Source organism: Acartia tonsa, chromosome 1 (assembly GCF_053477335.1).
Source record: "Acartia tonsa isolate MP-2025a chromosome 1, ASM5347733v1, whole genome shotgun sequence".
NCBI lineage: Eukaryota > Metazoa > Arthropoda > Copepoda > Calanoida > Acartiidae > Acartia > Acartia tonsa.
The window spans coordinates 10,141,315-10,256,249 of record NC_137260.1 but is presented as its reverse complement, the minus strand read 5'-3'; the positions used below and the strand labels follow the sequence as shown (position 1 = coordinate 10,256,249).

At 32.9% G+C, this 114,935-nt stretch overlaps 3 protein-coding genes and 1 long non-coding RNA gene across 8 annotated transcripts; 3 read left to right on the top strand and 1 right to left on the bottom strand.

Annotated features, from left to right (window-relative positions):
* The first annotated feature begins 10,239 nt into the window (after positions 1-10,239).
* LOC145312861 (EEF1A lysine methyltransferase 4-like) lies at positions 10,240-13,205 on the top strand. Of its 2 annotated transcripts, XR_013877156.1 has the most exons (5): positions 10,258-10,521; positions 11,259-11,370; positions 11,664-11,806; positions 12,188-12,658; positions 13,106-13,205. XR_013877156.1 is itself a non-coding variant. In XM_080152097.1 (4 exons), the coding sequence occupies exons 1-4, from the start codon at positions 10,356-10,358 to the stop codon at positions 12,529-12,531; spliced, it is 765 nt and encodes a 254-aa protein (XP_080008223.1). In that variant the 5' UTR covers positions 10,240-10,355; the 3' UTR covers positions 12,532-13,205. The 2 variants fall into 2 exon arrangements, 1 of the variants encoding a protein (XP_080008223.1); XM_080152097.1 differs by having other exon boundaries at positions 10,240-10,521; positions 12,188-13,205.
* On the top strand, positions 13,178-21,696 carry LOC145312850 (heterogeneous nuclear ribonucleoprotein K-like). The gene is made up of 7 exons (XM_080152088.1): positions 13,178-13,316; positions 13,799-13,930; positions 14,244-14,314; positions 14,545-15,247; positions 15,727-15,831; positions 16,257-16,355; positions 16,897-21,696. Exons 1-6 carry the CDS (start codon positions 13,217-13,219, stop codon positions 16,352-16,354), a joined length of 1,209 nt encoding a protein of 402 aa, XP_080008214.1. The 5' UTR covers positions 13,178-13,216; the 3' UTR covers position 16,355; positions 16,897-21,696.
* On the top strand, positions 21,646-107,462 carry brun (trafficking protein particle complex subunit brun). 4 transcript variants are annotated; one of them, XM_080152010.1, is made up of 34 exons: positions 21,646-21,778; positions 22,280-22,380; positions 23,032-23,110; positions 24,555-24,659; positions 25,078-25,128; positions 26,433-26,506; positions 32,004-32,241; positions 33,911-34,053; positions 34,757-34,844; positions 35,510-35,601; positions 36,577-36,639; positions 39,700-39,798; positions 57,247-57,358; positions 62,941-63,004; positions 63,513-63,628; positions 64,481-64,567; positions 65,997-66,099; positions 72,684-72,776; positions 73,227-73,330; positions 73,731-73,797; positions 76,140-76,308; positions 76,681-76,780; positions 77,197-77,263; positions 77,988-78,196; positions 78,673-78,750; positions 85,320-85,372; positions 88,001-88,078; positions 89,198-89,515; positions 89,847-89,981; positions 94,897-95,025; positions 97,001-97,099; positions 98,529-98,662; positions 103,549-103,690; positions 107,369-107,462. In XM_080152010.1, the coding sequence occupies exons 2-34, from the start codon at positions 22,286-22,288 to the stop codon at positions 107,427-107,429; spliced, it is 3,645 nt and encodes a 1,214-aa protein (XP_080008136.1). In that variant the 5' UTR covers positions 21,646-21,778; positions 22,280-22,285; the 3' UTR covers positions 107,430-107,462. The 4 variants fall into 4 exon arrangements, with proteins under 4 accessions (XP_080008136.1, XP_080008153.1, XP_080008149.1 ...); XM_080152027.1 differs by lacking the exons at positions 97,001-97,099; positions 98,529-98,662; positions 103,549-103,690; positions 107,369-107,462 and adding an exon at positions 96,847-96,895; XM_080152023.1 differs by lacking the exons at positions 97,001-97,099; positions 98,529-98,662; positions 103,549-103,690; positions 107,369-107,462 and adding an exon at positions 96,532-96,592.
* LOC145312878 (uncharacterized) lies at positions 29,725-30,253 on the bottom strand. Its single transcript, XR_013877161.1, has 2 exons — positions 30,012-30,253; positions 29,725-29,870 (listed from the first exon to the last, which is right to left on the bottom strand). It is a non-coding gene; the product is annotated as an uncharacterized LOC145312878 (long non-coding RNA).
* Positions 107,463-114,935: the final 7,473 nt, after the last annotated feature.

Here is a 114,935-nt window from a genome sequence, read left to right as displayed (position 1 = left end):
ATAGGCTTTATCTTTGGACTGAGAGGATAGGTTATTAGGGATAAAATCATTCTTATATGATGAATTTCCCCCAGATTTAAGATTTTTTGGATAGGCCTCCAGGTTCAGGAGCTCCAGGCCTCCAGGTGGTCTTTCTACAGGTAAAAATGAAAAAAAAAAAATTTTTTTTCAAAGAGTTAGAGACACAATATGTATATATTTTTTCTTCAAATATGTGAATAACAATCAAAAAGGAGCATATTTTCTTTTATAGGTTAACCTCTAACTCTTCCACAAAAAATTTTATTTTTAATTTTTACCTGTACAGAGACCACCTGGAGGCCTATCCAAAAAATCTTAAATCTGGGGGAAATTCATCATATAAGAATGATTTTATCCCTAATAACCTATCCTTTCAGTCCAAAGATAAAGCCTATACTCACTGTTTACGCAAATGTGTCAGAACCCCCCCCCCCCCCCATTAATCTTTAATCAAGCGAATAAAGGAGCATGATTATAAAACTTTGGGTACTATAATAATTTTGAAGTGTAGCAATTAACCTAATCTCATCTTTGCTTTCTTACCAAAAAAGTTACTTGAATAAAATCATTGCAATAAAATAGTAAAATGAGTCAGTTACTCTCATGTGATAAGAATAAAACAAAGGATTCAACAATTACAACAAGTTTTAAACTATTGCACATTTTTATGTTTAATTACACAAGCCTAGTATTTTTAAAAGCGAAGCTTTTCTATAATTAGGGTCGGTCCGTCCGTCCGTCCAAAATAGTTAGCTTTTATTAATTAATTTAGGCATGTTAAAAATGTCCTATCGATTTCAAACTTTGCATGATGATTCCTGTAGTAGTTAGGTACGACTTAGAAAGCGTAGCAACTCTATAATCGTTACCAGAATGTCCGTACGTCCATTTTAAACATGTTGATTTTTGTACTTTTTTAATAACAATTTTTTATGTGATAAAATCATCCTATCGATCTGATTTTTTGATTACTAATTCCTATTACAATAAGGTACAATATTATGAGCGAAGCATCTCTATAATGAAGTATTAAAAATGTCAGTATGTCTTTAAACAGAATTCTATATTTAAGAAGTTTTGCAACAAATTTACGTATAATTTTGTCAAACCTTTTATTTTCATATTTTGTATATTCAGTTCTGACACTCAACAAAAGCTAATGTTCGTCTGTCATATCGTTTCAGAGCTTCGCTTTTATGGATGTTGTCATCCTTGTTTTCCTACAATTAGTGCAGATACTCTTTAGTTATATTAATCAAATATAATGTTAAGAAAAAATTGCTTAAGATAAGAAAATTGTTGTAATATATTTAATTTCTTAGGTTGGTTTAATTAAAGTATATAGGACACCTGACATATTCAAACCAAGTATGTAAGAAATCTTCATAAAAAAGAAGCAGCCTTCCTTTAGGATTATATTTCAGTTCTATACTTTACTACTTGCATCAGATAGAGATGCACACGATAGTCAACAAACGCCACTATATTTCCTTAAGGGTTCACTACTCCCATCCTATAATATAAAGTAGTAAGGTTTTTTGTTGTCTGTAGCTAAAGATCTCGGAAAATGATGGTCCAAATTGATTGAAGTTTTCAAATAAGCTTTATAAATATCTTAGGGTACCTAGTTTATTTTCCTGACCTCCCCCGTCCACCCCTAGGGGCTAGGAACAAAGTACCTAGTTTAAAATAAAATGCTATTCTCATAGGATTATTATTGTTAAACCCTTGTTTTCAATTTTCTCTATTAAATAAACTTTTAGGTGTTCCTTGTGGAAGTTATCATCCTTGTTTTTAATTAAATGTCTGTCTGTTTAATATACTCATACAAGGCGAGGTGTTGATATCTGTTGCATTACACTTAAGTGTCCGTTCAATCCAACACATTTTCAAGTAGTTTCATATATGGTTCTTTAGACCTCTATAAAAGTTCCTTTATAAAAAGTAATCTTTCATATACTGGAGAGCTTTTAATTCATAATATGGTGGTAAAATATGTTTTTTTGGGTAGATTTAGAAGGTTTGTTAGGTTATAGTTTTTGCAGTTTTGTATGGACTCCCATTATAAATAATTGGAGACTTCTAGGCAAGTGTTTACATTTTTTTTAAACAGTTTCCATCTTAATTCATTTAAACTACACTTCCAAAGCCTCCCTTTTAATAAGGTGACCCTTTTCATCAATAAAACAATAAAATCGTAAGTCTTGTCGAATTGCTCAAAAGCAGTTTTTATTAAACCTTATTAAAACTAAGAAAGATGCATACAAAATAAAATTGCTGGTGGTACTGTACGTTATGGGTTTTAAGTGTTTTTAAGCCCATCCCCCGGACATGTTAAATCGTCCTATGGTATAAAAACTTTGAATCCGAAATATATAAGAATAAAAATAAAGAAACTCTATTTTCAGTCAAAAAGGTTTTTTTAGTCCTCAATTGAAAGATACGGTTATTAAAGATTAGATTTTTTTTTCTTCTCTCAAATAGTTATTAAATAATGAATAAATTTGGATATTACTTGAATGTTTCAAATGAGTCGTATTTCGCTGCTTCACATTAGAAATAATAATTACACCAATGAGCAAGTTAACATTTGAATAGTTAGGTATAATTTTTAACTTACAAAAAATTATGGAAAAATTATATTTTTAGCTTTTTCTTTCAATTTTTATTTGTTAATTAACCACCTTAAAATCAGCAACAAAGGTAAAGAGCTTAAAGAGCATTACTGACTTAATAATGTACAATGCTAGTAATAATTCAATGAAAAAAAATCAATCAATAACATTGAGTATACATACACTTTAGTTTCGAGTATTTATGACGTTTGTTTGACAGTAGTTATTGGAAAAGAAGATACTCTATAGTTAATTCTATCAGTTTGATAATAAATAACAATTATGACAACTGGGATGGTTTCATTGAGTGTTTAAAATTCAAGGAATAATTCTACATAATGCATTTAATTTTTAAAATTTAATTTAAGCCATTGTTTCATTTACTTAAGTTCTTCAATTTTTAATAGACAATACCTATATAAAATACTAACTACTTTTCTATGGATGTTATCATCCTTGTTTACATGATGATTATAGTTCAATACCCTAAAGTAAATATTGAATTAATAATTCTTTATTTGCTTAACCTTTATCAGTAAGTTTTTAATTTGCAATAAAATAGGCCTTCTTATTAAAATAACAAGTATAATTTGATCCATGCGTAACACAAAAATAACAAATTAAACATTTTTTATCTAAACGTAATAATCCTTATAATAAAGTAAAAGGATCTCTGTGTATCTGTCTGTACCGAAGGATCTCGATGACCACTAAGCCTATATGGTTCTCCTTTACAATGTAGTTTCTCATAGGTCCTGGAAATGTTTATAGCAATTATGGGGGAGGGTGAGAAATCGCTTTAAACCCAAAATATTTAACTAGCGCCGCATAGCGGATTTTTTTAGGTAAACAGTCGATCTTAACATAAATGAAATTGAAAGGAAAACATTTTATGTGCACCTAGAAGCTTTTAATTAAATTCTGAAAATTAAATATCTAAACTCTACTATTTTTTTGGGCTATGACGTAAGACACTAGGTATTTATAGAGTAGCAACTCCACTAAAAAAAATAAAGCAAAAATCACTAAATTATGCATCGCAAACTTTTTAGAACGTTCAATTTTAATGTTCCGCGAATTTTCATAATTTTGCAACTTTTCGCGGAAATTTTAGAATTATCATACAATAATAAATGTGGAAGATTGTTTAAAAATTGGGGTTAATGTGGCAATGTGAAAGGGGTGATCTTTTTTTCAAGTCAACCCCTGAATTACACGACGTTTTTCTAGAAGTAGTAACTTTATATGGTTAATTCTAAAGCCTGTACGTTTATGGACTAATGCATTTTTGCAACCGTCACGTACCTGACATAACAGCAAGTAATACTTTTTACATTTTCTTTATTAAAACCACTATAAAGCATTAAACCTATCACTTATTTAAACATATTTTTTTCACTTATTTGCCCATACAAAATTCTCAACAGTGTAATCCTAATGTAAAAAATACTATTTTCACTTCTACTTTAAATATTTCACTAGGTAAATTGAAGTTTTCCACTGATTGAACTAATGATTTGAACATAATGTATGGAAAACTTCTTAAAATATTTACACAAGTATTGAATGTTTGTGGCTGGAATAAGTTTCAAGTACTACTATTCACATTATATATTAAATTAAAGCCAGTTCCTTCAAATAATTGCCACTTCAGTATCACAATATAGTTCTAGGCTTATTTAAGAGAAATATCTATGTGAAAAAGCTGCTAAAAAAATATAAAAATCGCCTAAAATATTCGAGTCTTACTCTCTTGATATTAAACACTATGAAAAATTACGGTTTCAAGAAATAAAATAAGTTCATATGTTATAATTATAAGTATGGAAACACATATATTTTAAATTAAAATAGAGATATTTAACCAGAAGAAACACTTCAATTCTTATATAGCTTTCTTTATCCTAATATGATCAGTTTTAAGGCAACATGAATTGTTTTTTTTTTTAGTCTGCTTTTTTAATAACTTTGTATTATTGATAAGCTGAGATTGGAGTCATGGAAATATTTGAATATCAAACTCAATCGGTATATTACCAAAATATTAAAAGAGGTAATAGTTAAAATGTTCAATTTTATGATATAAATTCTAAAACTACTTAAAAATTTCACCGTGGCCTATTTCTAACTTCCCCTGTTGCAAGACTTTTTCTCCTTATACAATATACATTGCACTCAGCTAGTTTTTTTCCTACTCGCACATACACACACACAAATACACCAGAGAGGGAGGAGACTGTTTATTACACTAGTCCCCAAAGTCTTATAATAACGTTTTCTTAATAGTTGGCTCAACATCTTTGGGGACTTGAATTTGATTGGTTGGTTTATTAAGTTGAGTGTCCAAAAGTTTAAACCACTTATTGTAATCTACAGAAGGGATAATTTTGTGTATCATTATTGAGGATGTACATCAATCTATCGGCCATTGTCTTATCCCTTTAGATCCCTGTACCCACACAGTAAATAGGAAAAATAAAAATGGGTAATGCTTTACAAACAGTTTCCAAGTTTTCTACTTTTTGGATTTGGGTGAAGATTAATTTATCCTCCATTAACGTATCCCTGCCCCCGTGATGTTCACACAAGTGGTATATATTACATACATATATTTACTACAGAAGAAACTGCAAATATATACAACAAGAATGTCATTATCAAAAGAAAAGTTGCAAAATATTGTTATATTTTTTGTTGCGCATATACTAGGTACACAATTAAGACAATTGTATGTCTGTCTGTTTGTCACTGTTATAATATAATAGAGGCTTCGCCAATAGAGGCCACTTAAGACAATTAACTAATAGTAATAAGTTGCGCCTGTTTATTTGCCAATGCAATCCTCCTACATTAGCTATTTATGTCGCGCACCTCACATAGAAGCAGCAGGAACCAATTTTCAACGTCTTTAGTTCTGTGCTGAAATAACACTTAAAATTACAGAAAGACAAATTAAATGAAATACAGCTTTGCTCTTGACAACAATACACCAAGAAAAATATTTCTATGCTTCTATGTTCCCCTTTGGGGAAAAGAAATATGTCCTTTTTTTATTTCTGTTCAACTACAGTGCACTAAAGGTTAAAGGTGTTCTGTAAAACAAAAGCAAAAGATAAAAACAGAATATATAAAAAACTAATCTTAACAAACCAATCAAATGAAGATCTAAAAGATTTTTATTTTAGTCAGTGCTACTACTTATTTTGTTTTAAATATTTCTTGTCTTTTTCTTGACAACATACAGTTGAAACAAAGTTAGAGCAGTAAATATTTAATATATGATAAATAGGAGGAATATTAGAACCAACTTCCACAAGTATTCTAAGATACTTTTCTTTGTTAATTACAATAACATGATAATGTACAAGAAACCACTGGGCTCTATGATCTTTCTATCTAGATTTCCTATTTATTTATAAGAACTAAAATACTTCAACAAAAACTGTAAATGCTTATTCTAAAACAGTGCGTCCAATGAAAAAGTTTGGCATTAAATAAATATAATAACCAAAGCAATAACAATTTTTCCAAAACAAAAACAATCGAGTTCAAAGAATCTACTATAAAAAAAATCTGTTTGAATCTCTGTTTAAACCGCGCCATAACTAAAAAATTTTGCATTCTGCTACTACGTCAGTTGCACGTTATAGTTAAAGTAAGGGGTATGCTTTGTCCCAGAACAGGCAAAATTCATTACTTAACACATTTAGGACTTGATCACAAAGGTTGTCCAATAAAATAAATAAATATATTCAATAGTTGGGATGTTAGTGCTTTGAGACCTACAGTAAAGATCTGGTCCCGTTGAACGTTGTTATCAACCGTTATCAATAAGAAAAACGGGAAGGGGGGGGGCCGGTCCACTAGCAAAATAAATAATTCTTCTGGAAACTTTTCTTCATCTTTGTCTTTCTTTGCAACAAACGAGGAATAACCAATAAACGAATTTATTACTTTGTGCAAAATTTACCAATATCATATTTTTATTGATATGCATAAACTTCAAAAAATTTGCAAGGGCCTCTTAGTTCTATTTTTCATACTTTAAAAAATGGCCGATAAATTGATGTACATCCCCAATAATAATACACAAATTTACAATTAGTGGTTGAAACGTTCGAACAGTGACAAGCAACTTAATGGACCAACCAATCAAAATTCAATAAAAGTTCCCAAAGTAGTTAAACTAACTTATAAAAAACGTGGTTCTAAAACATTGGGCACTAGTGTAATAAACAGCCCAATGTCCCCTCCCTCCCTGGGGGTGGATACACTGTTAGTCAATGATTTCTTCGACAAGATGAAATAGGAAAGTAAACTAGTCTTTTTAGAAATAGGTAGATAGATACCTAATGAACAAAAATATCATACTATTGATATTTATTAAGTCAGCAGTGTGATTAATAAATATGTAGGTATGTGTTAATTATAGTAATTTGTTTACAAAACATTACTAATTAACCTATTTGTTTCATGTTTTTAATTTGTTTAATATGCAGTTTTTAATGATTCGATTGCTTAAGGCGTAAAAAAAATATTCAATAGCAAGAAAGGCAGAAATCACGAACTCACATTTCTAGAACATAAAGAAATGGTATCTAGTACAATCAAAGGTTTGATGCCTAATGCAGCAATTTCATATAGTTCCTAAGATATATGTTGTTATCTATGGAATTGTCAAATGAGGTAACTAAAGATTTATACCATCATGCAAGTTATCACTCTTGTTTTTAAACACATGTCAGCTTAGTAAATGGTAAATGCACAAGAAATTATCCTAAATCTTCAGGTTTAATGTCTTTTACAACTTTATGGTTTCTTTGCAATAATACGGCTGAGGCTAGAGATTCTAAAAACAATTTCTTAAGAAAACTTATCAAAGGGGATAGAAAAACCGAATGGAAGAAATTGATTTAAGTGAGAATTTAATTAAACTTCTTTCATTACCTACTTAGGCCAATAAGTAATAACTAAATATCTTCAATATCATTTTTTTAAAAGATATTCAATAAGTGAAACGTATTTAAAGAGTCTTTATCATCTTCCTAAGCAATATATAGCCAAGAAGAAAAAGTAATTTTTTATTTTTCATAAATCTCAGTAGTGATAGAATATCAGCAAGTTATTTGAATCCTTTGGTAAAATATTTATCGGAGTTTCTATCCATGTTCCTTATGATATGCAGCCAATCTTTTTATACAACTTAATTTGCATTTATCAAGTTATCAATAAAAAAATTAAAATAATCAAACGTTTTTTTTTTAGATTATATATCCCTGTTCTAATACCTAATATATGGCCAAGTAGTAAATATAATTTTTAATTTGCATAAACGTAAGTTATGACATTACCTTAAATTGTTGTAATCAAGATAAGCAAATTCATTTTAGGTTTGCAGCAATTGAGCTAATTCTGAGTAATCAACTTTGAAAAGTTCTAGTGGAAGAAAATAACGATAAAATTACTAAATAAAACAAAAAAAACATAAGACGGTAGAAAAGGAAATAAATTAAATTAAGACTTACTAAATACTAATTTCATCAAAAATCATTTCTTGTTTTTCGCGCATTATGATAATTTTAAAACATTTCACTTTACAGTCAATTATAAAGATTCACTAAACGCAGTCTAATAGCGGTTTCATGGATCTTAAGGAACGGATAGACTTGTAATTATACTTTTGAATAAAACATAATTTTGAAAATTGGTAAAATGATATTTAAACAGCTAGGTCGTTTCAGGTTAATAATAAAATCATTTATATTTCTTTGATAAATTAGCGTGCAAGGAGAATGCAAATTATTATATTGGTAGGTATAGAACGAATAGTTTTTAAAATCATAGATAGAATTTTGAGGAAACAAATGCCACGTAAAGCTTAAATAATACATAAAAAGCTGTTGATGACGACTACCTAATGGAAGTAGAAAAAGTTATAAAAAAAAACACTATTGTAAAGTTTCTAGGGTAGATAAGTATGAGTTTTTCAAAATGGTAGAAAAAATACCTACGAAAAAAATAGTATCATATAATGTTATGTAAAACATTACTACTTGTCATCAAAATCTACCACATAATTAAAATAAAACAAAGATAAGAATAAACTAAAAGTAAATAGATGTTAAAATTCCAGATAAAATAAATAAATAAAATTAAGAAAATTACTTTAATGTTGAATAAATAAGTTTTAAGCTCAAGTTAGGTATTAAGCATTTAATTAAAGAAGAATTAAATATCATCTTAAATAAATGATTCATGCTGTGTACGTATAAGTAATAATTTGTATTTTTTTATATGTACGTCTGAAATTAGTATGATAGGATATAATACTGAAACCAAAAACAAAACAAACCTCTATTACCTAGGTAAATCGAAAAAGTCTATTCCTAGACAACTTTAAAAGGTCTATTTATAGGAAAATCAATTATTTTAGCAGATGAATTATTTATCTTTCACTTAAATATACATGAGTTATATTATATATATAAATGTGTGTATATTGCTTAACACAAAGAAATTCAAATTTCACCATTAAATTGCACGAAAATTAACAAAGTTTTTCTAAATCACTGAACACGGAATTACTTTGATTTTATAACATATAATTAAAGCTAAGACAGGTAAACAATAACAAAATAATAACTAATCCCCTCTATATCTCTAGCTTAGCACACACACACACACAGGCTAGATGTGTGTATTAGCGTAGAAAGGGGGTGTTGTGACCCTGCCTTCTTTGGGCTTACCACCCTACCCTTACACACCGCCATCTTTACAAATAAAACCAGGTTACCAAAATTGTGGTTCATATTTTACAAAAATATCAATTAAACTATTTTGATTCATAAAAATAATTCTATTTTGAAAAATTATAAAAAAATTTGACAGTATATTTTTTTTCACAAGAAAAGTATTAGGTTTGGGAACCTTGTACTTATTATTTTTGTTACAAGGGATAATTAGTAATTACAAAAATTACATTTGAATTCTAATTTTTTTTTACTTTCATTTGATAATGATGTAAAAATTGATTGCTTAATTTTTTAATATTAATAAAAACATATTTTTGATTGCTTATAATTAGCCCTGTTTAAACATGATCAAATGCCGCGTTAATTATTACAGAGGTGTTGTATTAAAAAATCTACCAAAAATAAAAATATAAAAATCAACCAAAATGTCTTCGTTATAGTCAACTAAATATTTGCAATAAATTCTCTAGCTGAACATGTTTTCCTGAAACAATATCTAAAATGTCACAATTAGGATTTTTTAACTAAAAGACAAAGTACAAATAGGCCAAAACTTTTTTATATGGCTACTCTAAATTTTATTATACTGCCGCACCAAACCAAGGAAAATTTAACAACACGACCAAAAGACTGATCGTCCCCAAGGGGGAAATTAGGGAAAAGTGGGAGGAAAATTTATTTGAAAGGGGTCATTTGCTGCCCAAACTGGGAAGAAAAGTTTCTAAAGGGGAGGAAAAACACTTGAGGCAATTTTTTACAACTAAAATTTGTAATTAATGTACCCGTCCGTTTTTTATGACATCTTTTACTAATGAGTTAATTTTTGATAATTATTAAAATAACATTTTTTCATATAATTCTATAATTTATATATCTTCTTTTTCAGATTTTTATAAATTGATAGTTATATAATTGTATTTATTTAAGGAAACATATATTTATATTATACAAGTTTTACAATAATAAAATGGAATTACCAGATTGTAATAGTAAATACAGTCGTAAAGACTATTGGGAGGAAAGATTTGCTGTGGAGAAAGAGTTTAATTGGCTGGGAGGGTTGAGACATTATGTTGATGTCCTTGATGATATGCTATCCAGTTTTTATAAATCTGATTCTATCCTACAATTAGGTTTGTTGAGAGCAAGGCTACTCTAATACAGAGAATCTTCTTTGTACGTACGTTAATCCGTTTGTAACGCTAATGGGGGAAATATGTGATTTCTCTCTAAAGCTTTTTGACTTAAATACCTATATACCATTCCTTTTCCTTTATATCAACTTTGTCTAAGTACAACTTGTCCAACCTTGGATTTTGTGATATATACTTGTTACTTATCATTATTTTTGAAGTATCTTTTTATAATCATAACATATTTGAAAAAAATGTTGGCTTTATACTTTGTCAGATAGTTTGCAAATGTTAGGAAGGAAAATTCAAATAATGGTCGACAAATATCCTCTTCATCTAGCTTGTTAAGTGAAAATTATGAAATCTTCTAGGAATAAAAGAAAATTTAGAGATACTTAAAACTTTCATAAATTTGTCTCGAAACCTAATGTTACTTATTTTTAAAGTATCTTTATCAGTCATATACTGATACCTTGTATAGCATAGATACTGTCTTGGATATCCTAACTTGAGATTCCCATTAGAATTGTTTCTGTTTAGATAAAGATTGCTTGTAACATATTGATATTGATATTATGAGCATTATAATACATTTAGACTAAGCTTGATCTTAAGCAACAGCTAATCAACTTAACATGTTCTACTTAATGGAAGGATCTCCTGATTATTTTATTTTTCATTTAATTAATGAAGTAACTTTCATCTTCCTAATTTAGTTTCAATATGTTATTATTCAGGGTGTGGAAACTCCTCCTTTTCAACTGAATTATCCGCCCACGGATGGACGAACATTACAAACATGGACATTAGTTTAAATGGATTGAACAGGTTACGGGAAAGAGAGCCTAGGTTGGTTAGATACATGAATGGATATTTTTGTGTATTGTAATAATAATCTTTTTGATTTAATTCTCTTGAATATAGTCCTGTTTTTAGATTTTTCATTAAAGAGGGTATATTTTATATTTTTATACCCTTGCAATAATAATACCATTCGCTACATAACAAATTAAATTGTGCGATTTTGATTACTTTTCGTCTTTAAGAATTTGCGTAATTTCCTTTAAGGAAAAGATGTTTTTTTAGATTATAGATTATATGGATCTGATACACAGTTGTTCATTCATGTATTTAACTTTAAGGTCGGAATATCTTCTAATGGACATGACAAGAATGCCCATAAAAGATCATAGTTTTGATATTGTTATTGAAAAGGCGACCTTAGATTCTTTACTCGTTACTGCTAAGTCACCCTGGAATTTTCAATCTGAAGAAAATTTATTAGGTAATTTTTTTTCGCAATTAAGAGCTAAGACAATCTATTTTCTTTCTCTTACATAAAACAGCATTTCTGTTTTATTGATCTTATTCATGCTTGAAATATTGAAATGAGGTTTTATTTTCAAAATTTTATTCTTTGATTCAAGGTTTCTTAATATTTTTGTACAATCCATTTTTTTATTTTTTCCAATTTTTAATTTTATTGTTTTGTTCCTATGCTTCAATTGTAATTAACATGCAAATGATAGGATATTTTTAATGAATGGTTATGGAGAACTTTTTATAAAAAAATAGACCAAAATATTTTGTATTTTTAGATCAAATACAAACTACCTGATTTTTTTCCTGCACATTTTTCCTCTGATAATTCAGTCTAATTTTTCAGTTTCCAAAGTACTTTCTGAAGTAAAAAGAATCCTGAGACCTGGAGGAACCTTTATTTCCATAACCTTTACCCAGCCGCATTTTCGAGTGCCCATTTTAACCACCAAAGGCCTTGACTGGTCCGTACGGGTCGATACGGTCGAAAGTTCTGGTTTACCGTCCTACGTTATGCAAATGACTGCTGGAGATCCCAAACCTGCGCTGGATAAGTATTGTTGGGTTCATAGTATTGAAGTAAAAGTTAAGGATTCTGCTGATCTTATTATATCAAGTGAAGATGAAGATTTCTTAGGCAATATTGATCCAAACTCTGATTCTGAAAATGATAATGATGTGAGCAGATAAAATTAATAAGGGAAAAATAAAGTGATGGTAGAAAATTAAAGGCAAGATTTGAGTGAAATTCATCTAGTAAATATTTGTATCTCCTTATCTTACAATATCATTTCTGTTTTCCTTTGTAAAGAAAAAGGTTTCATAGACTTTCCAAATAATACATTGTTATACATATACTTTAATTCTCTTTTTTGTTAGATTTATTTAGATAAAATGATAGAACACAGCATTCATAAAGTTTCATAGAATGATTATCTCCGCAAAAAAATAATTTGCGTTTCTTGAATTTCAATTTTGCAGTTCCAGCATTTTTATAAAAATCCATTTTTATACCTACATTTTATTATTACACGCTGGGTACTCGTAAGTTTTATACAAAAAAGCAATCAACATTTTTTTAGTGTCCGTAATAAAAAAATTATGCGTCGATGCCTGTAACTTTTGCACCAGTCAAAAATAAGAATTTGTAGTTTTTCCTTACCTAAATAAAAACAGCTAGATATATCATGCTTTTTAAATTTTTATCTTCATTAGGGTTGTATTGTTGTATATCAATTTATCATCCATTGTCTTATCCCTTAAGATCCCTGTATTTTTGATGCCAATGTTATGAAACAAGAATGATTCTGTGCCTTACAAGTCAACAATTATATCTGTGATACGCGATAGCAATCTTTTTTTTTTCAGATAAGTTATGTCCAATAAAGAACGACAGGAAAATGGGTTTGAGAATCGGAAGGGGGATTTTGAATGTAGGATGCTTATTCCCAGTAAAATGGCGGGTTCAATCATAGGTAACTATTGTTTTATTTTGTTTGGAAGTAGTTAGGACTCTATTTTATAATTTCATTTTGTGTTGGTTAAGTCATGTATTATTTTAATCCTTATAACAAGGTAAAAGGATTTACGTCCGTCTGTTTGTTTGTCTGTCTGTACCGAAAGATCTCACTAACTGCTGAACCTATATGATTTTCCTTTACAGTGTAGCTTCTCATAGGTCCTAGGAAGGTTTATAACTATTTTGGGGGAGGGATCTACTATTCCCAAGAGAACGACACAAATTCGAAATACATTTTTTGATAATCAGTTGATGTTAACATAGATTGAAAAGAAATAATTTTATGTGCCCTTTGAGGAGACAAGGGGCGTAGCCTCTAGTTTTGTATATATTAAAAAGAATTATATATGTGATACTACTCCATGACTACTTAGGTCCAAACCCTAAGAGACTATGGCTAATCAATCAATCAATATATGTGATATGTTTTTGTTATAGGTAAGAAGGGTGCAAATATCCAGATGCTACGAAGTGAATATTCCGCAAATATAAAGCTCCCCGACTCCCCCGGCCCTGAGAGAATATTTTCTGTGGCGGCCGCAGACGCAGAAATTGTTGCAGATATTATTGGTAAGTTTTTTTTACACACCCGTGGGGGAGGGGATATTTGACTTTAAATTATAAAGTACCAAGTTTTGTTGCCTTGTTTTATTATTCGTTTGCTCAAAACTTAGGGTAGGTATACTATTTTTATTGAGTTGCGATTTTTTTCGATCCAAACTAGTAGTCAATTTAGCTTACTAACATGGATCTCATTTATTATTCAGTTTCTTCATCCAATAAGAGGGGAACGATATTTTATCCCGCTACGTGTCTCACTTTATCAGAAAACATGAAAAGCTGGTGTAAGATCCCAGTAATAACATATCCATTTATTTTGTAGAGAAAACCTTGCCATTGATGTTTGGTTCAGATGACGAAGAAAAAGAGGAAGAAATCAGACTTCTCATTCAGGAATAATTTTATGTTTTACATATTGTTATTTATTGCCTTGGCCCACACAACAATCACACACGTTTTCTTATTGGTTGGCTTAATAACTTTAAGTATTTCACAAAATTTTCTTCTATTTGGTGATTTGTTTAATTTGAGGAAAAATTATTTTTCTTTCATGTATGTTTATTTCTGTATATTAGTTTACTGTAAGTGAAACATAATGTTAAAACATAAAATATTTTTATTAGACTGGTGCTGTTGGTGCAATTATCGGCAAAGGAGGTAGTCAAATCAAACAAATCCGCGAACTGAGCGGGGCTAATATTAAGGCCTACCAGAACTGCGCCCCCCAATCCAGCGACAGAGTCGTCTCAATCAAGGGTGAGAGAGACACACTTATCCCCGCGCTACGGCTATGTCTCCAGGTTCTAGTTGACAATGGCCAGCGGGGGACCGCCATGCCATATGATCCCGCTAACTTTGACGCCTTTTTTGCACATGAATATGGAGGTTACGGCGGCGGACACCACATGTCGGCTGCTGGCGGTGGTGGCGGCGGCAGATTCCCGCCTGGAATGACAGATGGTGCAAACAGGGGTGGCGGCGGAAGAGCTGCCGCCGGCGGGGTTGTCAGAGGACGGGTGCCTATGCCACCTGGCGGCTTTGGCCGCCCAATGTATGGCAGCCACCACCACCATCAAGACGGATTCATGCAGCCCATAGGATTCCCAGGAAATCGGCCGCCAATGGGCCAAGGATTTGGTGGACATCCGCGTGGTGACCAAGGCTTTGGCGGGCATCCTGGCGGCGGTAGAGGTGGAAAGTATGCAGATCAGGGCAGGTTCATGGGTGGACATGGTGGTGGAGCACCGGTGGCTCCCGTAGGGTTTGATATTGATGAGGAGACGACACAGGTTACAATTCCCAAGGAGGTAGCTGGAGCAATCATAGGTAAGAAGAGGGAACATAATCAAAACAATACCAGTAAACATCACCTATGTAAGAGGTTTATGAATTTAGGAGTAAGTTCTATATATTGTTTGCAATTTGGTTGTTATATTGATTACTTCAATAAAATGTAATGTATTTAAGACATTCAAAAACTAGGTGTAAGGTTTAAGGCATCAATAGTGAGAAATTATTGTCCCGTCTGAATTTAAATGCCTTGCAGACAAGATAGAGCACTTTTTATCGGGATTATTTTTGCATTTTTGCACATTTATATTGGTTTGGCCGGATCGTCTATATTTAGGCATTAAAGTAAAACAAATTTTGGCAGTTCTCACTTTTGTTATCACTAGGTAATTGTACCTACTACATTTTCAGTGGGATTCAAAATTTTGAGGGTTTCTAACCAGACGGGACTGCTTAATATATAGACGACAGGCTTAATGTTATAATTATTGCAATTAAAGAAAAAATTCTTTCAGGTCCTGGAGGTCAGAGAATCCGCAAGATTCGTAATGAATCCAAGGCAAATATTACCATAGAAAATGCACAGGCTGGAAGCAACGAAAGAATTATTACTATCGAGGAATTGTATTTGATTTGGAATTTTTTTGCCCCCTGAATTTGTTAAGCTAAAAATATATGTATACTCTGTTTTTACTCATGGTCCACCTTAAAATTCCATATATTTATTTATCAAATTTTTATTACACCCAAAACGTTAAAAGTAGACAAACATACACTGACGTTAGAAACACTCATATAAGAGTTGTAATTGAAGTAACCCAATGGACTGTATAATAGGCAAATCTTATTCACCCTTTCCACACATTTTTCAGTTTTTTTTTCCCAAGGAGGGGAAAATATGTTTTCAGTACTCATTATTTTTTATTCCCCCCGCCCCCTCCCATTAGCAGGTGATCCTGTGCAGAATATACATTATACACCCCTGCTCTAATTTAGAAAAAATATAAAAGCATGTTTCAAATCAAAACAAATAATGGTGTACAGGGATCTGAGGGTCAGATAAGCGTGGCCAAGTACCTGTTAAGACAAGCTGTTAATGAACAGAGACCTGCCATCAACTTCAGCCATGGCGGCGGATATTAAGGCACGTTCTAAGATCATTATTTTATTTGTTTCTGTTGTTATGAGTATGACTATAATGTTTACATGTATGGGGATTTGTTCATACTAAGACAGAAGACAACCAATCTTATTATCTCCATAATAAGTGATCACAAAAAAACTCCCTCCACCCCATGTTTTTAAATAAATTGAAAATAATTGGATTGGGTTGCTTGCTTTTTCTTCTGGCTATCTGCATAATCTGCGGTGGGTTAACCTTCCCCAACCTAAAGTAACTAAAACATCCCCTCTCCTCTTATTATTACTTCAATTTATTTCAAAATAAGAAGGTGTTTTTGTGCTCGTCTTGACACTTTGAGTGAAATCGTGGTATACATTTTATAATCTAATCTTGGTCTGTGTATGACATGAAAAGAGGGGGTATGTCGTGGCACGAGTCACCACATCCTCCCCCCCCTTTGTTTTTTTGGACAACATGGCTTTACAAAGCAACCATTTTACATTGCAAATTTTAATACACTTAATACTTCAGAAAAATGGTCTTAGAATGAATTTTCTTTTAGATACTGGTATAAACTATACACTCATTCTGCACTGTTAGCGAGAAAGGCAATTCTGGCAACTCATTGTTATTTTATTATAGAATCTTTACAAGCTATAGAAAATATTGGTAGTTCTACGTATCTCATCCCTATACACACACATGTTTTATCAGTGTATGCATTTGAAATCATGTTTAGAAGAGTCAAAATTGTCAAATCCTGCAGCAGAACAATGTGTATGTTGAAGCAAACAAAAATTTAATGCTTTCGGGCGGCTATGTGATAGAAATTATTATATTTACAAAATAAAAATTGTTATTTATGGCAATCTTAGATTTGCATCTGTTGATTAATACAAAAGCTTAGGCCATAAGTTTTTGTCTGTTGTATGTATTATAACACTCCATATGAATGTAGCAGACCCAATTATGAATCAACCAGCGCCACAAACCATCACCCAAAATGGTCAGATGAAGCCGTATAAATCCGCCACCACCACCCAGCCGAAGCAATTTTTCACCAGTATCTCGCTCTCTCTTTTACACCGCCCGTAATTCCAGTCGGGCCGTTCTCATATAATTTTAGCATTCAAATGTGGACTATACATCTAAAGTATCATGTTTTAAAAGATATACCTATATTATGTCAATATAATTGGACTCTTTTTGTGTATAGTCCCCATTTTAATTTGTACAGATACATTAGGCTTTATAAGTCTGGGCTTTGTAAATATGTATTGACAATGTATTAAGGGGACGTGATATGTAAACATTAGGTTAATTTAACTTTTGTTACTGTGCAACGTCCTTTTTTTAAAAGAAATGCTATTGTTATTTGAGAATTGGTCTGTTTATGCTGGAAAAATCCACAAAAATCACATATCCCTAATATTTGCATGTTAACTATCATCTCGTATTATCCCTAGTTGATAGTATTATTTACAATCTATACTCTATTCTTAAAATACTTTATGAGAATGGAATTTTTAATTCATATAGAAAGCTGTATAGGAAAGGTTAAAAAAACCTAGAATGCAAAATATTGGCAGCTAAGTAAATGTTGAAATATATGTATTTTGTCCTCCCTGACCCCCCGAAGCCCTCCTTTTGCCCCCATCTAGCCCCCCTATATCCAGTCCAATTTGTTTGTTACCCTGCCCCCCCCCTTCCCTTATATCTTGTTGTTGCCCTACTATAGTACAATAGGTCATAGTCCATTTTTAACATCCCGTAGTTACAATAATGTGGTTTTCAAAGTATACTTATAACTACAGTATGACCCTTAAAAGGTATCTTTATTTGACTATTACGTCATTAGTCAAAATAAGTGTCTCTTTGTGTTTCTATACATTTCTTAACCAATAACAAAATAGAAAACAGTAACAGGCAGTTTTTAAGCTACTAAACTTAAAACCATTAAATGCCTTTTAATGGGGTCTTACTGTAGTTTTGGCTTTTGAAACCATATTTTTTTTATACAAGAGTAAATATTGATAATAAGTGTGATGTGATATTTTAGCTCTTAAGTAGATAAACAAATAATAATTGATCATTACAGATTTACAGATTTCAATATTTTATATAATTAACAATACAACAAAAATTTTACTTGAGATATTTCTCAAAATAAAGTTACAAAATTGAACAGAAGGAATTTTATTTTTGTGAAAAATATTTTATCATACAATAGAATTTATTTTGTAGAAATGGTTAATTACATTTTTTAAAGCTTCTTTTATCGATCATAAAAATATATGGATAAACTTACAAAAATGATTTGCCAATTGAATTCATCCTTAAGTTTAAACCTTAAAAAAAATGCTTTTATACAAGAGCTTCTTTATGCAATAATTTATTATTGTTATCATTTAAATCAAATTCTATTTTTAAATCAATTAAAATGCAAAATTGTTGTTTAGATTAAACAATCCATCTTAAATATTAGTTAGGATTTAAAAAGAAAGAAAAACCAAGAGCAGATATAGTTTTAAAATCATAATTTAATAGTATTAAATATTAAATGTATTTTTGTAACATTAAAGAAAATCTTTAATTTGTTATAGGATGTTATAATTGAAGATCATGCAAAATTTCAGTAAATTTTAAGATAAATCTGTAAGAGGGGGATGTGCACTCCCTAATATCCAGCAATTTTTGGGAGGACTTTTGGTTCTTCTTACTGTAGAAAATGTGCAAATGCACATCCTCCCCTCTCAGTTGTATTACTCATATATTTGTTAACTTTGCTAACTAGAAGTGTATAAATCCCTATGAATAATTCTTATATTTGGTACAATAATACTTAATGTAAATCTATGTATTGATAATGTATTAATTCTTATATAGATGGAGGGATATTTTACTAAGTGGTTTGATGTTAAAGGATATAATAGATGCTTAAAAAAGGATAAAGCATGTATGAAAAAGAGTTTGACATATCTAGTGTTAAAAGTATATACCTCAGCCTTTTCAAAGTTAATTTAAACCTTGCTATTAAAGGAAGCCTGCTAGAAATACATTGCTTTATTAGTTGTTGAAAGACTACCAAAGAAAGACTCAAATTTTTATCTACCTGATATGCCATTTTAAAATGCCTATAACTTTTTTGTTATTGAAGCTGATGGCTTCAAATTTTGGGAATTGGGTCTACTTGTGGCAGCCTTTCAGCAGTTAAAATGGCGTATTTACTGCAGGCTTCCTTTAAGGGTTATGCTTTCTAATTATATCTTTAAACTTCTAATCATACTCCTAGAATATCTCAATCCTATAGTAAAGAAATTAAATGTTTCCCATCCCGTCTTTGTGACCATTACTCAAATTAATTGGTATTTGAAAACTAACAATGTAAAAACATATCAAAACCCTGTTTGCCTTTTGTTAAAATTTTTTTATTCAAGATTTTAATCCAATTTAATTTAGGTTAGGTAAATTGAATCTCAAAATTGCAGTGTTTAAAGTTCTATTGATTAACTTTATTGATTCCTTTCCTTGTCCTTTATTTAAATTATTTGGATAATGTAAAGTAATAGAATTATTACTATTCTGATAGTTTAAACAAACCACACTTTTTAAATTTTCTTATCTTATTAAGTTTTAATCATTGGAAAGCATTTGCTGCTTAAGTACAGTTATTATTTTTATATTGTTTTCTTTTTTGTCCTTAAATTTTTATTACACTTATCTTGCCCTAAATTACCATTGGTATGTAAAAATGTTATTAATTATCATGTATGTATAAATATCTCATGGTTTTTTGGAGAGATATTACAGTGCTGTTACATGTAATTTTGGTTATTTTTTTGTATATAAATCCCTTTTTATCAATCCCTGTTTGCCATTGCATTTTACAATTTTATTTTATATATAGTGATCTATTATATATTTTATAACCAATCATATGCAATATTTTGGTTAATAATAATATATTTTTCTCTTTTACATCTATAAATGATAAAAAAAGCCCATATCAAAAAAAGACTTAGAATTGTTAAATTGTTGATTAATATTGCAGATCCCTTACTGTTTGATCCCTTTTGTGTATGTTATAATATAGATATATATGTATTATTATCTATCTAGTATTTCACCTCCAACCCCTATCTATCTATCTCTATATATTTGAAATGTGTATACTGTGTCTTAATAGTTAGTATGCTGTGGCTCGTCACTCCTATCCATTAAAGTTTTACAAGGAAATGTTCTATTGACAGTGTTATGATATTTATCCTATGTTTCATTACTGATAAGTTTCATTTTTTTGTTCTGTAGAATGTTTCTTGTGCATAAATTTCAAACTTATTTGAGATTCATTTTTAGAATCAATTGATTTTATTAAAAAAAATAAGAAGTGGGTGTTTTTGGACAAAGAAAATAAACAAAAAAAAATTATGAAGTATGAATACATTTTTAAAATATCTCTTAAATTTAATTTTAAATGTCATTCTGTTTAAAGTTATTTATGCATTTAAAATTTTTAGCAACTATAAATTCTTTTGAAATCATTTTTTTTGAGATATGTCCAAAAACCTCACAATTTTTCATTATTTCTCTAATTTCTCTTTTGTATAAAAAGTAAGTTTTTACCTCTATAAAATGGCAGCTAATTAAAAATAAAATGCATACCTACATTATTCTTAGTTTTTTTTTCATTTTTAAGTACAAGAAATTGAAAATCTATTTCTATTCTAATTCAAGGACAATTGTTTAATTTTTGAAGGTGAATACCTAGTGATTTAAATCTTCATAATTGAACATGCTGTTAAATATTATGTATTTTTATGTATTTGAACAGTAACACATAAAGAAGGTTATTTATAATGTATTCTATTAACTATTCAATATCTAAAAATAAGGGACTTTGAAGAAGGAATAAAATTTTTTATTTTATTATTTTTTGTTGAGTTTTTATGATATTGTTATCCTTGTTTTTTTAGCTAGAAATAAATAATTTGAAAAAGTCCCTTATTTATTGGATTTATCCTGTAATAATCGCCCTTCCCCTTAAGGGTTCCACCCTTTTATGATACAGAGACAAATATTTGGAAAAATTATATAGTAAAGTTGAACTTGCCATGCAAAAATGAGGCTTAAAACTTTAAATGTAAGTGGTCGATCATGTTGAGGTTGTTATAGACTCAAGTAATCTTTCGTTTTCATATTATGCATATAATAATTCCTTTGCTACCCAACTCTATTATTTATTTTTCATTTAGATCGTCTCTGTGTTGTTATGAAAGCCCAGCATATAAGTGTTAAATAATGATAATAATATAAATCTAAAAGTTGCCCCGCGACTAAACTAGCGTCCTGTCCTTGTCCCAGATTGTTACCAATGTTAGAATGCGAGGGTATAGCTGCCAGCTGCTGCGGACTCACTGCTAAAGCTGCCAAGCTGACCCGTCCAGGTTAGTAGCAATAAAAAAGTACATACTTGACAGTTTACAACATGTCTGCGTTTCCCTTAAAGTGCTTTGTTGGGCGTAGAACTCCACCCCACCTATTTTTTAAATGAATTTAGATGGGTGAGGGTAGCTTTTCGATTGTTTGTTTATTCCAAATTAGGATTCACCGAAGGGTTAAAGTATTATTTTTTCCCCTAATTTTCAATTTATTTAAAAAATAAGGCAAGGAGATTAAGTATGTGAAAGCCAGTTTAATGGAAAGCAAAACTTTGGCGACGCTCGTTACCATGCACCATGTCTGTATTACTACTCGTTAATTAAAAATTAATTTAAAATGTTATGGTTCAAGGAACTAGTCATAGGTTTAGCCTTTTTTTCTATTGGAAGTTTTAGATTTTCTTCGTCAAGAGCAGTTAGATTACCATTGTTTGGAAAACATATCTGTACCAATTGAAAGTACCTACAGAATTTTAGTATCTTTCTTGTAAATAATGAATTTTGCAGGAGGCCATGAGGTCTAGCGTGAGTGCAATACTGTCAGATCCGGCGCCTGATAGCACCATGGCTTTCCCGGATTATCAACAATCATGTACAGACCATGCCAGGTATACTAACTGACCATTAGATAGATACAGTGTGTTTTTCTATGAGAACTTTTTTGAACGCAATTTTACCCCACTTATAGTTATTGGAATTTAATGATTAATGGCTTATTTTCTTCGTTTTTTAAGACAATTAAAAGAATAACAAAAACATATTTTAGTTTTTATTAGGTAAAAAAGTACAGTAAAATTTAAAATTCAAAACTTCTGTCAACATCTAAAAATAGTTATAGCGCATTTTGCTTTTGCTCAAATCTTCTAATAGAAAGAAGTCTTTATTGTTGTAAATTCTAATGTTTTTAAACTGTGTGTACAGGCGTTTTAAGAAAAAATGAGAAGTTTCTTAAGAAAATGTAGTAATTTAGGACCTTTTTGGAGGCAAAAACAGTATTTTTTGTTTTTTTGTTTGCTTGGGGTTAAAACCAGAAAAAAACCATGTGGCCTGGACTTTTCCTGCCAACCCTATGAAAAGACAAACTATCTCCCTATTATATTTAGATTATAAATATAATTAAATGGACTTTTTGCTTAGATAGACAATAGATAGATAGATAAAGTTACTAACAAAATTAGAGATAAAGATAAATAAAAAGACATAGATAGAAAGTGACATCGAGATGTTTTACAGATTTTAACGAAAGTTTTTTTTTTTAGATTACTGGTTCTAATAACTAGAATAGGCCACCAAATATCAGATGATTCATTTAAAAGAATTTCAGCTTGTATTGATCAGGTCAGTTATGGTTTCTTTATTTTTAAAACTCAAAGTGTTAATGCTTGCAACAGTTAGAGCATTTTATTTCCTTGTGCAATAATATTATAGGATTTACGCGGATATTTGACAGGGGAAAATCTATCGTCAATTTGGCTTGCTTATATAATATGAACACCTTTTACTGGTCAGTTTGTTCATCCAATAGGAGGTGAGGCGATGGGGTAAAGGAGGGTATCGTTGTTTTAGCCCGCTGCAAGTTTCAATTAACTAGAGAACATGAAAGTCTCTTTAACATCCAAGTAATAATAAATCCGTTTTTATATTACACTTTATTATAGAAAAAAAACGAAGATAATAGTTACTTATCTGGTTTTCAATTTATTATTAAAAAAGATTTATTTTAAATTTTATTGTTAGGTACTTAAAATATGATATTTCATTATTAAACATTTTTTAATCTTTAACTACTATTTGATTCTTATACAACAAAAGATTAAAAGGAAAATATTTTATGATGATTTCAGGGGTGTATATTCTGCAAATTTGACCCTGCTAAGCAGTGTTCTGGAGCCGGAGCCGGAGCCGGAGCCGGGAGCCGGGAGCAGCAACATTTTTGGTGGAGCCGGAGCCGGATCCGGAGCCGTATTTTTCGTTAAAAACGGCTCCGGCTCCGGACTAGCTAAAAATGATTTTTTAAAGTAATATTATAATTTGGCAACGGTCTATTTCAATATAATAAACTGAAAAATTATTGTTTCTTAACAAATAGACACACATCCTTCTATTTTTACATAGCTTTAATCAAATAAAAGCAAAATATTTTATATTATTTATTTCATTTTATCAAATTCAATAATGAAAAAAAATTGATATATTAATTTTAAGGTAGGAGCCGGAGCCGGAGCTGGAGCCGGAGCCGGAGCCGGGAGCCGTATTTCCAAATACGGCTCCGCGGAGCCGGAGCCGGAGCCGGAGCCGCATCAAAATTATACGGCTCCGGCACACTGCTGCTAAGGGGGGGGGGGTTAAAAAAATATGTGGTTGGGGGGGGGGGGGGGGTAAAAATTAAGATAACTGACAACATTATTTTTCCATATTTCTCCCCTCCTTGGTGGAAAAAACTAAAAGAATATGTGAAAGGGGGTATGATATGATTAAAATAAAGATTCTGAAAATATTTTGCCATTTTTACCCTTCCTTGCTGGTAAAAACTAGGAGGGGAAAAAAATAAAACATTTTGCAGCCTGTGAAAAAAATGTATCTTGTGCAGAATATACACCCCTGGATGATTTTCACATTTAATACCAAGGCGTTTTATAACCATAAGAGTCTTTAGATTATAAATTGTCACAAATAGAATACTTAAAGCGTATTATAAACTTTTGAAACAAATAAAACAGATACTTAAAGAACGATTTTTTTAATCAGAAAGATTTGTGGGAGTTAAAAGTTTATTTTCTAGGTACGTGATGTTCCTGTTCGTGATAAAACCGGTTTAAACCGAATAATTCGTGTCAGATACACCCCTCAGTACCACGTAGAAAACAACGATTGGGGAGAATTTCAGGTAATTACCTAGTATTTTTGAATTGTAAGGGTTTACATTCAGATTAATTTAAGTTAATAGATCACAAGCAAGGGTGGGGGTAAATGGGTGTTTACCCCCCCAGGGATGGGACAATGAATCTTAAATTCAGTTTCTGACTGTCTTTGACTTTGGGTACCGGAACTAATGCAACTTTTCTTGTTTTGGCTAATTTCACTGACTCTGGGGACCAGCGCACACAATGCCGCTGAAATTGTTATGATCCTAGCAGACAAAATCAATGATAATAATCTACACCATTAAAAATAAAATGCCCACAAAGAAAATACACGTTTAAAAAGCTTAGGTACAAGATTAGAAATTCCTAGTTTGTGCTGTATAGAAAAATATCTCTTATAACCTCTGAAGCACATAAACTAAAGTTATTTTATTTGTTCAGGCACATAGAAGACTTGTAGGCGTGATAAGTGTTGGTTCCTGTGCATCACAGGTAAAGGTTATTTTACATAAAAATTCAGGGAGAAAGGGTACATTGGGGTGTTTATTACATTAGTCCCCAAAATATTACAATATTACAAAATAGCTTAATGTCCCCTCCCTCTCTGTCAATAACATTTCTTTACAATATTCTAATGTTGTACTTCAATGTATAAAATAAAAACGACAGGTACACTACAGGCAATGTTACAACATAACGTAAAAGATATATATAAGGGGGGGGTTTTTAATGCAACCATCTCGTAATCCATGTATAAATGGCACTTAGAATTCGAATTTTGATCTGAAATGTTGCATGAGTAATCCTTGGTAGGTCTATTTTCCCTAAATCGAACAAAAAGTTGGAAAAGTAGCGGCTAACGGCTGGCGGCTCAGCCGTGTATCCATTTGTTGGGTATTTTCAAGGGAAATCCATCACGAAACCTCTCTCCACATAATGCTTTTTTTCCCCTCCAAAACGTTTTCAAACGGTTCTAGCCGGTAGTTGCTGGTACTAGAAATCTAAAAAATGTTTTTTTGTATCATTTCACATGATTTAAAGCAAAAATATGTTTCAAAAAGTTGATTTCTACGTAATTTATGACAGATTTGCCCTAAAAATAGCCAAAAAAAAACGGCTAAACGGGTGAGCCGCTAGCTGTTACTTTTTCAACTTTTTGTTCGATTTAGGGAAAATAGACCTACCAAGAATTACTCATGCAAAATTTCAGATCAAAATTCGAATTTTAAGTGCCATTTATACATTGATTACGAGATGGTTGCATTAAAAAACCCCCCCTTACTTGGATCTCATGTTTTCTAATGAAGTGAAACTTGCCGCGGGCTAAAATAACAATTTCCCCCTCCAGCACCTTTATCCTATACCCTCCCCTACTACCGGATGATTGAACTGATCAATAAACGAGTTCTATGTTAGCAAGCTAAATTGACGACACTTTTTCCCCTGTCATAATATCCACAAACTAGCGGCTTCTCCCCTAGCCTCTAGGGGCTTTGCCTCAAGAGGTTTAATCAACCTATTTTTGTGTTATTTAGATTTAAAAAGAAAAAGTAAAAAGAATTTTTTGGGGGGGGGGGATGGGGCTGTCCCACCCCCCAAGAAAATAGCTTAAAACTATCCCAGGACCAGTAGGTATATTCCCTGAAGAGTAGAGCCCAATCGTTTCAGTGGTTACTGAGATCTCAAGCTTCAGACAGACAGATAGACAGAAAGTCATCGTACTACTTTGTATTATAGATATTCTAAATTCATTATGACGTAATTGTAACTATCATCAATCATCATACTTGTTGTAGGTTGAATTAAATGAGCTGTGTCGGTTACATGAATCAGCCAAGAATAAATATTCTGCAACTCTTTTTGATACAAGGTAGGTAAAATCAATATTTTGTGGAAATACTTACACAGGGATATATTAATGAGAGATAAGTTTATTTGTCTTTTTATTCAAAATTCATATTTTGTCTTAATAAAACGAAATGCCAATCAAAGTTCATTGAATTTTAAAAAGATTTTAAAAGTTCTAAATATAAACTAAAATTGAAGGGTTGGATCAATATTTAGCATCCCTCCACTTCACAAAGTGCCTCTAGATGCTTTTTAAGTAGGTAAAGCATACAAAGCTTATAGTTAAATTACAACTAAAATCTAATTTTTATGCATATATTGACAGGCCCATAAAGATTTTGATCATTAGTAGACATGAAATAAAAATTGTGGTCATTTTTGGTTAGGTAATTATCTGGCCAATTAAGGAAATTAATGAAGATTCAAACGTACTATATACCTATGTAACAAGCGCGTTATAAAATAATATTTCTTTACGTTCAAAAAGTACCTAATAAGGTTTCTTTTCTTGATAATTTGAAATTAATGAAATTGTGAAGAAAGCAATAATTAAAATTGAGGTGGAAATCATGGATAAAAGGACTATTAACTAATAAAAAAGTTAGTTAGACATTAACTTTATTAGGTATCTACTAGCGGCTACGCTCCTTTAGGGATCCTTAAAGGGGGAGAAGTCGCCCCCCTCTTGCTACTTTCAATTATAGTTTTTTTTTAAATTAAATAAAATCTTTTTGGGAGTTGATTTTTCAAGGGGTGATTTCTTATGGGAGGATGTTGGTACTTTTATATAAGAATTTCTTGTTTTATAACAAGGAGCATGAACTAGCCAGAATGGCTATTTAATATTTTAAGGTCTTCTACATGATTGTTCCAAACCTCTAAGGTTAATAAATAACTCCAGCTGATGCCAAGCTAATGTTAAAACTTCTACAGATCAAATCATACTATTTAAAGCCATTTTGGTAGTTTCATCTTAGCTTTATGACAAATTAAATCCTTGTATTCATATTGCATTAATCCATTAAGCCTTTAGATAATAGACTACTTTAAGTCCCAGGGATTTAAAGAATTCATAGACAATGGTCGATATATTTATGTACACCCTGAATGCTAATATACAAAATTACCCTTTGTGTAGATTACAATTAGTGGTCGAAACGTTTGGACACTCAAATTAACGAATAAACCAATCAAAATTCAACAAAAGCCCCCAAAGTTGTTAAGCCAACGAATAAGAAAACGTTTTATAAAACTTTGGGGATTAGTGTGATAAACAGCTAACTTAATCCATGATTCCTAAATAGTTATACAATTTCACATGTTTCAAAATTAAAAATGAAGATTGGTGTACTTTTATTTAACTGCCTCTCAATTCTTCAGAAAACAATGAAAATAAATTCTAAATAAGACAATAATAATGAAACTAATATTTAAAATATTTGCAATACTTCTTAATAAATATATTGACAGGAACACATATTTTGAAATAAAAATTATTGTACCTATATAAATCTACTAGCGGCTTCGCCCCTAGCCTCTAGGGGCTTTGCCCCAAGAGGTTTGATCAAACCAATTTTCGTAGGTATTTTAGATTTAAAAAAAAAAATTTGGGGGGGGGGGAAGATTTTTTTTTTTTTTTTGGAGGGGGGTTAGTCGAACCTACTATTTTAGTTTTAAACAGAAATTTTTTTTTTTGGGCGGTAGGGTAGTTTTATTTTTGGGGGGGTTGGGGCTGTCCCAAATAGTTATAAACCTTCCCGGGACCTATGAGAAGCTACCCTGTAAAGGAGAACCCGATCGGTTCAGCGGTTAGCGAGATCCTTCGCTACAAAAAACAGACAAACAAACACACAAACAGACAGACTTCGTTCTACTTTGTATTATAGATATGTTTATAAGTAACAGGATGTCTGTCATATGTAAAGTTGGTGGAATACCTTAGCTCAAAACAGGCGCAACTTATTACCATGCAATTGCACAGTGAGGACTTCTTGAAATGGCAATTGACCATAAAATCATGCACATCATTGAGATATACCAAAACAGGATCTTGTATAGTATCCCGTCCTTTATAAGCTATTCTAAAATTTCCCTTTATCTATTCCATTCCCTTGTAAATATAATGAAGAATTTGAAATTTAATTTTACGTAAACTAAATAACTAAAATTGAGATCAATTACAAAAATGTATTATATCAAAATTCTTTTTGATTCATTGAAAAACAAGTATAACATATGATATGTAGCTATAAAAACTCAATTTTACATTTAAGTTATGGTAGTTTGGTCGCTGAAAATTAAATTATGTTTTTCAAATCTATAAGTTTAATTAGCGCCGAAATATTGTAGCTAAAAAGAGAACAGTTAACACTTATACAGTAATAATAATAATTTTTCGTTAGCAAGTGAGAGAGATTATAGACTAACTGAGATAATCCGCGTAGAGACCATAGAGTCTAGACTGAATCTTCTTATATTAATCTACTAGCTATTTTAGACTACGTTTTTATCGTTATATTAAAGTAACAGGATGTTTGTCTGTTTCGAAGGATCTTGCTAGCCGCTAAATTGATAGGTTTCTTCTTTTAGCTTTTTAATAGTCCTAGGAAGGTTTATAACCCCCCCCCCCCACCTATTCCCTACCTCATGTGCCTCTAGAGGCCTCACTATGGCCTTAGCCGCTAGTTACAAATATTTCATTACAGGTTGGACCAACATATGCTGGTTTTAGAGCAGCTCGCTTTTAAAGATAGATATTAAGAACATTTCTTTTTAAAAGTATCTTTGATAGTTGATACTTATTTTTGTAAGATAGAAATTAGAAGCTTTACAAAAATAAAAACAGTTATCTAACTAAACTGAGAAAAAAAATATTTAATTATGAAATAAGTCACTTTTGATTTGTCTCCAAATGACAACTCAGATATTTTTGGGGTTGTACAATACATTGTACATCAATGAAAAAAAAATTTGTCTTAATTCAGGGTTAGGTAATTGAGAGACAAATAGAATCTTATTATTCCCGGGCATTACCAAGCTAATATTGCTTGATTCACTTCTACAAGAGACCGTCTATCTATAATGTCTGCCGGCTCTTAAGAGAAATCTAGGCTGGCACTATCCAATATACAGCAAACCAACATCAATGTCAAAGTCAAATTGTTGGCTAAGATAGATATTGTTAACAGACAGACACAAAGACTTCTAGGCACTTTGCTGGAATAAATTTTGTACCTGCTGTTTATACAGTGTGTTCTTCAAATCTGCTTCCTGTTCTTTCCAGCCTCTGGTCTTCCAGTATCCCGGGTTACCACTGTGGTTGTCCGGGCATTTGTTTCTGCAAGTATCAAGGTCGTGGAAGTAGGGGGCAGGTTGATGTTGGTTTGCTGAAATAATTAAATATTAATATGTTTAATAAATCAGTTGAAACCTAAAACTTTATCCTAGCTACCAGCCTTAGTTTTCCCATCCTGTATTTTATATACTTTAAGGGTTAAGGTACAGTAAAAGAGAAATGGCAGCTCTACCTGTATATTGGATAGTGCCAGCCTAGATTTCTCTTAAGAGCCGGCAGACATTATAGATAGACGGTCTGAAAAAAGTTTTGTTTTTGAATGATTGGAAAAAAGAAAGAACAGACCGATTATTTATAATATCTGCCGCAGTAGACTGAAAGCAACCTTCTGTTCTGGCTCGACCTAAAAATGGACAGCCGTTAGATTGGACTGCACAGGCTGTGCCTCTAACATCTTTGGGAGGGAGCCTCAAATTATCAATGGCTTGAATTTAGAAATACACCCAACCATCCCATGGCCTGTGGTATGAAAAGGAGAACTCTATCGGTTCAGTGGTTAGCGAGATCTTACGGAAAAACCTATATTTTTATAGTATAATAGTATAAGAAGTCATTCCTTAGTATGATAATGTTTAGAATAGAATAAATTTTCATAGTTTCCTAGAAAAGCATGACTTATACGCTTTAGATTTTTCATAAGCATATTTTTTGCTTTCAAAGAGATAGACGAACAGAAAATGTACTAAAAGAAATAAAATTATAAAACTAAATTAAAAATCAATTAGGTAAATCATTTATGAAAGTAATTTTGAATTCATTAATCATTTAATTAAATTTTTCTTTTGGCCTTTGTTCATTTTCAATTTAATTTTGCAATATGTTGTTTAAGTAGAAATAAAAGGATTATAAAATTGATATGGTTATAAAACTTATAATTTTTCTTACTCTAATTATAAGATTTATTAGGAAGATTTTTTCTTCAAAACAAGCAATATTGTTTTGCATTCATTAACGATTTATTTGTCTGTCTGTACCAAATGATCTCGCTAACCACTGAAACGATATCATTCTCCTTTACAATATACCTACTTCTTTTTAGTCTTGGGAAGGTTTATAACTATTTTCTGGGCTGTTACCACCACCCTCCCAAAAGAATTAGCGCCTTCAAAAAAAAAACTCACCCCCCCCCCCACCACAAAAAAATTCAAACAATGAAATAAAGAGGACAATATCAGCGAGTAACGCAGTATTAATCTTAGGATTTTAGTAACTACTAAACCGATTATGATCTCAATTTACAGGAATCTGCACTTCTGGGGTGGTTTTAGGCTATTTTCAGCACCTTGCCCACCTATAAGAATACATTACCTCTAGATGATAGGTAGTGTACTTCAAAAGAATGTTTTGTTTTAAATTCAAAAAGAAATATTTCTTTTCAGTTTAAAATAATTCTATTTGAATATGACTCATCAATAGAGATTATAGCAAGTGGAATTTGGAATTGCGCAAAAAAGATTTAATATACCTATTAAAAAGGGGGGAGGCGGAAGTGACACTTTTAAAAACTAAAGTAAAGGTCAATAGAACTCAACTAAAAAATGAGTTACAGCACTGAGATTTTACAATGCATTATAGAGGTGAAATATGGAACAGTAAAGAAACGGCGGCGGAACCGCTGCTCCCGCCCAAAACCGCCGTTTTCGCCGAAATTTTTGCCTTTTCTCGCTAAATTCTAATATAAGGAACGAAAGGAAAGTGTCATGTGGAAATTAAGGGAAATTTTATTCTTAAAAAAGTTTTTCTCAGATGATTGAAAATTGTCTAATTTGGCGAGAAAGCGCAAAAAATCGGCGAGAAACGGCGGTTTTTCGGCGGGAGCGGCGGTTCCACCGCCGTTTCTTCACAGTTCCATTTTGGACCTCTTTCAAGCATCTGCCATGCCAAATCTAAGAGCTGTAACTCTTTATTTAGTTGAATTCCTTTGACTTTTAGTTTTGGTTTCAAAAAGTGTTAATAGAATTGTAGAAAATTCATTTTGATAAATAGATCTTAACTTCGTACTTATTTTACGTCTTACGAATCAAAATTAATTTTTAGGTGCCATATTTTTTTTTTAACTATTAGTAAACGATGTATTGGAAGGAACCCATAAATTTCGGATATTTCGAAATCTCAGTTCATTTGTTAATGTGACTTTGGTGCTGTAAATTCATATTTATTTTAGATGTGTAGTAATGTGCGAAGGAACAGAAAACGGCATAGGCAACGAGGACGAAAACAATACACCATCAGTTAATGGCGGAGACTTAATAGAGGAGCACGCCGTTAAGGCGGATTTAAAGGCGGAGACGGACGGCGGAGTGGACAAACCGCCGTCATGGTTCCAACCGCAGAACCATAAAACGCGGTTGTTGCAGTTCCACGGGTCCAAATATGCTGCTGGGTTACGTAATGATATACAGGTATGCAAAATTAATGCATTAGCCTTAAATCTGACTTTTTGGCCTGTTAGTAAGTTTACGATTGTTAACATTATACAACACCTTTTTTATTTCTTTTTGGGAAACAAAAAGGGAGGAGTAGGTTGCGCTAAAAATCATTAAGAGTGTGAGTTTTAAGGCATAAAAATAGTAGTAGAACGATAATATTCACTAAATATGTGTATTTCGTATTAAATAGAACTATACCTAGACAAAAAAAATTTCAAGTTAACATAAATTTTTATCGTTCTACTACTGTTTTTAACTTAAATCTCACAACCTTTACGAATTTTTAACGCAACCTACCCCTCCCTTTATCAACTCAGAAATTTAGAAAATAATGAATGTATTAATCTACTTAACAAATATCTTATTAGCAAATCTATTAAACTTTTTAATTAACTAGAAAGAATGATTGGTATTTAATTAAAAGGGGTAGTTTCACGAAATGCATTTGAACTTAATTTAGTGAACCGCATATTTTTTCCTAGTGAATGGGTTAAACTACATTTATATAGCATATATTTGAAAGAATTTAAATTTTCTACCACGTAGTTTTTAAAATATCAAGACTTGAAAATTGTCTTTTTGTGATATATGCAATTTAAAAAGACGATTTTCAAGTCTTGATATTTTAAAAACTGCGTGGTAGAAAATTTAAATTCTTTCAAATATATGCTATATAAATGTAGTTAAACTATTTAACCAGGGTAAAATATGCGGTTCACTAAATTAGGTTCGAATGCATTTCGTGAAACTTTCCCTTTGGTAGAATACCTTATTCTGATAATGAGTGCTAATGTCCCGACCCTGACGCTCTTGTATTTCAACTAACAAAAACTTATCCTAATGAACTTTCCAGTTGTTTTCTAGATTATAAAAAAATATAATTTTTTTAAGAAGCTAACTGTTTAAGAGTTCAAAATATAATTTTTATTTTCTCATTCTCAAGAAGGGAGGGGACATGTAATTTATACTCGTAATAAAGTTAATAACTATCTCTTCTTCGTTGGACTATAAACTTTGTGTACTTTTATTAAATCCTGATTGGCTGGTTCAAATAGGATTGAACTAAAATGAACTTTACTTTGTAACCAGTAAGAGACCAGTAGGTTGCTGGTAAATTCCGTAAAGGTGTGAGTTTTAAGTCTTAAAAACGGTAGTAGAACAATAATATTCTCTATATATGTATGTTCCTTATTGAATGAACCAAAAATAATACAAAGAATTACCAATACCATGGACAATCAAATAATGTTTTTAAAATTAATATCTTTGAAATAATTGGCATTATATGTAATTTTTGAAACTCTTTCCAATATTTTTTTTTATACTTGTCAATTTTGTTCTTATTGTTAGTTTGACATTAGAGAAGCATTTGACGAATTTTCCGGTTTTTTAACAATTTTTTAACCTAAAATTTTTTTTTTTTTTTAAGTTCTTTTCAATAAGGAATATACTTATTTAGTGAATATTATCGTTCTTCTACTGTTTTTAAGCTTTAAAACTCACACCTTCACGGAATTTACCTGCAACCTACTGGTCTCTTTTAATCTAAAGGAGTAATTTTGTTTACTAGCATTGGGAATGTTCATCAATTTATTTATCCCTAATTCCTGGCTATTTTATTAAAGAATTGTTATTATTTCAGGAATTCATAGCTTCATTGTTCTGGGTGCTGGAATCTAAACGAGTAGACTGGAGCAGAGAGGGGGGAGATAAAACTGTCCTTCTTTGTGCTCCCTTTGAAAGAAAAGATTTTGTTGGCCTAGACATGGAGAGCCGGAATAATAGGTAAGAATCATTTACCTAAACATCAAATATTATGTAAGATTCTTTGGATTAGATGTATTAGAAAAGATATTTTATCCTTTAAGAAAAAGTAAATTTCAAATTATACAGTTTAACCTATTTTTAAGGCTATTTTGGAATAAGTTTTTTTTTGTTTATTTATTTTGCAAATAGATAAAGTTACTTAACTAAACTATCATTTTAGAAAGAGAGAGAGAGAGATCAAAGTTACGGATCGCTGTGTTTATAATTAAAAAGAGAAAACTAAAATAAATCTTTGAAACGTCATACATTAGAAAACAAACCTAAATGAATAAAAAATTACCTAACAAGTTACTTTCATAATCTTTTATACACTATGTGTAGGTATATACCTAGAATTCCCAAAAATAATTAATTTCATTCAATTATGTAATGTATTAATCGTCTAAAAGTATGTATTCAACTTTACAGAAAAGTAACAGGATTTATGTTTGTGTTACCGATGAACCGATATGGTTCTCCATTAGCTGCTAGTCCTATTAAATAAAGAATTAATGCGTTGTTTTGTCTGCAGCTTTAGATCTTTCTAATCACTCAATTGACAAGTGTCTCCTTTACAGTGTAGCCTTGTAGGTCCTGAAAATATAAGTTAAGAATGGGAGGGGCCTGGGATTTACATTTTGATACTATGATACTAATTCTAAATAAAATTTTATACTTACAGAAAACGAATTCTTGGACGGCAGAAGAAACACTTAGGGGACCTCAGCCTGTTAGCTGGCCTTCCAGCAGAAGCTTGGAATTATTATCAGGTATACAATTAACAAATTTTATATTTAGGTGTCTAGTTTATAATATTTTAGAGGATTAATCAAATGAACACAGGGGTAATTTATAGCCAACAAAAGAAATATATCTAAAAATATTTGGGGCCCAGATAAAAAGATAACCATTCATTGCTACGAAGGATTAACTTCCAAAATCACAAATCCTTTGCAAATATTTTTTTCAATTATTTCAAATGTTGGTCACAGCTGACATAAACAGTCCTTAACTCCTAAAATTTCGACTAAAAAATAAAATATTGTAAAAGGGATGGGGGCGGTTGTGACACTTTTTGAAACCAAAACTACAGGAATTTAACTTAAAAAAGAGTTACAGCACTCAAATTTAGAATGTAAGTCGCTTTAAAGAGGTATAATGTGAAACTGTGAAGAAAAGTTGATAAAAACCGCCGTTTTCCACCAAAAAACAATTCTGCGATAGTGGCGGTTCCTCCGCCGTTTCTTCACAGTTCCACATTGTACCTCTTTAAAGCAACTGCCATACTAAATTTCTCTCTTTTTTTAGTTGAGTTCCTTTGACTTTTAGTTTTGGTTTCAAAAAGTGTCACAACAATTTCTACATGTATTATATAAAAAAAAATCCTTTTTAATTCCTTTTTTAGTATTTGTATTAGTATTTATATTTATTTTAGTCTGGAATGGACATCCTGAGACCTGCGAATGACTGGTTGTGGCTAGCAGGTTGTCAGGAGGGTGTCTGTGCAGTATCTATGCTTCTTCAGGAACAATTTAAAACAATTTTGATCAAAGTAGTAAAATATAGGGAGTGGGGGGACAGTGGGCTGTTTATTAGTGACATTACACTAGTCCCCAAAGTCTTTTAAAAAGTTTTTTTATTCGTTGTCTTGGGGGCTGTTTTTGAATGTTGATTGGTTGGTTCATTTAGTGTCCAAACGTTTAAACCATTAATTTTAATCTTCAGAAGGGGTAATTTTGTTTTAATCATAGTGGATATACATCAATTTATTGGCCACTGTCTTATAAATTTTTTTTGAAGAGTTAGAAGTCAACCTATGAAACAAAATATGCATATTTTGAATGTTATTCACATCTTTGAAGAAAAAAATGCATATTTTGTTTCATAAGTTGACTTCTAACTCTTCAAAAAAAATTTTATTTTTCATTTTTACCTGTACAGAGAGGACCTGGAGGCCTGGAGCTCCGGAACCTGGAGGCCTATCCAAAAAATCTTAAAACTTGGGAAAATTCATCATATAAGAATGATTTTATCCCTAATAATCTATCCTCTCAGTCCAAAGATAAAGCCTATGCTCCCTGTTTACGCAAATGTGTCAAAACTTCCCCCCCCCCCCCCCCTTATCTAAAATCCACATTTCACATTTGGTTTAAGCACGTTTTGTTAGGTAGTCAATTTGTGTTTGTTAGACTTAATCATCGTGTTTGATGTCCAATAAAACCTAAAAGTATTCTTAAATCTTCATTCTATTATGGCTTCGAAACCGATTAATATTCACTGGGTTCGAACCGGATCTCAGCTATACTAAAAAATCATATATAGCCTCGTATTACAGACAATTTTCTACGAATATTATGATTTTTACTTTTCATATCCTTGGAAAGTTGTCCATAATACGATGCGATTAATAACTATTCTAGAGTTTTAAATTTACACATTTTTGAATCTACTCAAAAAAATGTTCTAAAACCAAAATGTTTGAATATTGCAACAAAACTAGGAGAGTCAGGAAAGAGGAAATAGTATGGGTTCTGTGGGCCTTAGCCAAGAAGACATCATCGAAAAGTAAGTTCTTTTCCAGTATCGCTTCAAACCGATGGATTAGAACCGGTTCTCACTCTGTTATACTGAAAATTTGGATCTACTGCAGTTCACGGTAAAATGTTGCTGGTAACGAGTATTGCCAAAAATCTATTAATTTTAAAGGCTGCTAGCTGCCAAACGGCTGAACGTACAGATCATGCCCGCACACTGTTTTAAGCGGCATAAGAAGGCCTACAAATAATCTGGAATAGCCATAAATCGAATAGCCATAAATCATTAATGCATAATTATCTCGCAGTGAAGAGAAACGCGCGAAAAAGGCCTATTTTACGCGTTTTTTCTTCAGTGAGCTTTCCCTGTGTATCATTGGATCTTGGCTATTCCAGATAATTTGCAGGCCTTCTTATACCGCTTAAAATGGTGTGCGGGTATGATCTGTACGTTCAGCCGTTTGGCAGCTAGCAGCCTTTAAAATTCATAGATTTTTAGCAATATTCGTTACCAGCAATATTTTACCGTGAACTGCAGTAGATCCGAAAATTTTTGTATGATTTAATCAATCATATGATTAAAACCCGTTTTTTTTATCCGTGGAATGCTGTTAATTGATCAAAACTTTATGTCTGTATTAATTTACCACTAATGAGGATCTTTAGTTAATCATTAATTGTTCTAGCCCTATATTTCTGGTTCAATTTAGTAAGTAGCACAAAGTACAAAATATTCTGTTGAAAATATATTTAAAAGTAGTTGAAAAAATAATGTTTTAACCTTTAAGCATTTCTATGGAGAGACATCCATAAGACATCTGGAATTATAAAGTAATCTCGTTTAAGAAGCTTAAGATAATTTTTTTGTTGATGACCATACAATCAGACAAGCGGATGTTTGATACAATCAAATATTTCCATGAAGTAATCTCTTAGTCTCTATGCAAAATTCTGTAAGATTCTCTGCTTCTGTTTGCCAAAAGTTTTAAAACTCAAATTCTCCTTATTTGTTATTTACAAAATTTCACGAAAATAATCCAACATATTCAAGGAAAAGCTTTCCTTGCCATCAAGAATTAGTATCCAGGAAGTAGTGGATATTGGGCTAGTCCCCAAAGTTTTATAAATGAGTTTTATTTCTTATTCGATTTCATTCATTAAGTTGAGTTTCCATACGTTTCATTTCAACCAATAATTTTAATTTATAGAACGGGTAATTTTGTCTATCATCATTGGTGATGTAAATCAATTTATCTACCTTTGTCTTATCTCTGTAGATCCCTGATAAAAATGTGCAAAAAAAATGCGAACCTTTTTAAAATTTAGATTGCGCGGATTGTGTTAATAGTAGAAAAACGTTATGCATACCATTAGAACCGTTATGAAGTCTATTTTTTGGAAATATAAAAACGATTCCTATGCTACGTATAGTTTAGGAGCTATGTGGTAAAATGTCCCAACTGGCTTAAAACTTGACTTGTGAGTTAATCATTAAAGATTAAATTAAAGGGTATGCAAATAAAAATACGTACATTTTTAAAATTCTAATTGCTCAGCTTGTGTTAATAGTAGAAAAACGTTATGCATACCATTAGAACCGCTATGAAGTCTATTATTTGGAAATATAAAAACAATTCCTGTGCTACGTATAATTTATGAGCTATGTGGTAGAATGTCCCAACTGACTTAAAACTTGACTTGCGAGTAAATCATTAAAGATGAAATTTTTCCACTTTTCTCACATTTATCAATACAGCTCCTAAACTAAAAATAGCACAAAAATCGTACTTATATTTCCAAAAAATAGAGCTTATGACGGTTCTAACGATATACATAGCATTTTTTTACTATTCACACAAGCCGAGCAGTTTGAATTTTAAAAATGTCCACATTTTTGCACACTCTTCTTTTTATCTTTAATGATTTACTCTCAAGTCAAGTTTTAAGTCAGTTGGGACATTCTTCTACGTAGCTCCTAAACTATAAGTAGCACAGTAATGGTTCTTATGTTTCCATAAAATAGACTTCATAGCGGTTCTAACGGTATGCATAGCGTTGTTCTACTATTAACACAAGCCGCGCAATTTGAATTTTAAAAAGGTACATATTTTTTATATACTTTAATCTTTAATGATTTACTCGCAAGTCAAGTTTTAAGGCAGTTGGGACATTTTACCACATCGCTCCTAAACTATACGTAGCACAGGAATCGTTTTTATATTTCCAAAAAATAGACTTCATAACGGTTCTAATGGTATGCATAACGTTTTTCTACTATTAACACAAGCCGCGCAATATAAATTTTAAAAAGGTCCGAATTTTTTTTTGCACACCCTTTAAGTATCACAGCCGTTTATAATCTTCTATTTAAGAGAATTTTCAAGGAAGAAAAATATTAAACAGAGATCAGACTTAAGCTATGTTAAAAATAGCAATTTTATAATGAATGGAATAAAAAGGAAGCAAAAAATGAGAGTATTTAATTAAAAGGAAAGTGATAAAAATGTGAACGGATATACATTTTGTTTTTATATCCGTTTGAACAAGAAATTTTAGCCACTAACGAAAACATATTTATGCTAAGGCACATACCTAAGATGCACAAACAGATTTTAAAAAAGCTTCGCTTCTCCAACACGTGAAATTGTATAAGCCCTAATAAAAAGGAATGATTCTCTAGAGCAATGGTTTGTTTACCAATATTATATTTATGAAACAAACAAGAACTAGTATTGGCTAATGAGCATAGCTTTTATCAAAGACAAATAAATTGCATTCATTGCTGAGTTATGAGCAATTGCACCCTAGAAAGCAATGTTAAGGTAAATACAGTAGTCATATTGGATAAGACTATGAATGATGAATTGATATACATTCCATATGATGATAAACACAATTTGGTACCCATTATGTAGTTAAAACAAATATTGGCTAAAAAGTTTGGACATTAGTGGCTTGATACCCATTAATCATCATTCAGTAAATCATCAATCAAGTTGACAAAATGACACCATCTTTTTGTTAAAAACATTATCGTAGAAATGGTAGCACCCCCATAATTGAACTTTAAATATAACTTTAATTTTTCCAGGTACCGAGATTGTGTGAACCACTATGCAAAGTACAAGAATGCGGGTATCATTGAGACTGAAGCTTCTCTCAAAGCAGTCAAATATCTTGTCAAAAATAGGTAAGCTCAATAAGATTGATATAATATAGGTATGCTATTTAGGTGTTTAATTAGCTGATTTTACAAAAACAAAAAAAACTTTTTAAAGTAGCTTTATGTATCCCACTCAAAATTTCTATCAATTGTGACAATTTCTGTTTATTTCAAAGTTTCAAAAAAGTTTTATGAAGGAATTTAACCTACATATTTTAACAATATGAGAAATTCTGAATAATTATATTTTTCAGAAATTCCTCAATATCCAAGTTTCATAGGTATTAATTCTACATGAAAAGAATATATATACGTGACATGGCTTATTCGTAAGAAATTGTGAAATCTCGGCACAACCACGACATAATAAAGACGTTAAAAAATTCCGATTGCCGCTTTTGTCAGATGCGCAAGATTGCCTTGGCGCCAAATATGGTGCACCAATGACTTAATTCAAAATAGGGTCTGAGTCATTGTTAGCCGTAATTAGGACTTCTCAACAAAGTGGTTCTATCAAAGGGTATAAACTATCCCTAATCCAAATAAATCATTCATAAATTCAGAACCTTTTAACTTCTAAAGAAAAATAAATGTGAATACAAAGAAAAAATATTTGTTTGGTATAAACATAAATGAGCTCTAAAAGTCAGGAATCTAAAGGGATAACACAATGACCGATATAAATTGATCTACATCCCCTCATCGATGATACAGTAAAATACACATTCTGTGTGTTTGAAACTTTGAATTAACCAATCAAAATTCAGTGAAAGTTCCGAAAGTTATTAAGCCAACGAATAAAAAACGTTATCATAAGACTTTTAGTACTAGTGTAATTAACAGCCCAATACCCCCCCCCCCCACCCTCCTTGTGAAATAAAGGGATAATCCTATTATATAAAGTAGTAAGCGTTTTTGTCTGTCTCAAAGGATCTCGCTAATTACCGGACCGATATTGTTCTCCTTTACAGTGAAGCTTCTTACAGGTCCTGGGAAGGTTTTAAACTATTTTTGGGGAGGGTACCACCACCCTCTCAAGAGAAAACGTTCCTAGAAAAAAATTCTCCCCCCCCCCCCCCAAATCTTTTTTTTTACTTTTTCTTATAAAATCTAAAATAATTGGGTTATCAAATTTGACTCTCCCCTCCTCAAGTGTCCCCTAGAGGCCTCTAGGGGCGTAGCCGCTAGTCTAGTTAAAACTAGAAAAGGGAAAGGGCAAAATCAGATAATTTTTTAATGGGGAATATTTAATTTTAATTGCCCTTGCATCCATTTAATATTAAAAAAATACAATTCTTGGGTATAGTCCTTTCCATGACATCGCTCCATATGGGGCGATGATTTTAATTGATCGCCTCTTATGACATGGGGCGATGTAATGGCTCCTTGAAAGGAGCGATTTAATAGCCCCTTATAACAAGAGGCGATGTTATGACTCCTTGAAAGGAGCGATTTAATAGCCCCTTGCCCTAAGAGGCGATTAAATGATCCTTTATCGCTCCTTTATCGCCCCTTCTAAAGAGGAGATGATATGTCCTCTTATCCCAAGGGGCTATTTAATTAAATATCGCCTCTTCATGGCCCCTTCACTATTATATATATCTTAGTCCCTTGATGGCCCCTACATCCCTCCTACATCGCCCCTTCATCGCTCCTCCATCGCTCCTTCTCCAAATTTATATTACATTGTACTTTGATGGCCCCTACATCGCCCCTCCATCGCTCCTACATCACCCCTTCATCGCTCCTTCTTCAAATTTATATTACATTGTACTTTGATGGCCCCTACATCGCCCCTCCATCGCTCCTACATCGCCCCTTCATCGCTCCTTCTTCAAATTTATATTACATTGTACTGTGATGGCCCCTACATCGCTCCTACATCGCTCCTTCATCGCTCCTACATCGCCCCTTCTCCAAATTTATATTACATTGCAACTTGATGGCCCCTACATCGCTCCTACATCGCTCCTCCATCGCCCCTTCATCGCTCCTTCTCCAAATTTATATAACATTGCAACTTGATGGCCCCTACATCGCTGCTACATCGCTCCTCCATCGCTCCTACATCGCCCCTTCATCGCTCCTTCCACAAATTTATATTACATTGTACTTTGATGGCCCCTACATCTCTCCTCCATCGCTCCTCCATCGCCCCATCGCCCCTTAATAGCCCCTTACCTTAATTTATATAAAAAAGCCCCTACATAGCCTCTCCATCGCCCCTTAATAGCTCCTTACCTTAATTTTTATAACATAGCCCCTACATAGCCTCTCCATCGCCCCTTAATAGCCCCTTATCTTAATTTATATAACAAAGCCCCTACATAGCCTCTCCATCGCCCCTAATAGCCCCTTACCTTTATTTATATAACAAAGCTCCTACATAGCCTCTCCATTGCCCCTTAATAGTCCCTTACCTTAATTTATATAACATAGCTCCTACATAGCCTCTCCATCGCCCCTTAAAAGCCCATTACCTTAATTTATATAACATAGCCCCTACATAGCCTCTCCATCGCCCCTTACCTTAATTTATATAACATAGCCCCTACATCGCCCCTCCATCGCTCCTACATCGCCCCTTCATCGCTCCTTCTTCAAATTTATATTAAATTGTACTGTGATGGCCCCTACATCGCTCCTACATCGCTCCTTCATTGCTCCTACATCGCCCCTTCATCGCTCCTTCTCCAAATTTATATTACATTGCAACTTGATGGCCCCTACATCGCTCCTACATAGCTCCTCCATCGCTCCTCCATCGCTCCTTCATCGCTCCTACATCGCCCCTTCATCGCTCCTTCTCCAAATTTATATTACATTGCAACTTGATGGCCCCTACATCGCTCCTCCATCGCCCCTTAATAGCCCCTTACCTTAATTTATATAACAAAGCTCCTATATGGCCTCTCTATCGCCCCTTAATAGCCACTTAATTTAATTATATAACATTGCCCCTACATAGCCTCTCCATCGCCCCTTAATAGCCCCTTACCTAAATTTATATAACAAAGCTCCTATATAGCCTCTCCATCGCCCCTTAATAGCCCCTTACCTTAATTATGTAACATAGCCCCTACATAGCCTCTCAATCGCCCCTTAATAGCCTCTTACCTTAATTTATATAACATAGCCCCTATATAGCCTCTCCATCGCCCCTTAATAGCCCCTTACCCTAATCTATATAACATAGCCCCTACAAAGCCTCTCCATCGCCCCTTAATAGCCCCTTACCTTAATCTATATAACAAAGCTCCTACATAGCCTCTCCATCGCCCCATAATAGCCTCTTACCTTAATTATGTAACATAGCCCCTACATAGCCTCTCCATCGCCCCTAAATAGCCCCTTACCCTAATTTATATAACATAGCCCCTACATAGCCTCTCCATCGCCCCTTAATAGCTCCTTACCTTTATTTATATAACATAGCCCCTACATAGCCTCTCCATCGCCCCTTAATAGCCCCTTACCTTAATTTATATAACATAGCCCTACATAGCCTCTCCATCGCCCCTTAATAGCCCCTTACCTTAATTTATATAGCATAGCCCCTACATAGCCTCTCCATCGCCCCTTAATAGCCTCTTACCTTAATTTATATAATCCTTACCTTAATATATATAACATAGCCCCTACATAGCCTCTCCATCGCCCCTAAATAGCCCCTTACCCTAATTTATATAACATAGCCCCTACATAGCCTCTCCATCGCCCCTTAATAGCCCCTTACCTTAATTTATATAACATAGCCCTACATAGCCTCTCCATCGCCCCTTAATAGCCCCTTACCTTAATTTATATAGCATAGCCCCTACATAGCCTCTCCATCGCCCCTTAATAGCCTCTTACCTTAATTTATATAATCCTTACCTTAATATATATAACATAGCCCCTACATAGCCTCTCCATCGCCCCTGAATAGCCCCTTACCCTAATTTATATAACATAGCCCCTACATAGCCTCTCCATCGCCCCTTACCTTAATTTATATAACATAGCCCCTACATCGCCCCTCCATCGCTCCTACATCGCCCCTTCATCGCTCCTTCTTCAAATTTATATTAAATTGTACTGTGATGGCCCCTACATCGCTCCTACATCGCTCCTTCATTGCTCCTACATCGCCCCTTCATCGCTCCTTCTCCAAATTTATATTACATTGCAACTTGATGGCCCCTACATCGCTCCTACATAGCTCCTCCATCGCTCCTCCATCGCTCCTTCATCGCTCCTACATCGCCCCTTCATCGCTCCTTCTCCAAATTTATATTACATTGCAACTTGATGGCCCCTACATCGCTCCTCCATCGCCCCTTAATAGCCCCTTACCTTAATTTATATAACAAAGCTCCTATATGGCCTCTCTATCGCCCCTTAATAGCCACTTAATTTAATTATATAACATTGCCCCTACATAGCCTCTCCATCGCCCCTTAATAGCCCCTTACCTAAATTTATATAACAAAGCTCCTATATAGCCTCTCCATCGCCCCTTAATAGCCCCTTACCTTAATTATGTAACATAGCCCCTACATAGCCTCTCAATCGCCCCTTAATAGCCTCTTACCTTAATTTATATAACATAGCCCCTATATAGCCTCTCCATCGCCCCTTAATAGCCCCTTACCCTAATCTATATAACATAGCCCCTACAAAGCCTCTCCATCGCCCCTTAATAGCCCCTTACCTTAATCTATATAACAAAGCTCCTACATAGCCTCTCCATCGCCCCATAATAGCCTCTTACCTTAATTATGTAACATAGCCCCTACATAGCCTCTCCATCGCCCCTAAATAGCCCCTTACCCTAATTTATATAACATAGCCCCTACATAGCCTCTCCATCGCCCCTTAATAGCTCCTTACCTTAATTTATATAACATAGCCCCTACATAGCCTCTCCATCGCCCCTTAATAGCCCCTTACCTTAATTTATATAACATAGCCCTACATAGCCTCTCCATCGCCCCTTAATAGCCCCTTACCTTAATTTATATAGCATAGCCCCTACATAGCCTCTCCATCGCCCCTTAATAGCCTCTTACCTTAATTTATATAATCCTTACCTTAATATATATAACATAGCCCCTACATAGCCTCTCCATCGCCCCTAAATAGCCCCTTACCCTAATTTATATAACATAGCCCCTACATAGCCTCTCCATCGCCCCTTAATAGCCCCTTACCCTAATTTATATAACATAGCCCCTACATAGCCTCTCCATCGCCCCTTAATAGCTCCTTACCTTAATTTATATAACATAGCCCCTACATAGCCTCTCCATCGCCCCTTAATAGCCCCTTACCTTAATTTATATAACATAGCCCTACATAGCCTCTCCATCGCCCCTTAATAGCCCCTTACCTTAATTTATATAGCATAGCCCCTACATAGCCTCTCCATCGCCCCTTAATAGCCTCTTACCTTAATTTATATAATCCTTACCTTAATATATATAACATAGCCCCTACATAGCCTCTCCATCGCCCCTGAATAGCCCCTTACCCTAATTTATATAACATAGCCCCTACATAGCCTCTCCATCGCCCCTTAATAGCTCCTTACCTTAATTTATATAACATAGCCCCTACATAGCCTCTCCATCGCCCCTTAATAGCCCCTTACCTTAATTTATATAACATAGCCTCTACATAGCCTCTCCATCGCCCCTTAATAGCCCCTTACCTTAATTATGTAACATAGCCCCTACATAGCCTCTCAATCGCCCCTTAATAGCCCCTTACCTTAATTTATATAGCATAGCCCCTACATAGCCTCTCCATCGCCCCTTAATAGCCTCTTACCTTAATTTATATAATCCTTACCTTAATATATATAACATAGCCCCTACATAGCCTCTCCATCGCCCCTAAATAGCCCCTTACCCTAATTTATATAACATAGCCCCTACATAGCCTCTCCATCGCCCCTTAATAGCCTCTTACCTTAATTTATATAACATAGGCCCTACAAAGCATCTCCATCGCCCCTTAATAGCCCCTTACCTTAATTATATAACATAGCCCCTACATAGCCTCTCCATCGCCCCTTAATAGCCTCTTACCTTAATTTATATAACATAGCCCCTTCATAGCCTCTTCATCGCCCCTTACCTTAATTTATATAACATAGGCCCTTTATGGCTCCTGTACAGCCTCTGTAATTGTATTGCCCCTTCATTATAGAAGGTAGGGCATTAAGGTAAGGAAGGAATGTGACCCTCTACAGTTTTAAATTTAAGTTTTAAAAGGATGACAAGGATGACAACATTTATAAAAGCAAAGCTCTGAAACGGTAGAAAAAAGTTTAAAGGAAGCCTGCAAGAAATACCACGCTTTAACTGCTGAAAGACTGCCACAAGTAGACCAAATACCCCAAATTTGAAGCCTTCAGCTTCTATAACAAAAAAGTTCTAGGCATTTTAAAATGACATTTTATGTACAATGGAAATTTTGAAAGAATTGCAATGCTCATGTTGAAAACTTTAAAATTAAACTACGTGGCCTAGAAACAAAATTATAAGCTTATTTTTGTCATAAATTTAGGTTTCCAGTAACTAATTATATTTTTACAATAAAAATACCCATTTTTATAGTCAAAATCATTAAAAAAAAATAAGTTTTACTTGCGTTGTACCGAATGTACTGTAGCCAATCAGAAGGCTGAATCAGCTTAACAACCAATCACAGCTAAGCTTGTATTAGTTTACCCCTTTGTTTCCGCTATGATTTTCGTTTAAAAATGCAATTTAAATCGATTTTTTTTCATAGATTTTGACTATGAAATGTGGTGTTTTTATTGTAAAAATGTAATCAGTTACAGGCAATCTAAGTTTCTGACAAAGATAAGGTTATAATTTTATGTCTAGGCAACGTAATTTAATATTGTTTTTTCTTTTATGAGCATTGGAAATCTTTCAAAAATTCCATTGTACATAAAATGCTATTTTGAAATGCCTAGAACTTTTTTGTTATTGAAGCTGAAGGCTTATAATTTGGGGTATTGGGTCTTCTTGTGGCAGTCTTTTAGCAGTTAAAGCGTGTTATTTCTTGCAGGCGTCCTTTAATGAACATTAATAATGTAGAGTGTCAGAACTGAATAGTCAGAACATAAATTTAAAATTCGAAACAAAATTGTAAGTAAATTTATTGAGAAATTGCTAACATGCAGGAAAATGCTTAAGGACGTACTCACATTTTTTGGACTTGATTATAGATATGATTCGCTTATAACATTCTATTTTGTTGTCCTAGGAATCAGTATCCCAGAAATCAGATTAATCGGATAATTTTGATACATAAAAATTTGTTGTAAGTTAATAATTAGTATGCTTAAAATGGACGTATGGATATTCTGATAATGATTATAGACTTTCTAAATCGTACCTTTCTACTACAGGAATCACATGCCTAAATTAACGAAAATAGCTAACCGTTACGGACGTACGGACTGATCCTTAATATAGAAAAGCTTTGCTTTTAAAAAGTTAAAAAGATTTTTTGAGGGGATGGGGTAATATTTTTCTTGGGGTGAATTTTCTGGGAGGGTGGAGATACCCTCCCTCGAAATAATTATAAACCCTCTATGAACTTAAAAGAAGCTTCACTGTAAAGGAGAACCATATAGGTTCAGCGGTTAGCTTTTCTACAGACAAAAAAAAGATTACTACTTTATATAATAGGTTATGAAAAAGGAAAAAAAAGCAAGATAACAAGGATAACAACATTCACAAAAGCAAAGCTCTAAAATCAGGAGGTCAAACATAAATTTTGTTAAAATTAGCGTAAATCTATAATACAAAGTAGAATGATGTCTGTCCATCCGTCTGTCTGTCTGTCCGTCTGTCTGTCCGTCTGTCTGTCCGTCTGTCTGTCCGTCTGTCAGTCCCTTAAGATCTCGGTAACCACTGGACCGATTATATTCTACTATTCAGGGAATATACCTACTGGTCCTGTGGTGGTTTTAGGCTATTTTCTTGGGGGGTGGGATACCCCCAACCCCCCCAAAAACAAAAAAATCCCCCCCCATTTTTTTTTTTGCTGAAGATTTTCTTGGTCCTATTACGAATTTCGCCAAAAAAAAATTTTATCACCTCTTGGGGCAAAGCCCCTGAGGCTAGGGGCGAATCTGCTAGTATAGAATATAGTAAAAGGGCATAATTTTATTTTTAGTATTTGATTATAATACTAAACCTTGTTGTCCTAAGAAACATTACTCCAAAACCCAGATGAATGGGACAATGATATTATACAAAAAAATGGACGTACATACTTTCTAGTAATGAATATAGTATTGTACCCAACTGTTATAGAAATCATTCTGCAAAGTTTGAAATCGATAGGATATTTATAACATGTCTAAATTAAAGAAAATGTCGTCTAACCGTTTGGACGTACGGACAAACCAATCCTTACTATAGAAAAGTTTCGCATTTAAAAAGGAAAATTATAATGAAAATATAATGAATTAATAAAATAAATATAAATAATATAATAACATAATGAAATAAAGAAAAAAAATAAACTAAGAGAATGAAATTTTTTAGTTAAATAGAATATTGAATAAGGATCATATAATGGACAAACAGACAAAGTAAGTTATAGAGCAGACTTTAAGAGAATATGCTATTACTCAAAGATTATCACGAAACCTAAGTCTTTTGAAGCATAATTGAGAGACAGACAAAATAATTTATAGACTGGATATACATATGTCATGGGAATATTCACTAAAAATCTCAACAGTCTATCTTTAACAATAGCAGAGAAAACCACATGCTTAACTTAATGAGAAGAGCAATGACGAAAGGACTAGCCCTAATTGTAGAAAAGTCTCTCTTTTAACAAAAAAAGTTTTTTTTTTGGTCTGAAGCTTAAAAATTTCATAAACTGACTAAATTCTCCATTTAAGGGAAGCTTCACATAGGTCATGGGATGGTTTTTTGCTTTTTCATTTTCAGATTTAAGCCCCTAATTGGTTTAGGCTATTTTTCTGCCTCCTTACATTAAAAAGAGCGCAGCTGCAAGTGAATAAGAAAAGAGAAATATAAAAGAAGAATACATATTATCCTATTATATAAAGTAGTAAAACATAAACAAACGTTGGAGTGGACAAACCTAGGAATGGGACAATCGTCGGAGTGGACATTGCTTATGTAAAACGCAGGAGTGTCTTTTATTTTATTTATAAGATAAAAATCTTTCAAAACAAAAAAAAATCTTGAATATCTTTTCTCACAGACTGAAATTTTAAAATCAGTCTAACAGTTTTCCAAAGTAGGTAAGTTCTATCGAAAGGCAAAGGTTTGAAACAGATAGAACATTTCATTAAACTAAAACATATTTTTTTCTCACATTGTTTACAACTGTCAAATAGGTTTTTTTATATGCCTAACCCCTGCAGGGGGCTTATTTGCATATTTATATCTTAACCTAACCTAACCTGTGTAGAAATAACTAAACAAATGTTGTTGAAACCTAATTTTTAAGATATTATAGACACTTCTGCGTTTTACTTATATAATGTCCACTCCGACATTTGTCCGAAATATCCTGTGTTTGTCCACGTTAGTAAGGCTTTCTGTTCTGAAACTTAAGATCTCAATAACTACTAAACAGATTGGGCTTTCTATTTCAGGTAAGCTTAATATTTGTCTTGTAATGGCTTTAGGCTATTTTATTTTAAGTCGAGGGATGGTTTTAGGCTATTCTATTTTAAAGCCTGGGAAGGCTTTAGGCTTTTATTCATTCCCCTTTGAATACAGAGCCAATAGATGCTGGGGGCGTAGCCGCTAGTCGATATACAAAGTTTTTTTTTGTCTGTAGCAAAGGATCTCGTTTGCTGCTAAACCGATATGATGTATGTCTGTCTGTCTATACCGTAGGATCTTGCTAACCGCTGAGTACTGAGATGATTTTAAGATAGTTTATTTTTTTTCCTTATAATAAAATAACAGGATATTTGTCCATAAAAAGCGAAGCAATATCTTAATTTTTGTTGTTGGAACTGTTATTCAGTTGATTATACCAAGGATCTAAAGGAATAAGACAATGGCCGATAAATTTTTATCCATCCCTAATAACGATACACAAAATTGCAACACTACAACCAAAATATGACAAAAGTCCCCAAAGTTTTGAGCCAACGAATAAGAAAACTTCATTATAAAACTTTGGAGACTATTGTAAAAATTGCCTAATGTTTCCTTTATCCCTGAGATTATACAGACTATCCTTAAACTAATATTTACATTAAAGTAACAGGATGTTTATCAGTATCAACTGAACCGATATGCTTCTCCTTTACATTGAAGCTTATTTTACTCGCAGGAAAAGTTTTCATTTTGGGGAGGGGACTAACACTTTCAGCCCCCGGAAGGTATCACTTCCCTTAAATTCTTAACCTTCCCCCTCCCCCCCCTCTCCACCACATCTATTCATTAAAGTACTCCTAGGGTCATCTATGGGATTAGCCGTTAGTGACTTAAAAATAATTCAAGTGCAATGATATATTTACCAAATTAATACGATAATTTTGTATACATTTTTTATGAAAAAAAATTATTTTGCCAAAGGCAGCCAAAAAATAAGCAGCAAATATTTCAAAAATGCTCTGATAATCAGAGATCTACAGGGATAAGACGATTGTCGATAAAATGATATATATACATATATACAGTGTGTTTTTTTATGAGAACTTTTTTGAAAGCAATTTTACCTTACTTATAGTTATTAGAATTTAATGATTAATGGCTTATTCTCTTCTTTTTTATAACCTTTAATAGAAAAGCAAAAAATATTTCAGTTTTTATTCAAAAAGTACAGTAAATTAAAAAATTTAAAACTTAGGTGTCAACATCTAAAAATGGTTTTAGTGCATTTTTCTTATAATCTACCTTTGCAAGAATGGCTGCAAAACGCTTCAAAGTTGAGATATTGAGCTAAAAATTTATATAGATACTACTTGTGACATGTACTAGAACATTTTGAAATTTGAAGGCCATATCTCAACCAGGGAGGGAATACTGGCCCCCCAATGTACTCCCTCCATTCTTGGAAAGGGTAGAAGATTTGAGCATAAGAAAAATGCGCTAAAACCATTTCTCGTATTCATTTGAATCCGGTGGATAGGAACCGGTTCTCATCCATACGAAAAAACTATGTCTAGCATCGTATTATATCCAGCTTTCTACGAATATAGATATGTACAATCATAAGATTAAACCCAGTTTTTTTAGCCGGTGCCTTCTGCACCTCGGGGCTAAAAAAACTAGTTTTAATCTCATAATTGTACTTTCTATATCCGCGGAAAGCCGTTTATAATACGATGCGAGAAATAACTATTTTAGATGTTGACACCCATGTTTTGAAATTTTGAATTTACTGTACTTTTTAAATAAAAACTGAAATATTTTTTTGCTTTTCTGTTAATGGTTATAAAAAACGAAGAGAATAAGCCATTAATCATTAAATTCTGATAACTATAAGTAGGGTAAAATTGCTTTCAAAAATGCTCTCATAAAAAAAAACACTGTATATATATGTATGTTTATATATTAATTATTCCCATTGATGATTCACAAAATTACCCCTTCTTTAGTTTAGAATTAGTGGTTGAAACATTTAGACACTCAACTTAATGAACTAAACAATCACAAAACAATAAAAAGTCCCCAAGGTTGTTAATCTAACGAATAAGAAAACGGTATTATAAAACTTTGGAGACTAGACAGCACTCTTGGATAAGCCAACTTATAACACTTTGGGAACTATCCTAATCCTCCCTGGCGAAATGACAATGAGATTTTTTGGTAAATTTGTGGCAAACTTTATTCTTAATAAATTAGCACTTGGCAAAATTATACTGGAGAGATATTTCATTGAAGAATAAATTTTTTTTTTGCCCAAACTTTTCGTCAGCCAATAATAACAGATAAGTTAAACATTGTAAAAATAATATAGTAACTTAACTCGAGTTGTCAACGGCAGAAATTAGGTCCTGAGATGGTTTTAGGCCTGGAAAGGTTTATAACAATTTTATCTGTATTTCTTAAAATAAATTAACAGAATCTTTGTCTGTATGTATGAATGTCTGTCTGTACCGAAGGATCTTGCTAACCGATGAACCAATATGGTTCTCCTTTACAGTGAAGATTCCTATAGGTCCTGAGATCGTTCTCCTTAATAGGGTAGCTTCTCATAGGTCCTGGGGAGGTTAATAACTATTTTATTTTAATCCTTATAATAAAGTAACAGGATCTTTGTCTGTATGTATGTCTGTCTGTACCTTGCTAACCACTAAACCGACATGGTTCTCCTTTACAGTGAAGCTTCCTATGGGTAATGAGATGGCTTTAGGCCATTTTATTTTTAATCCTTATAAAAAGTAACAGGATCATTGTCTGTATGTATCAAAGAAGATCGCTAACTGCAGAACCAATATGGTTCTCCTTTATAGGGTAGCTTCCAATAGATCCTGGGAAGGTGTATAACTGTTTTGAAGGAGGATATAAGGGGCTATTAAGGGGCGATGGAGAGGCTATGTAGAGGCTATGTTATATAAATTAAGGTAAGGGGCTTTTAAGTGGCGATGGAGGGCTATTAAGGGGCGATGGAGAGGCTATGTTATATAAATTAAGGTAAGGAGCTAGTAAGGGGCGATGGAGAGGCTATGTAGCGGCTATGTTATATAAATTGGCTATTAAGGGGCGATAGAGAGGCTATATAGGGGCTATTTTATATAAATTAAGGTAAAGGACTATTAAGGGGCGATGGAGAGGCTATGTAGGGGCTATGTTATATAAATTAAGGTAAGGGGCTATTAAGGGGCGATGAAGAGGCTATTTAGGGGCTATGTTATATAAAATCGGGTAAGGGGCTATTAAGGGGCGATGGGGAGGCTATGTAGGAGCTATGTTATATAATTAAGGTAAGGGGATATTAAGGGGCGATGGAGAGGCTATGTAGGGGCTATGTTACATAATTAAGGTAAGGGGCTATTAAGGGGCGATGGAGAGGCTATGTAGGAGCTTTGTTATATAGATTAAGGTAAGGGGCTATTAAGGGGCGATGGAGAGGCTTTGTAGGGGCTATGTTATATAGATTAGGGTAAGGGGCTATTAAGGGGCGATGGAGAGGCTATATAGGGGCTATGTTATATAAATTAAGGTAAGAGGCTATTAAGGGGCGATTGAGAGGCTATGTAGGGGCTATGTTACATAATTAAGGTAAGGGGCTATTAAGGGGCGATGGAGAGGCTATATAGGAGCTTTGTTATATAAATTTAGGTAAGGGGCTATTAAGGGGCGATGGAGAGGCTATGTAGGGGCAATGTTATATAATTAAATTAAGTGGCTATTAAGGGGCGATAGAGAGGCCATATAGGAGCTTTGTTATATAAATTAAGGTAAGGGGCTATTAAGGGGCGATGGAGGAGCGATGTAGGGGCCATCAAGTTGCAATGTAATATAAATTTGGAGAAGGAGCGATGAAGGGGCGATGTAGGAGCGATGAAGGAGCGATGTAGGAGCGATGTAGGGGCCATCACAGTACAATTTAATATAAATTTGAAGAAGGAGCGATGAAGGGGCGATGTAGGAGCGATGGAGGGGCGATGTAGGGGCTATGTTATATAAATTAAGGTAAGGGGCGATGGAGAGGCTATGTAGGGGCTATGTTATATAAATTAGGGTAAGGGGCTATTCAGGGGCGATGGAGAGGCTATGTAGGGGCTATGTTATATATATTAAGGTAAGGATTATATAAATTAAGGTAAGAGGCTATTAAGGGGCGATGGAGAGGCTATGTAGGGGCTATGCTATATAAATTAAGGTAAGGGGCTATTAAGGGGCGATGGAGAGGCTATGTAGGGCTATGTTATATAAATTAAGGTAAGGGGCTATTAAGGGGCGATGGAGAGGCTATGTAGGGGCTATGTTATATAAATTAAGGTAAGGAGCTATTAAGGGGCGATGGAGAGGCTATGTAGGGGCTATGTTATATAAATTAGGGTAAGGGGCTATTAAGGGGCGATGGAGAGGCTATGTAGGGGCTATGTTATATAAATTAGGGTAAGGGGCTATTTAGGGGCGATGGAGAGGCTATGTAGGGGCTATGTTATATATATTAAGGTAAGGATTATATAAATTAAGGTAAGAGGCTATTAAGGGGCGATGGAGAGGCTATGTAGGGGCTATGCTATATAAATTAAGGTAAGGGGCTATTAAGGGGCGATGGAGAGGCTATGTAGGGCTATGTTATATAAATTAAGGTAAGGGGCTATTAAGGGGCGATGGAGAGGCTATGTAGGGGCTATGTTATATAAATTAAGGTAAGGAGCTATTAAGGGGCGATGGAGAGGCTATGTAGGGGCTATGTTATATAAATTAGGGTAAGGGGCTATTTAGGGGCGATGGAGAGGCTATGTAGGGGCTATGTTACATAATTAAGGTAAGAGGCTATTATGGGGCGATGGAGAGGCTATGTAGGAGCTTTGTTATATAGATTAAGGTAAGGGGCTATTAAGGGGCGATGGAGAGGCTTTGTAGGGGCTATGTTATATAGATTAGGGTAAGGGGCTATTAAGGGGCGATGGAGAGGCTATATAGGGGCTATGTTATATAAATTAAGGTAAGAGGCTATTAAGGGGCGATTGAGAGGCTATGTAGGGGCTATGTTACATAATTAAGGTAAGGGGCTATTAAGGGGCGATGGAGAGGCTATATAGGAGCTTTGTTATATAAATTTAGGTAAGGGGCTATTAAGGGGCGATGGAGAGGCTATGTAGGGGCAATGTTATATAATTAAATTAAGTGGCTATTAAGGGGCGATAGAGAGGCCATATAGGAGCTTTGTTATATAAATTAAGGTAAGGGGCTATTAAGGGGCGATGGAGGAGCGATGTAGGGGCCATCAAGTTGCAATGTAATATAAATTTGGAGAAGGAGCGATGAAGGGGCGATGTAGGAGCGATGAAGGAGCGATGGAGGAGCGATGGAGGAGCTATGTAGGAGCGATGTAGGGGCCATCAAGTTGCAATGTAATATAAATTTGGAGAAGGAGCGATGAAGGGGCGATGTAGGAGCAATGAAGGAGCGATGTAGGGGCCATCACAGTACAATTTAATATAAATTTGAAGAAGGAGCGATGAAGGGGCGATGTAGGAGCGATGGAGGGGCGATGTAGGGGCTATGTTATATAAATTAAGGTAAGGGGCGATGGAGAGGCTATGTAGGGGCTATGTTATATAAATTAGGGTAAGGGGCTATTCAGGGGCGATGGAGAGGCTATGTAGGGGCTATGTTATATATATTAAGGTAAGGATTATATAAATTAAGGTAAGAGGCTATTAAGGGGCGATGGAGAGGCTATGTAGGGGCTATGCTATATAAATTAAGGTAAGGGGCTATTAAGGGGCGATGGAGAGGCTATGTAGGGCTATGTTATATAAATTAAGGTAAGGGGCTATTAAGGGGCGATGGAGAGGCTATGTAGGGGCTATGTTATATAAATTAAGGTAAGGAGCTATTAAGGGGCGATGGAGAGGCTATGTAGGGGCTATGTTATATAAATTAGGGTAAGGGGCTATTAAGGGGCGATGGAGAGGCTATGTAGGGGCTATGTTATATAAATTAGGGTAAGGGGCTATTTAGGGGCGATGGAGAGGCTATGTAGGGGCTATGTTATATATATTAAGGTAAGGATTATATAAATTAAGGTAAGAGGCTATTAAGGGGCGATGGAGAGGCTATGTAGGGGCTATGCTATATAAATTAAGGTAAGGGGCTATTAAGGGGCGATGGAGAGGCTATGTAGGGCTATGTTATATAAATTAAGGTAAGGGGCTATTAAGGGGCGATGGAGAGGCTATGTAGGGGCTATGTTATATAAATTAAGGTAAGGAGCTATTAAGGGGCGATGGAGAGGCTATGTAGGGGCTATGTTATATAAATTAGGGTAAGGGGCTATTTAGGGGCGATGGAGAGGCTATGTAGGGGCTATGTTACATAATTAAGGTAAGAGGCTATTATGGGGCGATGGAGAGGCTATGTAGGAGCTTTGTTATATAGATTAAGGTAAGGGGCTATTAAGGGGCGATGGAGAGGCTTTGTAGGGGCTATGTTATATAGATTAGGGTAAGGGGCTATTAAGGGGCGATGGAGAGGCTATATAGGGGCTATGTTATATAAATTAAGGTAAGAGGCTATTAAGGGGCGATTGAGAGGCTATGTAGGGGCTATGTTACATAATTAAGGTAAGGGGCTATTAAGGGGCGATGGAGAGGCTATATAGGAGCTTTGTTATATAAATTTAGGTAAGGGGCTATTAAGGGGCGATGGAGAGGCTATGTAGGGGCAATGTTATATAATTAAATTAAGTGGCTATTAAGGGGCGATAGAGAGGCCATATAGGAGCTTTGTTATATAAATTAAGGTAAGGGGCTATTAAGGGGCGATGGAGGAGCGATGTAGGGGCCATCAAGTTGCAATGTAATATAAATTTGGAGAAGGAGCGATGAAGGGGCGATGTAGGAGCGATGAAGGAGCGATGGAGGAGCGATGGAGGAGCTATGTAGGAGCGATGTAGGGGCCATCAAGTTGCAATGTAATATAAATTTGGAGAAGGAGTGATGAAGGGGCGATGTAGGAGCAATGAAGGAGCGATGTAGGAGCGATGTAGGGGCCATCACAGTACAATTTAATATAAATTTGGAGAAGGAGCGATGTAGGAGCGATGGAGGGGCGATGTAGGAGCGATGAAGGAGCGATGTAGCAGCGATGTAGGGGCCATCAAGTTGCAATGTAATATAAATTTGGAGAAGGAGCGATGAAGGGGCGATGTAGGAGCGATGAAGGAGCGATGTAGGAGCGATGTAGGGGCCATCACAGTACAATTTAATATAAATTTGGAGAAGGAGCGATGTAGGAGCGATGTAGGGGCCATCACAGTACAATTTAATATAAATTTGGAGAAGGATCGATGAAGGAGCGATGTAGGAGCGATGTAGGGGCGATGTAGGAGCGATGTAGGGGCCATCAAAGTACAATGTAATATAAATTTGGAGAAGGGGCGATGGAGGAGCGATGTAGGGGCCATCAAGTGGGTTGTTATATAAATTAAGGTAAGGGACTACGGAGGGGCGATGGAGAGGCTATGAAGGAGCCATCATGGGGCTATAGCATAGCCTCTTATCATAAGAGGCGATATTAACGCCCCTTCAAAGGAGCTATTAAGAGGCCATGAAGGAGCTATAGCATAGCCTCTTATCATAAGAGGCGATATGAACGCTCCTTAAAAGGGGCTATCACATCGCTCCATATGATAAGAGGCTATGCTATAGCTCCTTGAAGGAGCTATAGAAAATCATCGCCCCATTTGGAGCGATGTCATGGAAAGGACTATACCCCAATTCTTTTTTTGTGATATTATTTGAATAGGTACTTGTTTAAACATATATTTTTCTGCTTTCAGGAGTTTTTTGTTGGCATCTGAATTTCTACAAAACATTGTCTTTATCAATCTTCAACTTAGTGACAGAGAAAAGATAGAAAGATTTATCTCTCTCAGTGATCTTTATTCCAAGGTAAGTCACGTGACTTTTAAAAAGCGAAGCTTTTCTATAATTAGGGTCGGTCCGTACGTCCGTAACGGATGGCTTTTTTCGTTAATTTAGACATGTTAGAATTGTCCTATTGATTTCAAATTTTGCATGGTGATTCCTTTAGTAGTTCGGTACGATTTAGAAAGCGTAGCAACTCTATAATCATTTCCAAAATGTCCGTACGTCCATTTTAAACATGTTGATTTTTTTACTTTTTTAAATAGCTTTTTTCGTTAATTTAGGCATGTTAGAATTGTCCTATCGATTTCAAATTTTGCATGGTGATTCCTGTAATAGTTAGGTACGAGTTAGAAAGCGTAGCAACTCTATAATCATTACCAAAATGTCCGTACGTCCATTTTAAACATGTTGATTTTTTTACATTTTTAACAACAAATTTGTATGTGACCTAATTATCCGATTGGTCTGATTTTTGGTATACTGATTCCTAGGACAACAAAGTACAATATTATAAGCGAAGCAACTCTATAATTAAGTCCTAAAAATGTAGGTAAGTATGTCCATAATCATTATCCTGTATCAAGCAGTTTTTCAACAAATTTACTTACAATTTTACTTTGACTCTTATACATTCGCATTCTGATTATTCAGTTCTGACATTATATAAGTGGTAAAGTCCGTTTGTCCTTCCATTTCAGAGCTTCGCTTTTATGGATGTTGTCATCCTTGTATTAATAATAAACTACCAATAAGCTGCTTTGGTCATTTGTCCAATGAATCCTCTATCCACCCTTTTTTGAATGTTGTGGTTCTTGTTATTATTAAAGGAGTGGGAGGTCAGGGATTTAAAGGGATAAGACAATGGCCTATAAATGATTTACATCCCCAATGATGATACACAAAATTTCCCCATTCTGTAGATTACAACAAGGATGACAACATCCATAAAAGCGAAGCACTGAAACGGTAGGACAAACGGACACTAACACTTGTATAGTGTCAGAACTGAATAATCAGAATATAAATGTATAAATGTCGAAGCAAAATTTAAGTAAAATTGTTGAAAACCTGCTTGATACAGAATAATGTTTATGGACATGCTTATATTTTTAGGACTTGATTATAGAGTTGCTTCGCTCATAATATTGTACTTTGTTGTCCCAGGCTATCAGTATACCAAAAATCAGATCATTCGGATTATTAGATCACATAAAAATTTGTTGTTAAAAAAGTAAAAAAATCAACATGTTTAAAATGGACGTACGGACATTCTAGTAATGATTATAGAGTTACTACGCTTTCTAAATCGTACCTAACTACTACAGGAATCACCATGCAAAGTTTGAAACCAATAGGACAATTCTAACATGCCTAAATTAGTGAAAAAAGCTATCCGTTACGGACGGACGGACCTACCCTAATTATAGAAAAGCTTCGCTTTTAAAAAGTTGATACACTTGAACAATATGAAACAACTAGTCATAATTCAATAAACGTCCCCAAGGAATAAGCCAACGAATAAGAAAACGTTAATATAAGATTTTGAACACTATTGTAATAAACAGCCTAATGGCCTTTCCCTTTCTGAGGGTGTGGGGGGGGGGAGGGTATTTATATCAATTATTTAAAGGCGCTTCTTTGAGGGAACCAGGATACCTTTGTTTAATCTAGTTTTGGCAAAAAAGTAGACAGATCCATAGTTATTTATTTATGGTTATCCGGGCAGGATTTATTAGGATTTAGTTGGAATTTTATGTTTATCTATAATACAAAGTAGAACGATGTCTGTCTGTCCGTCTGTCTGTCCGTCTGAAGCTTAAGATCTCAGTAACCACTGAACCGATTGGGCTCTACTCTTCAGGGAATATACCTACTGGTCCTGTGATGGTTTTAAGCTATTTTCTTGTGGGGTGGGAAACCCCTAACCCCCCCAAAAAATGAAAAAAAAAACCAAAAAAAAAAATTTTTAACTTTTTCTTTTTAAATCTAAAATACGAAAAATTAGGTTGATCAAACCTCTTGGGGCAAAGCCCCTAGAGGCTAGGGGCGAAGCCGCTAGTGTTTCTTATATAGAGCTAGAATTTATTAATTTTAAATGGGGTTGGAATTTTTTTTATGTTTTTTTACTTTGTAAATGAACACTAGGGGCAGTTTATCTAATTAAATCACAAAACCTTTTAATGAAAGATAGACGGTTTTTCTGTATGGGTTTGAACCCGATAAATATCCGCTGAATTAGAACCATTTATGAGCTATACTGAAAATCATGTATTGTATAATAAACGAATGATAAAAGCTATCTAAAATACGATGCGATAAATAAAAATTCCAGTTTTTGTTAGTTAAGGCCTTCGGCCCCTCGGAGAAAAAATTGGAAAATATTGATATTTATTTTTTATATATTTTATTCAAAAAAAAAAATTGTTCTTAGTACGATACGATAACTGATTTTTAAGTATAGCTTAGAAATCGGTTATAATCCAGCGTTTTTTTTTAAGTTAAATTGAAAGAGAAATACGTTTTCCGAGTTTATTCACTAGTCCTTTTATACAACAAACAAATGTAATAACTTTAAAACTTGATAAATAATCCTTCTTTTATGCATTTCTAGAATATTCATTGTTTCAAATATATGGAATATACTTCAATTATAGTTTTTGTTTAAAGTTTAACTTATAACCTCTGAGTGAATATAATACATTCTTGATAATCCAATTGCTCAGAGTGGTTTGAACTTTTTAGTTTTTATTTAAACTTTTTTGTTCAGAGTAGAATTTACAACTAATAAAGAAATGCGTTGTTTTCTTTAGAAATCAATTAATATGTATTCCAGTATCGCTTAGAAACCGATTAACATCCGGTGGTATAGAACCGGTTCTCAGCCATACTGAAAAGTTATGTATTGCATCGTATTTTATTAAGTTTTCTACAAAGATTAAAATGTACAATCATAAGCTAAAAAAAACATTTTAGGTACATTTTTATACCGGCGGATAGCTGATTATGATACGATGCGATAAATAACTATTCTTAAAATCTGTTTACATTAAACCTTTTTATTTATTGACCGTGAAATTTAAAGTTTTTAAGCAAAATAATTTTTAGAGGAGGGGAGGAAAGTTTTTTAGGGATGTCGTACCCCCCCCCCCCCCACTCATTACCCCCCACATTAGGATGTAGCCTTCCCTGGACAACTGCAAAATTTCCCTAAAAATTATAGAAAGATATGTACAACCGATTACGATATCCTTCAACTTACTACTTCATACATCCTATGACTGCACTGCCTTACGAAGTCCTTTTGCATGAAATTAAACTTTTCAAATTATTTTCTTATTTTCTTTCAATAGTACCCAGCTGTAATTTATTTGTACGAGAGAATCTTTTTATCAGCTAGTTCCGTAGAAATATTCATTTGCGCTGTTTCAACATTTTATTTCCTAGATTTTCATTTGTTTCCGTGTAAAAATTGATCTTAAACTCTTAAAGAAAAGGGTTAACGTCATTGGTAAATGTAAAGGAAAGGTTTTTTATCAGGGCTCGTCAGATGCGCTTCAGCCGCATGCAAGCCACAATCAAATCGTCATAATATAACTTTAAAATTCAGCTGGAAATCTCAACATGTTCCCATACAAGCAATCCATATTTTCGTAATTTATTTTTGTGTACACAGTGGGTTTAAAGTTGAGGCTTATGCGCGGCTGAGGTGCGGCTATCGAGCCCTGGTGTTTAGTTTTGTTTGTAACTTTATATTTATTTCAACTGTACCTTTTAATCACTTCTAGTACCTGTAGAATCATTCTGTGGGCTTTGAAAAACATAAGTTCAGTGTCAATTGCAGAGTATTTAGGTCTACTATATTTAAATTGATTCAGAGCTCACCCTGCCTAGACAAAGACAAGGCAATTTTCTTTATCATATCAGACACAACTAACTTAGCACAAATAAAAAATATTTGCAGGGAGGAATGAGACATTGATCTGTAACCCAAAGTTGTTACACCTCAAAAATACCCCGAGTTTAACCCGAAAAAAATATCGAGAATTTTGCAATTTTAAACTAAATTAATTTGCCTCATGTTTTCACTGTCCTTGAATATTTTGTATTTCATTGAAAATATATATTCATTAGCGGCTTCGCCCCTAGCCTCTAGGGGCTTTGCCCCAAGAGGTAATTAAAGAAAAAAAATAATTACCTCTGGAGATGCCCCCGCAAATTTTAAATAATTACCCCAAAAAAAATTGAGGGGATTTTTTTCCATTTTTGGGGGGGTTGGGGGTGTCTCACCCCCCAAGAAAATAGCCTAAAACCACCACAGGACCAGTAGGTATATTCTCTGAAGAGTAAAATCCGATCGGTTCAGTGGTTACCGAGATCTTAAGAGACGGACAGACAGACGGACAGACAGACAGACGGACGGACAGACATAATTCTACTTTGTATTATAGATATTGATTTACATTAGGTATAGAAATACTTTTAAAAATTCTTTTTAACTCAATATTTCTCTAAAATTATTTCTCTCCAATTTATTTTTTTAATTGTTTGTTTGATTTTTTTAACGATGTATTTTGTTCATTTCTATTTGTTCTTTTTTTGTCTAGGTAAATAAAACAAAATTGAATGGCCGGAAGTTAAATAAAACATTTAAACCTTTTCTATTCCAAGATGTTAAAACATACATTTGTACAATCTTGGATTTTTTAGAAGAGTTGTATCCGCCCTGCACCAACAGGCATCTTCTCTGGGCAGGAAACAGGCATGGTTCACATTGTCGGTGAATAGCATTATAACTTAACTAGCGGCTACGCCCCTAGAGGCCTCTAGTGGCACTTTAAATTTTTTTATATTTAAAATATGGCTATTTTGTGTTTGACGTTTATGTTTCGTTGAACTCTCTTTCTAAAATCGAGAAATTTAAAAAAAATTAATTTTTCTAGGGAGGGTGGTGGTACCCTTCCTTAAAATAGTTATAAACCTTTCCGGGACATATGAGAATCTACCCTGTTAAGGAGAACCCGATCGGTTTAGCGGTTAGCGAGCTCCTTCGGTACAAAAACACAGACACACAAACATCCTGTTACTTTAGTATAAGGATAGATAAACATCTCAGCTTTGCTTTTACAAAACTAAAAATAGAATTAATGTTTTGTAAAGGGTAATATATAAATAATGAATGATAAAGTAACTTTGTAGAGTATTACATTATGAAAAACTTGGAGCTTAATCACATAAAAGAATACATATACAATAATAAATTTACCTCTAGGGGTATATTATGTTGCCTGGGTTGGTAATTTAATCAAACATTGTAGGCATTGTAGAAATGGATATAAAAAATTCTTGGATATTATGACAGGGGAAAAATTGTCGTCAATTTAGGTTAAAAACATGGTCATTATTGGTCAGTTTAATCATTCATTATAAGGAAAGGAGAAGGGAAAATCGTTATTTTAGCTAGCTACAAGTTTCCTTTTTTAGAGTACATGATAATCGTATAAATCAAGTAATAATAAATCCATTAGTAATGTAAATATTTCTTCCCGTCAATTATTTTCATTGTTGTGTGAATTATTACCCACTGAAACTTTATTTTATTTTAGATTGGTTTCAAAAGGAAGGCAGCATTTTTCCAGAGAGTGGCGGCTATGCGCTGTGTTGCTCCAGGTATATAATAGTTATGTATCGCATCATATTATGGACAGCTTTCCGCAGATATAGAAATGTAAAATCATAAGATTAATCAGTTTTGTTAGCCCCGAGATGCCGAAGGCACGGGCTAACAAAATTGGTTATAATATTATGATTGTTTATTTTTATATTCATAGAAAACTGGATATAATACGATACGATACATAAGTCGTTGCATGTAGTAGTTGGATGTTCATCTGCCAAAGGATTTATTCAAATGTACAATAAACATGTATATAAAATATAGCTTATCTTGGTAATTTTTCATTATAATTCTTATCAAAAAGGAATAGTTTTCATCTTGTTGACATTGATAACTGCACTTAGAGCAGTATTATGAAAATTTTTCAAATTTAATCTGGTTCTTCAATACTAAAGCAATGTCGTATTAAAAAAATGTTCTTTGTCCATCTCGCTTTTATTGATGTTTATACCCTTGTTTTATCTGTAAAGAGACACACAATGCTAATGTTTTGACTATTAGGGAATCCTCAGCACGATTGGCAGGCATGTTATTCCCTGATGTTGAAAGCCGTCCTTGGTTATGACCTGGATCTGACCTCTGACCAACCTCCAGACACTGGCTGGCCAACTTTACAGGTATTTTTAGTTGACTTTGAGTGGTCATAGCATTCCCATTTTAATCATTAAATGTGGTTTTGTTGACACTTAGGGAGTAAGGGAGGGGACAATGGGCAATTAATTCAATATAAGAGTTTTCGCTGAAAACCAGATTTATCCAGAAAATTTGACCAAAATTGTAAAGGAATCATGGTACCTAATATAATTTAGAACAAAATTAGTTCTAAGAAAAATAAATCATTTACTTGAAAATTAAATTACCAGTACGTCCCAATGTAGTAATATTTTGTAATTAATCACTAGAAAAATCTTGTTTAGAACTTCGTCAACCCTTGTCATAAATTTTTAAATGCCACCTAAATTCAAGGGGTTCTTAGATTGTTTAATACATAAATATCACAGTAGAGTTTCTATACATGAAATGACATTTTCTTGGGAAAAATATTTGTTAAAACCAGCCATCTAATAACAAATTTTTCTGTCTGCTATATTCAAAACTAACTCAGCTAGTTAGCGGGGCATTAATACGCTAGTACCCAAAGTCAGGCAGAACCTGCTAAATTCTTGCACATTCCCTTTAAGCCAGTATCCAAAGTCTGAGATAAGGCTATATTGGGCACAGGGTTGGGATCCTCCTCAGAATCTAGACAGTGATTTTATTAAATTAATTTTACGGATACGGCCCTAGAACCTCTAGGTGCACTAAATGTGGGAGGGGGAAAAGTAGACCGCCCCCTCTATTTTTAATTAGAGCTTTTAGCAGTAAAATTGGAGGGGGGCTTATCATTTATTAGGAGGATGAAGAACACTATTGGTTCAGCGGTTAGCGAGATCCTTCGCTACAATATATTATAATATCTTGTATTTAAGGTCCAATTATTGCAAGAACTTGTTGGAACCTCCAGAAAAATGGGAGCACATTCCGCATCAACCCGTCACATGACCTATCTCTTCCAGGTATGAAAGTCTTTCCAGTATAGCTTCGAAACCGATTAATATCCGCTGGATTAGAACCAGTTCTCAGCCACATTGAAAAACCATGTATAGCATTGTATTACATAAAGTTTTCCACGAATATTAAAATAAAAATCATAGAATTAGTATCAGTTTTGTTATGCCGGTCCTTCGGCCCCTCAAGGCCAACTAAATTAGGTTTAAGCTTATAGTTTTTTATTTTGATATCCGCGAAAAGCTGTCTATAAAATAGTGCGAAAAATAACTAGGTATTACTTTTTTATTTTTGTTTCAAGTTTTCCTTAATCGAATCTCCAAAATTCTAAATATTTCCTAGAATTTAACACCTAAATTCATTCAAATATCTGGAGTAAAAAAAGCTTATTTTAGTTTTGTATATTTAAAACACGTTTTTTTATATATATAATATGTCCGTTCATTGAAGCTAAATTACCTAGTACCTAAATTAGCAATTACCTAGTAAAAAATATTTTAATATTTTTTTTTAGTTGACAAATATTTAAGCTAAGTAGTTTATGTCATAAAATAGATCCAAATAAGAGAGGGGTAGGTTTCTGGAAAAATCCGTAAAGGTTATGTGTTATAAGTAAAAAAAACAGTAGTAGAACGATAAAAATAAGTGTTAACTTTTTAAAAAAATTTGTCTATAGTTCTTTTCAATAAGAAAAACACATATTTAGTGAATATTATCGTTATACTACTATTTTTAAGCCTTAAAACACACACCTTTACGGATTCTACCAGAAACCTACCCCTCTCTTTGTAAAATTAAAAAATTCGGCGATATTTTTTTTATCTAACCAAAAATTTTTCACTTATTAAACATATCTCGTGATGTGTTTTATAAGGATTTAAAATAGATAATGAAAAATCAGCATTTTATTTATACTCGTTAAGTATAATGGTTAAACTCTCTATTTATTGGAAATTATAAATTAAATTTTGAGAATGTTCTACTGTAATAAAACGCCATTTTAAAGTTTTTAATACATAATTAAGTAAAAAGGAGGGCTATCAAAAACGGATACCAATTATTATAAGAAAAAACTATTTTTGTCTTGTGTAGCGCGGCAACAAAAGCTAAAAATATATATCTATTACTAGCGGTTGTGCTCTAGGATAAAAAGGGACATTCAAATTGTTAATAATCATTTCGGGACCTATGTAAAGCTTCCCTCAAATGGAGTACTTCATCGGTTCAGTAGTTAGTGAGCTGTATACAATAGAATAAAATATCTTTTCATGAAAACATAAAAGCAATTAATAATTATACTTAATGAATTTTAGTGTCTTTAGTTGACTTCCGGACACATTTAGCTGCTTCGGTCATAAAAGGGTCTCAAAATGGTTAAAGTTTATTTGTAACTCCAAGTGATTTTTGTAATTTCTTAATTTAATATTTTTTGTTCAGAATATGTTTACAAGCCTGAGTAGTACAGAGAAGCAAGATTTTGCCACCCAGTTATCAGTTCTAGCACAGAGGGCCCCGGCCAATTCAAGTCCTTTACAACTAGGAAATTATATCCGTGATTTCATTATTTGTTTAGAATGGTAAAATCTGAAAATAAAATAGAGCATAAACCCATCACAGAATCCATGTAAAGCTTACCTACCTATTATAGAGAACACAATCGGTTTACAAGTTTTTGTAATCTAAAGCTTCAGCTTGACTATTATATTTTCTAACAAACATTTTAAACCTAATCGCTATGGTATTATTTATCTGTTGTTAGCATCTTATTTCCTTAATAGTTAATTTCACTGTAAATTATACTGAGCTGGATCTTTAAATTTTTAGCCGTAGCGTCACCACTGCCAGTGCTGCCAATAAAACACGGATTTTAAAGATTTTGATTTAAATATTATTATTAAAAATTAAATTAATTTATAATACCTACCTAGTATTATAATTATTAGGAACCTAATCAAAAAAAATATTTAAAATTTAAAACATTAAAAATTTGATTTAAAGATCGCTATCGCTATTAGGTTAGTGGGGCAACGGCTACACATTTAAAGATCCAGCTCTGATACCTAAAGTCATATAAGCAATTTCTTTCAATCGATGGCTTCTCAACTTTTCCATCAGTAATTTGTACTGATAAAAGGCTTAATTTTGTTTATCATATTCGGGAATGTAAATCATTTCGTCTCCATTGTCTGATCCCGTATTACTCAAACTATTTAATTCGTGTACTTTAGACCTCAAAAAAGCATTTGACGGTCATAGATTCGTTTCATCATTGTCTCGACTTGCACTTAATTTTTTTTTAATTATTAATGACAATAATAACATTTCTCGTATTCATTCGAATCCGGTGGATAGGAACCGGCTCTCATCCATACGAAAAAACTATGTCTAGCATCGTATTATATCCAGCTTTCTACGAATATAAAAATGTACAATCATAAGATTAAAACCAGTTTTTTTAGCCGGTGCCTTCTAGTTTATACTAGTTTTAATCTCATAATTGTACTTTCTATATCCGCTGAAAGCCGTTTATAATACGATGCGAGGAATAACTATCACAAAACATAAAAAAATGCTTTGATTTTAGTGTACAAAAATATTGATGTTTTAAAAAGAAATATATTTTACTTAACTTCAGAGATTGAACCATGTACCATGACACATTTTTCTATAATTAACTCATAGGATTAGCTGTGCTAACAGTGGGATATTGTGTACAGGAACAAAGAAATAAATAAGTAGAATAAAAGCAAGGACTTTTAAGCTCTTTATTTTTTGGGTATGAACGATGGTTTTCTAATTTGACAATTACTATGTTAACATGACTAAATGAATATAAAGTTTTTTATTGTAATAAAATAATGAAAGATAAGTACAAAAATGATAAAAAAAAAAGGCGCAAAAGAGATTAACAAGTATATGAACAAATATTATTTTTATTATTTTGAAGAATTGTGTGTCTAGACTAATATATAACATGACATTTATTTTTATAATTTGACACTTGCATGTTTTATGACCTTACAAAAGCATTTGATGCAATTCAAAATTGCTCTAGGTATACATAATAAAATCAAGTATTACGGGAATAAGGTGTTGTATATTTTCTACTTCATGAGCAGTTGCTGCGCCCGCTGAGGCATGTAATATAAGGGGTAAACTCCTAATTCAGAATCCAAATATATAGGTGGGAGGATGAGACCCCCTTCCCTAAAACTAATTCAAGGATCAGGGGTTAGAGTCATGAAAATATCTTAATTTTTTGTATACTTACTTACAGTGTTCTGGAGCTGGAGCCGGGAGCAGCAACATTTTTGGTGGAGCCGGAGCCGGATCCGTATTTTTCGTTAAAAACGGCTCCGGCTCCGGACTAGCTAAAAATGATTTTTTAAAGTAATATTATAATTTGGCAACGGTCTATTTCCATATAATAAACTGAAAAACTATTGTTACTTAACAAATAGACACACATCCTTCTACTTTTATATAGCTTTAATCAAATAAAAGCAAAATATTTTATATTATTTATTTTATTTTATCAAATTCAATAATGAAAAAAAATTGATATATTAATTTTAAGGTAGGAGCCGGAGCTGGAGCCGGAGCCGTATTTCCAAATACGGCTCCGCGGAGCCGGAGCCGCATCAAAATTATACGGCTCCGGCACCCTGCTTACTTAAATCTAATATAGTACAAATTTTGTCTTTTTTATCTGAAAATAAAATATAATCTCAAGGGAAAAGAGTATATCAATAAAGTTTCCAGGGATGGTGAATGGAGATTAAGTTATTTGAAAGTTAATTTTTAATAATGCTAGATTTTAAGTTAATTAAATATGCTTTTTACCTTTTTTATAAGTAAGGTTGTTTTAATTAGAAATCAAAAGAATCTCATTATTAAATCTGAAATAATATTTTTAGTGAATATAAACCAGTTTTAATACACTCAATGTTGCTAAATTAACTATTTTCTTTAAGTTTTATTTTTAAGATTCATTAAGATATCATTAAGTCTGAATTACAGTGCAATTATAAAGTTTGGTTTTCTTTTATAAACTCCATCTTGTTAATGTTTTACAATCAGATGAAAATAAAACTTTTCTAATCAAGATATTTGCTGTGCTCTTGGATAATTTTTGTTACGTGTCTTAATAATTTTCAAACCGATATTTGTAATTAAACAAGAAAGAATTTTCAACAAAAATATCATCTACATTATTTACTGTTTCTTGCAGGATGTATTTTATTCTTTCAACGTGTTTCTAACTTTAAACATGAAATATCCTTACATAGTTTAGAATGTACACGGAGGGCAATGTCCCTATTTGTACAAACTTAAGTTTTAAACTAAACAGCAAAATAATAATGTGTCAAATTTTACTTAGAGTAGCAATGATGCATAAATCTATTGAAGTCATTTTTAACTTCTAAGTTTGTTGATCGACACTAGATTCCAGAGACAATATGACATTCCTTTAATGGTTCTCTTGGTTCGCATGAAATTAAAACAATAAAATCGTTCTCAAATAGTTGTAAATCAAATACAGGGTGGGGCAAATAAGACCGGACAAACTTTAAAAGGTCATAGCGCCAAAACTACTTGACCAATCAGGACGTTTGACCACACTATAAAAAGCTTAGGTAATGACCTTTTAGCACAAAAAAATCTTTGGACGAAGATGGACGTGTACAACGAGCTGGCCGCGCATATGTTCAACAAGGCATATTCCAAATGCGCCGGTGGTTTAATCTGGATTCTCGACTAGGGCCCACTAAATCTGACCTCAGCACATCTGTAGGTGAGGTAGAGTTATGCAACTTGCTGGGGATACTGTTAGATACATAAATAAGACACTAGAAAAGACTAGAGCTCTCTATCTGAAATGGCTTGGCCGTAGTACTCCAGCAAAGTGAAACGGGGCAGATTTTGAGATGTAAGAACGTCACAAAACCGTGAAAATTCTTGAAAATTTTTCGGTTCTTGACTTCAGGGACCCATATTGAACTTTAAAACTCATTTTAGACTATGGGTTGCGCTGACAACCCTAGCTGAAACTTCATGCCATTTCCAAATTAGTATAGAACGTCGTTCTAGCTCAACTATGGTCCAAATAAGAGCCTCCGTGTATAAAGGTAGCTTGAAAGTTGGGCGAATTTTGATCCTTCGGTTACTCACGTTCCTAAGGAAATGTGGCCTCCAAGCAGCCCGATCTTAATTCAATGGACTTTTGGGCCTGGGGCTACTTTGAAGCATGCACCAATAGACGTGCCCATACCACAAAGACCTCCCTCATTGCCACTATCAAGGAGAACTACGCCAGCTTGGACAGGTACATTTTGACCTGGACCTGCCGGCGGTTAAGAAGGCGGGTAGAGGCGGTGATTAAGGCTGGCAGCGATTTTATTGAATAATCAAATAGTCATATACCTATTTTGCTTGCCAGTTTTTAAAATTCAATAAAATCTTTAAAATTGACGATTTTATGTTCATTTGTTTAGAAGTTAGAATTTGTCCGGTCTTATTTGCCCCACCCTGTATATATTGCCTATAATTAGAATCTACTTTAAAATATGTTTTTTATTCAATGTAAAAAAATCAGTTTTTTCAAAACATACCTAACGTTTTACAACCAAGACTTTTTGCTTAGTTGTCAAAAAAGTTTAGTTGTTACATATTTAGTTTTAAAGTTAAGTTTCAACTCTTAATTACAGTTCTTTATCTTGTTATGTATTTGAACTTAAACACAGACTCTCAAACGTACAAAAAGTAAAATTATTCTGTACTTTGTACTCTAGTTCATATTTTAATAGATTTAGAAACCAATATCCAAAATTTATTTAATATAATAAACAGAGAGATTGTGATATATTAGTCAATGAACTGAGAATTTAAATATTGGATTGTATTTTCCATAAAAAGTTAGGACTCTCGGAAAAATGTCGCTTAATGTCTGCTAATTGTTTGGTTTCTTAATTCCCTGGTTTTAAGAGTTGTGGGTCATTAAAATGAACCTACCTTATGTGTTAAAAAGGCCAATAGCTTCTTATTGCTTGTAAGATTTTTTTGTGGAAATGTTTCCATTTTCTAGTTAGCAAGAGAAATTTACAGGAACTTACATGCTTTAATATTCAACAAATTCCAATAATAAAAATGAAGGTGTTTAGGTACCTAAGTTGATTTGTTGTTTATTTACTGAACCATGTATTTCTGATTTTATACCAATATTGAGATATACCTATTAAGTTCACAAAGAACATATTTTGCTTACTCCAATATATTTTGCTTTCCTATCTTGTTCCTGTTTCCATAATGTATATAATATTGGCATATTTAGAGATGAATCTAAAATATTTATAATCTCAAATCATTGAAAATATCATATTCTTATTGTATTTAGGCCTGAAATTAATTCTATAAAGTTAGATGTTATAAATATTTCCGAAACAACAGGTTTTAGATTTTCAGAAAAGCTTCGAGTTGGTCTTTGTTTCTGACTGGTTAGGTTAGTTCTGGTGGTAATATGTTACCCCTTAAACTTAAAGAGATAGACAAATTTGAATCACTCTAGTGCCAAAGTTCCTTTTCTCAACAACTATTTGAAAAATGCTAAGCATGCCCTTAACAGAAAAAAATAAGTCTTCAGTCTTTTTTTTCAGCATATTTTTTTTTATATCAAAACCTTTCATGTGTGGGCTCCAAGCTTCAACGTTGGCTGGTTTTTATACATATATTTATCACTGTATTACAATAGATTTTTTTATCTAGAATTAAATGTGATCAATCATAGTTATCCCTTAAAAATGGACTATAGAACCAACCTTTGTTTGTTTATCTGAGGTGGATTCTTAAAAAAAATTTGCCCCACTAATCGCTTAGTGGGGCAAAATTGTTTTTGTGAAAAATCCTCTAAAATCACATAAATTACTACAAAAATTAAATAAAATCTTATGTTAATAATCCTTCTATGATTTTGTTTAATTTTTGTAGATTTTTAATGTGATATGGTGGGTTTTTTACAAAAACAATTTTGCCCCACTAAGCGATTAGTAGGGCAATTTTTTTTTAAGAATCCACCTCTGTTCCATCAGAAATTTATGTAAATATTTATTAGGAAAGTTCATCCTATTATTCCATTATACAAAGAAATAAGCTTTTTTGTCTGAAGCTTAGGATCTCGCTAATTGCTGAACCTATATGGTTCTCCTTTACAGCGAAGCTTTTCATGGGCCCAGGGAAGGTTTTGGGATGGTTATCTCCACCCTCTCAATCAATCCTAGAAAAAATGCCCCCCCCCAAAAAAAAAATTCTCTTAAACAATGCGGATAAGTTAGTGTTGTCATACAAGACACGGGGGGGGGGGAGTGGACAATGTCGTATGATTTAATCTTCACCACAATCATCCATTGTTTTATTCGCTCACTTTTTTTTGCTTAAATGTTAATTCAGTATTTTGGTAATTTGTTGTACTTTTTAACTTGAGTACTTTCTTAGTCTACAAATTCCTGTGTTCAGTGTACTTGATGGCTCTTTAATTAGTATAATTACATTAGAATATATACATGTGAAAGTTTGTATCTATTACCATGCACTGGGGCCTACAGGCGATGTTCATTTAAAAGTATAATATTTTAAGGGCACAATTTTAGCACAATTATATAAAGGTTTAATAAAATAGATAAATAACAGTTACAGAAGCTCTCTCTCTCTCTTTAGTACTCCTATCAATGAGGGATAAGCCAATGGCCGTTGAATTAATGTATATCCTCAATGATGATACACAAAATTACCCATCCGTAGATAAAAATTAATTATTTAAACGTGTAAACACTCAACATAATGTGCCAACCAATCAAAATTTACTAATGTCCCCAAAGTTGTTAAGCTAACGTTATTATAAAACTTTGGGGACTAGTGTAATATACTGCCTATTCTCTATCTCTCTCTCTCTCTCTCTCTCTCTCTCTCTCTCTCTCTCTCTCTCTCTCTCTCTCTCTCTTTTTTTATTTCTCACTCTCTCTCTATCTATCTATCTATCTATCACTCAATGCTGAATCAAACAACAAACAACAACATCACTCAATGCTGATAATCATTACACATTCATCATGGATATAATTAAAATTATAGATAATATACTAAAAGGTAGTAAAACAGGTATAACCTGCGAACTGGAGCTACCCATTATTCTTCCTCCCATCAATATCTCAGTTCTTCCACAGGAAACATATTTTTGTTTATATTAAGCAACTGAGGAATGTACGTATCTGTACAAAATGCAAAATAAGCTTCATATTTAAATACTTGTGGGTAGCATTTAAATATTCATTGATTTATATAGCGAAGCGTTATATTAGTACACTATTGTATATGCCCCTAGAGGCTTTTAGTGGAACATAAGGTAGTTTGGGGAGGGTGTTGATTTCGCCTTACCCCCTCTTTTCAATTTTAGTTAAAAGGATAGGCACGATTACCAAAATTTTTTTTATGATTTTGCACCTAAGATGTCTTCAAGAATTGGCATGTCTCTACTAGTAAATGAAGCAACTTAGCTTTAGTTTTTCAGTTTGTTAAATACGAAAAGACATAATCACTCAATCAGTTTTCAGTTTGTTCAATACGAAAAGACATAATCACTCAATCAATATCATAAAAATATGTTTTTGCAACAGGTTAAAAAGATGACCGCTTTGCCATTGGCTCCTCACCTCACCCCTTCACCTGCCCAAACCAAAGACATTCCCCATACGGGACCATTCCTTTTTACCCCCATCCAGGTAGAGTTTTGTTCATTATTACGCCAACTTTTGGGTACTTTCTGAATAATATTTTTGCCTGAAACTTTATTAATTATCAAACCTATTATGCAATGGTTAATTAATATAATATCTTTGATTTTATTTTTGTATCCGCTATGTCCTTACGTACCATATATCATATTCAGCTCTTAGTTTAAACCTTAGATAAGTTTATTGTATTTTTGTCCAGTACCTAACGTGCACAGGTTTTTGCTAAAGTGGAGTAAAACTTTACTTTATGGGGTTAAAAAATGAAAAACAGACTATCTTTATTTCAATATAAAATTAAGGTTTGATATCCCCCTTCCGCACTATTGTGGTGTTTTCTCTAAATTTATGTTTTTATCCCGCCAAAGGCTGACATTCTTTTTCATTTTAGAATTTTGGTGCTGGATCCGCCAGATCTTCTGGGAGGGCTAAACCTAAGCGGATAGTTTGGGTTCAAGGTAAGGTCTACATTTGTAGTGTGGCTACAATATAATTATTCAGTCAGTGTTTTCATCAGAAGACCTCTTACCAATTATAATTGAACAAGGATGACAACATCCATAAGAAGCGAAGCACAAAATTAAAAAACGGAATGACAAGAGTAAGTGAGTTAGAGCAGATTTTCAGTGAAACTTATAATAGTTATTTCTCGCATCGTATTATAAACGGCTTTCCGGGGATATAGAATGTACAATTATAAGATTAAAACAAGTTTGTTAGCCCCGAGGTGCCGAAGCCACGGGCTAAAAAAAACTGGTTTTAATCTTATGATTGTACATTTTTATATTCGTAGAAAGCTGGATATAATACGATGCTAGACATAGTTTTTAAAAGTGAAGCTTTTCTATAATTAGGGTCGGTCCGTACGTCCGTCCGAGATAGTTAGCTTTTATTGGTTAATTTAGGCATGTTAAAATTATCCTATCGATTTCAAACTTTGCATGGTGATTCCTGTAATAGCTAGGTACGACTTAGAAAGCGTAGCAACTCTATAATCGTTACCAGAATGTCCGTACGTCCATTTTAAACATATTGATTTTTGTACTTTTTTAATAACAATTTTTTATGTTATAAAATCATCCGATCGATCTGATTTTTTGATTACTGATTCCTATTACAATAAGGTACAATATTATGAGCGAAGCATCTCTATAATCAAGTATTAAAAATGTCAGTTTGTCCTTAAACAGAATTCTGTATTTAACAAGTTTTGCAACAAATTTACGTGTAATTTTGTCAAACCTTTTATTTTCATATTTTGTATATTCAGTTCTGACACTCAACAAAAGTTATATCGTCTGTCATATCGTTTCAGAGCTTCGCTTTTATGGATGTTGTCATCCTTGTTTAGTATGGATGAGAACCGGTTCCTATCCACCGGATTCGAATGAATACGAGAAATAAAATTAGACATCTATGTCTGTTGTAGCATAACTTACATACAGACGGACAGTTATTATATACTGGATATTCATTGGTACAGGGAATCTTCACCAAACTTTCAACTGTATCTTGAATAGCAGCGTACTTTTTCTCTAGAAGGACAGATTGACGGATATTTTGAATTATAAAGTAGCTTCCCTACTAATAAGTTACATACATCCGTCTCTTTATACAATAAGACACTTAGACATGACGCCAGAAGAGTTCAATTACAAATTTACGTTGACCTTATTTCTGAAAAATTAGAATATGATATACAACGACAGGATATCTCAAGGTTTTATTTTTATTCGTAAATCCCACCAAAAGTTGACAACATTGTTACGAAATCTTTCAAAAATTTACATTATCATTTTCTACATTCTTTAACTAATTCTATACTAGATTAAAATTCAATTAACTCTTTTGAATACTCTCAATTTAACAATAGTTATACCTAATAGCTGTTTAAATTGTACGAATTTAACATACGAACTATGTATATGTTAAAAGTATTGTGTAAAATATCTTATTTCTTCAGTTAAAAAACCTTCTCAAACCTAGGTAACGTAATAAAACTGTCATCTTTGTATACAGGTCTTATTTGTATTTTCTTCTTACTCAATCGTCTTACAAACATATAAAACAGTATATAGTATTTACTCGCGGTCCCATTTATATTTTTTAGTAGGTCACCAAATACTCTAACCCTATACTATCCTGTTGTCTCTGACTAGACTTTTAAGGGTTCTTTAACCTAAACTTATCTTACTACACAAAAAAAGAAGAAATAACTCTAATAATTTACACTAATTTGAAGCGTATGGGGGCGAGATATTTTGAAATAAAAATATTTTAATAAACATTATACATACCTACATAAATTAATATTGTACTAAATGAATTTTCATGTAAAAAAATTTAGGTTCTTTAATGATTTGGTATTTGATATAAATATTAAATATGATAGGTAATTGGAATCTTGATATTAATTTTCACACTTTCTTGTTAGAATAAGACACTTGTGAAGATTAGACCAAGCATAGGAAATAAAAATAAGCTTTGTTTAAATAAAAAAAATTTCAGTTTTGTTGAATTAGTTCTTAATTTATTTTAAAGCATAAGAACACATTATTCAGAGAGAGGTCACAATCGGCTGTTAAATACAAAAGTCCCCAAAGTTTAATACTAAGTTTTCTAATTCGTTGGCTAAACATTTTTTAGTTTAGTGTCAAAAAAAGTTTAAACCACAGATAAACTACAGAAGGGGTTATCGTGTGTATTAACATTGGGAATGTATATCAATTTATCGGCGATTGTCTTATCCCTTTAGATCCCTAACATTATTCAATCCAATAACAAAAAAATATCTTTATAGGATGTCCAGGAGAGGTATGCCTGGAGGTGGAGAACAGCCTTGGGGTGGAGGTGAAGGTGTCCTCCATGTCTCTGGCCTGGAGTGGAGCTGACCTGGAGACAGAATCAAGTCTAGTCATGCTGGATACACATAATCATACTCAGACTATTATTCTTAAAGCTATACCAAGGTGAGAAGGTTGCGTGACTATATTTTGACATATTGCCACATCAATTCTGTTAAGGTACTTTAACCACAAAAATGCGGATAATTAGATATGATTCCTATAATATTACTCTTTAAACTTCTGACTTGTAAAAATCTATGAATAAGCGACACTGGCATCTAAAGACTCATTATTCCGAGTGGTAAGAAAGGACAAAAAATAGTCTAAAGCCACCCCAATACTTAAATCCAAAAATAGGCTAAACCTTCCCTGAACCTATGTGTTGTGTAGCTTCCCTAACATGGAGAACTCAATCTCTTTAGCAGTAGATAAAATCTTAAAATATTACCTTAGGTACTACTTAAAAATAGGATATAAATATTAACTTTATTTTAGATCCGTTGGAAACATTGAGATTTTGGGTTATTCTCACTCAGTGCTTGGAGTTTCCTCTACCTGTCTCCTGAAAGATTTTTCGGACCAAGAATCTATCAAGGTTTGGGGTTGCCATACATTTTATGCATTTTTTCTTTGACAGAAAAAGGTTTTAACTTCTGCCACCAAATCAAAAAAATAATTCAATGTTTTATTTGGCATTTGCATGGACTTTTATCTAAAACGATGGTCCCCAAAAAGTTTTGTCTGTCCCTCCGTACGTTTGTGCGTTACACATATGTAGAGGTAATAAATAAAAGAGAGAGTTGACGTGATTTTCGTGTTTTTATGATTAAGCTTTCGTGATTTTTTTTCTATTCACTTAGATCTCGGATAGTCAAAATACCAAAAATCTAAAATTAAAAATAAATACAAGGCTACCTATACTTTTAGCCTATCAATTTTCTAATATAGATTTTTAATATTGATATACTACCTATTAGAGTAAATTTTTGGCAACCCTAATTTTCCTAAAAGGTTGAAGTGATAGCTGATCTGCCTTTGATAGAATTAACCATTCAACAACCTGTGATCAATAGTACAGGAAAGGACACTATGACATTTTATTATATATTTTGATATTTTTCCATGTGGTATAATATATTAATTTATAATTTTTTTGATGTTTCTGAACTATCGACTTATCTTGTTTAAGAGAGTTGTATAAAAATGTATGCAATGGATAAGATGTCTGTCTATGTGTCAGAATATTTGCATTAAAAGACTTCGCCATGGAGTACTGATTTGGTTCTACTTAACTTCCAAGGCAAATTTATCTTTGAAAAATAGGTCTGTAATGAATTATAGTTGATTCCCCCCTTGCATCTAGGTGAGAGGGAGGTTTGTAGGTCGGGAAAATAGCCTAAAACCACCTCAAGACACTAATAAGCTAACCTTAACACAATCGGACCAGCATTTTCTAAGATCTTTAGACAAAAAAAACCTTACAATTTTATATTATAGGATACTAGCGAATGCTCCCCTAGCATCTAGGGACTCTATATTCGAAGAAAGGTGGAAGACAGAAAAATAGCCTAAAACTGTACCTACCCAGCCATTTTATAAAAATAAAATAGCCTAAAACCATCCCAAAACCAATATTTAGCTACACGGTAAAGGATGACTATATCGCTTCAGCGGTTAGCGAGATCCTTCGCTACAGACAAAAAAAGCTTTTTACTTTATATATTAGGACAGAACCAGGTTAGATTCATATTAAAAAGTACCTAATCAATTGAATTTATATATTATTGTCCTCTACAAAACAGAAAGTCCCCCTACGCCACCTGGTGAAAGTAACCTCCAACAACCAAACTGTGATACAGACAATGCCGCGTCTAATTCTAAATCTGCCGCCGCCACGAGTTGGCAGCAAATAGAAAACTTGAGTTTGTACGGCGGAGAACGGCGGGAGTTGCGGTTGGCGGTGAAAAATAACGGGACTGAACCCGCTACCAGTATAGAGCTTACTTGTCAGGTATTTAAATCAACTTTTTTGATTGATTGGTGAATAGATAAAATATTTTGTTTTAGGCTCTTTCATAATTTTTTTTCTGCTTTTTTAGCCAACAACTACCATTCAATATTTTCTATCTTACTATCTGATGGCTACAAGGGCTCCATGTTCGAATTAGACCCATTTATATGTACCTATATGATAAACAACTAGCTGAATTAATTCGAGAAAAAAATATTTCGTAATTGCATTTTTTTGGAAGACCTAACTTATTAACTGCTAAAACAAATCTTATATCAAACTAGACTAAATTAACTTATCGTATCTATTACATCTTAGATCTTACACCAGATGATCATGTTCCACCCCCTACTACTCAATAAACGAATTGGCTTATAAATGACAGTAAAAATAGCAACATAAATTGACAAAAAAAAATTCCCTATAATAATATCCAAGTATATTATACATCTAATACTATATTATTATCTACTTAGGTATCAGATGGAGATGAGGGTCCACTATTAGAATTTGACCCAACTTTAATCAAACAAAACCTTCCCTTAAAACCAGGAATCATAAGCAAATCAATATTATAGTTTACGGCCTTATTTTAAGCCATTACTGTATTATAGTAAAACAATAGAGGGGAAGGGGTTAAATAACAATATGTCCCACCTCCGTGTCTTTGAAAATTAACCAATAGCGTCGTAAATATTAACACATCCAAGTCGCAGACAAAAAAAGGTCCCCAAGACAGGTGCCAGGTAGTTGCCTATACTTATTACATTTATTGTTACTATAAAGTATTTTGTTATTTTTGTCAATACCGATTTCAAAAATTAATTCATCATCCCACAAACCCTAAAACTTAAAGTTCGTGTGTTTTTTATCCTTCAGCATTTCTGCTTTTTACTTTTTATACCTACTATGTTCAATTACCTATATTACATAACTTTTTTGTCTCAGATTATTAACCAAGAAAGTTATATAAAGATACTTTTTTGAATGCTAATAATATAAGTTGGCAGGGGTTTTTCCTAAAAGTGCCTTGTTGAGCAAGCACCGACCCCCCTCCCTTATTTAGAAATAAAGGGGGTGGGTCTTTTTTTGTTATTCATGTTAGGTTAGATTATTTTATTTTGGGTATATATGCAGGGCGACCACTGCATACTATATATACTATTTATACTATATAGGATGAATTTGGATACTATATCATACTATATAACCAAAATTTACTATATATACTATATATTATTACCTTTACTTGGCCAAAATTTACTATATATACTATATAATATTACATTTATATAACAAAAAACGAATATTGTCAGTTTTGTGACAACGCCTCCTCTTAAGGAGCGCTTTGTCTTATTTTCACAGTAGGTCTTCTCCTATTTGTAACCCCTGCGGGGGGCTCAAAAGATACTGTGATACGACAAAAATGCATAAAGCTCTACAGTAAAAAAGAGATGAAGAATAGTTATTTCTCGTATCGTATTATAAACGGCTTTCCGCGGATATAGAATGTACAATTATAAGATTAAACTAGTATTTTTAGCCCCGTGGTGCCAAAGGCATCGGCTAAAAAAACTAGTTTTAATCTTATGATTGTACATTTCTATATTCGTAGAAAACTGGATATAATACGATGCTAGACATAGTTTTTTCGTATGGATGAGAACCGGTTCCTATCCACCGGATTCGAATGAATACGAGAAAATCCTTTAAAATATATTTTTGTTTGTGATTATGATTAAAATTTCAGTTATTTTTCATAGAATTAACTTAAGGGTGAGGGGGAAGTTTTACCACTTTCGCTTACTCTGTGATTATTAGGCTAGGTATTAATGTGAGACTAAAGGTTATTTGGGATAAAAGTTTACTTTTGGGTAGTAGTTCACTTATATTTAATAAATTTTTTTGATAAGTTTTCAGGTTCAGGTGCTGCAGGCTAAAAGGTGATTTCTGGACAGGTAAAAAAATTGTAAGATTTAGAGATCAACTTATTAAACAGAATATGCATCTTTCAGGATGTTATTAACATATCTGAAGAAAAAAAATTTAAATTGGCCTCCAAGTTCTGGTCCTGCAGGCCACTAGGTCCACTCTGGACTGGTAAAATTCAAAATTTTTGTTTGAAGAGTTAGAGGTCAACCTATGAAACAGAATATGCATCTTTTTGGATGTTAATAACATATCTGGAAAAAAATTGAAAATTAGCCCCCAGGGTCAAGCCCTGCAGGCCTCCAGGTCCACTCTGGACAGGTAAAAAATCAAATTTCTTATTTTAAGAGTTTGAGGTCAACTTATAAAACAGAATATGTATTTTTTTTTATCTTATTAACATATCTGAAGAAAATATATAAATCGGCATCCAAGTTCAGGTCCTGCAGGCCTTTAGGTCCACTCTGAACAGGTAACCAATTAAATTTCTTATATGAAGAGTTAGAGGTCTATTTATATAACAGAATATGCATTTACTTGGATAATATTAACATATCGGGATCCAAGTTCAGGTTCATTCAGGACAGGTAAAAGACTCAAATTTCTTATTTGAAGAGTTCAAGTTCAGGCCTCCAGGTTTTCTCTGGACAGAGTCTACATGGAAGCCTGTAGCACCTGGACCTGGAGGTCAATTGTATTTTTTCTTCAGATATGTAAATAACATCTAAAAAGATGCTTATGGTGTTTTATGAACTAACCTCTAACTACATAAATAAGAAACTTTGATTTTTACATGTCCAGAGTCCACCTGGAGGCCTGAAGCATCAAAACCTGGAGGTCGATTGTCATTTTTTCTTTAAACATATAAATAGCATCTATAAAGATGCTTATGTTGTTTTAAAAACCTCTAACTCCTTAAATTTAAAATTTTTATTTTATTCGTGTCCAAAGTCCACCTGGAGGCCTGCAGCTCCTAAACCTGAAAGCCAATTTTATTTTTTCCTTCAAATATATAAAGAACATCCATATTTAAGCTCATTTTGTTTAACAAATATACCATTAACTGTTCAATTGAGGGAAGTTTTATTTTTACCTGTCCAGAGTCTGACTCTGCAGGACCAGAACTTAGAGGTCGATTTAAATTTTTTTCTTCAGTTATGTTATGTTAATCCAAAAAGATGCATATTCTTTTTTATAAGTTGACCTCTAACTCTTCAAATAGGAAATTTAAATTTTTTACCTGTCCAGAGTGGACATGAAGGCCAACAGGACCAGAACTTGGAGGCCGATTTAAATTTTTTCTTCAGATATGTTAATAGCATTCAAAAAGATTCATATTCTATTGTATTAGTTGGCCTCTAACTCTTCAAATAAAAAAAATATCTATAACCTGTCCAGAGTGGACCTAGAGGCCTGCAAGACCAGAACTTGGAGGTCTATTTTAATTTTTTCTTTATTTATGTTCATAACATCCAAAAAGATGCATATTTTGTTTTATAAGTTGATCTCTAACTCTTCAAACAGAAATTTTAATTTTTTTACTTGTCCAGAAACCACCTTCCAGATAGCCTGCAGCACCTGAACCTGAGACCTATCCAAAAAATTATTAATTATATGTGAAATACTAACCAAAAGTAAACTTTTATCCTAAATAACCTATAGTACCTAGCCTAATAATCACTGAGTAAGCCCCTTATATGTGAAATTGCTTTGATAACAGCTATGCTTTGAGTTATTATTGATGATGTATATACTATGTATTACAAAATAATTCTAAGTCCGATACTATATCATACTATATGAGTTTTAAAAAATATACTATATGGATTTGAAAAATATACTATAAAAATACTATATTTTTTTTGTTTTGGAGTAGTCGCCCTGTATATGTAACCCCGTAGGGTTAGGACACCAGCAGAATTAGCCACACCCAACACCTCACCCACCCCCCAGATTTTAAAATTAGATAAGATGTGAGGGGGGGTTTCAGTGCTCGAAAAGCACTTTGTTGGGAAAGCACAGAAGTCACTTTTTATGTTGGATTATATGTAGCTATTTTAGTAGTATTTTTCTACCTTGTGTACTTTTTAAATAAGACAAAATATTTTGCTATTTTTTTTACATCATTAAGATATTTATATAATGAAATTAAATATTTGCACATTTGTCATTTGTCAACTGCCCAAAGTACTTTCTTAAAAAATAAAAATTTTGTTGTAAGTTTAAAGTCAGTTTTTAAAAAAGTAAAACGTATGATATTAAGCTTTGATTCACTAACTAAGCTTGTATCTATTTAATTTCTACAAATAGAATTTTAACTTTTATATTTCCATTAATAATATTTTGTACCTTGATGTTACAGGGTTCAAAATATGGCAAAGGGGTCATTTCATACATATACATTTGGTTATAATTAAGAACAGTTTGACATAATAAGAGCATTTGACTAAACGGTTACATAAAACTTTACGGAAAATACGCGAAAAAAATGATCCCCTTTTTTATCCAGAAACTCCCCCACTTTTTCGGGTATAGTCCCTTTAGTGGCAACGCCCCTTAAGTATTTTCACAGTAGCTTTTCTCCTATTTCTAGCCCCTGAGGGGCAATCATCTAAACCAATATAACCTAACCTAAAATAACCTATTTAAAAAAACGCAGCTATAGATTCTTCCCAGTACCCGGTAAAATTTAATTCCTTAATTTATTTTAAAAAGGTCTTTTAAAATATTGCTAGAATCCGGAATCCGTCAAAAAATAAGAATCCGGAATCCACGGATTAATCCGTTTCATTTTTGTGCGGATTTTTGTAAGAATCGGAATCCGGTCAAAAAATTGGACGGATTGTCAACCCTAGTTTCAGAAATCAATAACCTAATAAATAAATACATTAAATTAAATACGGTTTCTAACTACTTTCATCTTTATTATTTAGCATAAGGGGGGGGGGGGGGGGGGGTTAATGCAACCATCTCGTAAACAATGTATAAATGGCACTTAGAATTCGAATTTTGATCTGAAATTTTGCATGAGTAATTGGTAGGTCAATTTTCCCTAAATCGAACAAAAAGTTGGAAAAGTAACGGTTAACGGCTGGCGGCTCAGCCGTTTAACCATTTTTTGGGTATTTTCAATACAAATCCATCACGAAACCTATCTTGACATAATACGCTTTGCTGCTCCAAAACGTTTTCAAACGATTCTAGCCGGTAGTTTGTTTGTTTCATTTCACATAATTTAAAGCAAAAATATGTTTCAAAAAGTTGATTTCTACGTAATTTATGACAGATTTGCCCTAAAAATAGCCAAAAAACGGCTAAACGGCTGAGCCGTTAGCCGTTACTTTTTCAAATTTTTGTTCGATTTAGGGAAAATAGACCTACCAAGGATTACTCATACAAAATTTCAGATCGAAATTCGAATTCTAAGTGCCATTTATACATTGATTACGAGATGGTTGCATTAACCCCCCCCCCCCCCCTCTCCCCTTTATTATTTTGTTGGGTTAACCGTGTTTCTGAAAATAAAGTTTTTACAAAGTAAGTATAAACTTGCTACCTAAAGGGTGAAATAACATTTCGATTATATACCAAAATTGTTTTTTTTAGCTTATTTTGTCTATAATCGTTTCAATATTTTGTCGATTTATAATTTGTTAAAATTTGTCTGTTACATTTTTCCATTTATTATTCTGTTTTTGTTTCTTATATACTTAAGTACTATTATTAATGAAATTGAATTGTATTTAACTAGTACAATGTATATGATTAATGCATTTTTACAGGGATATAAAGGGACAATGGCTGATAAATTGATGTACATCCCCAATGATGGTGCATAAAATAATCCCTTTTGTAGAAATGGTTGTAACGTTTGAACAGTGGACACTCAACTTAACCAACGAATCAAAGTACAATAAAAGTCCCCTAAAGTTGTTAAGAAAACGTTATTATAAAACTTTGGAGACTTGTGTAATAAACAGCCCAATGTCCCCTCCCTCTCTGGCAATTTGATTTATCAAATAAGTTTCTTGCGTCAATCAGCTCAACTTACAAATTTGATCTTACTGAAAATATTTTCTTCATACTGCGTATTAAAAACCAGATAAACTATCCATAAAATTACATTTGAAAATTTGAAGGTAAAATAGCAGTGTTGTGGAGCCGGAGCCGCAATATTTTGCTGGAGCCTGAGTCGGAGCCGCTATTTTCATAGCGGCCCCGGCTCCGGGGATAGCAAAAAAAAAATATGGGAAAAAAATATTTTTTACCTTTATTAAACTTATTGTAGATTGAACTCTTAAAACCTCCAAAAGTCAAAAATAGACTTGGAAAAAAATTGATAACAGATAATTTTTCGTTAGCAAAAAAAACTTTGAAAATCCAAGTTCCGGTTCTTTTACTTTTCCCTACATTCTAGATTATATTTAATGATGGCAAAAACTTATTTCATGTCTTTGATTGAATTAACAATAAGGTTAAATATCAATAGAGTAACCCTTAGAGTAGTTTTTTAGTTCATTACAGATGCTAAGAAGTTCTTTTATGGGTATGGTGATTAAATGGGTAATACTTATTAATGTAATTTTGCCTTGAACCACCGCAGATTTTTAGCCCCTTACTTAAATATTCAAAAACATCCTAAACATCCAAACAGTGTTGACCAATGAAGTAAGATGTAATCACAGTTTCTTTTGTCTAATATGACAATATACAAAGCTTAAATCAATATTAATGAATTTGTTTATGTTTATAAATATTTCTAAAGCTGTTTCACAGATATTATGCAACGCTAATTAATATTGAATTAATAAAAGTAAATCAATAGAGGAGGAAAGTGTTAAATAACTGTATGTCCCCACCACCTGTGCTGACTTTCATTCGGGTCTTTGAATATCAGCCAATAGCGTTGGAAATATTTACACAGCCTAGTCGCTACAGAAAAGCTGAAAGCAATATGCCTAGCCTCAGCGCTCGGCCCCCTTGCCTGCCTAGCCGCAGCGCTCTGCTCCCTAGCCTAAAACCTAACCTAAAATAGTAGTTCTGTCGGGGGGTACAAAAATTTTAAAATTGAATAAAATATTTATAAATATTAAGAGGAGAACGCCAAGGTCCTCAACAATGGATACTGATGGTTATCTGGATGATATTTATCTATACTAGAACATTTATTATTAATTTGCTTATGAATTTAGGAGATAGTTGTACAATACCTCTAAATATTATCGGCATTAATAATCAAAATTTGAGGTAAGAATTTCTATTTTAGTATTCTAGCTTCTCTATAAGAGCACAGTAGGTCTGCTACATTAAGATGGCAATATCTTTTTAAAATCGGAGCTTTTCTATAATTAGGGTCGGTCTGAACTAGGGCGGGTTCATATCACTTAAAAATGTAATTCATTAATAAAAAAAATATGCAAAGACGACATTCAAGTCCTTTCCACTTATTATCTTAGTTCCTATTTGTGCATTTCCCCAGTTTGATAATGAATTTTCTACTACAAGTCGGTTAAAGTCATATTTCGCTTCCTTGCCCTTTATTTACCAAGACATACAATTGTATAGATATTTGTAAATGAGAGTAAAAAATTTATTAAATCATAATTAAGGCTTCATGGTGCTCCAAGGAAAGGCCTTGAGGAGTAGAATCAGGAACTTTTGTCCGTTTCAAAATATCTCGTTCCTACCCTTAGAAATGACTAAAAACCACCATTTTTTAAGGTTTATTGAGAATTGTCCAATTTGTAAAGGTTTTATGAGGTTTTCTCACGGTCAAAAGTTCCTGATTCTACTCATCAATGCCTTTCCTGGGAGCACCATGAAGCCATTGTTCTGATTCAATAAATTTTTGACACCACTTTACAAATAGCTATAAAATTGAATGTCTGGTCGTCAGCGGTTTTAAGACTTAGGATAAATTTTAAATCATCCAGAGGTGTATTATACTCATAAAAATCATTTGCAGATCCCCGCTTTGATCTCAGAAAAAAATGTCCAATATCGACCCAACCTAGTCTGTGCGTCCGTAACGGATAGCCTTTTTCGTTAATTTAGGCATGTTAGAATTGTCCTAATCGATTTCAAACTTTGTATGATGATTTCTGTAGTAGTTAGGTACGACTTAGAAAGCGTAGCTACTATATAATCGTTACCAGAATGTCCGTATGTTCATTTTTAACATGTTGATTTTTAACTTTTTAAAAACAATTTTTTATGGGATATAATCATCCGATTTGTCTGATTTTTTTAAAACTGATTCCTATTACAATAAGTTACAATATTAAAAGCGAAGCGTCTCTATAATCAAGTCCTAAAAATGTCAGCATGTCCTTAAACAGATTTAAGAAGTTTTGCAACAATTTTGCGTACATTTTTGTCAACATATATATTTATATTTTGTATATTCAGTTCTAACACTCTACAAGAGTTAATGTTCGTCTGTAATACCGTCTCAGAGCTTCGCTTTTATGGATGTTGTCATCTTTATTTTATTGTTTGCGTGTTATAAAATATAGAATCTTGAATTATCCAATAATGTCAAATTCGGTGATTTATTGATTGAAATAGACATTCCTTCTATCTATAGCATTAATCTAAAGCTTCAAAACCAATTAATAATTGCTGAATTATAACCAGTTCTGAGCCAGACTGAAAAATCATTATATTAATACCAGTTTTAATATTGTAAGGGGGGGGGGGGCGAAAGTGACACTTTTTGAAACCAAAACTAAGAGTCAACAAAGGAACTGAACTAAAAAAAGGGTTACAGGTCTGAGATTTTGCATGGCAGTTGCTTTATAGGGGTACAATATGGAACTGTGAAGAAACGGCGGCGCAACCGCCGAAAACCGCCGTTTCCCGCCGTAATTTTTGTTGCCTTTTCTCGGCGGTTTTCGGCGGTTGCGCCGCCGTTTCTTCACAGTTCCATATTGTACCCCTATAAAGCAACTGCCATGCAAAATGTCAGACCTGTAACACTTTTTTTAGTTCAGTTCCTTTGTTGACTTTTAGTTTTGGTTTCAAAAAGTGTCACTTTCGCCCCCCCCCCCCCCCCTTTTAATCAATATCCGCGGAAAGCGGTATATATACGATGAGATAGATTAATTAGCTTATTGTTGCTGCGTTGACATTGGACAAATTGTCCTTGTTTTTATGTACCTATCTGAAAAAAAAACTATGCAGATTATTTAATTAAAAGGTAAACTTAACATAAAACATGAAAGTAAGAAGCTGAATCACCAAATTTGTTTTGAAGAAAAGCAATTATAGATTTCATTCAGAGCTCTTATTTTTAGAATTTTAAGTTTTTTTCCCATAGTTTTTTCTATATTCTTTATTTGCTTGTAAAAAATGTTCGTGATTAGTACTGAGAATCGTTTTAGAACTTTTTATTTCGAGTTTCAAAGGAAGGGATATACATATATAATACAAAGTAGAACGATGTCTGTCCGTCTGTCTGTTTGAAGCTTAAGATCTAAGTTACCACTGAACCGATTGGGGTCTACTCTTCAGGGATTATACCTACTGGTTCCGCGATGGTTTTAAGCTATTTTCATTAAAAAGAAGATAAATAACCTTCCTCACCGTCTCCGCATCCCAAAAAAAAAAATTTCGTTTTAAAACTGAAATTGAATAGGAAGGGTGGTCGACCCCCCACCCCCCAAAAAAAAAAAAAAAAATAGGGTTCAACCCGCTAGTCTCTTATAAAGTCTCTTACCATCTATCCAACTTTTACGCTGTTTGAGATTCATGCTTTTCACCATAGAACATTATAAAATCCGATGCAGAAAAACTATACATCCCTTTTTGTGTAGGTATATCTTTCTTTCTTTCTGTTCCTCAATTTTCACCTGTTACCGATTTTCATATTAATAGATTGGACGATGGACTGAGTACAACAGGGTCTGACTCTCGGTGGAGCGCGTCAGCTGGTTATCCTTCTTTACAAAGCAGGCAAGATTATATAGTTAAAAAATCAGGAATATAAAAGGATAAGTCAATGACAGATACATTGATGTTCATCCCAAATGACGATACACAAAATAACCCCTTCTGTAGAATAAAATTATTGGTTGAAACGTTAAGATAATGAACCAAACAGTCAAAATTTATTAAAGTTCCCAAACTTCTTAAGTTAACAAATAAGAAAACGTTAATATAAAACTTTGGGGTTTAGTGTAATAAACAGCCCAATGTCCTATTCCTCCCCCAAAAGAAAATAGTATCTAAGGTAGCATAGACGTCCAGGGGGTAGGGGGGCCGGGGAGGAGTAAAGTGGTGTTAACCCCCCCTCAAACTTTAAAACCCATGATTTTACCATTTTCAACATTTTTAAAACATATTATGGATCAAGTCAAGCTGAGTATGCCAATAGCCTGTTTTGGCACACGCTACTTGACTTGGGGGAATATTGGCATACTCTACTTGACTAGGGGGAATATTGGCATACTCTGCTTTACTATGGGGAATATTGGCATACTCTGCTTTACTTATCAAGATATGCTTTTCCTAGAATTTTGAAATAATTTATGTATATAGACTAGCGGCTTCACCCCCGCCCCACTCTCGATGTCTCTAGGGGCATTTGAGGGAAGGAGAGAGCTAAAAATCTCCTTTACATTTAAGTATTAAAAAGAAAAACTGTAACAAAATCATGGTATTTTGAAGGACCAATAAGAAGCTTCATTGAAAGAAAAATCATAACAGTCCATCGATTAGGGAGATCTTTTATTTTGAAATTTTAATGGTTTTAGGCTAATTTTCGTAACTTTTCTACTTTTGATAAACTATTGGCATACTATGCTTTACTTGATGAAATATTGGCACACGCTACTTGACTTGGGGGAATATTGGCATACTCTACTTGACTAGGGAGAATATTGGCACGCTCTGTTTTACTTGTTGCCATTGGCACATTCAGCTTGACTTGATCCCATATTATTTTGAGAGCCCTCATTTAACCCCCCTCAAAAAAGCTTCGACGTCATTGTAAGGGAGTTTCAGTTAAAGGACAAATACTACATTGTAACTACCCTTTCATAGCATTCTATTACTTATAATCTCTGAAATCAGGATCAGTACCTCTCACTCTTTGCCCACAACAGCCACACCGTCCAACATGGCGGCCCACAGCCACCATCAAAGTGCCAACCATCCGCCCATGTCCTACTCCTCGCAGTCCAACTACCCGCCAACTCTAGGCGGAGGCGGTGAACAGCCCTCGTCATTAACGTCAAACTACAGTGCAGGAAGCGGGGGTCAGACCGCGGATTGTGTAACGTCCACGGTTCGTGTGCGGGCGGGCGTTAAAGGCGGCCAAACGGAGGGATGGTGCCGCTGGGCGACCACCAGTCTACCTGTCTCTCAGATGCCTAGTATCGGTGTTTCCAGGTAATTAATTATACTCGAATCACTTTGATATACTATTGTATTACAACATTACAAAAAAACATAGATCTTTAACTGCCAATATAGAGCGTGCTTGCTAGAGAACGTTGTAGTGTAGAATCATTATAGAAGAGAGAGAACCTCACAGAAAGCAGTCTTGCTCTCGCTTAGGTTCTCTCTTACATGCAGTGCAGATGATGTAGTTAAAATATTAAAAGCTACTGTGAAAATAAGAGGAAACCCGCTACTTCGTTTTCTTTCCATGATCCAAATATTTATAGTAAAATAGTCAGATATATTCCCTATCTATAAAACTATCTATCTTACTATCTAGATGGGATGTACTTGCTGGAGACAGACAGGACAACTGTTTCCTAGTCCTGGATCTAGTAAACAGGACACAGAATGAAGTGGAGTTGACCTACTCGGCGAGGAAACAGCTCCTTATCGAACCTGGTGATACTTGTAGGTAAGATATTTGTTTCATATCTGTTAGTTTAAGTTTGTCTGTAACAATCCCAATTGAGTGAAATTATTGGTTGAAAACTTTAAACAATGAAGGTTTTTACATTTACAACCATCTCAATTTTTTATGCAAGCCCCAAAAGTTTATTAGCCAACGAATAAGATCATGTTTATATGACTTCGGACGGAAATAAGCTATATAAGTTGGAAAGAATTTTAATGCATATAATAGGTTTGAAATCATTCTGCATAGGTAAAATTTTAAGGATTTTTTTTTATAAAATTCGTTTTTTGTATAATTCTTTATCTAAAAGCGCAAATACAATTTAAGTTAATTAATTTTGACATCTCTGATTGGTTGGTTGAAAACAATCTGCGCTCTGATTGGAGAAGCTTAAGTGTCGTACATCATTTAACCAATTAGAGCTCAGGTAGTTTCCAATCCACCTATCCTATTGGTCAAAATTAATTAACTTAAATTGTATTTGTGCTTTTAAATAAAGAATTATATAAAAAACGATTTTTATAAAAAAAATCCTTATTTTATGCAGATTTCAAATCTATTATATACATTAAAATTCTTTCCAACTTATATAGCTTATTAGGGAACCTGGATAATATATAGTTTAATGTCCATTTATTCTTGTTTTTGTTTGTTTATTGACCCATCTAAATAAAATGTAACACTATCCTTAAACCTATATTTAGATATTTACTTCATTTTAATTTGTTTTGTAACATTTAGATAAGTATTTTATTTGTAATGTTCTATTTTGAATATTTGACTTATATATTTGAATTTTGTAAATACATTACCAAATATTTTCTGTAAGAAAACGAGACTGAAAAGACTCAAAGATGCCCAAATATGATTTTTATTCCCTATTTAACATAAAATGAACAATAAAAGCACAAAACTGGATAATAAGATAAATATTTAAATTCTGAAATTACCAATTTTCTCATGCGATTTACATAAATGCACGAGAGTAAATTCGTTTTCTCAAAGATATTTTCGTCATTAATGTTTGTTAGGTCGTACTTCTTTGGTTATTAAGAAGCTCCGCCATTAAAAACTAAAAGTTTGTAAGTTTAATAGGAAATAAATATTTCTTTATTCTCCATATTTCATCCTTATCTCGGTAATTAAGATTTATGTATGTTTATCATGATTTATAAAAAGATTTATCACCCATAGATTGTTACCAGGACATCTTTTCTACAGGAAAGTTAGTCTGTTGTCAGTTTAACCTTTACTTAATATTTGAGTATTAAGATTTTTGAAACTACTATTCTCTAATGATGATACACAAAATTATCCCTTCTGTGGAATACAATTAGTGGTTGGAACGTTTGAACATTCAACTTAATAAACCAACCAATCAAAATCAATATTAGTTCCTAAAATTGTTTAGCCAACGAATTAGAAAACTTCCATAAATGATGATACTAAATTATGTATGTTATTTTATAGCATGCTGATTCTGCAAAAATTGTTTCAAAGCAAAAAAAAAGGGGGGGGGGGTTCATGCAACCATCTCGTAATCAGTGAGCAAATGTCACTTACAATTCGAATTTCGATCTGAAATTTTGCATGAGTAATCCTTGGTAGGTCTATTTTCCCTAAATCGAACTAAAAGTTGAAAAAGTAACGGCTAACGGCTCAGCCGTTTAGCCGTTTTTTGGCTATTTTTAGGGCAAATCTGCCATAAATTATGTAGGAATCAACTTTTTGAAACATATTTTTGCTTTAAATCATGTGAAATGATACAAAAAAAACGTTTTTTAGATTTCTAGTACCAGCAACTAGCGGCTAGAACCGTTTGAAAACGTTTTGGAGCAGCATAGAGTATTATGTGTAGATAGGTTTCGTGATGATTTCCCTTGAAAATAGTTTTAAAAATGGCTGAACTGCTGAGCCGCCAGCCGTTAGCCGTTACTTTTCCAACTTATTGTTCAGTTTAGGGAAAATAGACCTATTAAGGATTACTCATGCAAAATTCCAGATCAAAATTCGAATTCTAAGTGCCATTTGCTCACTGATTACGAGATGGTTGCATTAAACCCCCCCCCCCCCCCCTTTGCGTTCTAAGATGGTTTAGTTTGTCATGTGCGGGGGCCGTGATTCAGTCAATTAATTCCATTTGTAATTGCCGAAAATTAAATATTTGTGTGGTTTATGGTTGGCGTAAAACTTGTTTTTTGATGTAACCAATGGGAAAAGTGTAAAAAGGGGAGAAGAGATTGTTTGTCAAAATCCTGGGGTGAAATCTTTTAAAAAAATTGCCTCACTAAAATCAGTGAGGCTCGCTAAAAAGGGGTAGTTTCACGAAATGCATTTGAACTTAATTTAGTGAACCGCATTTTTTTTGCTAGTTAATGGGTTAAATTATATTTATATGGCATATATTTGAGAAAAAAAATCAATTTTCTACCACGTAGTTTTGAAAATATCAAGACTTGAAAATCGTCTTTTTTTGGGATATATGCATTTTAAAAAGACGATTTTCAAGTCTTGATATTTTAAAAACTAGAAAATTGAAATTCTTTCAAATATATGCCATATAAATGTAGTTTAACCAATTAACCAGGAAAACATATGCGGTTCACTAAATTAAGTTCAAATGCATTTCGTGAAACTAACCCATTTAGAGGGGATAATTTTGCCTTACTAAAATTTTAGTGACATAGAGTGATCAACACAGTTTAATTAAACATGTTATTTTTATTTGATAAGTCCAATACACAGTGTTTCATGTTAAAAAACAATCTTCAGTTGGTTATAAATAAAAAGACATGATGCTTTAATGAGCATAAGTTTTATACTGTTTATTAAAAAACAAAAGATGATTTTTTTCCTCAAGTGGAGGTAAGGAATGAGGGGGGGGGGTGATTTTGCATAATAAAAAAGGGGAAAGGTGGTGAGGTATTTAAATTTTACCATTTAATTATGACTAATGTTTCTTATTAAACACATAAAAAGGCAATATGTACTTTGTAGTAATGAATATTATGCATGATATATATAAAAAAATTGCTATAATATGGCCATACAAGGTTAAGTTTGGTCCAGTAAGTACTTTTTCCGATGTATGCAGTGGTTGAGGGCTTCATTTCTCATGTTGAGTGATGTTGTGGTTGATTTTGAAGTATGGGCAATGGAAACACATTCTGTCAGGCATAATTGGCATTTCTTGAAGTTTTGGTTGTAAGTCGTTGCAAGGGCTTTTATTGACCATTTTAGGCTGTGTGGCTTGTTCTGTTCTTTAAGCTTTGAAATGCAGTCAGAAAGCTTAGTACCATTGTTGTTGTGTCTAAATGAGTGCAAGTGTTTGTAGTATCTGTTTTTAAAAGGTCCAGATGACAGCCCTATATATTGGTATTTAGTTTGGTTTGTTTCATCTGTGACAAGGGCTTTGTACACCAAACTTTCTGTAAGGCAAAAAGTTTTTTTTAAGAATTCACCTCTGGTTCCTTATCCCTAGTCATGTGAAGAGATGTTTGTATGGCTAGTCTAAATAAAATTGTACAGTTTTAGACTTTATAAATAAAGATTAGATTATGTAATGTAATATAATATATAAGTATGCCCTAATACTTAATGAAATTTGTTTAAATAATGGTTATTTTGGAAATTTATATTAATTCATATTTTTTCTATTTCTTTCAATTTTGAACAATAGCAAGACAATTTTGAAGATCAGTATTTTTTATAAATATTTTTCCAAAGTCATGTTGTAAATATATTTCTCGTATTTATTCGAATCCGGTGGATAGGAACCGGTTCTCATCCATACGAAAAAACTATGTCTAGCATCGTATTATATCCAGCTTTCTACGAATATAAAAATGTACAATAATAAGACTAAACCAGTTTATAATTGTACATTCTATATCCGCGGAAAGCCGTTTATAATACGATGCGAGAAATAACTACTATGTCAAACTTGGATATGACAGAAGACAACAAATTAATACCCAATCGCCCCCAAACCCCCCCCCCCCCCCACCTACTGTTTTTTTATGCGTAGAACCTTCTGGATGACTAAGAACATTGTGGTGAAGAAATTTTAGTAATAGTTATTTCTCGCATCGTATTATAAACGGCTTTCCGCGGATATGAAATATAAAGTTTTTTTTAGCCCCGAGATGCCGAGTCACGGGCTAAAAAAACTAGTTTTAAACTAATGATTGTACATTTTTATATTCGTAGAAAACTGGTTATAATACGGTGCTAGACATAGTTTTTTCGTATGGATGAGAACCGGTTCCTATCCACCGGATTCGAATAAATACGAGAAATAGTTTTATCACCATAGTTCTTTCCCTTCCTCCCTGCAAATTCATCCATCTTTCTTTTCTTCAGTTTTTGTTTTCATAAATTTCATATTAAACAAAAGTACAAATTTCAATTTTCGAAGAAAGCAAGAACGAAACAATCCATGAAAAAGTACTTTAAAAGGTAATACGGTGGTATATAATATATCGCACTACATACCTAATTAAAACCACCATAATTAAAATCAGCAAAAAAAAACAGAGTTATGCAATTGGAAACTTGGCAAATGTTGCAATTTGGAAATCTGATAAAAAAAACGGCGGCGAAACTCTTTTGCACTGCAATTTTTTTAAGTTTTCAATGGGAAATGGCTGTTTTGGAGGCAGCAACCGATTATGCTTCCTTTCTAGAAAAACAAAACTTGAAATCCATTTAAAAATAATAAATATTAGGCACAATTAACAAATTCAGGTGTCCCACACCCAACAAAATAGCTAAAAACCATTATCTATATCCCAATCGGTTCAGCGGTTACGGATCCTCTACTTTGCATTATAGATAAATATATCTTAAACTGCTTTATTGAAGGGATTAAGGCTTTTTAAACAACAAACAGTCAACTTTAAAATATTAATTTCAGAGTTCCTGTACCTGTTGAGAAGTGTAGCTTCAGTGAGAGCCTGGAATGGGAGGAGGGATGTGACGAGGTCATACAGTACATTCAAGATAGAGTAAACATCACCTGGCAATTTTCAGAAGGAAACATCAGGTATGGCTTCCAAATAGACTAATATCCGCTGTATCAAAAAACGCCCATCTCAGAAAACGTCTATCTCAAAAAACGCTTTTTTCATAAAATACCCGGCCACTACATTTTTAAAAAATAAAGCTTAATTTATCAATACAATACCTTCTTAGACAGAAATGTTTTACGACAAGATAGTTTTTAAAAATGTAGTAGGCATTTTATGAAAAAGTCGTTTTCTGAGATGGTCTTTTTTTGAGAGAGTCGTTTTCTTAGATGGGCGTTTTTTGAGTATAGCCCCGCTGTATTAGAACCGGTTCCAAGCTATACTAAAAAATCAATTATGGTAATGTAGACAACACCCCTTAAATTATAAAATAAAAATCATAAAATTAATCTTATAATTCTTCATTTCAGCGAAAGCTGTCCATATTACGATGCGATAAAGAACTATAATATGTACAATGAGCATTTTATTACAAAATATATGGATTGCTAAAGGTGCAATTGCACATTATTTTTTTATTTGCGATTTTCTCATGGATGAGTGGTGGTGCTCTACCCCAAAATAGATACAAAACTTCCAAGAACCTTTGAGAAGCTGCTCTGGAAAGGATAATTAGCGAGATCCTTTGGTACATATAGACACACAGAAACACAGACAGAGACCCTTTTACTTTATTATAAGGATAGAAGAAAATATTTAATTGAACTAAAAAAAGAAGAGTTAAACGACTCTAGGGGGCTAGGTGTCGCTTCAGGTACTAGACCTCTCTCCGCGCACCTTGGTACATACATACAATACTTACGATTGCGGTGTAAAGCGTCCAATCACCCATCAGACAACCAACTCTCTGAGATGCACTACCTTTGTCTGAGAAGTCCCAACTGTGCAGTGTGCATGGTAGCGAGTTGCGCCTGTTTTTGGGCAAAGGCATTCTCCCCACTCTAACTATTTACGTCGCGCATCTGACATAGTAGCAGTGGGAACCATTTTTAACGTCTTTAGTTATGACGCGGTGTCTGATCGAGATTCGAACCTATCACCTTCCCGACGACGAGCGGATGCGCTACGTGTTGAGCCACGGTCGCGGGTATATTTCTTTGAACTATCTCTCTAATAACCAAAACTTTTTCTTTTTAAAAAATAGCTTGTAAAGTACAAAAAGTATGTAGAAATAGCAATATACATTTCTTTATGTTTGTTAGAGGCAATTTCAGCATAGATTTCTTGTAATAAATTGTTGAAAATATGAGAAAGAAAGTACATTTATCATATTTATTAATATTTTTTTAACTATCTTTTTATATAAATAATCACAATTTACAGCAGTTTTCGGAAGTTTCTGATCTAAAGCTGCTGACCGAATTTTTTTCTTCAGCTGAAACCACCTTGATATTTTACAAGTTTACTAGGAGTTTACAAGTTTAATTTTTAATCTCTATATTTCAGGGGTGGGGAGGTTAGTGTGAGTGGAGCATACTGAAGTGAATATATGATAGAAATATTAACCTATTTCTATATTTCAGGGGTGGGGAAGTTAGTGTGAGTGGAGTATACTAGAGTGAATGTATGATATAAATATTAACCAATCTCTATATTTCAGGGGTGGGGAAGTTAGTGTGAGTGGAGTATACTAGAGTGAATGTATGATATAAATATTAACCAATCTCTATATTTCAGGGGTGGGGAAGTTAGTGTGAGTGGAGTATACTGGAGTAATTGTATGATAGAAATATTAACCAATCTCTATATTTCAGGGGTGGGGAAGTTAGTGTGAGTGGAGTATACTGGAGTAATTGTATGATAGAAATATTAACCAATAACCAATCTGTATATTTTAGGGGTGGGGAGGTTAGTGTGAGTGGAGTATACTAGAGTGAATGTATTATAGAAATATTAACTAATCTCTCTATTTCAGGGGTGGGAAAGTTAGTGTGAGTGGAGTATACTGGAGTGAATGTATGTTGGAAATATTAACTAATCTCTATATTTCAGGGGTGGGGAAGTTAGTGTGAGTGGAGTATACTGGAGTGAATGTATGTTGGAAATGGTTAGAAGACCACCTCTGGTTACAAAAGTCTTTATTAATTCTAGGTAGATAAATTTTTTCATGTCTGTCTTAACGGTAAGGAGAATTTCTTGGCTGCTATCAAGCATATACTCAATAACTTGCTTAATCCGTATTTCCCTCTAAAATGATCCTACTCTATACTTTGTTTGGGTTGATTTTAATGCTTTAATTTTTATGTAAAGTTGCCATCCTTGTTTTTTTCTCATGTGTACTTTTTACATAAATGACAATATATTCTTAAATAGTATGAAAACTATTTATCCTTCTTACCTATAACTTTCTAACAGTTTGCAATTAGGAACCAATAAAATGTTTGATAAAAAATCGTACTTTCAATTTCTTTCGTCTGAAAGTATAAAGATAATAAATTTGCAGTCGTCTGAATAGTAGTAATTTTCATTAAATAATTTCTAGATTTTTAAGGGTTTGTTACGTATGTCTAGGTACTATGGACAGTAATCTGTTTAATTTTCACAAAGGCATCAGTTTTGATGAAACTTAATCTTGTTTTCTTTATAATACTAGTTCCTGTCTTTGACTGCACTGCTGTGTTATGTCTGTATCTTCAGGGAGGGGGGGAACATTGGGCTGTTTATTCTACCAGTCCCAAAAGTTTTATAATAACGTTTTCTTTTCCATTGAATTAACAACTCTGGGTACTTTAATTGTATTTTGATTTGGTTAGTTCATCAAATTGAGTGTCCAAGCGGTTTCATCTACTAATCGTAATCTAAAGAAGGGGTAACTTTATTTTGGATATACATAAATTTATTGGCCATTGTCTTATCCCTTTACATCTGTGTGTATCTCACTGAAACTTGTCCAATTTATCTTTTTTTTAATGAAAAACATGTCTTGTTGCATTTATATATTTATATTTCCTTTTACACTATTGTGTTACTTACCATTAAAAAAGTTTTGTGCATTTAGGATTCGTTTTTTCGTCGCTCAGGTTGTAAATTTAGGCATGTTATAATCGTCCAATCGAATGAAAACCTTGCATTAAGATTCATTTTATAATAACAACGTAGCCACTCTATAGGTAATATTTTTTTTAAGTAGTCCACTCTCTTTTATTTGTTAATGCCTCTTTGTCCTATTGAATTAAACGTTGAGCTTTGCTTTTATGAATGTTGTTCTATAGATTCGAAAGTATGTAGGTCCATTTCATATTTGTTAATGTTTCTTTGCACATTTTCTGATTTGTTAAGCGCAGGGGCTGCTAGTCAGCCAATTAATTCCATTTGAAATTGCTGAAAATTAAATATTTTGTTGGAGTAAAGTTGGAGTAAAACTTGTTTTTTGGTGTAACTGCAAAGGAAATTGGTAAGAAGGGGGAGAAAAAAAAGGAAGGGGGTTGAGGGGAAATTTTCACTTAAAATTGTTTGTCCCTTTTCTCTGGTAAAGCGGATCGATCTTTTATGCAGAATGTTGTCATTCTTTTTTTTGTAGAGAGTACAACGAAGGAGAAGACACTGAAGGAAAAGTTGGAGAAACAGTGGAGGTTAAAGTTCACCTGGAGAACAACTTGCTGGAACCTGTCAGTGACTGTAGGCTTCTACTTAAACTTGATCAAGATCCTCTAGGTAAGCAATAGAAATATATTTTTGAGCTTGAATATACAGTCGACAGATTAGAGTAAAACACTAGAGGGGGAAAGGGTTAAATAACTGTATGTCCCCATCTCAAGGACCTTATGCCGACTCTCCATTGGGTCCTTGAAAATTAACAAATAGTGTCAGGAATATTAACACAGCCAAGTAGCAGAAAACAATTTGCTAGCAGACGAAAACGATCCAGGGAAAAGGGGGGATGTAGTTAATTATCTGCACTGCACATACATCTATACTATAGATCTGTTGTCGACAGATAGATAAACAAACATCTTTAATGAAATAGATTAGATTGGCGGATGTTAGTTATTTATCGCATCGTATTATAGGCAGATATTAAAATGAAAAATAATGAGGCAAAATTGTTTTCGTGAAAAATCCACCAAAATCACATTAAAAATCTACAAAAGTTGAACAAAATCATACAAGGGTTATTTTCCATGATTTTTGATGAAAAAAATTCTTAATGTTTGTATTTACTTTTTATTACTCACGTGTTTAGAAAGGCATAAATAATATATTGTATGATATTTCTTGTTGTACCACTTATGAATATTTAGAACATTTTTATAACTTATTTTTCAAAGTATAAAACAAAACTCGGGTTTAGTCCCTTTCGTGGCAACGCCTCTTAAGGGGCGTTATGTCGTATTTCCACAATGGCGTCTGATAGGTTATTTTAGATTAGTTTAGGCTATATTAAGTTAGGTGCAGGGTTAGGCAATTGGCCCCGCAGGGTTAGAGCTCCCCGCAGTGGCTTGAAATAGGAGAAAAGTCACTGAAATTACGAAGAAACGCTCTTTCAGAGGCATTGCCACAAAATGGACTATACCTCAAAACTCTATTTTTAAAAATATAAAGAAGTATGATAAAAAAAATTCTAAAAACAGTTAATATTATTTTCCATTTGAATATTTTCTAGTATTTTTAATTAAAACAAGGATGACAACATCCATAAAAGCGAAGCTCTGAAACGATAGGACAAACGGACATTAACACTTGTATAATGTCAGAACTGAATAATCAGAATGCGAATGTATAAGAGTCAAAGCAAAATTGTAAGTAAATTTGTTGAAAAACTGCTTGATATAGGATAATGATTATGGACATACTTACTTTTTTAGGACTTGATTATAGAGTTGCTTCGCTTATAATATTGTACTTTGTTGTCCCAGGAATCAGTATACCGAAAATCAGACCAATCGGATAATTAGGTCACATACAAATTTGTTGTTAAAAATGTAAAAAAATCAACATGTTTAAAATGGACGTACGGACAATCTGGTAATTATTATAGAGTTGCTACGCTTTCTAACTCGTACCTTACTATTACAGGAATCACCATGCAAAATTTGAAATCGATAGGACAATTTTAACATGCCTAAATTAACGAAAAAAGCTATTTAATAAAGTAAAAAAAATCAACATGTTTAAAATGGACGTACGGACATTTTTGTAATGATTATATAGTTGCTACGCTTTTTAAATCGTACCTAACTACTAAAGGAAGCACCATGCAAAATTTGAAATCGATAGGACAATTCTAACATGTCTAAATTAACGAAAAAAGCTATCCGTGACGGACGGACGGACGTACGGACGGACGTACGGACGGACGGACGGACCGACCCTAATTATAGAAAAGCTTCGCTTTTAAAAATATGCTAGAATTTCTAATAAGAGACGTGTTATACAAATATTAAGAATGCATCCAAGCGGTCAATAATAGATACAAAAATAGATTTATTATTACTTGGATCTTACACCAGATTATTATTTACTTCATGAAGTGAACCTTCAAGCTAGCTGAAATAATGATTATCTCCATTCAACTCCTTTAACACATCCTCTCCCCTCCTACTGAATGAACTAACTGACCAATAAGTGATGTCCAACCATGTTGGCAACCTAGATTTACGACAATTTTTCCCCTGTCATAATATCCACGTATATTCTATATCCATTAACATAAACCACTTATGTACTACATATGGAAATATTTACCTACATACTTAGAATGCTTAAGAATATAAAACAATATATTGTATTCTAGCGAATTCGCCCCTAGCCTCTAGGGGCTTTGCCCAAAGACGTTTGATCAACCAATTTTTTCGTGTTTTAGATTTAAAAAGAAGCAAAAAATGTTAGGGGGGTAGTCGACCCCCCTTTTTTGATTTTAGTTTTAAAAAGTATAATTCTCGGTATTTCTATAATTTAAAAAAAAAGCATATGGCTTATAAAGCAATTTCAAGTTATTTATTACTATTCTTGGACTAATTTACAACCAATTTCACAAATAATTTCCCCTTTTTTGTTTTAAATATCTGGTTTTAACTCGATGAAAATAGTTTAATAGTACTTTTTAAACTAGTATTATTACCCTAGAATGTCAATTAGATACATTAACCCGTCCATCCCAACTTAAATTAAAATTTCAAGCAAACGAAAATTTTCGACAAAATAATTTGCCCAACCAAAGATTTATTATCCTAAGAAAATTGCATTGATCATTGCTGATTTATTATATTGATGCATTATATAATAACTGCCCTTTAGTACCAAAATGTACACTTCATAAACCATTAATATGTTTGGATTATTCCAATGCAATGGTACAATAAGGAATTGATGATCTAAACTTTCTATATTTATTCATTGTACCTTGCCTAATCCTACAATTAATAATAGAGCGGAGCTGCTATATCACGAAGGCCTGTCGGTACGTCTGGAAACTACAGAAAAAATGAAGAACTTCTATATTTAGAAACAATTTTTAGGAGACATAAAGTGCTTAAGATTGGATGTGAATTCTAACCAAAAAATGCCATATTTAATAATTTATTGATAACTTACCTAGGTATTAAACTTTCAATATGTATTTTTTGTTAAATATTATTTGGAATAGACATTTATCGCATTATAGACTGTATTCCGCAGATATTAAAATGAAACATAAGATGAAAATTAATTTTTATTTTAAAATTCGTGAAAAATTGTCTGTGATACGATGCTATACATGATTTCTCAGTATGACTGAGAACAAATCCAGCGTATATTAATCAGTTTCCAAGACATACTAAAAAAACTTATCTGGTTTTAGTTATTTTGCTGCGGTACTTCTGGAAATGCAAATTCGCACATTGAAATGAGATACACAGAAACTTAAAACCACAGCTCAAAATTTCAAATTTAAAAGTACTCAAAGATGTGTTAATATTAATACGAGTTCACGGTGGTATTAGGTACACATTAGATTCATCTTATACAGGGATCTAAAGGGATAAGACAATGGCCGATAAATTAATGTACATCTTTAATGATGATACATAAAATTCGCTTTTCTGAGATGGGTTTTTGAGTCAAGAATGCCGCGTTTTTTTTCGACATTTTTAGACCTGTCGTCTTCCGTCAATTAATCATTATTATGAAAATGCCTCTTAGGATATAAACAGAGTATACAAATTAGAAATTCAAAATTTTACAATTATTATTTTAGCCATTTGTATAATGTCTAATAAAGCTCTAAAAAGATGCATTAATTAATATACAGCAAAAATGGATTTAAGATTATTTATTTTTCTTCTATAAAAGCCGTACCAACAAAAGCAAAATAATTAAATAAATAGTTGTATACTCTGTTTAAATCCTACGAGGCATTTTATTAATAATGATTGATTGACGGAAGACGACAGGTCAAAAAAATGTCGAGAAAACGCGGCATTCCTGACTCAAAAACTCATCTCTGTAGATTACAGTTATTGGTTGAAACGCTTGGACGCTCAACTTAATGAATCAACCTATCAGAAGTCTCCAAAGTTGTTGAGCTAACGAATAAGGAAACGATATTAAAAACAGCCTATTATTCCCTTTCTTCCTGCATCTTATGTATATAATTCAGAAAGATGGATATTTCCATTAAAGAAAAAAACTTCAATGTATAATTCAAAATTTTTTGTTCTTTTTTTAGAAACCGTTTCTAGTAGGTATGTTCTTTGGTTTGTCATATGCATTAATATTGATATGTATTTAATTATTTAATGACATATACAAATCCTTCTTTACATATATTTTGGCCAGGTATTGAAAGTGGATCTGCCTGGAAATTTCCATTGACATATGTTTTAATATACTTTATATTTACCTATATACTAGCGGCTATGCACCTAGAGACATCTAGGGGCACTTAAGATGGTGAGGAGTTGAATTTTACCCCGCATAATTTATTTTGTTTTAAAAAGTAAAAGTAAACTCCCCACCCCCCAAAAAAATTGTTATAAGCCTTCCCAGGACCCATGAGAAGCTAAAATGTAAAAGAAAACCATACCGGTTGCCAACCATGTTAATATATATCTATCTATCTATCTAGGTATTGAAAGTGTGGGGTGTACAGGAAGTTGTGGACTGTCTATACCTGGAAGTTTATGTCCTGGAGAAGTTGCCAACTATCTTTCTATCTAGGTATTGGAAGTTTAGGGTGTACAGGAAGTTGTGGACTGTCTATACCTGGAAGTTTATGTCCTGGAGAAGTTGCCAACTATCTTTCTATCTAGGTATTGGAAGTTTAGGGTGTACAGGAAGTTGTGGACTGTTTATACCTGGAAGTTTATGTCCTGGAGAAGTGGCCAACCATGTAAATAACTATCTTATCTATCTAGGTATTGGAAGTGTAGGGTGTACAGGAAGTGGAGGTTTGTCTATACCTGGAAGTTTATGCTCTGGAGAAGTGGCCAACTATGTTAATAACTATCTATCTAGGTATTGGAAGTGTAGGGTGTACAGGAAGTTGTGGACTGTCTATACCTGGAAATTTATGTCCTGCAGAAGTTGCTAACCATGTTAATATCTATCTATCTATCTAGGTATTGGAAGTGTGGGGTGTACAGGAAGTGGAGGCCTGTCTATACCTGGAAGTTTATGTCCAGGAGAAGTGGCCAACCATGTCCATACATTCCTGCCGCTGGCACCTGGCCAATATTCCATTTTTGTGTCCATTTCATTAAGGTAAGCAAAAATTTATAGTATCTTGTTTAGCACTGAGCTGGATCTTTAAATCATTTTAGTGGTAAGCCAACTTTCCACCAATGAGAGCACAGCATTGTATGAAATGCCGCGCTGTGATTGGCTGAAATTCGGCGCACCCCGATCTGGCTCACCACTAAAATGATTTAAAGATCCAGCTCTGAATTCTCCCCGTCTTAGTTAAGAAATAAATTGTATACAAGAAGGGAGCGCTGGAGGGGGGGGGGGGGTTTGGATATAGATTTTCTGTTTTTAATTTCTTTAGGTCAGGTTATTTTGGGTACTGGGTAGCCCCATATAGGCGCCACGGGGGTGAGGCATGGGGAAAAATCTTCCAGTTCTTATTTCCAATCTGTTTCAATAATAGGGAGGGGGTAATAGGCTTATCAGTGCTCAACAGACGCTTTAGGTGAAAGCAACAAGTTTTCTTTATTTAAAGTAGAAGTACGTCTTTCTGCTTGCCTAAAGAGCATATTAATTGGAAATCTACCAGAAATTAGATATTTAAAAAATAATTTGTAGGATTTTATCCATTTAAAATTACCTATGCATTTACAAATTAAGAATCTTAGTCCCTATGCACAAGTGTTTTAATCCTAATCTTAAATGGATTTTTTTGCATAAAGCGTATTTCACAAGTTAGGTTTCATAAGTGACCTAAATCCACCCCCTTAAAAGCTTTATTTGAGACAATTAAAGTCTAAAATGTAAAAAATGAGGGGGGAAATATAAAAGCATTAAAATGAAATAATTCAAAATATATTTTTAAAACTACATGATAGAAGGTAATAATATCTCAAAATAATGTTTTGTAATAAAGTTCTTATTTATCTATGAACCCTTTCAATGGAAATACATTTTTGCAAAATGAATACAAAATTATGATAATAGTTATTTCTCGTATCGTATTATAAACGGCTTTCCGCGGATATAGAATGTACAATTATAAGATCAAAACTAGTTTTTTTTAGCCCCGTGGTGCCGAAGGCACCGGCTAAAAAAACTAGTTTTAATCTTATGATTGTACATTTCTATATTCGTAGAAAACTGGATATAATACGATGCTAGACATAGTTTTTTCGTATGGATGAGAACCGGTTCCTATCCACCTGATTCGAATGAATACGACAAAATATCTTAAACATATATTTTTAGTGAGATAAATGTTGTAGAATGAATTATATGTTCTATTTGCAGTGCCCACTAATACGTATTGTATTCCAATTTTAATGGATTCTAAAATTATGGACACAACATTTTTGAAAATCATTACTTGTCGACCCTCCCTAACTTTTAATTTAATTTAAAGAGAAGTATTTTTTTTTTTTTTTTGGGAGCGGGAATGGGTATTTTTTATTGGGAAGGTGGTGGTACCCTCCCCAAAAATCTTTCCAGTACCTAGGAGAAGCTACATTATAAAGGAAAACTAGGGTGTCCCATAGAGTAGTGGTTAGCGCACTACGCTGTAGTTGGGAAAAATCCGAGTTCAAGTCCCCTCATAGATATTGCATTTGGATGACAAATGCTGTTGCAATTTGTCAGAATATAATCACGCAACCTTCCCTGTGATGCCCTTAGGTTGTAAGGAGGAAGATTTGTAGGAAGTTTGTTAGGATCCTACCTATCAAGCAACTGTAATCGTGTTTTCCCTCGTGCCATTAATTAGGGTGGCTTAATATGGCACACCTGCCAAAACTCTAGGCCAGGGTGATGTAATAATTGAGTAGCTTCCACAAGAATTGCTGTACGCGAAGCTTACCAATCTAGGATTGGTCAAAGGATTCTCACCTCCAATCTCCTGGTGCATCTGAATCCTAACTTCAGAGAATCAAGGCTACATACATACATACCACGGTTGGACCCTCAGATGTAAAAACTTTATTTTAGTGTTTGGCCAAAATGACTTAGCAATTGTATCTTTAAGTACGTCTAATAACACCCTTTGCTATTTTTAAAATCCTAGAAAATTTTTTTTGCAAGAAAATTGCATAAATTCGCAACCTTTTTTTAGAACCACTACATAACTCGAGTTTTAAAACTTTTTATATAAAATCCTTTTTACAAAAAATATCAATAATTACTTAAAATTAAACCTGAAAGAAAAAAAATCTCATTACACGTGTTAATTTGCATGTTTTAGGTCTTTTTTTGAGGAAAGTATAACTTCCACATTTTTGACAATAATATATTTTTTTAACATTTCAAAGTAAAATATAATAAAACTTAAACGATTTTTCTTGAATTATCAGTTGAAAATTTCATCAAACATGCAATTTAAGTGATGAAAATAAAATCATTTTTTGAATGTTTAGAATTACCAATTTTCTACATTTAAAACAAAATGTTAACAAAATTTAAAAACATTTTAACATATAACTTCAAAAATCAATAACATTTCATAAAAAGATGTTTCAAAAAATAAATCATTAAAAGGTATTAAAATGCATTTGAAATTACTTAAAATTAAAACGAGAACATCTTTTTACACTGTATTCTGTGTAATAGAGTTTAAATGACATGATTAGTGAATGAAATATTTCCTAAACTCATTAAGCCTTTTTGTGACTATATTAAAAATAATTTATTTTGTTTTATATTGTTTTTTTTATTCAAATATTTGACAAAATTTTCCCTACGTCAATAAAATAAAGTCAGTTTTTTACTGTTTCCAGGTTTTTTTTTATAATTATAACAATTAAATATAATATAAATCTTCATTATCTTTTATTTGAATTATCATACACATTAAAATGTAAAGTATAAGCTAGAATAGCACTTTTTTCAACGAATATTTTAATGACATTATATCAAAATAATTCCTCTTAAATATCACACAACATATGATTGGGAAGTATAGCCATTTCTTGGAGGTATAATATTTACAAAAATACCATTAATTCTGTTTTTATCAGAAGTTAAAAAAATTGAACAATTCTAAAACAATGGTTGGCTGTCTAGATATTGAGTACACTAAGACTACGGCTCTGTTCTATTGAAATAACGTTGCAAAAAGAGGGGTTCTGAAAGTAATCTACCTAATTTTTTTTAAAGAACCAACAAGTACTGTCAGTATCTTTTTTCTTGTAATCTAGCAGACAATCAAATCATAACACAATTTTCATGATAAAATATTCAGGTTTCTACTTCACATTTTAAAAAATATACTGATCAATAAAATGTTCAAAATTTTACTTTGTACTAATTGAAAAAATATGTTGTAATTCTTATTTTAAAGTTACATTTTTATCCCTGACAAAATCATAGACGACTTTTAAAGGCATCTTATCTAAACTTTTTGAAGAAAAACTTAAAAACGTTAATTAAGTATGAAAACTATTTTCTTCGATTTTTCTGAAGTTATTATCGCATTCTATGGGTTTTTTATTATCATTTACTTATATCGAAAGTGCCAAACATTGTACCCTAACTTATTCATTTAATAAAAAACCAACCGTGATACATAAAGGAAAACTATATCAGTTATCGATATCCTTTGGTACAGAAAGACATCCTGCCCCCCCCCCCCCTGATTCTATTTAAGCTTTTACTTAACAGATTTGATGAAAATACTGTGCTTTACTTTACTTTTGATTTTCTGACAAGTTGGCTGGTACCTTTAAATACCTTTATCCACACTTTATAGATCTATTATTATTTCAGGTTTCGACAGAAGATTTATTCGTGGAGGCTTCCCAATGTAAACCTAGATATTCTTCTATAGCATAATGTATGCAAACACAGTCCTAGAATTCAGGGATAGAACAATGCAAAAACAATCTTCCACAAGTTTTTTTTTGGGGGGGGGGAATTCATTTTTATCTGCGATTGCCATTCCTTTCATTTAATAGGTAAATTATAGATCTTTACTTTTATTTTTTCATCCCCCTTTCAAAATGACATTTAAGATTACTTTTCAGATGTCCAATAAGAACTTCTAAGAGGGGGGAAACAGTGAGTATAGGCTTTATCTTTGGACTCAGAGGATAGGTTATTAGTGATAAAATCATTCTTATATGATAAATTTTCCCAAGTTTTAAGATTTTTTGGATAGGCCTCCAGGTTTAGGAGCTGCAGGCCTCCAGCTGGTCTCTGGAGGAAGAGTTATAGGTCGCTTTATATAACAAAATATGCATATTTTTATAAAGTTATTTACACATTTGAAAAAAAAGAAGCATATTTTTTCAATATTTTGTTTGATAAATTGACCTCTATCTCTCAAAAAAAAATTTAATTTTTATCTTTACCTGTCCAGAGACCAGCTGGAGGCCTGCAGCCCCTGATTTTGGAGGCCTATCCAAAAAATCTCATGGTTTCGCAAATGTGTCAAAACTTCCCCCCCTCTTAATTAATTAAACTCAAAGGGGAATTGCGACATTTATTGAACATTTTGCCTAGCAAAAAAATGATTAATTATACTTAACTTACCATAAATATTTTAGTAAATATTTTCAATTTTGCAATTCATGTCCAAACACTTTACTTTAGTCAAATTTTGCATAATTTTATTTATGATAATTCAACGATTTTCTCTAGATCTATTTATTTTTGTGAAGCAGCAACTGAGCAAATAGTGCCTAATAAAAAATGACGTCATATGATACAATCCAAATGACCAATGATAGGCCAGTATGCATTGTAATGGACCAATGGTAGTATATATACTGGCCTATCATTGGTTATTTGTATTGTATGACGTCATTTTTATTAGGCATTGTTTGCTGCTTCTATTTTTGTTTGTGGCATACCAACCTAAAGTCTTTTATAAAAAAAATGTGATTATTTAATTTGATTTTTGCTTTATATCATTTTAATTTACTTAATTTGCGTTGAATTTTTCTACTTAAAAGTCAAAATGACACCAAAATAGTATGACTGTAAATTTTCCAACATTAAAAACATTTCGCATTAATCATCAAATTTTCATAGAAAAATATTACAACTTTCCAACTGTGGTCTGATAAAATATTCTCTATTATATTGATTTTAAAAATATCTTATGTATATTAATTATTGGGAATACATATTACATAGATAAGTCAATTGAAGATAAATTAATCTTTCCCCCATGTAATATGTACACAATTTGGCTTTGTTGAAGATTAATTTATCTTTCATTGACCTACACTAAAGCCCTGGATTAATTCAGATAGTTTCTGCTAGTAAAAAAATATTCTATTATAGAATTAGAATAAAGTTAGATTTACGAAAAGGGAATTTTTAGATAAATTTAAATTCTTCTTAAGTCGAAACTACACAGCCTATAGAACAGAAAAATTAACCAAATGCACAAAGAGCGTACGGCTAGAGAAAACGCGCGTAATTAAATCTCTTTCGCGTGCAACTTTTTTGGTTGTTTGGTTAAAGCTATTCCAGATTATTTAGTCTCATTAGAAAAAGCCTTACTTCGTATTTCCAACTTTACACTAAAATTGTCCTATTAAAATGTGATTTAAAATATGTATTATTATTCTATATTATTATTATTATTATCATTGCAGAGTTCTATTAAAATTATTAATTTGTGAAATTAAAGATCTTGAAATATACAAATAATTGAATGATATATGTTTGTTTTTTTACCAGGAAGCTTCATGTGGTTAGAACTTATTCATAACAAAGTAGCTTTAGTTTAATTGGTTGTTTGCTATTCATTCAATAATCATATTTGACATTGGACTGTAAATTAAACTGGTACCCAAAACTTTTATTACCACGTTACCTTATTTTTTGACTAAAAACTTAGGGCACTATTCAATTTTGATTTGTTTGTTACAAAATTTAAACTAACAATTTTACTCTATAAGATCGTCCATTGTCTTATCCCTTAAGATCGCTGCTTATGCTTTTATTTTATTAAGTCCAAATTCTTTAAGCTTATTAGATGAAAGTGCATTATTTAGCGTTCATTTATTCATAAAATATTTCATACTTATCCCGTAAAGAGTTATTCCCTATAATTCTTGGATAAGGGATAACTTTTGAAAGTCTCCATAAAAAAACGGATTTTTTTGTCTAAAGCAAAATATCTCTGGAATGGCTAAAACAATATATTGTTTTATCATGTGATGCTTTATATTGGTAATTAGATGGATTTTGGATATTTACCTGGGGGAGGGAGTGTTAAAGGATCTTGGACAAAGTAGCTTCCTAAGGAAAGTAGATTCTAGTAATGATGTCCCAGCTCTCTATCTTACCTACAAAAAATGACATTGCAAAAAAAGAGAGGGGGGGGGGGGCTCTTGGGGGAAACGCTTCGTACTAAAGACGACCTTTTTATCTACCCCTTACAACATTGTTTAAGATTTATTTTGCTTGATGGGTATACATTATTCTTGGGGTTGTACCTTTTCTCTGATAGTGATTACTTTGCTATTATAAGAAGGGGAACTGTTTATACAGGTAGAAAGCACGTGTGCATGGGAGTGTTTCTATATTCATGTTTATAAATCTATAAATATAGATCTATATAACCAGACAAATACCTGGTTCCCCCTGTTGGAGACCCTTTTGTCTGCTGCCAGATTGCTTTCTACTCTTTTGTAGCGACTTGGCTGTATTAATATTCCCGACGCTATTGGTTGATTAACAAGGATCCAATTGAAAGTCGGCACTGGTTCATCGGGAAGGGTACATACGATTATTTAATCCCTTTCCCGATAATCTACTTGCAAAACAGGTTTTCTCCAGGGAAATTTTACCTCGGAGAAAATATTTTTGTTGGGGGTTTAATTGTTTTAATTTTGTGGAAATATTGAAACATCCCCAGCACCGGTGTTTGTCTAGGGTGTTCAAGTCAGGGATCTAAAGGGATAAGGCAATGGCTGATAAATTGATGTACATCCCCAATGATACATAACATTATCTCTTCTGTAGATTACAATTAGTTGTTGAAACGTTGAAACTTAATGAACTTAATCGAAATTCAAGAAAAGTCCTCAAAGTTGTTTCAGCCAATGAATAAGAAATCGTTATTATAAAACTTCTGGGACTAGTGTAATGTTTCCTTACTCCCTGCGATCAAGCACAAGCCTTTCCCCCGAGAGGTGTTTATCTAAAACAACAACACCCTTTTTAAATACTAATAATAGTATTTGCAAAAAATACTATTTAAGTATCAAAACCTGGAATATATATGTTTAACGTTTTATATTCTACTAGCGGCTACGCCCCTAGAGGCCTCTAGTGGCCTTTAAATGTTTTTTTTTTATTTTAACTATCTAATTTAAGAAATAACTTGTCTATGTTATCAATTGTTAAATTAATGAGTCTACGCAGCGCGACTAAGCTAGCGAGACTACGCTAGCGACACTATGCGGCGGAAATATTTCAATTTTTTTTCGATTTTATTGTGATTTCTCTTGGGAGGGTGGTGGTACCCTCCCCCAAAATAGTTAAAAACCTTCCTGGGACATATGACAATCTACCCTGTTAAAGAGAACATTATCGGTTCAGCGGTTAGCGAGATCCTTCGGTACAGACACACAGATACACACACAGACAAACAAACATCCTGTTACTTTAGTATAAGGATTTTTAAAAAAAAATTCTGTCTTATATGTTTATATTCTTAAATACTGCCATATTTGCAACTAATACACTTTAGCAGTTATGTAAAAATATATAATAAGCCTTGCTTTTAAATTGCATATAGACAGATATAAACACTAAGAAGCGTTTGTGATTGAAAGCCATAGACAAAATAATTAATAGAATAAACTTGATGAAATTAAATTGTTTCTTTAACACTAGAAATCGGTGTATATACTTTTGACTTTATGCAATATACTTATTATTTTTAGAAACATGTTAATGTTTTATGGTTAAATTTAGAGGGGTTTCAAAGGTTTGAGCGGGGTGATCTTATGTACTTTTTAATTTTTGAGTGGGATAAAATGTGGGTTTTTAAAGTTTTAGAGGTTAAAAACCCCATTACCCCCACTATTGGAAGTCTATTGTGATAACAGCTAAATAGCATACTTTTAATTCTAATATATTATTCTATGTATAAATGCAAATTTAAGATAATAAACTTAATGTAATTTAGAATAAACTGAGATCCGGTTACAGTGTCTATTTGAACAGTTACAAGGCCCGCATCGACAGAACTGTGACAGATAAATGCCCTAACTGTGACAGTTCCCACACCACCACTCATCTGTTTAACTGTCCAAATAAACCAACGCACCTTACAGTCAGAGACCTCTGGAAAAATCCTGTTGCTACGGCCAGATTCCTAGACCTGGCAACAGCTGACACGGGCTAAATGAATGAATGAGGGGCTTCACCCCAACAGAGATTGAGAATGAACCACACGTTACAGCACATGCCATGCCTCGTATGTTTTTGTTTCTTTTTTAAGGGGGAAGGGGGGATTGGAAAAAATCTTCAAACCATCGCATGATCAGTATCTATATTCCCTGAGAAGCATAATCCTAAAAAAAACTTTCTACTTTTTAAAAGCGAAGCTTCTCTTTAATTAGGGTCGGTCCGTCCGTCCGTAACGGATAGCGTTTTTCGTTAATTTAGGCATGTTAGAATTGTCTTATCGATTTCAAATCGATTTGATTTTTGGTATATTGATTCTTGGGACAACAAAGTATAATGTTATAAGCGAAGCAACTCTATAATCAAGTCCTAAATATGTAAGTATGTCCATAAACATTATCCTGTATAAAGCAGTTTTTCAACAAATTTACTTACAATTTTGCTTCGACTCTTTTCCATTTATATTCTGATTATTCAGTTCTGACACTATATAAGTGTTCATGTCCGTTTGTCCTACCGTTTCAGTGCTTCGCTTTTATGGATGTTGTCATCCTTGTTTTAATAGGATTTCAAACGGAGTTATTGCCAAACAAGGTGTGTGTGGAAATGGGATGAAGGTGTCAACACCACTATATGAAAAGATTTTTGAAAGCAAGCTTTTCTATATTTAGGGTCGGTCCGTCCGTCCGTCTGTTACATCAAACTTTGCATGTTGATTCATATAACAGTTAGGTACGACTTAGAAAGCGAAGCTGCTACCAGAAAGTCCGTACTTCGATTTAAAACAAGCTTATTTTTTACTTTTTTATCAACAAATTTTTGTATGTTAAAATTATCATATTCATCTGATTCTTTGAATACTGATTCGTATTACAACAAGATACAATGTGACAAGCGAAGCATCTCTATAATCAAGTCCTAAAAACGTCAGTATGTCCTTAAAACAGTATCATGTATCTAATCAGTTTTGCAACAAATTTACTTACTATTTTGTACATATAAGCTTATCCATTAATATTCAGTTTATTCAGTTCTGACACTCTACTAGTTTAAATGTCGTTTGTCCTTCCATTTAAGAGCTTCGCTTTAATGGAAGTTGTCATCCTTGTTTCAGCCTTGTTTAATTGTAACTTATAGTGTCCATTTCCTTTCATTACGAATCTAATTTTATTTTCAATTTACTGTAAAAAACATTGTTTTCTCAAGGATCTAAAGCGATTTAAGACAATGCCATCTAAATTGATGTACACACCAAATGATGACAAACAAAATTGCCCCTTCTCTAGATTTAAATTAGTGGTTGAAACGTTTAAACACTCAACTTTATGAATCAACCAATTAAAATTCAAAGTCACCAACTTTTTTAGACCAACGAATAAGAAAATGTTATTGTAAAAACTTTGTGGACTAGTGTAATAAACAGCCAATTGTCCCTTCTCTCTCTATTGTTCTCTACAGCAATATAAAGCAGTAAATTTAAGGAAAACAAAGTGTATCATTCCAAAAATACTCAACGAAAAGAGTATAGTTATAAAACTACCACAAAACTTATGTAACAAAGTTAAAACAAAATATAGTAGATACATATAAGAAAAATCGAGGAAAGGAAAAAAGATACCGAAAGGAAATTTAAATGAAAAAGCTATATTCCTTAAAATAAAACAAGAAATAATTTTTATCTAGTTTGGCATTGAAACCGATTAATGTATGTTGTTAAAGCTGGTTCTCAGCCATAATAAAAAAAAAAGACAAACCTGGTTTTAATCTTACAATTTTTCATTTTAATTTCCGCGGAAATATGTCTATAATACGATGCTATAAATGATTATTATACCTTGATTCTTATACTATTGAGAACAAAGGGCCAAATTCCTTAAGATTTCGAAGGCTAGTCTAGGAGTTGTGTTTTCCTATGTAAGGCTAGAGCAAAGCATCTTTAAAATCGAGTCCTAAAAGTCAAAGTATCCTGTTATCGAGCAATTTGAGAAATTTTACGTAAATATTTTGTTGAGACATCTATAATTAGTATTTTGTATAAGTACTGATATTCTTTAAAGTTAATGTCCGTTTTCCCAACTGTTTGTTGTTTTGAGCTTCGCTTTTATGGATGTTGTCATCCTTGTTAAAATAGGTGATAAATGTGGAATAGTAAGATAATATGATTTTAAATCTAAAGGGATAAGACAATGGCCGATAAATTGATATACATCCCCAATGATAATACACAAAATTACCACTTTTGAACACTTGACCACTCAAATTAATTAACCAACCAATCAAAATTCATTTAAGTCCCCAAAGTTGTTAAGCCAGAGAATAAGAAAAGGTTATTATAAAACTTTGGGGACTATATTAATAAACAGCCCATTGTACCTTCTCTCTTTAAAATATTGCTTTTTGATCCGCCCAATTATTTTTTACAAAAACCTACTCTGTATGTGAACAAATATATAGAATATCCAAGAAAAAAAATGTGCAATTTTATCTTATACTCACATAAACCTGTAGATAACGAATCGATATATTTATTCTGCTAAGAAAATGAAAAAGACAAAAGTTTATTTGATATAAAATTGATTCTTGCCCTCAACTTAAACAATTAACAAGGATGACAACAACCATAATTAGCGAAGCAAAAAATCACGGAATGGACAAACGGTCCAAGTGAGTTATAGAGCTGATGTTCAGTTGTCATAACAAAGAAAAGAAATAGAGAGAATGTGCTCAATCATGGGGCCAACAAAACTGGAACTTTAATTTTTCACTTTACTATCCGAGGAAAAATGTCCTTATTACGATTCGATTAATAACCATTATTTTTCACATTGACGCTATTTATAGATTCTCTGTTTTATTCTATATTTTATTTTTCTGAATATTTCTCCTGTCTTTAAACATTAGGCCTAGCAAATATGAAGGATTTGGCATCATACACAGAATTCGTTTTTTTTGGCGAGGTATT

Coding starts and splice junctions, on each gene's coding strand:
- brun (XM_080152010.1), top strand. CDS start 22,286: ATGAGGTCTAGCGTGAGTGCAATACTGTCAGATCCGGCGCCTGATAGC. Junction 34,054..34,756: donor ATGGAGAGCCGGAATAATAG/GTAAGAATCATT, acceptor TTATACTTACAG/AAAACGAATTCTTGGACGGC. Junction 85,373..88,000: donor ATTAATAATCAAAATTTGAG/GTAAGAATTTCT, acceptor TCATATTAATAG/ATTGGACGATGGACTGAGTA.
- LOC145312861 (XM_080152097.1), top strand. CDS start 10,356: ATGGAATTACCAGATTGTAATAGTAAATACAGTCGTAAAGACTATTGG. Junction 10,522..11,258: donor TGATTCTATCCTACAATTAG/GTTTGTTGAGAG, acceptor GTTATTATTCAG/GGTGTGGAAACTCCTCCTTT. Junction 11,371..11,663: donor TTACGGGAAAGAGAGCCTAG/GTTGGTTAGATA, acceptor TTTAACTTTAAG/GTCGGAATATCTTCTAATGG.
- LOC145312850 (XM_080152088.1), top strand. CDS start 13,217: ATGTCCAATAAAGAACGACAGGAAAATGGGTTTGAGAATCGGAAGGGG. Junction 13,931..14,243: donor AATTGTTGCAGATATTATTG/GTAAGTTTTTTT, acceptor TTTATTTTGTAG/AGAAAACCTTGCCATTGATG. Junction 15,248..15,726: donor GGTAGCTGGAGCAATCATAG/GTAAGAAGAGGG, acceptor AAATTCTTTCAG/GTCCTGGAGGTCAGAGAATC.